The following is a 144179-nucleotide window of genomic DNA, read 5'->3' as shown; positions in this document are numbered from 1 at the left end:
TGATTCTGTTAATATGTTTACTGTCATTTTGATGCTAAATTCAGCATCTCTGCAATTTGTCTCAGTTGTACTTGTCAATGTTTATGAGTGATTTTAGGCTTGTATTGAAGATTAAAGTGTCCATATTTTACCCTTTGTAGCCACAAGCTGGAGCCTTGGCCCCCTTCGGCATGATGGGAATGGTATGACGTCTTGACTTTACAAAGAAGTTCACTCATTTGATTAATGGCAGAAATGGTGCAGCATTGTAAGTTTTTACACTAGTGCATTTTGCGATTTTTCTGTTTTTTTTTTTTTCTTAGGGTGGAGGTTTCTTGGACATGTTCAGCATGATGAGTGGAATGATGGAGAACATGGTGAGTTTCAGAGTGGCCTAACAGCCTTGTTGAAAGACTGCGGTTTATAGTTTAAGAATATTCCATTTGTTAATTGTAAGGGTGCATTATCATTTACAGCTTTTAAAGGGATAGTTCACCCAAAAATGAAAATTCTGTCATTAATTACCAAGCGGCAACCTCCCGGTCTCTGTCTGGATACCAACATGGAAGTGACTTAAACTGCAATTCATCGACTGGCCGCTAGAGACTGGCTCCAAAAGGGAGTCAGTCCCATAGACTCCCCATGTTAAAATGCCCAACTTTACAGCAGAAAAAAAATGTATTTACAGCCTGGTACAAAAAGTGGTTTTGGTCTATATAGCTAATTTTTCCCGTCATTACAACTATGTATGTAGGTGAATTTATTTTGTAATTTTTTTTTAACTCATCTGTTTAAATTATATTAAGCCTTAAAGTTCTGCATATTTAAGGGCATGGCCACTTGAGTGACAGGTGGATTTCCGCTGCTGTCACCACTGTCGTGCTAGGTGGCCATGGTTACAGCAATCAGCTCCACCCCCGTCCTGCCTTTTCGCCCATTTTCAATTATCCAGGAGTGACGTGCTACCAAGATGGCGATGGCCGTCTCCACGCACTTTGAGCTTCAAAAATGCTCTTCAGAAACCTACGGGTGACGTCACGGACACGACGTCCATTTTTTTTTTTTTTATTACAGTCTATGTTAATTACTCGCCTTCATGTTGTTCCAAACCTGTAAGACCTTCGTTCATCTTCAGAACACAAATTAAGATATTTTTGATGAATTCCAAGAGCTCTCTGCCCCTCCATAGACCGCAAGGATCCTTACACAATCAAGGTCCAGAAACGTAGTAAGGACACCGTTAAACAATCCATGTGACATCAGTGGTTCAACAGTAATTTTACGAAGCTACAAGAATACTTTTTATGCGCAAAGAAAACAAAAATAACGACTTTATTCAACAATTCGTCTCCTCTGCGTCACCCTGCCGCCATTTTGGAGAGTATCACATACGTAAACAACGTATGCTGTTCTGTATCAGCAGCACCTTACGTGGATACGTTGTTTACACATTGATCTGAACGTAAACAACGTGTCCGCGTACATACATTGTTTACGTATGTGGTACTCTCCAAAATGGCGTTATAGGATGATGCGGAGAAGACGAATTGTTGAATAAAGTAGTTATTTTTGTTTTCTTTGCGCACAAAGTATTCTCGTAGCTTTGTAAAATTACAGTTGAACCACTGATGTCACATGGATTTTTAACGATGTCCTTACTACGTTTCTGGACCTTTATCGTGTAAGGATCATTGCTGTCTATGGAGGGGCAGAGAGCTCTCGGAATTCAACAAAAATATCTTAATTTGTGTTCTGAAGATGAACGAAGGTTCTTACAGGTTTGGAACAACATTCGAATGAGTAATTAATGACAGAATTTTTAGGTGAACTATCCCCTTAAGCTCGAATAAGTGCAGACTGTGACTTTCAAGTTGCTACCTTTTTAGATTTCACATTGATTAATTTAAAGTCTGTATTAATTCTTTTTATTTTGAGAGAAAACGATTGCACAAATTATTGAGGTTTACTGATCTTAGATCACTCTCTCATAACTTCTGTTTCTTTACTCTGTAGGAACGAATGTCTGGTTCTCCAAACTGCCAGACCTTCTCCTCCTCCACAGTCATCTCGTACTCCTCCACAGACACAGGAGCACCTAAAGTCTATCAGCAAACCAGTGAATTTCTCACTGCTCCCGGGGGTGTAAGAGACACATGGACACACAGCAGAGTGTATTATGCAATAGATATGAAGGGGAATTGGACAGTGATTGATTCTTGAACCCCAGTCTTGAATATATGGTACATAAACGGGTATATACCCATACCCATGACATTCTCCGTCATTTGATCATTATTTGCTAAATTACTTTAGTCCTGCTAGCTAGAAAATGTTGAATGAAAACATAATTGTACCAGACAAACAGCACTGACATTCATGAATAAAGGCCAGTTTGCTCTGCGTTGACAGATGCTGACCAAAGGCAACAGACACTTCATTGGACATCTGTTGTCATTGGTCGGCTATTTTTTTCACTGATTGAACATGTAAAATTCTGTGTTTGTCAGGTCGTTGGTCGGCATCAAGGTGCGCTAATTTCTAAATGAATCTCATTCAGAAGTAGTTAAATTGAAAATAAATAAAAACAATAATAAAAATGCCAAAAACTCATTTTTATGCTATTCGGTTCTGAAAAAAGCTTCTATTGTTACCCATCGGAAGTCTTCAGTCTTATTAGCCAGTTCTTTTTTTTTTTTAATAATCAAAAACACACAGAGGGACTAGTGATGTCTGATTCTCAAGTGAATTACTGTTATAAGCCTACTGTATATAAACCTGATCTTTTTATTTATGCAAATACATACACTGCAACGAGAATTCTGAATCTCCTAACTCTTATAAATGAATCTCAAACAGTTTCTCAATTTATCTGACCCTCTGAACCACAAGTCATTGATTTCATCGTGTCCGACTCCGTGAACCAAGAACCGGTACGGTGTTATGTGGTACTTAAGGCTCATGAGACCTAAATCTGTGTAATCTGAGTTTTACATTTTTATTATTGCAACGATCCCAGCATTTGGCAAGAGAAATTGTTTGACCGTGATAGCCTGGTTAAACTGGATTGCTGATGCTTTGAGAATTTTTTTCCTGTAGTACCACATGTAGAAGTGTCAAAACGGTTGAATCATGCCTAATTGTTTCTTAAATTGCGTATGTTTGTTTTTGTTTAGATCAGAGAGACGCGTCAAACAATGCGGGACAGTGAGAGTGGGCTGGAGCGAATGGCTATAGGGCATCATATTGGTGATAGAGGTCATGTGATGGAACGCTCAAGGAACCGTCTCACAGGAGACCGTGAAGAGAGACAGGACTACTTCAACTTGGAAGAGAGTGAGCCAAATCCCTCTTCTCTCCTTTTTTTTTTTTTTTTTTTTTTTTTCTTCCTGTAACTGCAGGCAACTGCTTAAATGTCGTCTCGGACCTTTGTGAAGAAATGCTCTTATTCACTATTGTAAAAATCACTCTTTCAGGTGAGGCAGCTGCCTTTGATGAAGAGTGGAGGAGAGAGGTGGGCCGGTACCGCCCCCCTAATGCCCGTAGTTTAGACTATGGGCGTGAGCGGAGTGCAGGCGTTGGACAGCAGCTGGCCCTGACAGCGCCTCCGAGCTCCTCCTCCTCTCCCTCGCCTCGCCACGAGTCACCACGCCACCATCCTCCTCACTCTCGTCCACGCTACGACTGGTGAGAGGTACGAATCTCACACGGCCCAAATGAAACTTGTCTGAGTTTGTACGTTATACTCAGCCTTTTTTTTTTTAATTTTTTTTTTTTTATACATGTTGTGCATCTGTTTGCAGGTGACGTTATCTAGCTGATGCTGTGAAGAGAGAAGTGAGGGATAGAGAAGAAAATTATAATTGAGGGGTCAAATGTTTGATAGATCTGAACTGTCTCAATATGTGTAGTCAGCTCCTTACAGGGACGTGTGGTGGCATGAGGTATCATGACACGGGCTGAATTTTTTAGACTGCATCTCTGCTGTGTTGGATTTGGCCTGGCCTGTGTACTTCATACCACGTTACTACTCCCGAAGCATACACACCAGCATTCATCATAATTCAGACAGCTCTTCAACCTTGTGATATATACATACACACAGACATCTTTGTATTTAAATGAATTCTCATGCTTCCAATATTTCAATATCCAAATATTTAATGATACACTACACATATATTTGCGTGCACACACATACACATACACACTCACCGTAAAGTCCATATATGTTTGTGTTTACACTAGGTTATCTGTGGGTTTAACTGTACAATGCTGACTAATTAAACTTAACTAATAAAAAGACCTTGTTACATCATTGGTTGTGCCGTGTTACATCTATGCCTTGATAGTCAGCAAAATGCTTGGTGATCCCACTGAAATCTTTTTCTTTTTTTCTATCGTGAAAATTATGTACATATATACATTACATTACTGTTTAAAATTTGGAGTCTGTAAGATTTAAAAAGAAAAATAAATGAATTCACTTTTATTCAGCCAAGATGCCAACTGATCAAAAGTGACCGTAAAGGCATTTACAATATTACAAAATCTTTCCATTTCAAATAAATGCTGTTCTTTTGAACTTTTCCATAACATTAAGCTGCATAACTGTTTTCCATATTGGTAATAAAAAGAAATGTTGCTTGAGCACTAAACCAGAATGTTAGAATGATTTGTAAAGGATCATGTGGTGCTGGAGTAATGGCTACTGAAAATTCAGCTTTGCCATCACAGGAAAAAAATTACACTAAAATATATTAAAATAGAAAGCATTTTAAATTGTAAAAATATTTTGGAATAGTTTGAAATATTAACAAACATTGTTTTTGCAGTAATGCACTTCATTGGGGAAATGTATTTTGAATGGTTTAAAAGCTAATGTTTTTATTATAATAATTTAATTGTGCGTGTTGTGTGGTCACATTTACTGGCTTTAGTACTAAAGATGCTTGTGGGTTTAATTTATGTTAACAAATGTCTCATGCTAAAATTTATAACTTGTGTGTGTTTTAATGTTTATTATGGCTTGCCCCATAGACTTCTTTTGTGAGTACATCATGGGAAACATCATTTTTGTTCATGTTTTTGATTGTTTATATATCATACACATTTCTTTGGAATAAAATGCATTTTAGCAGAGCACTCCCAATCAGTTTTTAGTAAGAACACACTTAACCATGGAAAAATCTCTGTAATACATGGCCACATAGTTTTCTACTGTTAGTAAGTTATCTTCCTGATCTTTTTTACCTTTTTCTTACCTTCCCTCCTCTTTTCACTGTACGCATTTGTTTGTTCAGTCTCTTATCAGTGCAAGCTTTATCCATTTTTTCCCGTTACTATTTTTTTCATCGTTTTTCACATAAAGGCTCTGTGTTAGTTTATGATTTATTCTTCTATTGTTGTACAGACAGATGTGTGTTAATAGAAGTTAACCCTATTTACCTGTTCTTTTCAGCCAAACCCATCATTTGCTCAGTGCACATCATTTGACTTCACTTGCTAGTTTCTTTGGCCGCCATGGTTGGTTTTTCTTGTTCTGATTTGCTCAGCAACAAGCTCTGGTAATTTTAGCTACATGATATTTGCACTAGCTTTATAGTCAGAGAGAGAGATCTGCTATTATATATATTATATATATGGTACAAATTATGTTAAATATACTTTATTATTATAGTAAATTGATATTTTACTGAAATTTATAGTAAAAATACTGTAATTCATCTGATTTTCTTTTAGTGTGGTGTGGCTCGGTAATGGGCAACACCCTGAACACAAGGTGCAACACTTGGCAGATTGGTTCATAACTGGCGTAATGCACAAAATACATATGTGATGCACACTGCAAAAATCAAACTAAATGTATGTCAGTCCTTCAGAATGGGATGAGGTGATGTAGTTTTGCTTTCATGACAGATCTTAAGCGATATGTAGCCTACCGAGGATTTAGTCCAGTGTTTCATAAATACTTCTCTAGATCTCTAGTTATTTCTTTGCTCTTGTCTTTCCCCAATTTTCTACTTTTTTGTTCTCTATTTTTGAACACTCCTTTGTGAAAACTATATCTGTGACTTTCCCACAGTAGAAAATTCATGAGTATAGGCTACCTGCTGCTGAAGGTCAGTATGATCAGCTTTGGGACATGAGAGACGGCTATAAAAAGAATATTGAAACACTGCTGTGCAGGACAATTGAGAATGTTTTAATAGTGTGTCTGAGCTTGAAACCATAAGGCACACATACTGCATCTCTCCTATTGAGGGAACTTGAGTAAAGTTATCAAAATCGTTATAGAACACTTAGTTCTGGACTTACAGTTCTAGCGTTTTTTGTTGTTGTTGTTGTTTTGGTTGGTCAAGCAACAGTTCAGCAGGCACTGAGTCTTTTCTTTATTTGTATCACTCTGATTGGCTGTATTTGCGAGTTTCAGACAAAATATCAGTCTGTGCATTAGTGGTTGATATTTTAGTGACTCTTTCGACAGTTACCTCATTAAGCCAGTAGATGGGGACAAGTTGCTGTCTTTATAAATTAATGAGTGACTCATTCACTGAACCTATTCCTTCAAATTGATTTTGCTTTAGGTTTGTTCGAAACTATTTTTAGCGGAGGCAAATTACATAGCAATATTATGTTTCAAACATAAATTAGCTACTCATTATTTTCTTCTTGTTTATTAAATTGTTGCATTAAAGCAGTATAGTATCACACACATCTTATTTCTAAATATTGATGTCACTACCTTACCATTTTAAAGTGCAAGACAGACAAAAGAAAAAAATATTTAGTTTTAACCACTTTTAAACAGCGTTTCATTTTAGACCAACTACTAAATTCTAGCATAGACTAATTATATTAATAGGTTAAACAGATATAAAAGCATGAATTAATAGGCAATTTTAATCTGTATTAAACCACTATTACAACCACAGATATTTAGATTTAGAAGCATGCAATATGCATAATATGAATATAAACGTATGTTCCTTTCAGTCACAGGTTTACAGATTGTTTACTGAATGCTGATCGTGTGATGTTGTGCTGTAACGAATTGCAAACCGTAAGTGAACGCCGCTCCCTGTTAAACACCTGCAACAGTAAATCAATGCAAAGTAGCTCTGCAGCCAGTCTCAGCCTCTCGTGCTTCAAACGGTAGATGGAGCGCTTACAGTCAGACAGCAGACATGACAACGCACGCGCACTTCTGCAAGGTTGGTTACCATGGTTACAACACAATGGGAGCCGGGACAGAGGTCTATTCGAAAGGGAAGAAAAAACTGCAGGAGAGAGAGACTGAGGGAGATGGATTGTGTGTGTGTGTGTGTGTGTGTGTGTGTGTGTGTGTGTGAGAGAGACAGAGAGAGAGAGACCGCTTGACTGGTCACTCCACTGCAGTCTAACAAGAAAGTACAGATTTGGGGAAGCTCTTTTAGTCTAATGCCATCTTTACAATGCAAAGGCAGCAGAGAAGCAAAATCCAAAGTGGCTTATTCCATAAAAAGCAGAGTTGCAGGATAAAAGCATTAATAAAATAGGCCTACCTTAGGAAATTATTTTTTGAAAATATAATTATTATAAATATAAAATACAAATGACTGAATTATGAAATAATATGCTGTCACAATGACAAAAACATATTTTAGTACTGTTTTATGTGACGTGTCTTCACAAAGTTTAAGAACAGCAGAACAACCTCAGTGCCTAGCTTGTGTAAAGACACCTTAAAGTAGGCCTATGTGTGAATTGCTATTTGATACTCTTTTTCCTTCTGTAATGTGTTATATTACAACAGGAACTCATGGTCTCACCTTACTGCTAGACCAGCCTATATATATTTGCTTATTAATTGTGGGATTTTGGCCTAAGAAATGCAATTTAATATAGGCTACTGTTGTCAGATTTTAGGGGTGCTAGTGGGCCTTTTATATTATTAAAAAAAAAGGCTGTTATATGCCAGAATGAAGCCAGACTGATTGAAAGTTTCCTCTAACAATCCTTATAGCTATTTGGTTAATATTATCCAATAGCCAGTGCGGCCTTCATGACATCAGCGAAAAGGAAAGTCGTTTCACAGGAAGAGGAAGACTAAAGTGACAAGGTCAGACTCTTTTCTTGTTTGGAAATACATGAAGACCTTGCTCTAAGAAAGTAAACGGGATCCATTTTCCATGTTGACTTTAATTGAGAACAATCTGTAGATTTGAAATAAGCCTCATAAACATGGAAGCTTAGGTTTTGATTAACGAAATTGCCTATTTCAAATAATAACTTTGCAGAAATAATGGCACCCCTACCTCATTAAGGCAGTACAATTAGGCCCAATTAGTGCCATTACCTAATCAAGCAGTTCTAGGTTAATTTCCTTAATTAAGTGTCGTAAATCGACAATTAAATAAGCAGTAATTTACATAATGAATAAATACCCTTATCTCGACATCTTTCTTCCTTCCCTTTCCCTTGGCTTTCCTTTCCTACCTTGCCCTTTTCCCCTGAAGAATAAGGAAAATCACGCCCCTTCTCACCCTCGAGTGGTCGTGCGTCCCTCGCTCACCCCTCCGTGAAGATTTGTGCCCGTGCAGACTGCAAAAGAGTGCAAGTCGTCTTGACAGAGGAGCGGGAGAGGGGCAGAAAGAAAAGGGGGTGGGGAAGAATCAAACGTACGCATCAATTTGTACAGTCTTCAGCTAGCTGCACCCCGTTTTCTGCGCCGATTTCAGGGGGAGCGGCTGGGAAAACACTGCGTTATTTGCGAAGCCGCAACAATGTAAATCTTTCCGTGCATCGAGTTGCCTGTATGTTTGAACGCGTGTAGGTCAATGTACAGTACGAACGGCAGCAGGAGAGAGAAAGAAAGGGAGATACGCATCGCTGGATATTATAGGTAAGAAGAGGAGAAAATGGATGCTTATATTTGACTCTTTGGCCGTGCTCAGATGGTTCCCCCTTCCTCGCGCACCCTTCTTTGTGCTTTACTAATGTGCATAGATTGGGCTGAAATCATATTGCAAATCGGGGTGCGTAACCACGCAGGTCTCGAGTGCTCACATTCCACGGAGCTCGACAAGAATGCCATTCGCCATTCTGATCCCAAATGTTCCTCATATGAGAAGGAAAAGACTGAAAGGGGGGTTACTCGCGACCCTTTCTACTCGTCTTGTCAGGATTGAATGTGCAGTGCATTGTCTGAGAACTGTAATCCAGAGGTCGTCCAGTTAGTACAGTAGAGCACTGCCTCTGCATGCGTATCAATAACAAGCAGCAGAAGAATGGAAGAAAGGAACGTTGCGGTGCGTGGCCGAGCGATGATGCACGTTCGGGTGTCTAACTCACCCCACCTTTTGGCATTGTGCTTTTACGTGCTAAAGAATTCGAAATCTAAGCTAATTCCAACTATATTTGTGTATTTGTGTATGAGAGGGGGACAGAGTGTATGATTTGTGTTGTGTATGTGTGTGGCAAGCCATTTTAACATTTATTCCTTAAAACTAACGAGTACTCTTTATATTAGGCTACTAGTACTTTTTAAATTGGCGTTCCTAGTATGTAATCCAGTGGTTGCAAACAGTAGGCCTATTTTTCAGTTTTATTAGTACTATGCACTAGTAATTATCCATTAAATACTAGTATCCCAGCAGTGACAAGTAACTATTCCATTGTTACTGGTAACAAATTGCATTTTTTTTCACCATTGATTTATTTGGATATTCTGTGCATAGCTCTTCACTTGTATTGTGATGTGTGCATTGCAGTTGTTGCTGTTACCTATTTCAGTTTTACTAGTAACTATTCATTAGGTACCAGTAAGTATTTCAAATAATTCATAATATTCAAATAGTTATTAGCACTTAATTCTATTTTTCTAGTACTACCTGAATAGAAACCAGTATATTAGATGCTGGTCTATAATCCGTTTATTAATTGTAGGATTTTTAAATTAAACTGTGATGTAGCCATTGTTACTGACCAATACTGACAAATACAAAAACAGTTGTAACTAGTGTAATAAGAAATTGGACTAGATTCTATTACTAGTATCTTACTAGTATTACTCCTTGTAATACTTATACTAGTATTTACTTATATATGCTTACATATACTTATATTAATACTAGTTTCTTATAAATGGGTACTAGTAAAACTGAAACCAAGCAAATATTCGAATAGGTACTAATAGATACAACCGGTATATGTATTAGTCAGAAGTGAATAGTTGATACCCAAACTACAGTTCCTTACAGGATTAAATGACAAAAATGTGCAATTTGTTATCAGTAACAACAAAGACTAACTTGTACCAGTGACTGTACAATTTGTGTTGTGAAGAACAATAATAGTATCTAATGATTAGTTACTAAACTGAAAAAGATACTAGTCTCTAATAATTATTAATATATAACAAATAAGTACTAGTAACATAGAAATAGATACTTGTTCGGTATAAAGAATAAATGTTTAAACTGCTTGCCATATGATGTGTGCCTGTATGTATACTGTATTGTAATGAAGGTATTTCTGATTCCATAGCTGCATGTGTTTGCAGAGAGAGAGTGGAAGGATTTTTGGTATGCATGGAGCCTGGCCAAGGTTTTGGTAATGGACTCCTGATGAATGAAGGTTCACCTGTAGACAGAGTGCTGGCAGCCTTTATTGTTTGTCATTTGGATATATTACCTTGTGCACACCGTAATTCGATCACAAATATGCTGATTTTACATTTATGGGATATGTACAAGATGCAGTCTTTGTGTGTTTGGCACTAGAAATAATTCTTGTTTTACAAATGAGTATTTTGTTAATTGTGGTCATGATGGAGTAGCCAGAGTATTCATTGTGTTGGTTGTCAGCAGCCTGTAAATCTGTTTATATGTAATATTTATCAGCACTGTGGTTTTTCTCTTGTGTCCAGTGGTTTGGGTGTAGATGTACATTTTGCAGTTTTGAAGGCGGTGCTAAATACACTCACTCACTTCACTCAGTCTGTTAGTGTGCTATATATAGTCTCATTCACAATAAATGAAGTGTGTGTGTGTGTGTGTGTGTGTGTGTGTGTGTGAGACTGGAGTGACTTAGTTAACCTCCTACCCACACTATGTATCTTTTTGTCTCCATCTAATTATTTATCATCCTTCTCTCTCTCTCAAACAAGTGGGAGTTTGTCAGCTGGCTTTTCTCATGAAGATATGTAGTGTCTCTCATGGTTTAGTTTAGAATGTGGGTCATGTGTTCAAAAGGCCAAAGTGCCTCAGAATTTGAAAAATGTGATTCACTACAACTATGATGAGGTTAACGTTACTGTATGTCAGTGGATTATTGCATTGTTGCTAAGCGATTGTGTTTGAATTAGCCCAATATTGTCAGACAATAATTGAAATATTATTCAAGAAAAATATCTGTCCTTAAAATTAAAAATACATTGCTGTCAGTGAGGCAGGCTAGAAACAAGCGTAGGAAATAATAAGCAGGAGAGAAAGATGGGGAAAAAACTGTATATCTGAAAAAATTCCAGTCAAAATATCCTCCCTGACAGTGGTAAGAATTTCTGAGAAAATCAAGATAGTTTCTGTCACATTAAAAAGTGTTTGAATTAATTTTTAACACTTGAAATGTAAATGGAAACTTTTTTCTTATTTTTACAACATAAAGCATGTATTTGTGAGTATTTATGTACATACATAAGTGTGTTTGAATATTATTAAGTATGTATTTTTGTGCATGTTGTATTTAGAGATGTGTGTATGTTGATCTTTCGGTGTAAGCAGTGCCTCTCCCTATGCTGGCTGCAGTGGAGGGTTTTTTTGCAGAGCTCCATTCAACATTGATGACTAAAGCACAGCTTCAGAGTACCACAAACCCTCTGAAGTACCATACAGTCCACACAAAAATAGTTTTCTTGTACAGCATTACTGTTCCCCAACACTGTTACTGCAAACAGAAGATTGTTTTAGTGTCTAAACTGTTGACATTTTGTTGATTACACAATTGATCAATTGATCATTGATTATGATAGATATTACAAAGAACATTATATTATCATTTTTCACTTACAGTGGACCAATGTCATCACTTCTTCATATTACTTGAGAAGGAAATTAAATTTACCTTTTCCTGGTAGCATTGATAGATTTATTAAGTATCTTATAACAAACAGACAGACATGTATGGTATATAATATAATATATAATATAGCCTAAGTTTAATTTGACTCCAGTGGTATTCACTCTGTTCCCTCCAGGTTTAAAGATTTAATGCTATGATAGGCAGCCTGTAGGCCAACCGTCCTGATTGTAGTCACGCTCCCGCTTTCTATAATGGCTGACTGGAAGGAATGGACCACATAGAGAGCTAGTCATGAAGACCCGAACCAACAAAGAATCGGTGAGGGCATTACTGCATACTGAGATCAGCATAAAAGGTAGACCACGTGTAGATATAAGTCTTTAAGTCAGTCAGAACCATTTGAACCAATTGCACTTGTGTCTGTTAATAAAAAGTATTTGGATATCCATATTAGATTGTACCATTTATTAAAATTGTATTTTTTTTAATTAGTATTTCAACAAAACATACTTTAAGTTCCTACTCCTTTTCGGTCACTTTATCTGTTTTGTCTTACGCTGTAATTTTGTCATGCTGTCTTTCTTTCTCTTTCTTCTGTTCTTTCTTCTTCCTCGGTCATGTTGGGCATGGCCACAGATGCCCGCTCGCAGTGGACGCAGAAGGGGGGGCAGCGAGGAAAGGAGGGGTAGACGTCCGCACCCCAGCCCCTCCCGAGCAGAGCGCAATGAAAGGCAAACAGTAAGATTTCTTGTATTTTCCTCCATCTGTCTTTATTTCTCTTAATGTATTTTTTTTTATGATCTTCTCCATTGTCCTAGTTTCTTCATTTTTGATAACCTCATCCTTGGTCCACCTCATTTCTTTTTCTTCTTATCTCTGTCACTGAATTCTTTCATGCCTCTTTTGAGTTTAGATTATCTGATCCTGAATGTTCATGATTAAGCTTTTTCACAGTATTCCACACTAGTGTGCATTTAATGTATGTGTTGTGTGTTAAGATATTTTGTTGACTGTTTTGCATTTGCTTGTCAGCTTGTGAGCGAATTTTGTTCTTTTGTTGTTTTTTATACTAAATGTAAAAATGCAGCTGCCTCACATCATTGCTTAAAATTATATTTATTAAGCAAAGAACTGCCGGAGAGGAATTGGCTGTTGGACGTTTCAGCCGGCGATCTCAAGGCCATGATTCATCAGAAAGTGAAGGGGAGGAGCATGTGCCACCACCCAAAAGACAGAAAGTCCAGGTACTGATCAATTTTTTTTAGAAACACTGAATAAAATTCCATAAGATTGAACATTTTTGAAATATAATGATATTTGATTTTGCCACTAGGACTCCTCCAATCCCCCAGCCCCACCCCTTTCAACTAACACTCCGACTTCAGCTCCACCTCCAACGTCAGGCAACAGTCAATCAAGAGAAAGTGACAATGAGGATGGCCAATCACAAGGCAGTCGGAGCTCAGTTGGAGGCAGCTTAGCCAACAGTAGCAGCAGCATAAGCAGTGGACGGGACATTGACCAGGACAATCGATCCTCTTCTCCGAGTCTCTCTGCTTCCCCCTTGGCCAGTTTGGATTCTGAATCTGACTCTCCAGATTCCCCAAAGCAGGGTGATAAAAACAAAGATGGAGGGACATCAAAATGTGTAGCGGAAGATCGGAGAGGCTCAGGGAGAGGTGAGGATAGCAGACCAGAGGACCAGAGAGACAGTGAGGGAGGAATGGAGGGAGATTTGTCTTTGTTAAAGTCCTCATCATCCCTATATGCATCTCATCGTGGAATGGTGGACAACGCAAGTGATGCAAGCAGCAACAGGAAGTCATACTTCCCCCTAGATTCCAAACTTGCAAACAAAGTGGAGTACACAGGTCCTGGTGGTCCCGAAACGCTACACACCTGCAGTCGCATCCCTTCTAAAGCAAGCACTCAGTGTGGGAAACCTGGGGTGGGAGGAGCTGAGTATTCCCATGGGAATTCAAATGTGAGCCATGGACCAACACTCCCACCTCCACCTGCCCTGAAACCTCTAGAGGTGGGGCAGAATGCTCCAGGTGGGGAAAGTAAAGCAGACAAACCAGAGAAAGGTGATAAGTCTGTTCCACCCTCCTTGCTTCCACAAACTAGTACCGTTCCCCAGCAACCTCCTCCTCCCAACACTCACCATTACACCCCCACCAGCTGGTCAGGGGGACCTCCCTCTAGTTGTCCTGGCAACTGGGGATATGTACGTTATCCAGGTAACCACCACACACATCCAAGCCAGCAGCCTCCAGTACAGCAACAGCTGCCCTCTGTGTACAATTCTCCTTCTTCCACCCGACACTCCTCCCACCCACCTTACCTATCTCACCCTCATCCCCACCCACACAAAGAGTTCTTGCCCAGGTATAGCACTGCAGCTGAGCGGGAGAGGGGTGGGAGGGAATTTGGCAACAGAGACTTCCCTGCCAGTAATAGCAGTAGCAATGCAAACAGCAACAGCGGTAGCATCTGTGGTAGCACTTCTGGTGGTGGAGGACCCAACTCTAATGTGGGCCGGGATTTTGGGAATTCGCTACCTGGACAGAACAGAGAATATAGTGCAAACCGGGATGGACCTGCAGGACCACAGAGTGGTCGGGAATATGGACCAGGGTTTAGAGATCGGGATCGAGGAACTGGGAGGGAATTTCCTTTGCAAAACCAGCAGCTTCAAGCACAGGGCCGAGAGTTCGGAACTGAAAGCAGTGGAGGGGGTGGATGTCATCCAAGAGACAAGGACAGTAGGTGGGGGGATTTAGCAGGCCAAGTTAGGGAGGCAGGGAGTAACAGTTATGCTGGTAATGCCAACCAAGCACCTGTAGGTGGCCCACCGTCTGCTTTACCTTCGGCGACCCTGGTGAACCGTGACCCAGTCAGTTCACCACAAAACAGCTCTGGTCATCCTCCCTTTTCCTCTGCAAATTCCATCCCCACAAATAGAGAATATTCCTCTCCAATAGATGCAAATGTGCAGCAGACACTACAAGGACAGACCCCCCAAGCACCCTCCAATACTGCAGACCTTCCTCCTCCTCCACACTATTTAAGAGAGTACCCTGCTCCAGGGTCAAAGGATCCCTACCCACCCCCTGGATCAACCTCTTCTTCTGTCCCACTTTCTGGTGTGCCAAGGGAGTTCCCAAGCCCACCTGGACTGGCCCCAAATCTTACTCGGGAGTATCCTGGAGGACCTCCACTTCCACATCATCCTCACTATCCGGGGCAGACAGCCTTGCCTATGCAGCACAGAGACAGAGAGAGGGAAAAGGACAGCACTACATCTGCTCTTCATTCAAATCGCAATCACCCTCCATCCCTTTCTCCTTCATCGAGTGGTTCTGGACCTGGTCATCCCACCTCTACTTCTTATCCCCCTCCACCTCCTCCACCCTCCACTAGTTCACATTGTCAGCCCCCATCCATTACATCCCTTCCAGGCAATCATGCTCGACAGGGCCCATATTCTTCATCCAATCAGACTCCACCAACCCCGCTCTCTCCTCTTCCCAGTCCCTCAACCAATCCTATGGGAGGGTTTAGTCCTTTTCCATCAACCTCTGCTCCTTCTGTACCACTTCCTGCATCGGGTGTGTCCACCTCTTGTCCATCAGGTTGCAGGCCTACTCCTTACCATGGCACTTCAAGCAGTCATACTCCTTTCAGTAGCTCTTACCATGGCAACGGTAACCATGGAAATAGCAATGCCAGTGGCAATGCTCCCAACAACAGCAATAGCACTAGCACTCCATCATTACTGCACTCCCCTCAAAACACTAAAGTACAACCGCATCTTAGTAACCCCAGTCATAACAACACTGCTTCAACCCCCAGCACATCTGTTGGAGTAGATGGTCACTCTGATTCATCTTCTGGCCCAGTGCCACCACCTGTCATCAAGGAGGAGCCAGTAGAGGAGAGGGAGGAGTTGGAGAGCCCTCCTCCAGTTCTCCAAAGTCCTTCCCCAGAACCAAAACCTGTTGACATTCCAATTCATGCCAGCCAATCAGCTCGGTAAGACTAGGTGTTTCATAAAAATTAAATCTAATTAAACATCATAAACAGGTGAATTAAGAATACAAACAGATCAGAACTATCATGCTGTTGATTTTAAAAATAGAGATGCACGATATAATGGTGTCATATTATTGGCTGACAGTCTTCTACATAACTGTGTGTAGTTTCAGCCATATTTTGTTTGTCAGTGTATTGAATTAGTTTACTATAGTTGGTGTTTAAGAAATTTTACAACACCACTTTTATATCACATGGCTATTGGTCGGTTGTGAAACGGGTACCTTTTTTAAGATTTATTTTTTGTCATTTTGCCTTTTAATTAGGATAGAACAGTTGTATTGACAGTAATATTGACAGGAAACAAGGTGGGAGACAGGATTGGGAAAGGACCGCAAGCCAGGGCTTGAACTCGGGTCATCCAAACGCAACTGCGCATATGTCAGCACACTGCCCATGAGGCTATTGGCATTGACAACATGTACAGTTTTTGACATGTGCAGAAATTTATAATAAATTGTCAGGGAAACACATAAGATTAGAAGATAGCCTGATGTGCTACCTGATAACACATAACTTGGTTCCACATGATTAGGTAAATGTGTTGTTTTGATTGTATTGCCATGTGTGATGATTGTTCACCTCATGGAAAAGATAAAACCTTTTTGGTTTCAGGTTCCACAGGGTTCTTGACCGGGGTAGCGGGAACTCTTGTGCCCGCAGTGATGTTCTGTTTGTTCCGCTTGATGGTTCTAAGCTTTGGAAAAAGAGAAATGAGGCCATAGAACGTGCTCGTAGAGAGGTCGAACAGCGAGCAAGAGACCTGCGAGAGAAAGAGCGGGAACGAGAGAGAGAAAAGGAGAGAGAGAGAGACCTGGACAGACATCTTCAGGTAAGAGACAGCAGAGCTTGTTAGTAGCATTGCAAAAAAAGTATTTCAGTAATCTCAGTGTTTTTACTAGTTTTATATCTAGTTTTAAAATTATTAAAACTAGATTCATGCACTTGAGAAGATTATTACATGATATTGCACCTTGTTTTCAAAAAATGAAGTGTTTTTCTGAAGTTATTAGATTCTTTACACATTACTTGTCAGATTCCTTATAAACATTTTTCTCTTTTCAGCAGAAGGACAGTAGCACAAGTGCAGGATTAGGAGCTACAGCCACACGCCAGGGCTCTTCGCTCTTCTTTCCCTCTTCATCCTCCATCCTTCTAGACCCTTCGTCATCTTCCTCATCCTCTGTGAACCCCTCACACCCAGCAGCCCATCCACAGCACCACCATGCCCACTATGCCTCACACCCCCACGCCATTCACCCCTCTCATCCTCTGCATCCCTCTCTTTCTCATTCCATTCCTCATTCTCTTCTCCTTCCTTCCATGGCAGGGGGCTCTCCAGTTGTTGGAGGCCCTCAGGGTGCTCTTGGCATTGGGCTTGGGGGTCCATACTTGGGGCCTGATACCCCAGCCCTCAGAACCCTGAGTGAGTATGCCCGTCCTCACGCCATGTCTCCACTGGGCGCTGCCAGTCGCGCACAGGTACACCATCCCCACCTTCACCACCACCCTCACCCGCATGCACATGCACATGCACATGCACATGCGCATGCGCATGCACATGCACATGCACATGCTCATGCTCATGCTCATGCTAACACTCACCCCCATGTGCATCCTTCATTTTTCCTGTCTCAATTCCAAAACCCAGCTCTCGCACACCCTCACCACCTTCCAGCCGACGCTGCCACGGCTGCTGCCATTCTGGGCTTTTTGTATGGGGGTGGGCTGGAGGGAGGCCCCGCCCATCCAGGGCATGGTCCCGGACCTGGTGGGTTGGCTGGGGCGGGGCTTGGAGGAGTGGGATTCCCTCATGCTGTAGCAGCTCAAAGAGAGCGCGTGAAGCCAGGATTTGAGTTTAAGAGCGAGGAGCGTGTCTACACAGCTGGAGCCTTAGCCGACCCGGCAATAGCTTTGTCACACGCACACTCGCACGCACACTCACACTCCTTGCTGCTGGGGGGCGGAGCTGGAGGCGGAGCTCCTGGTAGTGAGGTTGCCCTTTATGGTACAACTCCACCCCCTGCACCGCCCCCTCAAGCTTTAGCCGCAGCAGCTAGGAATCCAAATCCTGTCCCTCCACCTCTGTCAGTCCCACCCACCTCTTCTATTCTCCCAGCCACACTCCCCACCCACCAGGCTCCAGCCGGAGCCCCAGTGACACCAGCAGCCCCCGCCCCTCCTCCTCAACCTCCTCCCCCACCACCTCCTCCTCCTCCAACAGCCTCATCTCTTCATCACCCCTCTCCACATTCTACCTTTCCAAATACACACTCTTCTTGTCAGCCCCCACCCCTCCCAACTCAGGCTACGCCCTCTGAACGATATCCCACACCCGTTCGCACTCCTCCCAGCACCGAACGTGCAAGGAGCGTGGAGAGGGAAAGGGAGAGAGTGATGCCTGCCACAGAGAGGGAGCGAGAGAGGGATAGGGAAAGGGCAGGGACAGGTGGAGGAGCAGCAGGAGGAGGCACAGCGGCTGCAGGAGGCACAGGAGGAGGAGATTCTCTCGGGCGGCTACAGATGCTGAACGTGACTCCTCATCATCACCAGCATTCACATATTCACTCTCACCTACATCTGCACCAGCAGGACACAGGTATTCACCATACACACACACACACACACACACTCACACTTTGCACAGCACACTGTATTGCAGAATAAAAAATTTCAGCAAATTCAGAATGTGGTTCTGTCAATATTAGGGATGGGCCAGGATGGTCGACTATTCACTGTTAATAACCAACTTAAATAACCAATTAAAATTCAAACATACTGCTGACAAAGATGACAAATAAAAAAAAACAATATATGACAAAGGAAAAACAACACAGCAAGATACTAATTGGGCAAATTTCACATTTTTGTTAAATTCAACATTTAACAAAAATGTGAAATTTGCACAGTTGTGTTAATATAATAAATATTTATGTAATTTCTCTCCATTAAAAATTATGTTTACATCTTAAATTTCATACCATTTTTCGTCACCATACAAAAAAACTACAACAAAATAATTCAACTGCTTAATGATTTGTACTTCTTTCAGATTCAGTCACCCAGTTGGAAAATGCGTTAATCTATCTTTTCTTCTTAGTTTTTTGATAACTTGAGCGTTTAGTGACAATTAAAGGGATGGCTCACCCAAAAATTGCCATCATTTATTCACGCTCATGTTCCAGATCTATATTGCTTTTTTTCTTTTGTGAAGCACAAAAGAAGATATTTTGAAAAATGTCTCAACTGCAATCTGGAAACAACATGAGTAAATAAAATTGTTTTTGAATTAACTTTCTTGTTTAAGCTGTCGACATCACAGCAGCCATAAAAGTATCACTTCTGTAACAAATTTAGCAACATCAAAATACAGTTACTGTCAGCTAAATGGCCAGTTTCACTCGGAAATACGACAGGCTATAAGTAAAATGGGTTGCGAACAGCGAGAATAATGGCAGCACTGTTACTGTGCAAAAGAATTTTTACCTACAGTGCCACTGTGAAACTGTGCTACTCTTATTAAATTTCCCACTTTTGTTTTGTTACGTATTTGGGTGGCAGCCGCGGGAGGGGTACACCCCCTGATGGATCCGCTGGCATCAGGGTCTCCCCTGGCCCGTCTGCCGTACCCAGGGGCTGCTCTTGGGCCTCCCATCCTGGCACACTCCCTCACTGACAGCGAGGTGCTTCGACAGCAGCTCTTTGGTAAGAGGTGTGATGATGTTCTGTTGCGATATATTTTATTGTTCCGTGTTAAATTATTTCTGCACTTGTTTTGCGTGTTGTGTACAGGAGGTCCTTTCCGTGAGATGCCCCAGTCCTCGTCTCTGGGTGGATCCATGTCTGCAGCACACCAGCTCCAGGCGATGCAGCAGGCTCAGAGTGCCGAGATTCAGTTCCAGAGACTTGCCCTGGAACAGCAGTGGATCCACCACCATCATCATCACTCCCTCGCCCAGGACGAGTACTACAGGTGAGTGCATACATGTACTGCATACTTAGCGATATACCATTTTTTTTCTGATGCAATTTGAATTATTATCAAACCCAATATCACTGATGTTGATACCTATATCTAGAATTGAAAATTTTTTAACAATCACAACCTTTCACGACAGACCTACCATGACTTCAGGTGATTCTGTGAAAGCCACAAATCAGTGAGATTTCAGCAAAACTGTTTAATAACCACATTCCAGAGAATAACTACTCCACCCATAATCCTAAAGAGAAATCCTATTTGCATTCACCAATTAGAGATATCTCTGTTACCACGGAAACGAGAACTGCCAAAAAGGGATCAGCAGTGAACTTCCATTCCCATGAAGCATTGCAAATGATGTAATTGAGTCTCATTACACTATAAAGCAACATACATATTTGAATATATTGCAATAAACTTACATTATTCTTAAAAATGAGTGACTGCAAGTCAACAATTTTACATTGTATCATCATTTTTTATTCAGTTAGTCATTAGCAATGACTCATGGACTGTGTAGTTCATTGCCTCATAAAAGATGTCAAATGCACCTTTATCTTCTTAAGTAATTATTTGCTATGTAAAGTATATGATTCATGTTGGAGTTGGATGGTTTGATTCATAGCTTGTAACTCTTATATTATAAAACTTTCTGAAATCCCTGTGGGTGGTAAATATACATTTTTATCTGAGGATAAAATAAGTTGACATTTAGCATTGTTTTTGAAAGGCTTGATTTTGTAACATTATTTATAAAGTATTATTGTCAGTTTTATTATTTTAATCAGTATAAAATTCATCAATGCTGTAAGCATGATTCCCCGATACCTACACAACCATATCAAATTTGACGTCTACAATGCAGTCTTTTTGTTCTTTCATCTTTAACTTTTGCCCTTCTTTGCAGCCACCTAAAGAAAGAGAGTGACAAAACGCTGTGAGGAACACAAAGGACATGAAGACAAGAAAATGAAGAAGGGATGAAGTGCAAATAAAAAAGAAACAATCATTTCGAAATTCAGCACTGAATAACAACAAATCTGTATAGAGCTTTGGATGTGACATCAGAACACATATCATTCAATTTGAACTAACTTAAATACAGGTGCAACAAACAATGTGTATATTTCAAAAAAGGTGAGATTTATAACTCTGGCACACACTGTGGCACTGAATGGTTATTCCCAAACGTCCCAGAGGATTCCTCATTGTGTTATTTCAAACACCAGGCAGAGGAGCTTAGGCCGTGGATTAGTCTATGTACACAACATTATGCCAGAGAGAATGTCTAAGAATCAAGTTCACTTTTATGTCTTTGCATGTAGCTAGATACTAAAAGCCCAATGGGCTAAAACTCTTGATCTGTTTTAATTTTTTCTTGTTTGTTTGTTTTTGGAAGACTTTACCACTCTGAAAGAGTGTTTATGAAAGGGTGCATGAGATGAACAGCTTACCTTCATAATGTTTCTTTATCGTGTTCTTATTCAAATTATTAATGTTGTTTGTTTGTTAATAATTATATGATTATATAAACATTATTTTTTATTATTTTTTTACATTTTCATGGTACCGCTGTTAATTTTTTTATTTTTTATGTTGAATTTACCTTGTGGGAAAAATGCAAGATAAAAAAATAATGAAAAAGAAAAATCTGGAAATAAAATACCATTTTTTTCTTTGTATGTGCAGTTTACTATTTTCTACTGTGTGCTTGTGTGAGTCATGTATGTATAACAGTCAAAGTGACCACAAAAATGATTTAAACTTGATTTAACCGGTTATTCATAATGAAAACGGTATTTTACCTCTTCCAGAACTGAAACTGTGACACCTGACATGGAAAGTATCACTGTAAGTATAGCTGTCTCATTTAATATTGTCACATTTTCTTAACCAGTGCTGTTGTTTGATGTATTCAAACCCAGTGTATGGTTTTCTGTTCCTGTTTTGCAGTTGTGGGGAGTTGCACACTTTGAACACAAGCCACAGAGAGTCAAGACCCTGTATTAAAAGAACAGGCCTTTTCCACACACACACACACACACACAGAGAGAGAGAGAGAGAGAGTATCCAAAGAATATTGCATCCCTTAGGACACTTTTGTCTTTCTCTCTTCTCTTTCTTTTGCTGTATACACATAAGGAATTGCATAAGTGTGGCTAATAAGAGACACATGCAGCAAGCATGAGACAGAATCATATCGCTGCAGTGAGCTGCAGTCAGTGTGGGAGGAAAAGAATGTAAGGCTGTACAGAGAAGAGGAATAGACAAAATAAAAGAGAGAGAAAAGGAATGCGTTTTATAGTTGTTCAGCTTTAAGCTTTTTTCAGCCATAATTTGAAACTGTCTAGAAATGATATATTCCCAGAAAAGCATACAATGATACAAAAATGCAGTGGTCATCTTGACAAAATATGGAGGTTCTTTTACAGAGTCCCTGCAATTCTCCTAGGATGCTCAAACTCAGGTGATTTTGTAGTACTATAATTTTAAAGATGAAGACCACAATAGTGTTGGCTAAACTGGCAAGGTTATTTACAAATTTGTTATAAATAAATGTTCTTCCAGTAACGTTAATAGAACATTCAAAGTTCTGGTCTTTAAAGGCAAACTCGGCACAGATGTTGGTTATTGGCACTTATTCACAAATTCAGTCTGCATTTGTTGGGTCTTGGAATCTGGTTGGTTGGCATCTGTTGGTGCAGTGTCAATTAAAAACGTTCTCAAAATGTTATTCATACTTGGAATGTTTTTTTTTTCTGTTTGTAGTTGGATTCAAAATAATGCATAATTGCAAAATTGGGAAGTTATATAAAGTATGTAAATTACGTAAATATCAATAAAATGGAATGTTCACATAATATTTTCACTAACGTCCACAAAAAGTGCTGTTAAAACATTTAAAAAACTGGACATTTTGAACATTCAGAAGACATTCGGAAATTACATTTTCATAACTTAAAGGGAATAGTAACCAAACATTCTTGAAACATTTTTGTTAAGCTGGTTGAGCCCTATAAAATAGGCTATTTAAAGAACAAAGAAAATCATCAGCCTAATATTCAAATGAACTCTAACCCTGTCTTTTGTGGTGTAATGCAACAAACGGTATGGTTAGCTTGCAGTAAAATCAATAGCTTTACTTTTTTTTTTTTTTTTTTAGTTGTTAGGCAGGTAATTTGAGCATACTCTGTTGAGAGTATTGGAATAGAGTTGTTCATTGGACTTAAACGCATCATATGACATTTTTGAGCCTCAGGAATTGTTCTGCCCTCTCTGTGAAATGCAAACTGAAAAGTGGGTCAATCATTTCTAAGTCACCTTGAATAAGTGTGCCAGAAAGCCCTACATACATAGATGTATCATTAGATGTTTGCACCATGAGAAACAACCTATTGTTCTAGTAAAGAATTTACAGAGACCCCACCAAATTCAAAAAGTCTCCAGTCCAGATCAAATCATGTAGAGTGAATCTATTAAACCTTTATGCAACGAAAAATTTGAATCATCGGAGGTTCAGTTGAGAGTGAAATGCAAATGTGTACATAAACAGGCAGAAAACTGTGTGACCATGGTGAAACACACACACACACGTTTGTTTTTGTGAAAAGTGGGGACATCCCATAGGCGTAATGGTTTTTATACTGTACAAACTGTATGTGCTATTGCCCTACACCTAAACCTACCCCTTACAGAAAACTTTGTGCTATTTCAGATTTTCAATACACTCCATTCTGTGTGATTTATTAGCATTTTGAAAAGTGGGGACATGGGGTAATGTCCTGAAAAGTCACCTTCTCCTTGTAATACCCTTGTCATTATACAAATTTATGTCCTCATTTGTCACAAAAACGCGCACGCACGCACACACACACACACACACACACACACACAAACAAATCTCTATAACAGTGAAGATGTTTGATGTGAGGCACTTTTGTCCTGATTCAATTCATCCCTTGATGCTACATTCTATAGTACACCATTAGATGGCAGCACCACCCCATTATGTAGAAGCAAAAGCACTTTTTTCACATTTTTTCACCAGCATTACGGCTCACCTGCAAAAAAAAAAAAAAAGATTAAAAAAATTCTATTGTATAATAGAATTGCAAGTTCTTAGAAATCTGTATTAATATTATTTTATTTTATTTTTTACAATCATACATTTTTCACTCCATTTTTTTCATTTAATGATTCTAAAATGTGGTTTACATCAAGTAAAAACCGATGAAACTTTAAAGGCTATGGCTATATGGCTTTTCTTATACCATCTGATTACACAAATATCAAATATCGAAGAAGAAAAAAAAAGATCAAATAATGAAGAGACTTCCTGTTTTAGTTTCATGTCTGTGGGCTTTTGCCACAATGAAACAGCAGATTTTTTTTTTCTACTATCAATAATATTTCACTGCAAAATTCCTTACTACACATTTATTTTAAAAAGAAAAAAAGTAATAAATAAATGAGTAATTGGAAACAGTACACAAATTTGTGTGGAATACTTGGAATGCAAAAGTTAATATGATACTTGTTTCAGGTCCAAGATGCTCATTAAGCATAAGCTGTGAAGAGTTTAGCAAACTTGAAATCTGCTCTTTGAATTCCTGGCATCTTCAATGTTTAAAAATACAATATGACAGTTTTGACACATTACCAGCTCTTACGTGAGTCATTGGGCCTTGTCATTTTCCTCTCTACAAAACTCAGCAGTTTATAGAACAATATAGAGGAGACAAGAAGTGAAGTGGGAGATAAAGAGTGGGGAGGGGTCAGAAAAGGTCCTAGAGCTGGGATTTAAACTCAGGACACCCGTAGCGCAATCGTGCTTTATGTCATATGTTGTAAATACTACAATTTACCCACAAAGTCTCCAAAAATGGAGTAGAGGGAAACTATAAGCATAACATGTAAGAAGACTTATCTGTTTTTGCTTATTGTTAAACTAGCTCTTTTGATTATTACTTCTTTGAACTGCAGTTCAATAATTCCCCTGCCCATGGTATTACAATTCAACTTTCAGTGGGCTGTGACTAGGCCTACTTTATTTCAGAATCCAGCTTATATACAAACAACTCTAATACACATTTTCCCAAAACATTACTGTATACCAAGACATGCAGCTGATTAAGCAAATTATGCCAAACAAGTTTTGCTTCTCTGGTGCAACCACCACCCAAGACGTTTCCTTCTCCACTCTGCCTAAACATCTCCATGATGACAAGACTATGTTTGAACATCTGGTAGTTGAAACATAGTCATCATCATCTTTCTTGGAAAGAATGCTTTTCTTTCGCTCAGCCGGTTATAGAGAAACACACACATCTGATGTTACCCCTTACGGAAAAAAACTTTGCATTGTATTGAATGTACATTTGTAGTATACTTAAAATCTTAAAAGTAAAAATGTTTGTAAAATAATTAAAATAGATATTTATATGTTTATAAATAATTAAAAATGTACTTGCAGATAACATATTGCTGAAACAAAAGACCACTGAATTGTAGCCTATACTTAAAGATACTTTCATGACTGTTTCCTAACACACTTATGTATTGTACACTTAAAAAAACAAAAAAACAAATATATATATATATATATATATATATATATATACTTTGTAATAATGTCAAATTAAGTGTTTTATTTTAAAGCACATTTTAAATCATTATTTTTCATTTATTTTTTTGATATCTGATTTATTTTGATGTGTTGACTAACATACTTGATTATAGTCTTGTAGCTGTATAGCTGTAGTCTTTTACTCCATATTACATTCAAATTTTACGTTTGTCCTTAATTGCATCTTCATCATTAAAAATGTGTACAAATACATTTTAATACATACAATTATTACAGATAGGAAAATTATGCTAGATTCCCTAAACCAGCACTTTATATCTTCTGGGTTGTTGTTTGAGCATACAACACAACAACAGAGGAGACAAGAGGATTACTCTTTGTCTAGGGAAAATGTACCTATCGATTTTGATTTTGTTCCTATTGCAATGCAGGAGGTATATGATGCTCTTATAAGGTTAAATACCAAGAAATCCTCTGGTCCTGATGGGTTGGATCCAAACTTTTTAAATATTGCTGCTGAACATATTGCAGAACCTTTGACACACATTTTCAATTTGACTATTGAAACTGGATTAATACCTAGTGTATTGAAGTCAGCATATGTCACTCCTTTATTAAAGAGTGGGGACTGATCAAATCCTAATAATTATAGGCCAATATCTAAGCTATCTGCTTTAGCCAAGGTCTTAGAAGGGCTTATAAGTGACCAGTTGAAAGACTAAAAAACGTTTTAAATGATTTGCAGTCAGGTTTTTGTAAAAAACATAGCACTGTCACTGCCACTATGAAAGTGTTAAATGATTTCATAAGTGCTATTGATTCTAAAGAATATTGTGCTGCGTTGTTCTTAGATCTTTCAAAGGCGTTTGACACAGTAGACCATTATGTCCTGGCTCAGAGATTGGTGGATATTGGAATGTCTCCAAAAGCTGTCAAATGGTTTGGCAACTATTTGAGTGGCCGAACACAAAGTGTTCAGGTTGATGGTGTGTCCTCAAACTCATTACTTATACAAAATGGTGTCCCCCAGGGGTCCATTTTGGGTCCCATTTTATTTAATATTTATATAAATTACTTGTGTCAGAATGTAACAAAAGCAAAGTGTCATTTTTATGCGGATGACACTGTTTTGTATAGTTCTGCCTCATCCTTAACAAGTGCCTTAGAAGATCTGCAATCTGCTTTTAACTTTATTCAGAAGAATCTTCATAAAATGAGACTTGTAGTAAACTCAGACAAAACCAAAATGATGTGCTTTTCTAAATCAAGGACAAAATTTAAATTGAACGAGTATCAGTCTATAAATATCTTGGTTTCCTTTTAGAAGAAAATTTGTCCTTTAAGCAGCATATAGAGTGTTTAACAAAAAAAAAAAACAGAGTAAAGTTGGGTTTCTATTATAGAAACAAAGGCTGTTTCTCTTTTAGTGCGAGAAAAACACTTATACAAGCAACATTTTTTTCAATGCTAGATTATGGTGATATTTTATACATGCATGCAAATCAATCTTCGTTGAAAATGCTGGATTCAGTATATCATGCAGCATTAAGATTTGTAACTAATTCTAGTTTTCATACTCATCATTGTAACTTATCATTGTATGAGAGTGTTGGTTGGCTGTCTTTGCACAATCACAGGCTGGAGCACTGGTATATTTTTCTTTTTAAGGCCATACTGTAGAAACTGCTTCCTTATCTATGTTCTCTTCTGAATCTTAAAGTCACTACCAAGAAATGTAATCTTCGATCATATAGGCAAATCATGTATGACATTCCACGAATGAGAACTGTCTTTGGTGAAAGTGCTTTTAAAGTTTTTGCATCTTTATATGGGTATAAATTGCAGAATCAGCTAAAATTTGACTATTTACCAACAATGACACAATTTAAAACTAGGATAAAGGACTATCTGAGTACTAAATGCACATGTGCTGTTACTGAACAATGCTGGTAATTATGTTGAGATGATGTTGAATTGCAAACTGTCTTTTTCTGTTAAATGTTGTTGTTGTTGTTTTTACTGTATGTTTATATATATATATATATATATATATATATATATATATATAGATAGATAGATAGATAGATAGATAGATAGATGTTAATATGGAACTATTATTCTGCTGTCTTGACCAGGACTCCCTTGAAAAAGAGATTCTGAATCTCAATGGGAGTATTTCCTGGTAAAATAAAGGTTAATAAATAAATAAATAACATACAAGATTCAATGGAAATGACTAAAATGTATTTTAGTTCACCATAAATGGTTGACAGTACATTTGGCAGTACACTTAAACCATATAAAGATGTAATCATAAAATTACATGTAAAGATGATGTAGCATTTTTAAGTCCCACTTTTGAATTAATTGCACTGTATATAAACTATTATACATTTTCATTAAATTGCAAAAACATTAAACTGTCCAAAAACATTACATTCAGTTTGTACTTCATTATTTTTGTACTTCATTATTATTTTCGTGTAAAAATGTTTTCCTTTTTACCAAGAAGGTGTGTGTTGGTTGGTGCACACTCAAATCAAAACTCAAACTGATATTTCCTAAAGATTCATAGCCTTATGTAGATAAGTTACTGGTGTAACCACATCTCTTCAAATCTGAGGGGGTTTGGATTTGGACGGCCCTGCATGTGACTAACTGTAAATGGCCTTTTTAAAGGAAACAAATACATTCTTCTGAAGAAACACCCTTACATGATTGGCATTGTGGCTTTTATCATTGTAAGAGATTTATCTTCAGAGAGAGAGTTGAAAATAACAAAAACCAGTGATATATTGATTGTCAGTTAAGTGCTTACATGTAAAAACTTGTCTTTTAAAAATGTATGAACATTTTTGAGTTAAATGGTATTGTTGCCTCCCATTAGTCTGTTACTCAATATCCTTAACTGCACCTTCATCATTAAAAATGTGTACAGATACATTTAAATTCATTAAATGCAAGATTCAGTAGAAATGACATTAAAGTTTATTTTAGTTCACCAAATGCTTGACAGTCCATTCGGCAGTACACTTAAACCATATTTAAAGATGTAATCATAAAATTGCATGTAAAGATGATATAGCCTTTGTTAAGTCCCACTTTTAAGTTCCACTAATTGCACTGCATATAAATTTAAACTAATACATTTTCATTAAATTGCAAAAACTTTAAACTGTCCAAAAACATTACATTCAGTTTGCACTTCATTATATTATTTTCATGTAAAAAGTTTTTGTTTGTTTGTTTGTTTGTTTTTTTACTAAGGTTACTATTGGTATGTGCACATATTAACCTAAAACTGATATTTCCTAAAGATTCATAGCCTTATGTAGATAAATTGCTGGTGTAACTACGTCTCGTCAAATCTGAGGGGGTTTGGACTTGGACGGCCCGGCATGTGAATAACTGTAAATGGCCTTTTTAAAGGAAATGAATACATTCTTCTGAAGAAACGCCCTTACATGATTGGCATTGTGGCTTTTATCATTGTAAGAGATTTATCTTCAGAGAGAGAGTTGAAAATAACAAAAACCAGTGATATATTGATTGTCAGTTAAGTGTTTACATGTAAAAACTTGTCTTTTAAAAATGTATGAACATTTTTGAGTTAAATGGTATTGTTGCCTCCCATTAGTCTGTTACTCAATATCCTTAACTGCACCTTCATCATTAAAAATGTGTACAGATACATTTAAATTCATTAAATGCAAGATTCAGTAGAAATGACATTAAAGTTTATTTTAGTTCACCAAATGCTTGACAGTCCATTCGGCAGTACACTTAAACCATATTTAAAGATGTAATCATAAAATTGCATGTAAAGATGACATAGCCTTTGTTAAGTCCCACTTTTAAGTTCCACTAATTGCACTGCATATAAATTTAAACTAATACATTTTCATTAAATTGCAAAAACTTTAAACTGTCCAAAACATTACATTCAGTTTGCACTTCATTATATTATTTTCATGTAAAAGTTTTTGTTTGTTTGTTTGTTTGTTTTTTACTAAGGTTACTATTGGTATGTGCACATATTAACCTAAAACTGATATTTCCTAAAGATTCATAGCCTTATGTAGATAAATTGCTGGTGTAACTACGTCTCGTCAAATCTGAGGGGGTTTGGACTTGGACGGCCCGGCATGTGAATAACTGTAAATGGCCTTTTAAAGGAAATGAATACATTCTTCTGAAGAAACGCCCTTACATGATTGGCATTGTGGCTTTTATCATTGTAAGAGATTTATCTTCAGAGAGAGAGTTGAAAATAACAAAAACCAGTGATATATTGATTGTCAGTTAAGTGTTTACATGTAAAACTTGTCTTTTAAAAATGTATGAACATTTTTGAGTTAAATGGTATTGTTGCCTCCCATTAGTCTGTTACTCAATATCCTTAACTGCACCTTCATCATTAAAAATGTGTACAGATACATTTAAATTCATTAAATGCAAGATTCAGTAGAAATGACATTAAAGTTTATTTTAGTTCACCAAATGCTTGACAGTCCATTCGGCAGTACACTTAAACCATATTTAAAGATGTAATCATAAAATTGCATGTAAAGATGACATAGCCTTTGTTAAGTCCCACTTTTAAGTTCCACTAATTGCACTGCATATAAATTTAAACTAATACATTTTCATTAAATTGCAAAAACTTTAAACTGTCCAAAAACATTACATTCAGTTTGCACTTCATTATATTATTTTCATGTAAAAAGTTTTTGTTTGTTTGTTTGTTTGTTTTTTTACTAAGGTTACTATTGGTATGTGCACATATTAACCTAAAACTGATATTTCCTAAAGATTCATAGCCTTATGTAGATAAATTGCTGGTGTAACTACGTCTCGTCAAATCTGAGGGGGTCTGGACTTGGACGGCCTGGCATGTGAATAATTGTAAATGGCCTTTTTAAAGGAAATGAATACATTCTTCTGAGGAAACGTCCCTTACAATTGGAAAGGCATTGTAGAACTTATCATTGTAAGAGATTTACAGTTTTTTACGATCACTATGACAATTTTTTCAATACTTTTAACAATTTTCCTAAACTCTTAATGCAGTTAGCACAACACCTGTTTGTGTAGACTATACAATTAACACATTTCTTGTTGCTTTGACACAAAATGCATACAGTTAACACAAATTTAAAATGCTTGAACTTCTTTTACACACAAGCTCAACCAAGACCAAAGCAAAGTAATTTTAGTCAATTTTCAAATTTTCAAAGTAAATTTTCAAATGTTTTCACACTGTATGTCAGAACAGATAACATCATGTTCTAAACCAAACTTGTAGGATAAAGTCAAAGTGAACAGTTGTATATATATTGTGAACTGAAACACAGATATGTCCCCTGTATTTTATTCCATTGCTAATGAGAAACAGCTGATTGAAGTTATGCAAATATATAAATTACAAGTAATAATAATAATAATAATAAATTAAGCTCTTGTTCTGCCCAGACTGGACTATTGCAATGATCTCTTGGCAGGTCTTCCAGCCAGTTCCATCAAACCTTTACAATGAATCCAGAACGCGGCAGCAAGATACATTTTTAATGAGCCAAAAAGAATGCACATCACATTATAGTGTACATATAGTGCCCTATTTAGCACCCAAACTCTGGAACAATCTACCTAACACTGTTCGGGAGGCAGACACACTCTGTCAGTTTAAATCTAGATTAAAGACCCATCTCTTTAGCCTGGCTTACACATAACACACTAATACGCTTCAATTATTCAAATCCGTTAAAGGATTGTTAGGCTGCATTAATTAGATCAACCGGAACCAGGAACACTCCCCATAACACACAATGTAGTTACATCGTAAGTAGAATGGCATCTACGCTAATATTTGTCTGTTTCTTTCCTATTCTGTTTCTCAGTCCATATCCGATCAGATGGTGGATCAGCACCAAGAGATGATGTCTACAGCCCTGATCGTCAGCGGAGACCAGGACACCCAGATGAGCCCCAGAGACATAGCCCCAGTGAAGACCTCGATTAAATACAATATAACTAAAAATATAATAAAATACCTAACTACATAATACTACTATTGTTAGAAATTGCAACAAAATTAAAAATAGAAATATAAACTTTTGAACTGCGGGTTTCGTCTGGTCAGAGGAGAGCTGGCCCCCCGACTGAGCCTGGTTTCTCCCAAGGTTTTTTTCTCCGTTCTGGCACAGAGGGAGTTTTGGTTCCTTGCCGCTGTCGCCTCTGGCTTGCTCAGTTGGTGACACTTAATTTCTAGCGATTATCGCCGATTTGATTGCACAGATACCATTTAAACTAAACTGAGCTAGACAATGACATCTCTGAATTCAATAATGAAATGCCTTTAACTGAAAATTGAGTGTTTAATCTCATCATTATACATTACTGACACTCTATCCTGCAATTTGATACTGTTAAGTGCTTTGACACAATCTGTATTGTTAAAAGTGCTATATAAATAAAGGTGACTTGACTTGACCACGAGTTCTGTGGTGGTGTATTATGTATACAAATTATTAATTGTATAATATTAACATTAAAATATATAGATTAATGTTTAATAGTTTTGAACAAACACACACAAACACAAAAGCTGGTCTCTATATTTATATATATTTATAATAATATATTTATAATAAAATAATACAATTTAATATTTTCAAATAATTTATAAATAACATTTAAACAGGCTCAGATAACCCCACTTCTTAAAAACCCACTCTTAACCCAACTCTTTCAGGGAACTATAGACCGGTTTCCCCTTCTACCTTTCATTGCAAAAACACTTGAATGAGTTGTGTTCAACCAAGTCTCTGTCTTTCTCACACAGAACAACCTCCTGGACAGCAACCAATCTGGCTTCAGAAGTGGACATTTGACCGAAACTGCCTTGCTCTCAGTTGTTGAAGCCCTAAGACTTGCAAGAGCGGCTTCCAAGTCTTCATTACTTATCTTGCTGGATCTGTCTGCTGCTTTTGATACGGCCAACCACCAGATCCTCCTGTCAACCCTATTGGGAAAGGGCATCTCATGAACCGCACTCCAGTGGTTTGAGTCTTACCTCTCAGATAAGTCCTTCAAGGAATCTTGGAGAGGTGAGGTATCCAAGTCGCAACATCTAGCTACTGGGGTGCCTCAGGGCTCAGTTCTTGGACCACTTCTCTTTTCTGTCTACATGGCATCACTAGGTTCTGTCATTCAGAAACATGGTTTTTCATATCACTGCTATGCTGATGACACTCAACTCTTCCTCTCATTCCATCCTGATGATCCGACGATGGCTGCTTGCATCTCAGCAGGTCTAACAGACATTTCTTGCTGGATGAAGGACCATCACCTTCAACTCAACCTGGCTAAGACAGAACTGCTTGTGGTTTCAACAAATCCATCACTTCATCACAATTTCACCTTCCAGTTAGGCTCATCAACCATAACTTCTTCAAAAACAGCCAGAAACCTTGGAGCTGTGATTGATGATAAGCTGACTTTCTCAGACCACATTGCTAAAACTGCCCGGTCTTGCAGATTTGCATTATACGATATTAAGAAGATCAGGACCTTTCACTCTGAACATTCAACACAACTCCTCGTTCAAGCTCTTGTTCTCACCAGACTTGATATTGCAATGCTCTCTTGGCGGGTCTTCCAGCCAATTCTATCAAACCTCTACAATTAACTCAAAATGGTGCTGCAAGATTAATCTTTAATGAGCCGAAAAGAAGGCATGTCACGCCTCTGTTCATCAGTTTGCACTGACTGCCAATAGCTGCTCACCATAAAATTCAAGGCATTACTGTAATGTTTGCCTACAAAACCACCACTGGCTCTGCACCCCTTTACCTAAATTCATTACTTCAGACTTATGTGCCTCTAGAAGCTTGTGTTCTGCAAGCGAACGTCTCTTTATTGTTTATCCCAAAGAGGCACAAATCACTTTCACTGACTTTTACATTAACTGTTCCCTCCTGGTGGAATGACCTGCCCAACTCAATCCGAGCTGCTGAGTCCTTAGCCATCTTCAAGAAATGGTTAAAAACACATCTCTTCCATCTTTATTTGACCCTCTAACTCTAACACTCTCTATTCTAATTATATTTTATCTATCTGTCTTCTTTGTATCTATTCTTTGTATCTATCTGACCCTCTAACACTAGCTTTCTTTTTTTAAATTCTATTCTACTTGTTTTCTTTCATTAAAAAACCCCCCAAAACAAAACAAACCATGCTATGTGTACTGCGTTAGCGAGACTTGTCATACAGCTTGCATATTGTTGCTCTTTTGTTGGTTTTGATTGCTTCTATTGTCCTCATTTGTAAGTCGCATTGGATAAAAGCGTCTGCTAAATGTAAATGTAAATTACAGCTGATTCCCATCTAGGAAACACACTCAGGTGTTGGGGTTCTTTCAATTGCATGACCATATGATATGCAGTAAAAGAGGAACTCTTTGGGTTGATCTTGTGTGGAAAAGTGCACTCCTGCATAAATGTGAGATTTAAGAAGATCTGCACCAAAGATTGGTGCCAGAGAAAGGGGACGGGTGGGAGACCACTTGCCAATATATGTGATCACATGGAACAATGTGGCATTCCACCATTCCCAGTGCAGTCAGAGCCTGGTTTGACACCCATTCGAGAATGATGTCTCTTTTTCTTGCCCCTTACTCCCCTTTCCTCAACACAGTTTTTATGAGCCTGGAGATGGAAGGTTTTTGACCATCGTCCACAGGACCAAATGTCCCTCCAGGATGCAATGTCCCTCCATGATGCATACCAAAACATTACAGCTGAACACCGCAGGGGTGGATAAGGCATAACAAAAGTATCTTCCCAAGATGCCTTGCCAGAGAAGATATCAGGTGTGATGTGGATGAGAACATGTGGCCAAACACAGAAGACCGGGCAGATTAGATTACATTTATTTATAATTCTTCTGTGGCTTTTTCTGTTTGTATATTTTGTACTTTCACATAATAAATGACAGAATATTGCATATCTTTTGTTTTCATGCATTCTTGTTTTCTTTCTTGTTTTTCTAATGTCCTGTTGCAAATAAAGCCTTTACTGCAGCAATTCTGTCTCAGTCTCTTTTTCTCCCATAAATCGTTCATTCTATAAAGCTATTCTGAGATGGGTCATTCAAATTTTGTATTGAATTTCTGCAGCAATAAGACAAAACACATGCATTTACTAAACCCAAAAAGAAAAAGAAACTGTAGCGTAAAACACAACCTATGATCAATGCAATATACCGTATTACTGTAAGGTCAGACCTGACACCTAAAATAATACAGTTTCTGTAATTCCATTTGATGTTAGTGTTTTTATGATATTGTGCTATGATTGACTAAATGTTCCTGTTGTAAGAGAACATGTGTTAGTGTTTTGGAATAATAATTTGATTTTGAGACAGGCGGAGCAGAAGACCACCAGGGCCGGACAGAAGTCCAACAGGCTGGAGCAGACGGAACTGTAGACCACAGCAGGGACTGGGTCCTAGGGAACACTGAAACACATGAGACAGACAGAGCATTTACGGGCCCAAGGGCCGAGGCAGGGAACACAAAAAGTTCATAGTTTCCCTGATGACAACTGAATGGGCAGACAGTTCATAAGCAGGCACACTAACTGAAACTGGATGGGCAGACAGTACATCAACAGGCTCACTGACTGAAACTGGACAGGCAGAATATTCATACAACGGGTTAATTAATTAACATGGGACAGACAGATGGTTCGAAATTAGACTTGGCATTGACAGAACCCAGATCAGCAGACAGTTCAAAGTCAGATTCAAAAGCTACATTCGTACAGAAAGATTGTTCATAACCAGGTGCATCGACTGAAACTGGACTGGTAGATTTTTCAGTGAGGAAAACAATGGCAGACAATTCACAGTCAGACTCATAGGTTGAAACCGGACAGACAGACACCTGAGAACTGAACTCATTCACAGAAATGGGATAACCAAACTGCTCATACTCTGACTCCTTGGTTGAAACTGGACAGACAGACAGTTCATTGACAGACACTAGGCTGACAGGAAGTTCTCAATCAGTCATATCACTTAAAATAGAACTGACAGATGGCTCGTTCTCAGGCTTATTGGTTGAAACTGGACACACAGATAGCTCAGGATTAAACTCATTGACTGGATGGGGACAGACAGACTGTTCACTTATGGTCTCTTTGGCAATGACAGGGTTAACAGGGCATACAGAAGGTTCATTTAAGGCTTCCATGGCAGTGATAGGTAGGGAGGAGAGTTCCTGAACGGCCCTTGTAGCCGCAGCAAAACAGACTGCAGAAGTTCACAGACCGCATCCTTGGGTGTGACAGACAAGGCTGAGAGTTCAGAGGTAGCCTCCTCGGCTAGGTCGGGACAGGACAATAGTTCATAATTGGCCTACATGGCCGGTTCAGAACAAGACAAAAGTTCATAAGCGGCTTCCGTAGCTGTGACAGGACAGGCAAAGAGCTCACAGACGGCCTCCATAGCCGTAACAGGACAGGACGAGGATTCGCAGACGGCCTCCATAGCCAGGACAGGATAGGACGAGAGTTCACAGACGGCCTCCTTGGCCGGGACAGGACAGGTGCCGCCACCTCTGGAGGTTCTACAGTAGTACCATCAGGATACAAGGAGAGTTCAGCAACGTTTCCTTGGACCTTGACATGACAGGCTGAAAGTGTATTGCTGGGCACCACCACCACGCAAGGAACTGAAGCAAGCACCGCCACTTCGAGAGGTTCTGCAGCATGCGCCGGCCCATCTCTGGAGAAACTGCAGTGGGCACCATCGCTTCGGGGAACACAGCAGCAGGAGCCACTACTTCAGGAGCTTCTGCAGCGTCAGCCGCCACCTCTGGAGACACCATAGTGGCCGCCGCCGACTCTGGGAGTTCTGTGGTGGTGTATGCAGCCCAAACACACCAAAAAGCGATCCCCATCATGGGAAACACTTCAGACAGGGGAATCAATTCAGGAACAGGAGGGCTTCAGTGAGTGGGTTTGGGGATACCAGCGGTGCATCCCTCACACTGGATACCAGACTGGGATACCGAAGGACTGACCTTGAATATCTGGGTGTAACAGACAGGGCATGACGTGACTCTGGAAGATCAGCTGTGACGTGACATGACTCTGGATGATCAGCTGAGATGTGACGTGACTCTGGATGATCGGCTGAGACGTCACGAGACTCTGGAAGGTCGGTGGAGACGTGACGAGACTCTGGAAGATCCACTGAGACGTGACTTGACTCATGAAGATCAACTGTGACTTGACTTAACTCATGAAGATTGAAGATAGTTAATACATCGATTATTTCATATTGATAGATTACATAATAATGGAAGCTCCACGCAAGAGATGCCGTGCATCTGTGGTGTGGGAGCATTTCCATTTGGAAACACAAAATAAAATGAGATGTATGTATTGTGATAGGCAGCTAGCCTACTGTAATAATACATCATCCATGATACGCCATTTGAGGAGCACTCATCCTGCCCTGTTGGGGGGTGCAGAGGATGGTAACATTGCCCCTGTACCTAGGCCGGCTATTGACATTGCTGGGCCATCTAAGCAAGGTATGCATTGTATGCAATCTAATTCAGATCACAAAGTGTTGAGTTGCTGTTTAGAAAATCCATATTTTTAAATAAACTTAGGCCTATGTCAACCTAAGCCCTACAACTTAACATCCCAATCACAATTAACAATCGTGTTAAAAATAGCTTCACTGATAATATTTAAAAATAACACCTCACAAACTTAGCCACTGTATTCAATATAGTTCTATATATGTATATGTATGTATATGTGTATGTGTGTGTGTGTGTGCACTTATACAGCTATCTTTGTGAGGGCCGGTTTGAGTTTTAGACCATCGGAGTGAGGACAATCTTGTAAAGTGAGGACATTTTGTCCTCACTTTCTGGGACCCATTTAAAGGCCTGTTTGAGGGTCAAGACTTGGTTTCAGGGGTCAGGTTATAACTGGGTAAAGGGTAGGTTTAGGGTAAGGGTTTGGGTGAGGCACTTAGTTCTGAAGGTTAGGGTAAGGAGCTAGAGATTGCATTGTGTCAATGTATGTGTGTGCGTGTGCGTGCGTGCACACTTCTTTGTTCAAGAAGGTTTCAAACTAATGAACCAACAGATTAGTCTTTATAGCTGTGGACTATGTCCATCTATATAATTTAAATGTATTTGACTGAAAGTAGGTTTTATTCTTCTCTTTTAAAAGGCAGACAAAAGGAATTGAGGCTCTTGTAGACATGGTGGTGAAGGATTTGCAGCCCTTCACTATTGTGGAGGATATGGGTTTCAGGGCCTTTGTGAACAAGCTTGATCCAAGCTATGTCCTCCCATCCCGGAAGGCACTTAAAACGAAGGTCACTGAAAGGTACAACAGCACCAAGGAGAAGACAATGAGAGACCTACAAAAGGCAGAATTTGTTAGCCTTACAGCTGATATGTGGTCATCCATTAATATGGACGGATACCTTGGTGTAACTTGCCACTACATTACAACAAAAGCAAAGATGGCAACTGTTGTATTGGGTGTAAGGAGGTTTTACCAAACCTACTCAGCCCAGCATCTCATGGAGGCTAAAACCTTGCTCATGTCTGAGTGGGAATTACCTCAAAAGTTCAGTGCATGGTGACTGACAATGCATCCAACATGATTTAAGTGCCCAGCTACTCAACCTTCGACATATCACATGTTTTGCACATAACCTAAATTTGATTGTGAAAAAGGCCCTAGATCAAACCCCACTCATCAATGAAATACATCAGAAAGCCAGAAAGATAGTGGGGTTGTTTAGATCCAGCTGCAAAGCAAACTTGTGGAGATGCAGGGCTTGATGGGCAGACAAACTATGAAACTGATACAGGAGGTTGAAACGAGATGGAACAGCACTTTTGACATGCTGAAGACCTGCAGTCCAGATGTAGCGGGTATGAGTCATTCAGAGCCTTGGCATTGGCTACACTGCTGGACCCAAGATTCAAAATTGTGGCTTTTGGAAATCCTGCCAAAGGCCAGGAGGCACTGGAGTGCACTTCATTGCGTTCAAACCCACCAACTCATGGTGAGCACTTTCAATCTTCATCTAATTTTATGGAGTTATATCATCTGTATAATTATGTTACTTCATATATAACATGAGTTTAGGCTTTGTAACTAATTGCTATTTTCACTTTTTCAATCAGAGCCACAATGGTCAGCATCAGGTCCATCATCATCATCATCAACAACAACAGCAGCAGCAGCAGAAACCCAGGACTGTTTATGGGAACTTTTTGATAATCGTGTACGTGAATCCCACACAACACACAGTGCTACAGCTGATGCCACAGTGGAAGTAAAAAAGTACCTCACAGATGCATTTCTGCCCAGAACGGAAGATTCCCTAAAGTACTGGAAGGACAGAGGAGTCATTTTTCCTAAAGCCTCGACACATTTGCTTCGACTGCTTCAGTGTTTCACGAAGCCTCGCTCTGCCCACCACTACAGATAACACAGGTAAATCACAGACAAGGCAAAGAATATTCCTAGGGCTAGCGTGGGTCTACGATCAGCAAACAATATCCAGAGGGCTTGACATGAGGGGTAATCCAATAACACAAGCAATATTCCAGGCGAGGTGCAAACGGAGTCTGAAACAGCAGGTAAAGGGTTAATCCAAGATACACAGGCAGAAGATCAGGAAACAGACAACAAGGCAACAGAAAATGACTAGACTTAGACTAAAACTGGAACTAGGACTGGAAACTAGGGATGGCTGACGCAAAACTGACGTTTCGACACGGTGTCGAGATTCCGAAGCGCAGATGTTTCGAAACACTGCTCCGAAGCGTGATTCGAAACACCCATGTCACGTGACTAAGGCGATTCGAAACACTCATGTCACGTGACTAAGGCGATTCGAAACACCCATGTCACGTGACTAAGGCGATTCAAAACACTCATGTCACGTGACTAAGGCGATCGAAGCATCAGGGCATGTCACAATTTCGAGACTTGGCATACCTGCCGAATCTGCGTTTGATTGACAGGGTCGGTAACAAATCACACAATCGCACATCTGTCTCAACCTAACTGGAGTTAAGGCATCTTCACTTCGTACGTTTTTGTGGGAGGATTTTTTCAAAGGCTGGAGAAATTATATGTAAAAAAAAGAAGTAGGCTAAGTCCATGGACAGCAGAACAATTAATATTTTTAAATAAAAATCTTTATATGTAAACAAAGTGGCTTGATGTACTACTTTATTATATATTTTTCATTACCAAAATAACACTTACTATTCACAAAGAGTTCATTCAGACGTCAAACTGATGTTTCAACACATTACAAGAACAGAACAATAAAAAAACACATTTTAATTGTTTTTTATAATTTTGTCAAGATGACTGCGTCGCCCAGGATTCGAACCCAATGGAACAGCATTCTAATCGAACACACTAACCGCTCCCCCAAATCACTTGCTGGATCAATTAACACAACAAAATCATAAATCGTCAATTTGCTGAACTGTTTCTTTGTCGACGCTGTCTCAGAGCAGTACTTAAAAATGACCACTAGGTGTCACCGTAGAGACGGGTGTCGAAATGTTTCGAAGCCTCGACACATTTGCTTCGACTGCTTCAGTGTTTCACGAAGCCTCGCTCTGCCCACCACTACTGGAAACTTGGAATGGCTCTGTAGTGTAGCTATCGCTAGAAGAGCGATATATGCTAAACAACACTTGGCGATCTGAAAGTGGAAGTCCCAGGCTTATAAAGTGTGTCTGATGGGATTCAGCTGTGTGTGTGGAATCAGTGCAATGGATGATGGGAAATGTAGTCCAGGGTATAGTTTAACAGTCTGTGTAGTGTGAGAGTCCATGTGGTGAGCGGGTGAGTGAACGGAAGTTCATAGACCGGATTTGTGACAGTAGCAGAATTTAACTATACAAGTTTAGTATTACCACAAGTACAATTGCAGAATATTTTTTATTAAGCACATAAATATGCAAATACATTTGTAGTATATTGTACATTTGTAGTTGTATTGTACATACTTAGCATGAAATAGATGTTTTTCAAATACATTTTCGTATATTTATTTTTTACTAGGGTATAGCTACAAGTTACAGATTGTCTATTGTGGGAACATAGATAGCTCCAAACTGTCATATGCCTCCTTTCTCCCAGGCCAACTGATTATGTGCCACTCCCTTGTTCATTTTAGCACCTGAGGGCAAAAATACTGGAAATGAGGAAACTTATTTCTGAAGGATCAAAAGATCCAAACACACCAGTAGTGAGTCACTGGCTAAAGAAAAGAAAGAAAGAAAAACATGAGGTCCAATGTCATCATTTAGTCTGCTAAACAGAAGGTCATGTAAAGTCATGATTGATACCTTCGGTCGAATAGAACAAACGTCTGATGTGATAAGATATACATGTGCGGAGCAGGGAGGGTGCGAGGACTGTAATTGGAAACAGTTGATGTAGCTAGCTAGCAGAGGTGGGACCAAGTCATTGTTTTGCAAGTCACAAGTAAGTCTCGAGTCTTTGCATTCAAGTCTCGAGTCAACTCCCGAGTCAAGACAGACAAGTCCCAAGTCAAGTCTCGAGTCAAAATAGGCAAGTCCAAGTCGAGTTGCAAGTCCTCAACTTTTAACTTCAAGTCTTAAACAAGTCATTAGTGCTCTTTGCCCAAATTAGTGTCTCAGTATTAATTCCCATATCAAATTTATAGTAATTTATATCAGGAAGTCGGGTAGAATATGTTTTTACATAAGTTTAATTTAATGTGAGATGGGTGCCCTTAGTAAAACTACTCAAGTTCAATTTAGGATTGTGCCAAAATAGGACAAGCAGTGGAAAAAACAAAACTATTTTATTAGTAACAGAATATCAAAGACAACATAATTTCATAGAAATTACATGAAATACTTCAAAAGTAATTAAAATTAAAAGAAATACTTTTTTTAGAAATACTTTGCATGTGTGCATAAGAAGAATATATGCTAGGTGTTTGTTATATCTAAGCCAATGAGCCATTATTTGGAACCTCAATGAAACAGATTTAAAAACATATGAGCAGAAACTCAGAAAGAACCACTTTGAAAGAACTAGAAGAAATAACTGCTACCATACTTTATGTGAGAGGAAACCTGCAATATGGATGCAGACAAACTCATGAAGACAGTCATTCAAAATGCTGTGCTACCATTCTTTATAACTAAGAGTAACGAAGACAAAATGTTGTATGTTAAATGTTAAGTATATAATATGCATAGTTGATCGCTAAATTTAGGGGCTATATGTGCTATAGGCTACAGACTGATTTACAACACGTGAATTCAATTAATTATCCTGAAAGAAATAAAAGTGAAATGAGTGCCTGGTGAAGGGGGAGAAAAATTTAGTATATTTTATAGTTATATATAGACTACAATTCACAAATCATTTTGTGAAAGAACACTTCTTCAAATTATATTTTAAAATGATCATTAGGCCAATTGCTCCTTTATTTTTTTTCTTCAAATTATAGCTAATTTTTTTAGCAATAATTAATTTTAAATCTAGCTTAAATCAAGGTTTATCTAATAATTATTTTGCACCAAACTTTAAACCTTTAAAAATAAGCAGGTTTACATTCTAACCCATCATTTTGATCCTGGATTTAAGTAATATTTGCACCATAACTTTAAACTCAGATTTAAATCTTGATTATGGATTAACTTTAAACTTAACTGAAGTTTAAATAAAATAAAATGCACATGCAATTAAAATATGCAACTGATTGAACAGTGGAGATCTGACAAAAAAAAAAAAAAAAGGTCTCGGAGAGGTGTTTACCAATAAAAATGAATATTAAAGCACATCGAGTTGGTAGAGCTGCGAGGGGTCGTGGCGGGATGCGGATCCGTCACTCATGGTCCACCTCGGTGTCGGACAAACAAAAGAAGTGAGGAATATGTTTAGCATTTCACAGCAGCGGTCACGGTGATGATGAGGCGAGCACCAGTGATCTCCTTTCTCCTGCCCGCTCCATACGTGTGTCTGCTGGGCGGCGATCAAACGGGCAGGGCAGCGCTTTTCACGAGCAGAGATAGCAACTACTTTTTTTCGTATCTCGGTTCTTTTGTTGTAAGTTATGCTATTATTCCATTAATTTATACTAGCATATACTGTATATAAAGCACTCCCTGAACGCAGTCTCTGGCTTACTGCCAGTCAAGCGCAAGCACGCTGCACCCGTCTAGAGTGATAACGACGCTGATCTGATCAAGTCTTTCCGAGTCACAGGGCTCAAGTCCAAGTCAAGTCTCGAGTCATTGCTGTCAAAGTCTAAGTCGAGTCTCAAGTCTTCTTTAATTATGTCGAGTCGAGTCGCAAGTCATCAAATTTGGGACTCGAGTCCGAGTCAAGTCTCGAGTCATGTGACTCGAGTCCACACCCCTGCTAGCTAGCCTATTGTATTAATTTATGTTGTCTCCGGCTGCTCTTTGAGCGTATGTGAGTTCAGGGGGCGTGGCTTTGGACGGCGATTGCAGGGAGGGTGGGACGTTCGCTTTCAGTGCTATCAGGCTAAAGTTAGCATTTTCCGAGATCTCCTACTACACCTTAAATGTAGCTATCAGTATAAGCAGTCAGTTGCTTATATAATCTCTGGACCTCAGCCAGCACCTGGCTGCTTACTCGAAAGGACCAGGTTGTTTTTTCTTTGGAGGTGTGCACTGTGTGTCCAAACGTTTGTGCAAAGTGGAAGGAATAACCATGTTTCACATACATTCTTGGAATTTTATTTATTTATTTTTTGGTGAGCAGAACACCATGTTGGTTGATGAGAAGGGGAATATTTACCATGAAGTGGTTTTGCATGCTGAACAACATAAGATTCTCACCACAGGCTGTCAAATTGATGTTGCATACCGTCTGGAATGTTTGGCTCTTATGCCGAGTTCACACTGCACGATTTTCAAACTGGTCGGATCGCTGTTGTTTTCACACTGCGTGACTATCTGGGGTAGCATTCAGTCGCTGCTGTGTTCACATTGCACGATGGATCGGCGACAGGGGCTTTCACATTGCACGATTTCACAATAGGAAGAATCGCCGACAACTCTGTCTGATCCGCAAACTACGTTTCACAACAAAACACACGCGAGAAGTGATAAGGAAATAACGGGAGAACCCGCGTGCGTCTGCCCGTTGTTCTCGAGCGAGACTGGAAGTATTAAAAAATATAGCCAGCAAATGGTCTGTGCGCTGATTTCCAGCTACAAAAATAAAAACAGATTATGCAGGAGGGAGAAGCAAGGAACAGGGATTGTGTTCTGGTAAATAATAATTTGCAGTACGTTAACTGTTATGCTGATGTTGCGGCTGGTCAAGCGTTTGTGCTTGTTTCTGTATGATATAATTGTACATATTAAAATACTGATATGGTCTATAACTCCTCACCGAACTTCCCTCTGCCCTGTATCTTTGTCTCTCATTGGCTGAAGGTCATCCTGATGTAGTTTTCAGTCAGAAATCATTGCACACAGCGTGATTGTGAATCGCGGACAGCTCCAGATATTTAGCATGCCAAATATTTCACAGGCGTCGGCGACGCATCGGCGATTCCCTCAGATCACGTCTTTGATAATTCACACTGCGCGATTGTCACTCGCGTGAACGAGCTCCGATTTGCCTCCGATGTCGGGCATTTGTCGGCGATTTATCAAAACCTGTCGGCGAGTGAAAAATCGTGCTAAAATCGTGCAGTGTGAACTCGGCATTAAGGCTGAATGTGGTATTGCTGTTAGTGCTTATTTGATGCATACCAATTCCACATAACTGATGAACTTTCATAACCTTTGATGCCTAAATGTACCAAATTGTCCATCATAGGTTTTCTCGGTGGTCAACTGTAACTAGTAGCCTACTGGTTCTTTCGGTTCCTTTTTTGGTGAACATTTGAGCTTGAAGTCTTTTAGCTATTTTAGCACTACTTTCTGAGTACTTTCTAAATTAATGTTGTTTTTATGTACTTGCATTTGTGTGCAAGAACCTTTTTATTTTATTTATAATAAAATAAAATACGTCTCCCACAGCACCTGTTGCAATGGTCGCAGAAAATGCATTCATTTTATTGAACACTGTCACACACTCACTCACGCACATTCATAGACTCAGCTATGGTGAAGTTCCCAGGTACAGGCAGAACTCATGTTGTGACGTATGCTGTCATTGGCATTGCTGTGCTACTTGGCTTTGTTACCATGACAATCATTTACATGTACAGACATCAAAGGCTCTGTCTGCACAGCGTGTGTGAACGCGCTGATGACGTATCCTGTCTGCGCGAACAGGGTGAACAGGTTATTTATTTTATTTTTATTTTTATTTTTTAGAGATTTTTGATTTTTCGAACGAATGGAGAATATTTTCTCAGGTGTGTATGACATTCTGGTAAAGCATGTGCTTAAAATGCACGTACCAAAATATAAGATGAGCCACACAAGCAGGAAATAGAAGTCGGTTTCTATAGAAGTAGGTTTTGAGCTTTGTAAAGTGTGACCGTTTATACAGTCATTATCGAGGCTTATGGTTTCCGCTAGACTAGAGCATGAACTCATCATCCTCGATGACTCACTCGTTGGTCATAGCAGTCGCATATTTGGTGTAAAGAGTAAGAGGAAACCATACTTGAGTAAACGTACAGATACCTTACAGTGAAAATTACTCAACTACAAGTTGCAAGTCACCAATTCCAAAACAACTGGAGTACAAGTCTTAGAGTATCTGATTTTAACAGTACTCAAGTATTTTACTTAGGCTATACTAAATATAAGCTGCTGCAGAAAAGCTATAGGTGCCATGTAAAATGTAATGTGTACCTGCAAATGTAGTTGAGTAAAGAGTACAGATACTCATTCAAAAAATTAGTGAAGTAGAGAGTAAAACTTGCTAATATCTTTGATACTCAGTAAAACTACAAAGGATCCGAAAAGATACTCAAATACAGTAATTAGTTACATTTACTCCAATACTTTACACCTCTGCATATTTCCTGCTTGTGTGGCTGTGAGAACGTTTTCCTGCTGATTAAGCTACTTTCATTTAAGAACAATGCGTGTTTATATTGTTTCTCAATTCTTGTTTGTATTATCTTATTTAATAATTTTAATCTTATTTTGAGTTTGTTTCTATAGACTATAGCAGAAACATGGAATTAAATTGAAATTCTGAAGTTCAATTAAAATATTGACAACATTAATGTGGGAGTGCAGTTTATGAATTCCTGCACTCTTGCTCTTAAAAAGGCATTTATCTACTTTTATATTCTGGATTTTTTTTTTAGAAAGTGATAGATTATTTCAGAAAATCAACTATAGAAAACATCAGTACAAGCTAATACATACAACTGCTATATGCTACTCTCATGGGATAAAACCATCAAAGAAACAAATGCGTTATTTATTTATTTATTATTGAATTCAGGTGGATAAATAGGTTACAGCATTATTTAGGAACCATCTAAACACGAGGCAAAAAACCTTACCTTTAAGTAAAAAAGTTTCAGAAAGCATAATTTTTTATGTTAAAAGAGGTATTTAAAATGATTTTGCTCTGCCCCTTAGTAAACCCAAATAATTCAAACCATAACATGTCAAGAGGTAACTGTTTAAAATAATCTGCAGTTTTGAATACTGAAACTTGAACTATGATACTCCACTGTCTGCATGTGTTGTGTGTTGTTACTCCTAACAGAGTGGGGTGCAAAATAAGCAAACACTGATATTTAACTCTTTTTTCATCAATTTATTGGGAAATCAAATTTACTGGTTCAAAATATATATATGCCACGATCTCCCATCACAACCTGCAATCTAGTCCAGTAAGCACACTGGATTATAACTTCATTTTCCATCAGGTCATATTTTTAACATGTTTAAAAGCATTTGAAGAGTTTATTTGACAGAAAACAGATAACTTAAATTTTCAAAAATCATGTTTTTTTTATTATGTTATCATGTTTTTATTGTGTTATATAGTGGTAGTTAGCTGTATTTAGTTATTTTTTAACCAAATCAAAATAACCCAACTGCAGTTTGATTGAGATTAATTGAAATGCACAATGAAAAAACATGATGGAGTTATATGTTTTTGCAAATGAACACTTCATTTGTTGATGATACATGAAAGCAAAAATGAAAAGTGAAAATCATGACAAATGCATGTGCAAAGTGCACACACAAGTTGGTATTGGTGGTTTATGGGGACTCCATAGGCATAATGGTTTTTATACTGTACACACTGTATTTTCTATCACTCTATATCACTCTACCCCTTACAGAAAATTTTGTGCATTTTTAGATTTTCAAAAAACACCATTTAGTATGATTTTTAAGCCTTTTGAATTAGGGGGCCAAGGCAGTGTCCTTGTAAACCACCTTCACATTGTAATACCTCTGTCATACCATTATGCATGTTGTGTCTCATAAACCACCCAAACCAGTGCACACACCATGAACACACTCAGTCGTAGGTATTGAAGGTGGAAGAGAGTTCTGTTCATTCACTCACACCACCTACAACTCCTGCCAGTACTGAAGTAATTAAGAAAACCCGCTGATTCACATTATTCTAGCTATTTTATCTGTATATACATAATAATAATGATATATATATATAGATAGATAGATAATGATAATAATACTATATAATAATATCAACAATACATCTGTATATAATGTCATATATACTAATGGATATTTTATGTTAACAAGTGTGTTAATATTCTGTTATAAATCTTCAATATTTTATAGATTAATGATTAGATAATAATATAGACTGATATAAAGAGTAATATAATATAATATATTCATAACAATAATTAATAGTATTATTTTTTAAGCTTCCACAGCTGTATTACATAATAAACAGCTCTCACTCATGCTTATACTGTAAAAATTTGATGACCTGCAATTGTTACCTTAAAGAGCTGTTTCTACCTGGTTTAACCCCCCCAAAAATGTAGATGTTACAATTTTTAGGTTACCATTTTTTTCAGTATATTTTGAGCGAGCATGAATTGATTTTTATTTGTCAGTTGGGCTTTCATTCTTTGGCACTGCTTTCCAAATCCACCTGAAAACATTCAAAATAACAGAAATGAGAACATAATATATTACATGTGCTGTAATATTTTATATTTGTCAACAGTTACATTTTTACTTCTCTGAATTGATAAAAAACATTTTTTTCTTTACCTAAAGGTAACATTTGAAGATTGGCACTTTCTTCGGAGACAGATGACACTGATGATGATGATGATGATTATTATGATGGCGACACCACCAGTGATATAGATAATGCGTTGATCAACAGGTGCTTGAGGGGCTAGAGAGATATAGAAACAAAGCTTTAGACTAACCTTGCAACTCACAGCTCTAATCAAACAAAAGCAGGTAAAAAGTACAAATTCACAGACATTTATTTATTGCAAAAATCAATAACAAAAACATACCACAATGTCCTTTAATTTCACTTCTCCGCAGTGAACAGTGTAAAATTAATTTTTGCAGGTGGAGCTAGAACTTATTCCTCACTTGCTATTAAAAATATACATAAATATCAGTAGCATGCTATTGTCATTTCTATTGGAGATTTTTAAGCACTGCTTTCCCCCCGCTCCACTCAGACCTGTGCAAACACATCTACTTTTCAGATCCTGTTAGCAACTTAAACTATGTGAAGTATATAAAAGCACAGTCCTCTCTTATTCAAAAACAATGTTCTCAAGTTCAACAAACAATGTTCCTTTGTGTCAAACAAAAACGACACATATTTAATTAGTATCTGCATACAGTCTAATGAAAAGACTGAAATAACATTATAAATATGAGTATCGTGACCTAAATGCATAATCAAGATTGTCTTACTATGACTCACACCTCAAACTGAAGCAGTAAGAATGTAACTTATCACACACACATACACACACACAAACACACACACAAACAAACACACAAAATCATTCAGTCACAAAAATGACTCTCTGTGGTCATTAAAAATCCCATGACACTCATCGTAAAGAGTAGGGGTGTAACCCCGGTGTCCTGGCCATATTCCCTCCACTGGCCCTTGTCAATCATGGCCTCCTAATAATCCCCATCCACTTGATTGGCTCTATGGCTGTCTCTCCTCTCCACCTGTAGCTGGTGTGTGGTGAGCGCACTGGCGCCGTTGTCCTGTGGCTGCCGTCGCATCATCCAAGTGGATGCTGCACACTGGTGGTGGTTCAGGAGAGACCCCCCCACATGATTGTAAAGCGCTTTGGGTGTATTGCAATACACAATAAAGCGCTATATAAATGCCTCATTCATTCATTCATTTAACAAGAGGCTATTCATAACTCCATTACATTGTTAGTAAAAACTGGCTTTGAAAGAATACTGCACAGCCTCATTTATCGGATCTCACCTGGAGTAGTTCTGAGCAGGTCCAAAACGTTACAAGGATCTGGAATGCAAAACAAACATTATTTGTTATTGTCAACTCGAATATCAAACCTCACTCAGTATTAATCACACATACAATCCGTACTCATTCAACCAAACCACTGAAACCGTAAAGCGTTCATGATGACTCATAATGTCACCAAATTCATGTCCTTCTGCTGGCACCTTTTTTTTAAAGTAATGTTCCTGGATGGGGTGGAGCAGGTTTGTGCCTTGGGAGTTTCCTGAAATAAACAATGGCAAATACCACTGTGTATTCACTTTAAAATAATGATACAGGACACTTAGTGGTTCTTGTGGGCTTACAATGTAACACTTGAGTAATTAGTGAGGGCTTGACAGTCATTTCACAAGTAATTTAATACGGTTTTTTTTTCTCATGTTGTGATTAGTAATTAATTGTTTATTCTTTATTAATTGGTTATAGTTAGCAAGTAGTTCTCAATGATGATATTTTTATTTAGTAATTACTGAATACCTAATAAGGAACTACCTTTGTCCTATATTTGCTATTACTTACTGCTTAGTTAATATTACTTCCATATTAGTTAATAGTATTAAGTGTTAATGTAGTACTCCATATTACTTCCTGCTTGTTAACAGAGCTAAAATAAAGTGTGGCCTGCTCTATCATTCTGACACAATTTTGACCAAATAGCATATACTTAAGAAAATCAATAACGGGTTAAAGAAAGAAAAGTGCAAACGAATTCACCCTCAGTCCATCCACTATCTAGAGTTCAAACAGCTGATAAAAGCATCAAAATAATCCACAAGTCATCCACATGACTCCAGTCTATCAGTTAATGTGTTTTGAAACAAAAAGCTACGTGTTTGTCATAAACAAATCTATGATTAAGCCTTTTTTTTTAAACTTCAAACTATTGCTTCCAGCTAAAATACAAGTCCCCTATCCATAATATTGCTTTTTTTCTAGTGAAAATGTTGTCTTATGCAATGATCAAGCACTGTTTACAAGCTAAAAAACATATATTTTAGTGGATTTTGATGTGAGGGGACAACAGGGGTTGGACTTGTTCACTGGAGGAAGTGTTTTAATGGAGTATTTTAACCGGAAGCAACAGTCAAAACAAATGCTAAGTTTTTGAAGGTGCAGTTTCTTTCCATTCACTGACAGAAAAACGTCCGAGTTTGTTAGTCTTTATCCAACAGCAGTATCGCGTTTGTGATTAATAGACAGAGATGTGCTGTTCAGAACCTCCTTGATTATACACGGTGATGAAGCATGTAAAGGGAAGTGTCGAGGAGAATTGGGATGTCACTATTCTCTCAATTGCAAATCCGGCAGTTTCAGAAAGACAGGTAAGAAAAATGTATATTCATCTAAACTGGGCAGTTTGTTTTGAGTTCTTGCAGTATCTTGCAGTTTTTATTGAGTAACCTCATATATGTGTAAATATCAAGAACATTTTGATTCTCCATTTTATGACCTCTTAAAACATTGCTTTGATGTTCAGTTGTTGAATGTGATATTAACTCAAAATAAAAACATTATAACCATTATATTAAATGAAACCAACATACCATGACAACTGGCAGTGTAAGCATGCTGTTGAATCAAAAGAAAGAGGAACACAGAGAGAAGAAAAGAAACATTACCAATCTCTCAAAACGAAACAACATAATTATCATATTTAGTCCATGGCCATAATGATGTTTACCAGTTGACAGTCCTTTCGATATGTGATGACTTTCTCATCTGGGGTTTGTTTGAGGATTAACTTCTGGGGTTCAAGATACACTACCTTCGTCTCATCCACATTTCCATGTTCGTCAACCACAACGTATTCCTGCAAACACAGACACACAGTGCTTTCTTGTATTCTTTGCACATGCACAATCCTGCCTATTTTATGCTGCTTGCAATATAACCCACTTCAGAATGTCAAATTTGTTTGTATCTGTTCTCTGTATAGTTGTTTCGTCAATAAATCTACAGCACAGTTTCAAATGAATTTATTATATCTTTTATTATTATGTAATTAAATTAAACAAACTGTGCCAAGAAAAAAATACTTGATCGTGTGCTTGCACAGAAATTGTAATTTCTGTGGGGTTTTCTGACTTTTGGCACAGGTCATTTCTTTGCACTTCCTCCACCGACATTGTCATTGGCCACTTCACAATGCGGCTTCAAACTGTATTTGTGAAAGCTGATATTCAGATTTACAAAATAAAATATTCCAAAATGTGCTAATTTAATGCCACAATGCCTGGAAGGCAAATGGTTTATTGTGACAATATTTGAAAAAAATAAAATAATAAAATAATAATAATAATAATAAAAAGACATTGAGAGAGCGATCAGTACTCACCATTGCTGACCATGTTGGTGTACAGAAGGCTCCAGGTGGCTCATTGAGATGATAGGAAACCGAGAGGTTTGTCAAAACTTCAAAACAACACTTCAAGTTTGAACCATATCCCTTCACTGAGTGATTTGAGAGAACGGAAATAAAGCCTGTTCAAGGAGAAAAGACAAACTGATGACACCCTATCAATGTTACTAAAACAGTATAAAAATGAGAACAGAATTATCAGAACATATGATTGTTTTTATCTATAATAATCACTTCTATCATCACATTTTTTTTTTTGTTTAATACCTATTTTGGATTTAAAAAAACACTTGACTGATATGATTATTTTTATGTGTGACTAATATATGATTAATTTATTTAAAAGATTAATTAGATCTGTTATTACTACTTTGATATAAACAAACAAACTTGATTAGAACTCTATTTTTCCAGCGTTTTATGTAGGCCTATGTTAAGTTATTGGCCACGAGGCAAGCCAATATTCAAGAGATTCAAGAGGGGAACAAAGAATCAGATAGAATCATGTTATGCACTCTGCAAGTCACACTTCCTTATAGCTGCCTTCTTAAAATTGTGGTGTACATGCGGTTTGAAACTGGTGAGATTGATTGAGTGGGAGGAACTAATTTGCAAGTTCAAGTCCTCGTATACTCCGTGAGTAGGTGCCTATGAAATCCTTCTATTTTTTCCCAAATTCGTTTTATTTATGTATGTATCTATGTATGTATGTATGCATTTATTTATACATTTCACTTTTTCCATTTGAATTTTTCTGGATTCTGTTTTTTTCCCCCATTTGAGTTTTTCTGGTCTCCTTTTTAAATGATTAAATGACATATTATTAAACAAAAAGAATGTCTAATTAAATCAAATCATGAAACTTATACAATTTAAAAAATATATATTTTTTTTAATTAACAAAAATCACATATTTAGGGCCCTATAAAATGTTTTATTTTTCTCACATTCTGTTTTGTTACCAAATTCTGTGTTTAAGTAGGCTATGTCTAATTATTTGAATGCAAACATTTATTTTTACACCAAAGCAGGCGTCTGTTGTTTTGTTGTTGTACATTACCAATAGTAATGTATTTTCTAAAACAGGCCACAAAGTCATCTATATTGAGTATGTAAAATATATAATGATACCCTTAAAAGTGCAACGTATCCCCTGAGAAACAAACATTTAGAGACAGATTTTGTAAAATGTAAAATTAAACACAACATAATAAGCTAATGCTTAACAACAACTTTTTAAACATGCAATTCCCCTCAAAATATTGGAAATATGTGAAATACATCAACTTTTATATGAGGGTGAGTATATTCCCACAGGTGGCCGTGATGTTTTAAACGCTGCTAAGAGCTAAACAATCACCAGATCTAAATATTCACTGTTCACACACACACAAACTTTTACACATGAAACGAAGACATCGACATGCACTGTCACTGCCCCTCCCTATTGCCTCTCAAATTAAAAAATTAGGGTTAAGACAAAAGACATTTAAGCCATTTTGATTATCAAAGATGAGTTTTAAGAGATAGCCTAAAATTAGTGACTGCAGGGAAACAGTTACTAGGCTACATTAGTAGTGGTTACTAAAATCACTTGGGAAAAACAGTTTTATACTGTCTATTTTATTATTATTATTATTATCATTTTAATTAATGTTGTATTATTATTAAGTTTCCGAAAGTCTAAAGAAGGAAGTAACGTTAACTCGAGTCGAGAGCAAAGAAGCCATCGGCGCTAAACCGAGCTATCACCTGTTCTCAGACACCTGGCCATTAATCATAGCGATTAGTGCTCTTTACTCAAAGTCGCTTTGAAAAGATAATCGTATAACTATAATTTAATATCTAATTGTAAAATGAAGTCTGAATAAATGCATTTTAGCAATAGGCTATTTTCACTTTTGGCTAGCCAAACGAAACAAAAGATAGTCTGCTGCACGCAAATTAACAATAGGCTACTAAGGTTATTCTAACAAAATGAAGAACTGTAAGGTTAGGTATACTTACAGAGTATTTTTACTCCGAATTCCTTTACATCCATCCTGTGGGATTTGTGTAGACTAGACGGATTTTTAATAAATGATTTACAGAGCTCCGAACACGTTCAAGCTTAACTGTAGTTTGACAGATAACAGAGATCTTGTTCTTATCATCAGTCTTTTTAATGTCTGCGATCCCGCAGGTCGCGGGCGGGGGAGCTTCCAGTTTCCTGTATGTTTCGTGTTAAAGCTGCAGCATGCTCAGATCACGGAAACGGTTCGCAGCAAGGTAATTACGAAGTTAAGAAGTTAAGTTTAGAATATCCTATGCACATTTTATAGATCGTGTCGTGCAAACATTGCCTGGCCAAAAAAGTCGCTGTCTGGATTTGAATCATTTAAGATGAAAAGATTTTAAGATTAATTCATTACTGAAGTAATTTATATGTTTCTTGCATGTTGTATGTTAGGAAACAATTCTTTTAACACTGAATGATGCAGTGTGTATCCTTTTATTTCTCAAACAACCATGTTGGAAGACCCACGTTCATGTTCCAGGGTGACAATACTAAGATTCACCAGGCTGAGGGACAGACCACAGCAGAGTCCTCACCTTAACCCCACTGACAGACTTGGAGATGCGTTGGAGTAGACTTTACACTGCCCGTCTATATAAAAGTTGCACACTCTATTTGTTGGATATATATATTGTGCATTCATTGTGGTTTTCTTTCAACATCACAACCTTTATTTCCATCAAGAGTTGCATTCATTTGGGGATCTTGTGTTAACTCACTCTACACGTGAACATGACGTGTGATTGACTGGAACTCACTGAGGTTGGAGGTAGGAGGACATTTCAGCTCAGATATCCCACTTCTGACCACGCCTCCAATGTGGCATTGGTAGACAGTTTTAGTTTCACATCCTTTGTTTGGACTATTTTGAAGGATGCATCAGGTGTATCCTTCATGTCCTTCAATCACCCACAATCCTTTGCACAAATTCAACTTCATGAAATAATTAATTAGCTGAAAATGACATGGCACTGTAATGCAAGACAAAAAAAGATGATTTTGGAGATGAAGGCATTGTTTTTTGTTTTGTTGTAAATGAATCACATAATGCTAAACTGTGCATAATGTAAACCACTGGGAGACCACAGATGATTGTCATTACATGTATTGCATTAATATAAAGTCAGTATATATATATATATATATATATATATATATATATACAAGGATTTTTAACCCATAAGAACCCACGGTGACGCGAGTGTCACAAACACTGGTGATTATCTGAAAAGGTCTTTTTAAAGCATTATCCCTCACTTTCAACTCAGGAAGTCCCTAAGTGACATATAATGAACATCCAGGTTCAGTCATGTGACGATGTGTGCATTTTTGTTGCCATGGCAACATTTCCAAAATGGCGTCCTGTCTGGTTAGCATATGTTGCAGTATCAGCAATTGTTAAAATGCTTGTTTTTGTTACTAAAGGTATGTTTCAACCCCTAGATTACTCTTAACCTGATTTTAATACATTTCTTGAACAAACTGATATAAAACAAGTTACAAAGATATTGTGGTGACACACATGTCACATCGGGCTCTTAACCTTATAAAAGTAGGTGGAATCTTGATGTGACGTATTTGTCACATTAAGAAAAATGGTAAAAATGGTAATGAGCTGCTCAATTAATTTAGCGGATTCAATTATTTTAGTGGTTATATATTTCCTGCTGCTCATTTCAAAGCATATTTTAACTTGCATGTTTAACATGTTTACCTCCAGTGTGAAGTAGCTATTTATTTTTATTCAGTTTGCACATTTTCGAGATGTGAAAAAAAAACAATCAAAAAATTAATTTTTTTAAAGTCTATTTGAGCATAAAAAACAACATGGGGCAATTAATTTAAGATTTTTGTTGCTGATTTGACATATGTAATAATTTAATTGTGAGTTCAGCGAGCAGTTTTTGAGATTTCAGGATTCCCCCATTCATTAAGATAGGTCTTGTACGAGCTGCCCGGAGGTGTTGCAAATATGGCCACAGAGTGAAGAGAATTTCCTCGAAAGGGAGTTTGTTTTAAAATGATTTATTTTCATTTAAATTTTTTATGATTTAATTAATTGTCAGCTTTTCATTAAACTCACAAACCCCCTGCAATTCCTTTACGAACCCTGGTTTGGGAAATCTTGATAATGTTTAATGCACTTCATGTTGTAAATTACAATGAATGGAACAAGTTTTCTTACTCTTTGCATTTTTCACATCATTATGGTACAAGATAATGCTATTTAAATCAATTTGATAAACAAGTTAAATCAAAAGTAATCTAAAAGTAATCTGATTATATTACCTAAAATGTGTAATGTAATGGATTACATTACTGACTACAATTTTTGTCATGTAATCCGGAATCAGTAACGGATTACAATTTGTAAGTAATCTACCCAGCTCTGTTTAGCAGACAATGACTTTGCAGGCAGCGTTTGTGCATGATGGTGTCTCATGAATCGGTTCGGACACATTTTTAAGGCATCATAACAGGTTTATGATCTACAACCAAAATAGAGAGAATAGCAAATATTTAATTACTACAACACTAATTTCTTGCTAGAAATGACATCAAAAGTGAAAAAATTGGTCACAAACTGACCACCAATCGCAACTTTCAGACACCATTTTTATTTTTTTTAGTTCAACTGTCATGGAATAGGATTGTGGGATATTAAAGGAAGTCAAGGATACATCTGCCTTCAAAAAATGGTCAAACTGAGGCATCTCAGGAGACAGGAAGTGAAGCTAACATTGGATTCAGAAGTGGCTTGATGTTTTCCTGACTTGGAGTGCATCTTCCAAAGGCAGCATTTTTCAATCTCAATCTCATGTTTCATTTAAAACAATCTCTTGCTGTACTTGTTGGGCATTTGGTACTGCTGTAAAGCAATCCGGGCTTTTCACAGAATTTTGAACCTAAAACTTACATTATTAGCATCGGTGTACATTATTAGCAAATTGGTATTTCAAGGTAAAAAAGGTTAAAAAAAAAAAGAAGCTAACTTAACTAGTTTGTTTGGAAACTCCCTGTGATCGAGGGAGCATGTACACTAACTTTACAGTTAAGTTACAGTTATGTTTACATATTAATATAATCACAGTCATGGAATGGGAGTGAACAGGTTTTGCCAGCTCTAGCTTTTCAGAGTCATTACATTGCCTTAATGCTTTAAGCAAAATAAAGAGAAGATGTGTGGAAAAGTCCCTATGATTGATAGGTGTAAGCATAACATATTTCATACTGGAAATGTCATTTCAAACATTACCATCTTCACCTTCTGAGAAAAAGTGTTATTTGTTGTTAGGTTTCAAAATTAACAACGACTAATATTCTACAGTGACCAGACAGAAATCTTACATAATTAAACTACTTTAATGTACAATTCAGCCACAGAATAGCTTACACTTTAGTGAGTTGAAAAAGAACAAAAACAAAAACATGATACAGCAATGACATCATAGGGTCCTGTAATAGCTGTGAGATAAAATAATCAAGCTGTCTCGTAGAAAGAGAGAGAGAGAAAAAAGAGAAGGGAATTATTAAATGAATAATAAACTCTAAATAGAACACTACGAGAAATGCAGGGAAATCTAAAGCATAACAAGTTAATGCAGAAGAAATGAAGAAAGCGAACATAAGACAGGAAGGAAGTGTAAGAAAAAAGAAGAGCAGAGAGGTGAAAAGAAAGCATACAGAAAATGAAAAGCACCCAAGGGGCAAAATTAGTAGGAAATTAGCTATGAGAATAAATAATCAGCCTTGTGCGCAGTGAGAGTCAAAGTGAAAGAAGAGTCAAAGTATGAGATTACAAGATCAAAAAGATTTGCACGAGTAAAAGCATAGCAATCAGCCAACAGAAGGAATAAACAGAGATAAAACAAGAAGAGAAACAGAGAAATAAAACAAGAGGAAATTTGTTAGTAGAAGAAAACAATCAAGCAAAGAAAGAAAGAGAAAAAAGAAAGACAGAAAGAAAGAAAGGCACAGAACATTTCTGTAGAGATGATAGAAAACATCTAAATAGTCTTCGAAATAAATGTTTTAATTAATGTTTTAATGTGTAATTCTTTATTCAGTAATTTGCCATTTAAAAATTATCTTAAGTAGACATAAATGCACATAGCCTTTAGTTAAGAAAGAATAAAGTATTTGAAAGCAAACAGGAAAGGGAAGTAAAGCACACAACAGGTTTAAATATGAAAGGAGTGGCAAAAGAGAAGAATAAAGACAGAAAAAGTATACAGAAGTTTGTTGAAGTAAAAATAGCATTTGAATGTCTAGTGGACCACAAATGACTGATCAGCGTGACTTAACAGGAATTGACTAGAGAAAATCAAAGAGGAAAGCACCAGATTTTTTTGTAAGAAAAAAAAAACAAAGATTTTGAAGTAGCGCCATAAGAAAGCAGGTGAATAGTTTGCATTAGTTTAGAATAAAGATGTGTTTAGCTCAGAGGTAGATTACATTGAGAGAGAACATGTATCACCAACCCCAGTGCCATTGCTGTATCTCACAGTACTGCTTGTGACAGCAGAAAAATTACACACACTCGAACACTCCAAAGACACTCCAACACGTACACAGTCCTTTACATACTAGACAGGTTCAGAGTTTTGCATTTCTCAGTCTGGGGAAAGTTCCACTAGAGGTATCTGTCTTTATCTATTGTATATCATCCTTCAGCAGTGCAACAGGTCCAGAGGTTGTAATAAAATTAGTCTTTTGGGACTCTTTGTTCCTGTGAGGCTCAATAACTTATGATAACGTCTATATGATAACTTCCATATCACGCCACTATTATGAAAGTATCTGTATGTACTGTGCATAACATGATCAGCTAGACACTGTCTGATAAGTAAGCACTATTCTTTTTTTGGGTAGGGTATTTTCTTAAATTAAGAATTAAATAAAAGTCCTTAAACATAATTGATTATATTTTCAGCCTGGATTCACCTTTTTTCCCTAATAAATATTAGCAGTATTTACAATCTCAAGACCAAACAGTTCCTCAGCAGATAGCAGTTCACACAGCAAGCGAAAGTCTCTTCGTTTGTCAGACGTGAGTCACAGAGCTGATTGTATTCAGTACGGAGTAAAGCGGTTGTAGCCTCCACGGTACAAACTTGCCTGATTGTAATAGAAGAAATAGAAGAAATCAGACATTCCGTTATATCAAGAAAGTGTGTTTAATAACAACTGACTGTATTCGCCATGTGTGGTAATTGCACACTGTAACTTACCATTGTTCCAACTCCATAAGTGGTGGTGGGTCCTACTGAGTGATGGTAGGGGTCTGTTGCTGTGGTATAGACTCTTCCATATCTTAAAATAAATAAATTAATTAATGGATAGATAGATAGATAGACAGACAGACAGACAGACAGACAGACAGACAGACAGATAGAGATAGATAGATAGATAGATTAAGGTTCTTACCCATCACTGTATGTGGCTGCTGCAGCTGCTGAGGCGGTCTGGGCCACTCGATATGTGGCTGGATATCCTCCCTAAAAACAGGATGGTTTAAGTATTGCATTACATTGTTAGTCATTCAGAAAATAATTTGCACCACAAGATCCCGGCAGTGTACGAAACGTCACATTATCTACTTCTCGTAAACCAAAGCATTACCAACCCATACCTTTAACCACTAAAACCATTGTTATTCATAACACATCTTGTGTTTTTTTTGTTTTTAAATGCTCTTAGAGGCACTGGTAAATTCAGAGAAGATGACTGGTAACTTACATAGACCTCAGCACCATACAATCCATCTTGATACACCACTCTGCAGGAGACATAAAGTAGGCAGTAAATTACATAATGGCATAAATTCTATTTTAAAAAGTACAATTAAATGTAAGCTTAATGTAATTGAATGTAAATTACATAAATAGGATATGTGCAAAGAAAGGTTTACTTTGCTTTTTCAACCTATAAATACTAACTAAATGTTTTATGGTATCAATGGTCATAACAAGAGCTACTGACCCTGGATAGGCTGGTACTGCGGCTGGTGTGGCGGCGGCTGCAGCTGAGCGGATTGTATTGTAAACTGCCCGACCACGTCCACGGAGGGCAGAGCCTCTGTAGGCCAAGGTCGGTGTGGGAACAGGGTAAGGAAAGCTGGCGACTAATAAAACAAAAAAGTGAAAATTAACACCAAATTACATACAGTCAATCTAGAAAAGGAAGTTTCTAGTAGCTATTATATTTATATATATATATATATAAATTTATATTTTAACTCAAAAATGGAATAAAAGTCAAGATTAAACATACCTGTGTAAAGTTCAGGGGCGTACATGGCTCCCATTACTGGATTGATTTTCCACCCAGCAGCTACAGGAATTGACATATAGGTGAGAAGTTTAATTTGAAGTTGAATGTGAGGAGTAACAAGTATATCGCGTAAAATTTTGGGCAAAATGTTATGAAGGAATCTCACCGTTCACTAATGGTGTCTGAGGCTTTTTTGTTACCACCCTCGCTGTGGCGTTGTTCACCTGAGAAGCAGAATTGTTTAGTTGTTCAGTTGTCCATTCCCCCAATGCAGAAACTTATCACCCTCATACCTCAATCTTCCTTCCTTCGACGATCGTTCCGTTGAGCTTCTCTCTCGCTCGATCTGCTTCCACTGCACTTTCAAATGTCACAAATCCAAAACCCTTAAGAAAGGATTGAAATCAAATTGAATCCCAACTGAAACTCAAATAAAAAAGTCGACACAACTGGGAACTTACTGACCTTTGATCCTCTCTCATTAAAGATGATCTCCACGTCTAGAATCTTGCCAAATTGCTGAGAGATGAAAGACAGATATTGACTAAACAGAATGGGTTTAGCTGAAGGGATAATTCACACAAAAACGAACATTTGGTTATCTTTAAGTCATCCTCATGTTGTTTCAAACCTGTATGATTGACTTCATTCTGTGAAACACAAAAGAGGATACTTTGAAAAATGTTTTTTTTTTTGTCCATACAATGAAAGTCAGATGGTTCCAGTGTTGTTTTGGACCCCACTGACTTTAATTGTATGACAAAAAAGTTGAAACTTTTTGATAAGTAATGCATTGCATTCGGGAGAAAAACTAATTCTATTACCCCAAACATTTGCCTGAGGTCTGGGTCCCGAAACCTAAAAGGGATATTGGAAACATGGAGCCTTTTGGGTTGAGCCTTTCCAGCTCCTTCTTCCTCAGTTCCACTTCCTGTTGCACTTCCAGATGCCACAGAAACACTGAGAGACTGCGGGTCGGATGTCACAGGTGCTAATGAATCGTCCTATGATGGAAACAGAAATGAAAGATAGGGAGGGAGAAAATGTGGAGGAGGAGGCAACAGACATAGAAAGAATGTTGAAGAGAAGAAAAACAGAAGAAACATTAGTATGCATTTGATTACAGAAAACACAACTACTGCTTATCTATTGTAAGATTTCTTGTCAAACTTTATTGCAATCTAACATTTTACTGGGAGAAAACTGGTTTTATAAAGTGACCACAACAAAACGCAAAGGAGCATTCCTCATCCAGTGATTCCTCTCAAGCAAAAGTGAGGAAATGTGATCAAGTTCCCATTTTAGTGAGCTGTCTAGGTACATGCCTGTTAGATATAGACATAAAAAAACACAATTTGCTTTAAAAAATAGAGCACAATCGTATTTTAACTTCACTGAACTCACTAAATCAGCAGCTGAAAGTGATTAATTAAAGATTACTAGCATACTCAACAATGTGTCATTTTCTGAGCGCTGCAACTGAAAGATTGTCATATGTAATGCATGGTTACACAGCATTTCCTACTGCACTGATTGTACATGACTGTGAATAAAATGTCCCCATGCAGATCAATACATAGGAGTATTTGTGCTTCAAACCCAACACATCCACTATCCCACAATGCATCACGATGCCAGTTCGTATGTCTGCACAGCCTATACCTCACCAAACGGCACAAAACTGTTACTATTAAAAATTGGATTAAGAAGTCAAAAAAGGTGTATTAAAAATGTTCAAAAAGAGAAATAGCTAGAAGAAAAAGTAGCCAAGCAGAGCGTGAAATGAGGAAGGGAAAATGGTGAAAAGGTCAAAAAGAAATTTAGGTAATGGAAAAAAAAACAAAAAAACAGGAATTGTGAGGGCACAACGAATCATGTGACGTGAATTTAAAAGCAGTGGAAAAAATGTTATGCAAATGATAAGAATGGTCATTAGAACAAGAAAGAAGGACAGATAAACTGCCAATTCTTTATCTATTTCTTAAGGATGGAAAAAGTTGAAGCAATAAGGCAAAATGACCTCTGCTTTAACTCATCCATAACAGGGTAAAGGGCAACAAAACAGTTCTAATCTGGGCAGAAAAAAAGGGGTGCATTCGGTTCATCATGTTCCCTTCCTTTCATTCTACAGTATCCATTTTTACTATTTTTATCATTTTTTTTAACCATCATCCCAGACGTCCCTCCTGATCAATTTTTTTCCATCTTTCATGCTGTGCATTACTATGTTGTGATGCTTATTTAATTTCATTTTAAAATAAAAAAAAAGTAATATAGACTTTTATTATTTTCCATTTATACGTATTATTTATCTGTATCAGCCAGAATTTAAAATATTAATGTATCCCTAATTTATTTAATCTTCTCACTTTCACACCATTTCACCAGAAGCTGCATAATTACTCTGCCATTCTATTTCTCTATTAAAATTCATTTCCACTGCATTGTACAATAAATAGAATCAGCATTAGAAGATACAAGACAATAAAGTAGCAAAAAAGAGAAATGATGGGTGTTGTTGATCCTAACATGTCAAGAAGGTAAGGAAGGGTAGGGTCTAGAACCGAGTGAACCCCAAAACAGAAAGTGAAAGACAGAAGCTCTAAACACAGGGGAATTCAAGCAGCTTACGTATTTCAGCATAAACTTTAAAGGTCAGCTCTAAAACTGCAACAACATATACTGCTATTCTTGGAACCAAGACAGAACATTGTATATTAATAAGAAAGGAAGAGGCAGGAAGCACACGTAGAGATTTACGAACAGACACACACACACGCACACACACACACACACACATCCACACACGCAAACAAATTATGGTTATGGTTAACTCTGAGCTGGCCGGGCTGATTGCTAGCTGTAATGACTACCACAGCAGGTGTCACACAGAAAATACTGCTGAAACACCATCATCATCATCATCATTACATTCATCCAGAGACACAGGCCAGGGAGGGTTTTTGGGAGAAGTGACAGATTGGGGAAAGGTGTGATGGGAAGGTATGTGATGATATCACGTCACGATGCAGAGTGCTTTTCTGACTGGACCTGGGAAACATAGATGAGGGGGGAGGGGTCATCCCGTCCGACTCCCCCCCTTGACCCCTCCCTCCACGGCGGCGTCTCATAGTCCAAATATCTGGCGCTCTCTAGTGGTATAAGCAATGTGGACAGAAAATGGTGTGACAGAGAAAGAGAGAACTCATTGCATGAACCTTTTCAATGAAAAAATACTTTCATGGTGAAATATTATTTTCAATCCTTCCCACAATTCCCTTGGCACAACTTAAAATGCCTTCTGCAATTACTGTACCCGATGAGCCATTAGTAGCACAACAATAACAATCATACACTTATATGGTGATAGACATTAAAGAACATAAAGCTATAGCATGGAGCTATGGAGTCCAAGAGACAATATTTCAGTAATTACAGATTGTCAAGACAATATTTACATCCGGATTCATGACTGACATCTCATTACAGGTGCCTTAAAAAAGCATTAGTAAATGCATTACTTTGCATCGATCACATTTAAAAACTCAAGATTGAAGTTATCAAGTCAAAAAGTCATAGCAAATAATAAGTTATTCAACTAAATTAAAGTATCCCAGATTGATTCACTGCATAAGATACACAGTATATGACAATATGGGTCACACTGTAGAGTAATCATGGATTATATCAAGAATTTTCAAACTTTGATGATTCTATAACTCAGGTTAACATGTCAACTTTGATAACACTAAAAAATACATTTTGTAATATTTTTTTTCTCCCTTGCTCTCAAATTTTCTGCAGACACAAGCACCGCATTGTGGCCCTCTGGGGGTCTCCTGACCTCAGTTTGAAAACTCCTGGCATAAAGTATTAACTGGAAAACACCTGATTCAGAATCAAACTGAATGCGATTCAGTTTAAGGGTAAATGTAGAGTAGAAAGATTATTTCTAAATTATTATTTATTTTTATATAAGCATATAAGATTACTTCAAATTATTACCTCTTAGAAAAGAGAACTAGAGAGTATAAAAGGAAGTAAGCTCAGTATTTCTTACACAATAAGCCTAAATATTCTTCTTTATGGTGCCCTGAGCTAGTTGAATTGCCATACTTGGGACAGGGCAAAGGAAGGATGTGTAAAGGACATAAAGCTATTTTTAGCTATCTCAGACAGGGGATCCCAGAGGACCAAAGCATGAGATTATATATCAGCATACCTTTGGCATACCTTTTCTAATGCAAATAAATAAAAAGAATATACACTGTTTGTACTACACAATTTACAGCAGTGGGACATGCTTCCCACTGTAAAATCTTAATTTTTCATACTCACATGGGTATGCTTGGTTTGAGGTAAATTAGGTTATTTAAATAAATGTTTGTGCTTGATTTATATATTGAGTTATTTTAGTTTAGTTCATTATTTCATATGTTGTTTTAAAATATATTTAAAACTAACTATTTATTTATCCACATGTACGTTAGATGCAGCTCCCCTTTGTAAACTGATGTTTAAAACACCTTTATCTTCTGAATCCAGTCATTTATTGATTGTTCTTACCGTGGTATTGGCAGTTATAGACTCTGTCCCGTCATGCTGAGAGCCCTGATAGACTCTCAACTGATGATGATCTGAATATTCAAGGTTTGGTTGAGCAGCGCTGAAATCGAGGGGTGGCAGCCGGGCAGCAGGTGTGGGTGGGCCTTGTCCAGGTGGAGGATATGATGGAGGTGGGGCATAGACCTGGGAAAGTGAAGGGTCACCATTGCCTGGCCCCGCCTCTTGGGCAGCGGCACCCTAAAATGAGACAGAGATGCTTTAACAGAAGCTTATTTCTGTAAACTCACTGAGTCACGGTAACATATGTTTTTACATTACTTTAACCCATCAAAATCATTTTAACCAATTTTAACAACTTTTTTATTATTGTACAAGATTCAGCTTGATTTTTCAAGCCAGTTTAATAGTCAGTTTGATTACACGTCAAAATTTTAGCAACTGATCAGCAATATAGTTTCATAGTGTACATATTTGATATAAGTATTCTTACCAGCAACTAATTTTTCCACAAAAGTCATTTCTGGAAGGTGGAAGTATATTGGGTTTTCTAATAGAATAGTCAAAAAAAGCATTTCCAACAAATCCATACCACCTTCATTTTGGTAAAGTACTAAAACTTTTTTTACACCAAATAAAACTGACCTGAATTTACCAGCTATAAAGAAGCCAACACTGTTACCGTTTAGTTTGCAGATCGTAAATACTATACAAAACACAGTTAAACTAAGTCTGACATCAAATAAAGATCCTGACAAAGACACAATGTATGAATTGAGTATAAATCAGACATCTCACCCCTTCAGTGCATTCCGCAGGCGACCCAATACTCACCAACAACTGACGCATGCTTTAATGCAAAGCTTTCACCCGCCCACCCCACCATAAGTCCCTCGCACCCACCAATCACAGAGCACCAAACCAGTCTCAAGGGGGGTCTTTACACCAACTGTGTTCATTTGTTCATGTCAATCATCAACCCATTTCCCCCTCCTACTCTTAGGCACTCAACAGACACACGGCTATTTGGATAAAAGTTGATACTAACACACACAAACAACTCAACTGCTCTGTAAAACTCAGTGATCCTATTCATGTTCAGTGAAAAACAATCACATTGATTTATTTATTTAAACCAGACCAACCAGATTTCTGTGACTACTGAAGTGTGTACGTTGTGTATGCAATAGATCAGGTAAAACAGGTAAGATCACTCAAACACATTCAAGTAACAGTTTGCTTAGGGTTCTGCAAACATAGAAAATTGGAAACTTAAGATTTATAAACTTTATAAACTTTAAAACTATATCCTTTATAAACTTAAGAGTCTTTAAAATATAATAAAAGAAGTAAAGAAATGAAACCAATATGAAGCTTTTCACACACACACACACTTTTCATATGTTTACTCTTTATCAGCTGTTTCGCTGAGTTGATAAGGCAGAGTAAATTTAGACTTCACTGATAAACTGTGACACTGAGAGACACAGCTTTGATTAAATATCACCACCACACTTACTTTAAAAAGTATCTTGTTACATTAGTGTCTGTTTCTCATCATAGCTATTTCTCAGAACTGGGCTGTTATACACCACAGTTACAATGTTACTCACTGATTACAAGAACATGGCATCTAACCTCCATTCCTTTTTTAAAAAACCCCAGGAGCTACTTGACGCCCGTGTAAAAGATTTACGAGATGTAAACAGGTGTTGTCTGAAACACTACAGCGTTCTGAGTACTGCTGACTCAAAATGTCACTTAGTGTGCTGTTGCTGCTGGCCATAGACCAAGACAAAGATCAAAATTAAGACTTCAGACTTTGGAGACTTTATACAACAAGTACAAATAGTACACACTTGTTGAGATTTTTACATACACTTATAACTTACATACACAACACCCCTTCATGTTCTAGTGCAGAGGACATGGATAACAAGCATAAACGTGATATAATTGTTCAGACACACTCCATTAGTTGCTATCTAACATGCAAAGGTTATCTTCTGAGATTTTTTAAATAAACTGTTCTGTTTCCTGTCCTAATTCTTTGTCACTGTGAGAGTATTTAAATAACACCTCCAGCAGATAAAATGTCTTTTCAGTCACACTGAAAGGAGATTTCCTCCCCCTCACACACACACACACATACACAGGCCTCATCAGCTGTCAGGTTTAGGGTTATAGATCAGAGGCAGGATGCCAGGTGCGTGATCTGACAGCTGCGGGATCATTCAAACACACACAGAACTGATGACAAGAACTGCTTATGTAGTTTATACTCCTATATTACAAGGCTCTGTGGAATACTTGATTCTGATTGGCCAGTTGTGGCATTCTGCGGTCAGATATCTTTGTATAATGACGGCTGAACAATATAACTGTCTTTTTTCCCTGGCAACCAGCTTCTTAAATCTTCATCAACAGACGTTTTATCCAAAGCAATATTATTTTTGTATACTGGTATAGTATTTATTCATATTTATACATATTGCTTTTTTATATTTTTATAAGTTTTAATCATTTTGTTGTAATTTTTATTATTTTCAAAAAATATAATAAAACTAAAATTTAAATAAATATTTTTAGTTTCAGTAGTTTTTTTGGTCATTTTAATTTTTCATTGTAGAGTAGAGCTTCAAATTTAGTCAAGGCAACATTTGTTAAGGCAACATTTCTCTATTTTATTTTATCAGCTTTATTTCCATTAATGAAAAGACTTTAAGACTTTAATAATTAACAATAATAACAATGATCCAAAGTGATATAAAAAAAATCAGAATAATTCAAGTGACATTGTTTTACTCGGCAGTCTCTTTCTTAATAATTTAGGCTTAAATTAGCATTTCATGTATTTACTTGTTTATAAGCCACCTATTGTTTATAGGTTGTCCTAGTCATTATAGCAAAATAAACAACATTCGAGTCATATAATATTCCTCAGATTATCATCAGGGTACATTTTAGGGTTTATTTTATGATAATGAATGTCTGTTTATTCACTGCTCCATTAATAAACAGACATGCACACACAAACACACAAGCCAAATTATACAATTTTGCACCAGCACATAGATAGCAACCGCAATAACCACATAATTCAGCTCAAACACAAAAGGTTAAATCATATATGTATAGTATGGCAGAAGGAGCAGACGCAACCAAGAAAATTCCATTGTCTCAAGTCCTACTCTTTAGATGACATAATCTATCACTGTGTATCACTTCAGATAAAATCAAGAGGCAACCTGAGACATCTATTTCTATATCTGTGAGAGGGAATCTGCAGCGAGAGGAACAGACTAAAAATACAGCGAGTGTGACAGAGAGAAAGAGCAGGCACAACGTTTATCAGCTGTCCTGGAATTTCTCTCTCACACACAGAAACACACAATCACATAGCGGTACACAAACACACACTTAACCTGTTTTCAGTAGGCCACCTCGCAGGGACAAATATAACTAACAACGGGACACAGCGTCCTTCACTGGCAGAGAGAAACACATTTGATGTCCTCACTGCAGACCCATTGGTGGATGACTGTTTAGTACATAAACAAGCCTTTAGCTTGCTAGTGATTGGTTGATTTATACAACATATTACCAGACATGTGACAAAAACTGCACAAGAAAAAAGTTCTTAAAAATTAACTAAACAAATACAACTAAAAAAATAATAAAATTTAAACTTAAACAAACAAACAAACAAAAAAACTCCAAAGAGAATGTGAAAGAGGAAGATACAGAGAAAAAAGGGACATGTTTACCTGTACAATGCTGGGGTAGCAGGAGGCTGTCTGGGGGTAAACAGGGAGTCCGTAGGGCTGAAGGATTACAGTAGGGGAGGACAGCATGGTGCATAGCCAGAAAAAAGGACAGAAAAAAGGAACAGCTAAAAGGGATGGGAGACCAGGGGGAGAGAGAAGGGAAGGTGAGCTCTCTAAATCAAGAAAGTACCAGACTCAGAAAGTTAAGAATCCAAACAGAAGAGAAAAAAGACCCAGAGGTATGAAAAAGAAAAAGAAAAGGAGAAGAAGAGTGGGCTGCACTGCACTGATGGCTGGTGTCACAACTTCTAAGCGACGAACAAAATAAGAATTAAATAAGGTAAAAATAAGACCCTCTCCAAAAGTTGAGAGTGCCAAGTTAGTCTGTTTCACAAAAGGCAGAGGAGATCAGCACTGAAAGATCTCTGGGGGACACAGCATGTGTGTGTGTGTGTGTGTGTCAGTGGGTATATTTGATAGACAGAAACACATGTTCAGAGTTGTGTTACACTCCTTTATAAATAGTCCACCTTCTTCCTTTAGTTGTGCTAGTATCACCAATAGAAATTAAACAGCTAGTCGCGCAGTAATACAGAATTTAGTCCAAATTTAATGATACAGATGTTTGCCATCTGGCATCTACTGAAACAGACACAAGCAAATGCTACATTAAAAAGTCAAAAATGTAAAGCCACATATATATATATATATATATATATATATATAAAAACTATTAAAATATAATGAAAGAGCATTTTGTGTTGCCTTGCACACCTATTAAGCTATCTCCACCTATAAATAAATAAATAAATAAATAAATAGTTTAAGGCAATTACAATTTTACAGTGTGAGAAGAAAAACTCAAATTTGCCTTTATGCTCATTATATCCGTGAGTCTTTAAAGGTGAGTGACTTTTTTTTCTCTAGAAGCTCTTTCGTAGGCTACATAGCGCCTAGTTATAACAGAAATGGAGCACGGAATTAAAATCATTCCAATGTCATAATCAATTACCAGTGTCAAAACAGTTCAGAAACACGGCAATCAGGTTTCTCACTTGTAAATACGACTTTGTTGGCCATTCATGTGCTCGGAACTCATAAATATGATATTTCCGATTCTAACTTACGTTAATTAGCCTATCTTCTGTTCGCTCAGTTCTAGATAATAAGCTTTTTAATTTCCTTTGTGTATCTACATAAAATTCTCTCTCACTTTTTTTTATTTATTATTCATATTTTGACCAGTAGAGGGAAGCAGAGGGAAGCAAGCAATTCATAAATCGTTACGTTAACGGAAGACACTTCTTGCCGTACTCGCAAAGCTTTGTGGGTAATGTAGTTTACAAGGCACGTATAAATATCCGGGAAGTCCGCGTGCACGTTCTCTTTCCTTTGCGAGCCTGACACAGACAGGTAATGGCGGCGTAAACCTCCGTATATCTGTTGTAATTTCCCACTGTTCGCAAGTTTAATGTTTTCCCATAAAGGTTATTTAAGGTACTATGTAGTAAGGGGCAGTTTTATACGGGCAGAACCTCGTTAGTAGGGTATATTATGTGGAGAGATGAGCTGTAGCGCGCTATTTAGCGCAACGTGTTTCACAAGGCGCGTTCAGGCCTAGTCATGAAGTGATACATTGCGCTCCTTTTCGTATTAAGAAGAATCCCCACCTTGAGCTGTTGAGTTTAAGGTTTTTTTTATTGGAATTTCAGTTGCTGAATCGGAATTTGGTCCCATAAGATATTTTGACATTAAGTGTAATGTAATTAACAATACAAAAATACGTGAAGACGCTGAGCTGACTGAGTGTTAAAGTTTAAATACATTACCACTCTTTTATAACAATTATTTATTCACAGGCGTCAATAAGTCGCCATGCCGGTTGCCAGGACTTGGGTTTGTAGTAAGACGTATGTCACCCCCAGACGTCCCTTCGAGAAATCACGTCTCGACCAGGAGTTGAAACTCATTGGTAAGGAAAAAGTAAATTGCACAAAATTAATTGTGACCAAAAGGTTTCTCCTTTTTTAATCTGTATTTCTTTTTCTTCACAGGCGAGTATGGCCTCAGGAATAAGAGAGAAGTCTGGCGGGTGAAGTTCACTCTGGCCAAAATCCGCAAAGCTGCCAGAGAGCTTCTCACTCTGGATGAGAAGGATCCTAAGCGTCTCTTTGAAGGTAAATTAGCAGATTTGTTTAAAACGTAATGGCCAGTGATTTAAAATAGTGAAAGTCAGATTGTCAGTGTTGCCAAGAATTCCTCGTCAATGAGGCCATGTAACTGCTTGTAGTAATTTGATGTCTGCTTTGCGTCACTTCCCCTCCCCACTCACATATAACTTTGACTTTTAGGTAACGCTTTGCTCAGGCGTCTGGTGCGCATTGGTGTGCTGGATGAGGGCAAGATGAAGCTCGATTACATTTTGGGCTTGAAAGTGGAGGACTTCTTGGAGAGGAGGCTGCAGACTCAGGTCTTCAAGCTTGGCCTGGCCAAGAGCATCCACCATGCTCGTGTGCTTATCCGTCAGAGGCACATCCGGTAAGAAGCTGAAGTATAGTTCAGGACTTTTAACCATGTGTTCTGCATTTTACCTATGTGTGGGTGTATAATGGTTACCATCCTGATTGTCTGAACATGTGTATTGAGGTTGTGTTCCTCTTTCATTAGCTGACCATGTTTAAACTTCCCCCGGTGAGAGGGAATGAAATATTCTGCAAGGTCAATTCGGTGATTAAACCGTATACCTTTGCTTGTAAAAAAAATAAGCCCAAAAACCACAGCTTCCCATGACGTCTGGGGTGCTTTATTGCACGAAACAGAGTCTACCAGGTAATGTGGGTGCTTTGGTAAAACAAGAAACTACACTTCTCTTGGCCAGTGATTAAGCTTAAAACTGTCAGATTGTCAGTGGTGTCAAGAATTCCTCGTCAATGAGGCCTCGAGATCAGCAGCCTCAGTTGTTAAGTCTTGAATCGCCTATGCACATTTGCTAAGTTGTTTTTCGGATGTTCTGCAGGGTGCGTAAGCAGGTTGTGAACATCCCTTCCTTTGTGGTGAGGCTGGACAGCCAGAAGCACATCGACTTCTCTCTCCGCTCTCCATATGGTGGTGGCCGCCCTGGCCGCGTCAAGAGAAAGAATGCAAAGAAAGCCCAGGGCGGTGGTGGAGGCGGTGATGATGAAGAGGAGGATTAAACTCATTCCTCTCAGGGATGGAGGGATTCTGCAATGCTTGCTTTTTCCTCTTCTCCCTCAAGTTTTCAATAAAAAATGGTTTATTCCAAATGATTTGTCTTGTCATTTGAGTAACTAGATGTTATATAAACCCTTACAAGTAGGTATAATCAGTATTTAAAATGAATTACCCACAAAGGTTTAAGTACCATATTTGTAGACTTTATGGGCCAACGTGAAAAATCACTTCAGCAAATTAACTGCATGGTTTTAGAAAACCCAAAGCTGTATAATGGACCCCAACTAGCCTAAGGATTGTGTTGTAAAACATTTGCCAAGTCTTGAGTTACATTGTGTTAAGTGTATTCCTGTGGGATATAAATTAAAGTTCCACCTAATATTTCCTGAGAATGTTTGAGATTTGATTGATTACCTGCTACTTTCAAGCCACTCTAATAGTAAAGTTTAGTAAATGCTAAAACGATTAGTGCGGCAGACCAGTGTTGATTATTCCAGTTTAATCTTAAATACCAGTTTATAATTTAAAATGACATAGACAAGGACCTTGTACATGCATTAAAAATAAGGTGGATAGAAAACTGAATAACAGAAGAGATGGCTAATCAGGTTTATTTTTTTCACTCATTGTGAGCTGAAATGTATTTAAAATACACAAATATTTAATCACAGTTTACTGGATAAATTACAGAAAAATGAGTTTGTTAAATTCCAGAAATGAAACCCACCTTCACTGGGATACATCAGCTATAAGCAGCCATCAAATCTAAACTATGCCACTTCAAAGACATTCAAATGATAAAATACAGTTTATGAAACATATATTCATATCTTTCTGATTGCACTTGTAGCTAGTAACAACTTACCTTAATACACAAATTTTTAATTAAAATATCTATTTACTTTATTGTGCTTTGCACTCTTCAATGTATCTTGAAGTCTGTGGAAGGCTTTTTTGTGCTTAGGCCTCAGAATTAGTGACATCCATCTATAAGTCGTCCTGGGGACTGGTTTGACCTCTTGTCTCAGTGTAGCCCACGTTGCTTGTCTGCTCGCTATGAGTGAGACAAAATACGAAACTGTAGACAACTTCTGTGAGCGGCTGTAAGTTGCATTGCACTTAAGATACCTGTAAGATATTTTATGCATTTGTTCTCACCTCTCACCATCCTTTTCCAGTGTTTTAGCAGTAAGAAGAAAAGAAAAGAAAAGATGGTCATCCTTAACATAACCACAAAAATATGCAAAAATATATTGTTACAAATATTAAGAGACAATTGGTGTGTTACTGGTATTTGCTGACCTTTGGTCGCTGCCCTGCTACACCACCTGCCTTCTTTGGTACTCCCAAGGTATCGAACGAATGGCTTCGCACCCTAATAGCTCTCTTAAGATGGAGAGAGATACTGATTTGAAGCTCATTTTAATGTCAAACAATAATAAGCACAATCCAGTAACATTATCAAGGCCTATTGTCTATTATTCTCACTGTGGTTTAAGATTATCTACCTTAAAGTTCTCAATGAATCCTCCTCCACCCTCCTGAACACTCCTCCCCCCTTCAGTAAGGGGGATGCTGGGCTGTGACGGCTCTCCCAACATGCATTGGGATCGGGAAGACAGTTCAGACCGCAGTGCTTCCAAAAGAGATGAACGTGTTCGTAACTGAGATCATAAAAGAAGAGAAATAGAAGTGCAAGTGTTGTAACTTGAGGCTATGACATAAGTGAATGATTAGTTAAAATGCTTTGTGTCTGGTTACCTCCAGTCGACTGAATTTCAGAGCCTTGTAGCAAGATATTTCAGCATTTATAAGTTTGGTCAAGAGGAACTCTCTTAAAACTGAGCCCTGGAAGTGGAAATTCAGAGCGAGATTTAGAGTGCAACTTGCATGTTTTGTTTCTTTTATAAACCTTCACATATGTGACCCTGAACCACATAACCAGTCATAAGCACGGGTATATTTGTAGCAATAGCCACCAATACATTGTATGAGGCAAAATGATCGATTTTCCTTTATGCAATTTTTTTTTTAGGATATTAAGTAAAAATCATGTTCCATGAAGATATTTTGTACATTTATTGTATATTAGTAATATGCATCGCTAAGAACTTCATTTGGACAACTTTAAAAGTGATTTCCTCAATATTTTGATTTTTTTTTTTTTTTTGCACCCTCATATTCCAGTTTTTCAAATAGTTGTATCTTGGCCAAATAGCTTATTTATTCAGCTTTCAGATGATGTATAAATCCCAATTTTTGAAAAATTGACCCTTATGATTGGTTTTGTGGTCACGGGTCACATATAATGATACTTGTAAAGAAAATTGAGTAGGTCTATAACCCTGTTTCTTACTTTAGACCATATTGTAATTAACTGGATTGATGTAATAAAATCTAGAGCTGCTTTCAAGTGAAAGTCTAGAGCTGCAGTGCCTTGTTAAAACTTCTAAGTCGTGATCTCACCTCTGTAAAAATGGGCGGTGTAGGAAGGGGTGGGCCAAACGGGGGTACATCCTCTCTAGCGGTGACAGATACCTGTCAATCAAACAAGAGGCTTTGGAGCTGTGGGTTGCACAGTGAGTGCTGATAAAGTGGAATGTAGCGATTGTTTTTTTTTTTACCTGAAATGATCCCCCATCTCCCCCCTCTCCCTCATTCTCTCTCTTTATCCTCCTCACTGCAATGAAACAATGCAAGAAGTGGGATCTGATCACATCCGAAATGAAGGGAGTGTTGCCCTCCTGATAGACAAGGGCAACAATATCATTCCCAATGTGTCTCTTTCTCTGCAACTGAGGGGAAAAACAGATGGATTGTAATTCAAGGAAAAAGAAGTTGGTATAAGAATATTGTTATGAAGGACATTTGAGCACTTATCATTTTACTTGTCTGATTGTTCCATTCTGTGATTTAGTAGGGATTTCAGGTTATATTAATACACCAGTAGGTGGCGACAAGTGACTGTCTTTTTGAGTGACTCAAATCTTTAACTGAGGTGATATGTTCAGACGCACTATTCAGCAAATAAAACTCAACAGATTCGTTCAACCGCATTGATTCATTCACAGCAACAAATCACCACTACTGTGTGTTGCTGCCTGGAGTGCAGATTGGACTTCGTTTGGAAATACTGCACTGGCCATGCAAAAATATACAAAGTAGGCCTAACTATCTAAAATATAAGTTACCTATTAGTTACTGTTGAATTTTTAGCTTAAAAGCAATATCACACGCATTCGTTCTGTTGGTCTGAATAGCTATATCAGCATACATTATAATAATATGCATTATGGTACAGTAATTTGGTAAAAGATGTTAACTGAATATTTATATCTAATAATAGGCTACTTTAATCAAATTTCACCTGTTGTGTATCTCCTTCTGTGAAAGGTAGTTTAGTGGCAACGTGGAACATAATCTCACGTCCATGGAAGGAGGTGAAAACTGCTTCATTTCCTGTCTGGCCATGAGACACATCCAGACCTCCCCTGAAACTAGGAGATGGAAAATGATGATGTCCTTTTGACAGGTGACAATAAATTCAAAAGTAGTGTTTTGTTATTAATGTTAATATTGATATTGATACTGACATCAATCAATATGAATAGACATGAGTCTTAACCCTCTTACCCAGTAAATCCTTGCAGTTTGACCGTCTGCCCAAGTATTGATAAAAACTCCAAAAACTCCTCACTTTCCTCATTGTTACTAAGAATATCTTCCTCTGTTAACTACGTCACATACATTGGAACAAAATACAAAACAAATGGAAAAATAAAAAAATTACAAAAATCCATTTAGACTATTACAGACTGAAGTCCTAGTCAACAAAACATAAAGTTTGAGATTAAAAATAGGTGAATTAAAGAATCGTATCTTAGTATCTGCATACCTGTCCTTCTCTCTGGTATAAGACACCAAATTTAAAATTTTGAGACACTCTGTGTTCATCAAATGCCATTATGATCTCTGGGGCCTTTAGATGCAGAAAGAGAAGACAAGTTAAATGAAAACTGTGTTATATCAGAAAAAAAAAAAAAAAGATCAATGAAAATTGTATTGATTTTGTCAGAAAAGTTTGTACATTATGAAATTTGTCAGTTTATAAAATCAGGATGGAGTCTTTATATTAGCTCTTCCACCAGATCATAGTAAACAAATTCGACAAGTGAAGATGTACCTTTAAGTAACTCACAGCCTCAAAACATGTGACGCTGACACTTGAGCACAGCATCTAAAATAAAACAAATGAAACTTCTATTCACTTTCATTTAAATGTGAATCAGGTAGAACCAGTTGTGCTGTTGTGAAATACCTTTGCCAGCTCCACTGCCGTGGGGAATTGTTGAAAGAGAGAAACAGAGAATGTGCCATGAATTGAGCACTCCTTCATCCTGATTAGATGAAAAAGAAAACTGATCAGCACGGTCTTGTACAGTCAGTAACTACTGCTCATCATTATAAAGAACGACATTTAAGGTGCTCACAAAATACACACCTCAAAATGACTCTCAGGCGATTTTCCTCTTCCTCAAGACAAACAGACAAAACTAGGGGCCCAAGAGAGGGGTCACAGGCAGTGAATGAATGATGATACTGCAGCAAACATGAAAGAAAAGCATGAGTGTGTGAGTGTTTGAAGTTTTTCAAATGAATAAAATAAAAGAAAAAATGATCACTGACTCTGTGGCGGAAGAATTCCTGATAGACTTTAGCTTCACTGTCTCTCTCCATGATGTCGTAGCTCTCCAGACCAAAGCCCCCCTGTGAGAGAGTAGGACTGGTCTCCACATGTCTATCCAGGGGAGGGTCGATCCAATAACCTCCAGATTTAGGGGGCAGGATGAGAGGTAAGCCATCTCCAATCTTTAACAGCCGTGTCTGAGTGATCAATAGTAATTGTGTAAGTGGGAACTTGAAACTATATACTCTAACATTCAAAGGTTCTGAGTCAGTAAGATTTTTTTATTTTTGAAAGATGTTCACCAAGGCTGCATTTATTGCTTATGTAAAATATTGTGAAATATTACAATGTAATATTTAAAAAAAAATTCCACAGATGTCAAAGCTAAATTTCAGCAGCCATTACTCCAGTCTTGAATAAAAGTACATCTTTCAAAAAAAAAAAAATTCTTACCGACCTCTAACTTAAAAAATATGAACAATTAAATTAGGGTTTTTCTTCAGTTCTTCAAAGAAACTCTTTTAAATGCATCTCTTTAAATGCAACTCTTACACATACATCACTAGAACTGTCATTTTTTTATAAACATAATTTCCATCACAATGAAACTTCCACCACATCTCAAATTATGTATTGTGTTTAAAAGTATTCTGTGGTGGGAATGGACTAAAACAGTAAAATACGTAAAAAATTAAAACCTTGGCCTTCATATATTAAAAATGGTACATAAAAGTGCTTAAAGTTGAAGAAACACCCCTTATGTTTTCTTATAGACTGAAACTATGCCATAAACAAAGAGTTTTGGGTTAAAATCCTTACCCTCAGAGGTGGTGGGAACTCACAACGCTGTTCGTCCAATCTGCTACCCTGCAGACAAACACAACCACAAAGAAATCAGCATCATCGCTGCAACAGAACAAGACAACTGTATTTACACTGTTGTTGTTTACACAGGTGAAGAACGTGGAGAGAGAGAAAGACGATGTTACCTGTAGCTTTTCAATGATTGCAAACAACTCCGTGACCTGCAGAGAAATGACAAGGGAATGACAGAAACAGTGAAAGTCTCAAATAATGCACCCTACAAGGTATAATCCAAATACTACTGATGCAGAATGTAAATTGTCTAGTTTCTCCTCAATGTTTGGAAACGATTCATAATTCATATATGAAAATCTGGAGAGAACATCTTCTCCATAGTGTAATTTTCAACATCTTTAGAACAGATCTCTTACCTTCTGACTGGACGGTGCAGAAGTGAGTGGCTTAGCCTCACTGGAGGGGGAATCCAAAATATCCAGTATGCTGTGACCCACAGATTCTGCACAGCTGTAACAGAGACAAGCGTTCTGGAAAAGTCTGCATGTGATAACTGAGTTCAAACACCTGAGCATAGCAAGAAACCCAAACTGTAGCTGACCTGCTCTCATTTCCAGTGATGAACTTGTCAATCCTGCGTACAGCATAAAGACGCCACATGACAAGAAATCCTTTTCAAATTACAGTAGTGGCTGAATGTTATTTTTCATATCAACTCACCCTCCGTAAGCGCCGAATGTGAAACTTCTTTTCCTGGAGAACAACTTCTCGTTTCTCCCCTCCATGGTAAGTGTTTATTACAGACAGCCACAGAAATATGCTAACCAGGCATGCAGGCCATCACTCCTGATGGTGAATTAACTGCTTCTCCCTGTCTCTCTGTGTGTGTGTGTGTGTGTGTAGCTCTCTCTCTTTTCTCTCTGCCCCCTGCCACTCTCTCATTTAATCTCTCCCTACATCCTTCCTTGTCTCCTGCTGCCTGTTGACTGACAGGAGTAACTCTTGCATGCCCATCTCCTGCCACTGACATCAGAGGTCGGTGAACTACTGCACATATACAGACCAACTAAAAGCCTTTGAACAGATACAATGGTGAATATTCCCTTGCTGAAATCGTTTAAAAGCATTTGTGTAGCGTTTATGCAGCTGCTCTAAAAAACCTGCCCAGGGAGGAGGCAAAGATACGTGAATGGGCAATGGACTATTGCTATAGACCTGTTACCCTTTCAGTAAGCAAGATTCATCAATTATTGACCGAACTCTCTTAGAGAGAGGAGGCAAGGCAGCAGGGGAGAGAGGGCGAGAGGGAGGGAGCAGGAAAAAGAGGAAGAGAGAGAGGGGTGCAAGAGACTTTACCGACAAGAGAATAGAGAAATGAAAAAGTGATATTGAGGGGGCTGACACTCAAAAATATCTATATATTTTTTCCTCTCAGACAGGAAACTTTATTTATTTTTGTCTTTAACTGGTCTTAAAACTATTTATTTACATATTGCTTAAAATGTACAGTGGATATGTCATACAAAGTGATTACATGTAAAAGTGTTACAATGCATTTTATTTGTAAAAATTACACTGCAGTATGGTTCCTCAACCCAGAGTTCGTGAAGTCCTCAGCCTTTGTCCTTAAACCTAAATTCATCTTAAATTTAATTTATCCTCTCACCTATCTACACTTGAAATGAGCGTTGTGTTAAAAGCAAATAAAGATCAGGAATTTTGCATGCAGGCAAAGGATTTCCATGTGCAACTTTCGCATTGTGTTCAAGTTGGTCATGGTGTCACATGAATTTGCCATGCTGATCAACAAAAAGTGCTTGGTTTGAAAGCGACTTTTGTGTTAGCTACATTGCTACACTTTTGGTAACCTTTTTTTTTTTTGCAAAAAGTGACTGCACTTTAACTCATTCCATTTACAACGTACTGTGAGCAATTCTGCTACTTCTGACATCAGCACAAATATTCACTTTGGCGCGTCCACTGTAGACAGTTTCTGTGTCTGCAAATCCCCGCTGTTTTCTCATTCACTGATCCCTGTGTCAAGTCCACTTGAAGGAGTGAATGAAAACGAGTGAATTCAGGCCACCATTTTTGCATATTGCTGTTTGATGATCATTTGGCAATTAGCTAACTGGCAAGTTCCAGTTGTTAACGATCTTGAAATCTGTCATGGTGGCATTTGCCACTGTGTTGCTGTGCGGTTGCTGGGGTGGTTTTTAGGTTGCTTTCTGGCCCAAGTCAAAAGAGTCCACTTCATTTAGTGTACGTATGGTGTTTTTACCCAATCATCAATTTGCTAACATAATAGCTTAAAGATTTGGAACCCTGATCCTAAATATCAACAATAATCTGTAACTTTTTTCAGAATGGTATTGTCTATTTTCTTTATATCAAAACTATGAATTCTGACTGGTATGTGAACAACTGACCTATGGAGAAATAAAACCAGAACTATGTATTTTTATAGTTCCTTATTCTAATAGTTCTTCTATTTGAGCAACATCATGTTTTCACACGCTGAATTCTGTAGATGTCAGCCTCACTAACAGATCTGAGATTTGAAAAAGAAAAAAAAAAGTGTCTACACACTGTGCTTAAGATCACATTAAAAAGAAGAAATAAATAATAATACTGATCCTGGAAGTTCTTCTTAAGTTCTAAAGCTTCACTTTATGTGTCTTTCTGGAAGATCAGATTGAGAACAGCCAGGAAACAGGCCAGAACCTCTTCTTCACAGAAAACACGCAGTTCATCAATTTTCTGCTGTATTGCTTCATTCTTTCTCAGGTAATTCCAGTAGAAATCTCTGGGTTCTCGTCCATTTTTGTGGTAGTGCCTGATCACCATGACGGCCCTGTCAGAGGTGAAGCCTTGTGTTTGTTTTGCTGCCCTGTTTAGGATGTACATGTAGGCTTGAACTTGATAATAGTACTCATGTGTTTCATTCAGGTGTGCATGACGACCACCATTTCTTGGTTTAGTGAAGACTTTGCCCACCATATCTCCAGTGGTTCCTTTACACTCAATCACCATTTTTTCACTTTTTTCCCCTTTTACTTCTGCTAAGAAGTCCAGTCTTCCAGAGAGGAATCCAAAGTCTACTTTGTTACCTTTGGTGTACGTCACTCTCATGTTTGTACCAATTTCTCGCAGCTCGTGGTAGAACTTGAGGCATTCACGTTCATCTCCTGGGTTATGGAAATATTTGCCAAAGCTTTGTGGAGAGGAGGTTGTCCAGAGAGCTGACTCGTCAACATAGTCTCTGTTCTCAATGTCACGGACATTCACTGTTACACCGGTAGAAATATTTGCAAGATTGTCTCCAACTTCTAAATGTCTCCAGCTCCTTGTCTGTGTTGTAGCATACATCGTGGGTGTGGAGATGGCTTTTGTCTGGTATTTGTCCCTGAACCTGAATCCACAACTTGTGTTTGATACATTCTTTCTCCACGGCGATCTAAGAACTTTCTCTGAATCTTCTCTTTTTTCAAAGAAAATCATCAATGTGAGTTCAAGAATTTTTCCATTGTCTTTCAGTGGCAGTGAGTTCTTTAGTTCCCGGCAGCCGAGACGTGGAATGCTGTTAAACTGAAACTTGAAGTTTTCCAGTTGTTTTACAATATCCTGGGCTTTCTGAATGATGCCTGCATTCTCTGAGAGCCTGATGACTTTCTGGTTCAGGACACCATTGGGCAAGTCAATGCGGAGTGACTTAAGAAGTACTAGGTAGTCACTTACTGATATTCCACTGGTGCTGGTGCTTGAAACAGGCTGTGCTTTTTCAGGCAAAAAAAACCTAGAACGGTGCCCAGATCCTGGCTTTGAACTGCCCCCAAAACCTTGCTTTTCTGCTCCTCTTTCATTTTTTCCACCCGTGCTTCCAGTCCAGCCATACCCCATTCTTATTTTCAGTTCTAGCTCGTAAAAGTTGTCATTACCCCGTACCTTCTGTCCATTCAACCAATTTCCCTTCTTCCTGCTCCCATCTTTCAATTCACCCACTCTGGATCTTGAAGGCTCCATGTTTTTTAACTTTAAAATTCTTTACACCTAGAAAACATTAGCATTGTAATAAAAAATAATAAATACAATACAATAAAATACAAATTATATTTACTTTAATACTCCATAACATTAGGCATGTAAAACCTGCAACAAAACATATTTTTCCACCTCAGCCCTTTTTAAGATGTTATTTAGTGTTTCAGTATAATAGTAAGATACAATAATATTTTTAACAAGATTTAATTAAATATTTCTTTAACTCATTATAATGGAAGATATCAACCTGATTATATGATGTTAGGATAAACTAACACTTTAAAAGTCAGAGTACTGAATCATTATTATACGGCAACTGGAAATTTTCATGTCACACCCTGTCATGTGATGGGGTGAGAACCAGAATGGCGTAAGTGACATTTTTGGTGAAATGGAGATATATATATATATATATATATATATATATATATACATCAAATGAAAGCTCTTAATGAGCTCTTTCTACTGGCAAAAGGACTATCATCCATGAGTGTACAAATTTGTATTATAAACAATTGAAATCAGTACACAAAGTCAGATCAAACTATGGTAAAATGTTTATTTTGGCTCTCCTGTAGAGTTGGTGAAATGTCACTTACGCCTTTCTGGTTCTCACCCTGCTTTGTTAGTCGTAGGATTTGATTTCTTCTTTTAAAATGTTAACATTTCACTTTTGTTTAGCACATCACGATAATCTATGTTAACCATTTATGTTTTTAATAATTATGTTTGTATAGCATTTTGTGTATATTTCCTACTCAACACATAATTGGTTTTGTCCTGACAGTACTAATATTTCTTATACATAATATACTGTATATAATACATGCCTTCTCTAAAATAGTAGAGAAAATATATACTTACTGAGGTTTTCATCTGATTCAAGCAGTCGAATCAAGTCTTCATGCGCATACTTGACTACCTGTGTTTATGGCGTCTGGTGAGACGTCAGCTGAATAACAAGTCAGCCCAGATTGCAAATGAGCCCTTTCGTTTTCCATTCACCTGACTGCATGTGTGTTCATATCATGTTTTCAATTTTTTTGTAAATCATTAGATGTCAGTGTAGGTCATACAAAAATGACTTGAATAAATCTCTTTAAAGATGAACATGTTTCCAATTTCTGAAATAAATGTTTTAAAATTAAATTAATTTGAATAGTTGAATATATGAATTATGAATAGAATTGTTAATATGTTTTAAAATATAAATAATATTTGAATTACATTTTGTTTAAAATACTTTTTTGAAAAATGTGTAATGCTGTTTATGCTTATTGAATGAAAGAAAGTGAAAGTGTTTAATGGTTCACTATTTGTTCACTATTTTATTTTAATTAATTTATTTATTTTAGTTATTTATGTTTGACATACATAATATTTTCACTTTTATTTGAGAAATCAAAATATTTTATTTTAAATTCAAGAGCTTGGCGTTCGTGTTTTCGTTAGATTTCTGAATCTTTTTGTTGTTGTTGTTGTTGTTATCGCTAAACTATGTATGTATTGGAGGTGTGTATTTATTTATTCATCGTACAGACAAACAGACAGATAGATAGATAGATGGATGGATGGATGGATGGATGGATAGATAGATAGATAGATAGACAGAGAGATAGATGGACGGACTTTTATTGTGTAATTATATACACCGCTGAAGACTTCTATCTGGCACGTCATTTTTTGCGCCGGAAAAAGAATAGTAAACAATGTGGGGGGCGGGGCGGGGTTTTATCGCTTTTTTTGAGCCTCATCACAATCACCGTTGTTTGAAGAATTCCAACAATACTTGCGAAAGCAAAAAATAAATACTGGAACTATATTATATCGATATCATAAGCACCGTGGACTCAGCGTTTCCTGCTGGTTGTTTCCATTACGAGAGAGGGAAGCAAAAACATTGCCGATCGCAGAGAGGTAAAATTCTGTCTGTTTGGCACTTTGGGAGTCGCCAGTTCGCCAACATTTTTGCAGCAGCGGATGAGATACTGGGGGTGGACATGGTGTCTATTTTCACCCTGTGCATTGCTTCTGCTCATACACGTATGAAAATAAATAAGTGTTCATGCTGTTATAATGTCTGGTATACATCGCAACTTGCTGATACGTGAATATTGCACAGAACTAATACACCAGAACCTCGATCATTCATCTCCTGCAGATGACAGATAACCGTAACCTTTATTAATTCATTACTAATGCTGTATACATTAAAACTACTTAACATCGTTGAGGTATTTTAAAGATATTCTATCTAAAGGTTTTAACAGGCTGAGTGCTCTAACAAGTTAACAAGTGTGCCTGTGCGAAAGTGTTCTAATACTCCATTGTTTTTATTCTAATTAGCTGTTTTAATAAATATTTTATGAAACGGATAAGCATTAAACCTCTTCTAAATCGTTTGTTGATGCATATTTTTCTCTGGTATTCTATTACAAAGTTTGATTGACTGGTCGTCCATCCAGTGAGCATGGAGGCAGGAGAAGACCAGACCAACTCCAGCTCAGCCAATAGCAGTGCACCATCAGGGGGAAACTCCCGCCCTCCTCAGATAGCTCAAATGTCTCTGTATGAAAGGCAAGCCGTGCAGGTGGGTCACAAAGCCACTGCCAACTCCACTAACAGCCAAAATGAAGTGTAATTTAAATCACTTGTTCATGTCAGTGCCACTCTGTGACTTGAATTGTGGGAAATGCAGTTGTCTGTACTCTTGAATATGTTTCCAGGCACTGCAGGCATTACAGAGGCAGCCCAATGCAGCTCAGTACTTCCAGCAACTGATGCTGCAGCAGCAGATCAACAGTGCTCAACTCCATAACCTGGCTGCTGTGCAACAGGTCAGACGCAGTCAGTAAATCATATCAAGCAAAATCCACAAAAAATGATTAGTGATGTTATCCCTGGTGGATGAGGAAAAACAACCAAATTATGCATATTTTCTGTACAAATCTTATCAGCTTTTTTAAAATCTCAGTCCTGGTGTTTTAACTAGAGGATTGATCATTTTTACCTGGTTGGGTAAATTAAGTACACTAAAAAAAATTCAAGGACACATTAAATTGATCAAAAGTGACAGTAAAGACTTATAATGTTACAAAAGATTCCTATTTCAAATGAGTGCTGTTCTTTTGAACTTTCTAATAATTAAAGAATTCTGAAAAAAATCCACAAAAATACTAAGCAGTGTAATAATTTTCAGCAAGCATCAAATAAATGCAACCTTGGCATAAAAGACTTCTTTCCAAAATACTAAAAAATATCTTACAGACTCCAAATGTTTGAGCAGTGTATGTGATTTTGTTTTACACATGTTTAAATATGAATTAACATGTCTTATATTCAATATATAAGCATTGTTTTGCACCATATTTAATTGTAATTGTTTTTGAGCAAAGCATTTGTGAATTCATAGATTTCATGGAGTTGTATTGTAGTTGCAAAATTTCCATTATTTTTTGCAAATGGTAATTTATTACTATGGATTTTTTTGTAAAATTATTATTGCTAATAATTATTTTATTTCTTTTTATGAATATAATGTATTTACCATAATTTCCGTTATTCTTATTATTGTTATTACAAAAAAATCATAAACGTTGTTATTAATTTTGCGCCAATAAATATTGTAAATGCTGTAGTGTTATTCTACAAAATTTATAGATTATGAGATATTTCCTTTTTTATATTTTCAGGCAACTCTTGCAGCCAGTCGTCAGTCCAGCTCTCCCAGTAACAGTGTCTCTCAAGCTACAAGTTCAGCACAGTGCACAGTGAGTGCTTTTACATCGATTAAATGTGTGGCTTGGCTGATGGAAATTATAACTATGCTCACTTCTGATTCTTTGTTTGTGAAACTGTGCTTACGGTTGTTGACAGTCATTTTGGAACATTTTATTAAATAGAAGCTAGAGCCAATCTATGGTGTGCTTGTTTTAGGTCAACTTAAGTACAACATCTGGTGGAGGGACCATGACAAACCCCCGTCCAGTGGGACCTGCCACCTCTGCAGCCTCAACAGCCCTTAGCCAGTCAGTTTTGCTGGGTGGAAACTCGGCTGGACAGGGTCAGATGTACCTGAGAGTAAGTGTCTTGTCAAAGTGCACTTTAATCCAGACCTAGACCTAATATATGTTTTTACGGCTTGTAATAACACTGTACAACAGTATAAAACTGTTCACCTGGGGACTGTTAACGTAATGTTTATCCAAGTTCACTCTTTTCCTAAGGGTGTAATCTTACTGGTCTTTCCACCCACAGGTAAACCGCTCTCTCAGGGCACCTCTCACTCCTCAGCTCATTTTCATGCCTGGTGGTACGGCGACAGCTGCTGTGGCAACGGTTGCCCAACAGCAGCCCCAGCAGCAGCAGCAACAGGAAACAGCTCCCACATCCTCAAGTAACCAGTCAGACAATGATCAGGTGTGACATTTGGCCTTCTAAGTGTTTTTTTTCTTGACACTTAGACTGTGTCATAATCTGGGGCAATCTAGTAAGCAATGAATCCTACTTCCTAAGCAACTTCACCATGCGATGAGACCAGGTTGTTTGGTTTTGTGTCTTTTTGTCCACAATGAAATCTTATTGGTCTAAAATCCTGCGGAATATCACTATATTAAACATCAATATATTCTTTCTTTTTTTGTCAAATAAGATTTTGAAGATGGATTTGCAATCTTACATAATTCGTCTCTATTACATGTACAAAGAATACAAAGTTATAAAAGAGAGAGAGAAAAAAACACATCACAAACCATCCCTTACAAGACCTGTTTACATTAAATTGTAAAGTATGATGAAAAAATATTAAAACATTGCATTAACATGATGCATTAGTCCGTAGGCTTTCCATCGAGGTAACAGAGAAAAGGGTGCCAGATTTTGTCAAACTGCTCAAATTTGCTCTTCAAACAGTACCTAATTCGTTCAAAATGTGACCCTGGATGACAAAACCAGTCTTAAGTGTCAATTTGTCAAAATTGAGATTCATACAACATCTGAAAGCTGAATAAATAAGCTTTCCATTGATGTATGGTTTGTTAGGATCAGACAATATTTGGCCGAGATACAACTATTTGAAAATCTGGAATCTAAGGGTGCAAAAAAACGCCTTTAAAGTTGTCCAAATGAAGTTCTTAGCAATGCATATTACTAAAAAAATGACTTGTCAGTGGAAATTTGTCTTGTCTGGTTAGTGGTTCTCAACCATATTCCTGGAGGACCCCCAACATTTCACATTTTGTATGTATCCTTAATCAAACACACCTGATTCAGGTCACCTGCTTATTAGTAGAGACTCACAGACTTCAAATGGGTGTGTCAGACAAAGGAGAGATGCAAAATGTGCAGTGTTGGGGGTCCTCCAGGAATGTGGTTGAGAACCACACAAAAGATCTTTGTTCATTGTGATGTTGGTATACCCTTCTCCTTTTCACACACTTCATTGTTTTGTCTCTCTCTTTTTAGGTGCAGAACTTGGCAATGCGTTGCGTGTCCACTCCAAGGGTAACTACTGTGAAGACAGAGTTTGCAGACAGGAAGGAGACAAGTGGTGAGGATTAAAATGAAGATATTACAGGGCTTAACAATAAGCTTTTTTCTGCTCGGTCAGTCGAGCCAGTAGTTCAGATTTCCGCTTGCCCTGCTTTTTAACTTCAATTTCTAATTTTATAAATCATAATGTAGTCTTGGTTTTAATCTATTATAATAAATGTATTATTATTTTAACATATATGTTATTTTTAAATTGTATAATTAATAAATTATCTAACTTTTTTTTTTTAAACAATATAATTAAATCAGTTATTTTTCCCATATACCCATTCATTTGGAAAAAGTTTTTTTTTTTTTTAAATGACAGTTAAGATGTTAAAAAATCTACCTATTTCAAATAAATAATGTTCTTTTGAACATTCTATTCATTAAAAAAAAACCTGAAAAAAAAAAAATTAATCATGGCTGCTGAAAATTCCGCTTTGCCTTCACAGGAGTATATTTTACATAAAGGAATCAGTTTAAATTGTAATAATATTTACAATATAACTGTTTTTACTGTATTTTTAATCAAATAAATGCATTCCTGGTGAACATAAGATACTCCTTTCTAAAACTTTGAACATTTTTATTTACAACGAAAATAGCAAAAAGTGCTGGATGTTATGCACTTATTATAAATATAGAGGAAACTCCAAGCCAACAACATTCGTAAACACTTTGGCTGAGGAAAAAAAAGAAAGAAAAAACCCAATATATCCTTATCTGACAAGTTTAAATATTCACACATTTATTACAATGTCTCAGAAAACCAAATGTATAATTTTACAAATCATCATGTACACAGTCACTCCCTATTGTTTCGCCTTGTATTGCATTTCAAATTCCCAAATGTGTATGTATGCTGCAATCATTTCCCAATTGCACTGACTATGGAATGAACTAAAGTTTGTTTATCTCTCTCTGACCTTTAAGGTTCATTCCCACTTAACCAGCAAACTCAGACTCAGCAGCAGTTTGGTCAGTCAGCCCAGCAGATCCAACCACAGACTCAACCGCTCGCCAACACCAAACTGCAAAACTGCTCCAACACCACCAATCCCAGCATGCCTGGTCTCAACATGAAGGGCTCTAACCAATCCGCTGTCACCCCACAGCAAGCTGGAGGTTCCTCCAATCCTCCATCCTCCTCGCCTTCCCCCTCGCTCCCTCTCTCCCAGCTCCTTCTTTCTCAATCTGGCTTGTGCCAAGCTCGAGGAGTACCAGCTGCTACAGCCACCGTTACCCACATCCTGGTGCCCACCTCCAATGTTCCTACATCTTCTCAAGGCTATCCGATGGGCACGGTGGCAAACAAATCTAACATGACTGCCCAGACATTAGTGGTGCAGCCACTCCAGCAGACGGGGGCGAATCTGAGCACTGAAAAACTGGGTCATGGAACGGGACATGTACCCATTCAACCTAAAACGGCTCAGGGGCATCGGCTGCCCGTGCAGATGCCCCCTCGCCACCCACCTCCCATTCTCCCAGCACCACCCAGCAATGGCCAGGCCACTGGATGCCATCACCCTCCCCATGTCCCAGTTCAGCTGGTCGGAGCGAGGCAGAGCACACTAGGAAACTCCCAGGCTTTAGCAGTGGCCCAGGCTCGGACCTGTTGTGCCCAGCAGGACGCTACGGCTGTCGTACCCGTCAATAACTCTGGTAGCAATGTTGTTACAATGGTAACTGCTGTGGAAACAGGTGGAGCCGGCATGTGCCTTAAAACAGCCCAAAGTGCCCTCCCAATGTCTCAGACGCAAACCAATCAGAGCCCAGCGTTGAGTCAGGGTAATCCTGCTTCGGTCACACACTCGATGGATGGACAGAATAACTCTGGAGATTCTGTTTTCATTCAATCTGGACCAGCTCAGGTTAGTAGATAATGGGTGAACAGTATTTGCCTGTGGTCTGTCCATGCTGTGACACTCATGCAATCTTCCTTTTGTTGTAGACGAAGCCTGGGATCGGTCCATTAAAAAGGAAATCTGAATCAGATTTATCCCATGAGATGTCAGCCGAGGCCATCAATGCAAGTCCGTCAATGCAAGACTCCGCTCCTCCTCTCTCACCAGCTCCCTCACTAGATACAGGTGGGCCATAGGCAGGAATAGTATGACTTAGTCACAGTGTTTATTGCAAAATGCTTCTCTTTTCTTTTTTTCTTTTTTTTTGAGAATTATACACTATCTTAAGTTCATTGAGTCTGAAATTTTTGCGTGCGTTTTTCAGTTTTTTCATATTCCTCATCCCTTCCTATCAAAATGCATGCTACGGATGCGAAAACGCAGAGAATCAAACTTGATTCCGAAAGTTTCGGAGGCAGTGTGTAAACGTGATTGACACAACGTGAGGTCGTATTCATTTTTTAACGTGCAAAGATTTCGGACGAAAATGTGGTTAATACTGGATATTTAATTTTTAATCCTCATTTCATTTTCTATAATCTAACACTCACTTAAAGGTCATCTTTAAAAACCATAAATAATTTATTAATGCCGTTAAATTTAATCTTTAGCAGATCTCAAAATGAATATCCGTTTTTTACAATGCACATTATAAAATTGTGATGCCTGAATTGTAAAACTGACATGTTGTTTTGCAGTAAAAATGTCTTTTTATCATGTCACATTCAGTTCATACTTGCAGGTTTGCATGTAACATAAATATTGTAATATAGCTAATGAACTAATATAATTATAAAATGTAGCAATAAACATTATATTTATTTAAAAAATATGTTTATGATTAGCAGTGCAGTAAACACTGTTGAATCACTATTTATTCTTCTCATTTGTATGAATGTTTTTGCTCTTCTGAACTGTTTTTCCCTGTCTATTTGTTGTTTAGTCCCAGAGATGGCGTTCTCCTCTCCTCCTACTCTCTCTCTTTCTCTCCCTCTCCCTCGTGGAGGAGGACAGGGTGATCGAGCACCTGTCCCACAGGCTGTGGTCAAACCTCAGGTCCTCACTCACCTCATTGAGGGCTTTGTTATCCAGGAGGGAGCCGAACCTTTCCCTGTGAGTGTATCAGCTAAATACAAATCTAGTTTTTCATGGAAAGGCATTTATTTTCAAACCACAAAAGAAAGAAAATCCAGTGTTAAGACACTCATTAATTAGTGGACCCCAGAGGTCTGAGAGGAATAGAGCACATATAAACTTTTCCTTCTGATTGACAGGTGACTGGGCCATTGAAAGAACTTCCTGTGGCTGTTCCACCCATCCTACATCCAGAGAACATCCGCTCTGATAGTGAGTTTTTGTTTTAAAGCTGTGGAAAAATATTTCCTACAATGAAGTTGTTCAGACATATTTATATTCTCTCTGTCTCTTACACATTGTGTCTATATATCGTTCTCAGAATTGAAGTGTGAATACTGTCTAAGATTTGCACCGGCCAGCCAGTTCAGACGATCAAAGCGCTTCTGTTCCAAAACCTGTGCCAAGAGGTGAGACCAAAATCAGCCCATATCATTGATAGATTCTTAAAATGTCTTATTAATAGAAAAATGTAATTATTTATGAATTAACCTGAAATAGGATGTGTTGTGTATTGTTTTATTTACATCCAAACCTTTTCATACAGGTACAATGTCAGCTGCAGTAACCATTACCGTGTTAGTAGGGGTCTTGAGGGTGTCGAACGGCCACCAGGGGGCCCTGTTGTGCAGGACGTTATTGCTAGACGCAGGGGTCCTCGCAGAAGCAGCTCTGAGATCGCCTGTGCTAAAATAACAGGCAGGCATCTTCCTGTAAAGGTGAGATAATGGACATTGCAGGAACCTGATAAAAAAAATAAAACTACAGTTCAAATATTTAGGGTCAGTAAGATTTTATTTAAATACTTTTAATTAATACTTTTATTCAGCAAGGATGTATTAAATTTATAAAAAGTGACAGTAAAGACATTTTATAATGAAAAATTATATTTCAAATAAATGCCATTCTTATGAACTTTGTATTCCTCAAAGGATCCTGAAATAAATGTATCACGGTTTCCACAAACATGTTAAGCAGCACAACTGCTTTTAATAATAAAAATGTTTTTTTGAGCACCAAATCAGCATATTAGAATGATTTTCGAAGGATCATGTGATAATGAAGACTGGAATTATGGCTTCTGAAAATTCAGCTTTGCCATAACCAGAACAAATTACAGAGTTGGTGAGCATAAGAGACTTTCAAAAACATAAAAAAAAAAAAATTTTGATCTGCAGTGTAGATATATTAAGTCACCCAAAGGGAACTGAAAATCGTACTTTTAACAAATGTTATTCTTTTTTAATGAATATACTTTAATCATTGTTTTTTTTTCTTCTCTCTTTCACAGTGTCGTTCAGAATCTAGTCGTTCTGAGGACATCTCCAGCTGTGAGGGTGAGGAAGAGGAAGACTTCTTGTCACTCTCTCCCAGCTCATCCTTCTCATGCCCAAGACCAACCCACTGTGGCCCTCAGTTGGATGACACGGCACCAAGTGGCCTCCCAGTGGATGAGAACCACTTCCTATCTGGCAACCCTGCTCACTGGAGTGTGGAGGAAGTGTGTCAGTTCATTTCTTCTCTTCAAGGTTAGTGTTCTGATGCTCCTCTGGATCTATGCTTTGTTTTCACCTGTATATTTACTATATTATATCTAGGGGTGTAACGATTCATCGATACGATGTCTGACGATACGATGCATTGATGCCACGCGTAAAATATCGATATCTGTAGTATAAATAGGCACCTTTATTTTGGTACTGTCCACATTTTCACATAATGTCCGTCTATGCATTACCGCCAACTCGTGCATTCTCGTTCATACTCACGTATCAGGACTCGATATAAGGACTGCCCGAAGGCACAAGGTGAGCATAAAAGAGGCTCGGGATTGTTGGCGGAAGTTTTCTGTGCACACATCTGAAGCGCACGCACACAGACAGCCGCATTTATTTATATATATAATTATATGTATATTTATTTTCTGCTATTGCTTGTAATTTGGTTATCTGTAGAAAAGATTTTTAGCACTGAGCCTATAGTAGCAGCCAGAATTGTTTTTCCAATTGTTTATTTTCTTTATTATTAAAAAAAAAGAAAAAAAGTGTAGGCCTAATTTTTTGTTGTGAATGTCCCAATTGAGGTACAGGATGTGAAAATTTCAGATAAATGTTCATGTTATATATTTTGGTTGCATTTGTGAGTTAATAAAAATGTAGATGGTTGTTTAAAATAAGTATATAATGTCATAATATACAGGTGCATCTCAATAAATTAGAATGTCGTGGAAAAGTTCATTTCAGTAATTCAACTCAAATTGTGAAACTTGTGTATTAAATAAATTCAGTGCACACAGACTGAAGTAGTTTACAATTCTTTTAATTGTGATGATTTTGGCTCACATTTAACAAAAACCCACCAATTCACTATCTCAACAAATTAGAATATGGTGACATGCCAATCAGCTAATCAACTCAAAACACCTGCAAAGGTTTCCTGAGCCTTTAAAATGGTCTCTCAGTTTGGTTCACTAGGCTACACACTCATGGGGAAGACTGCTGATCTGACAGTTGTCCAGAAGACAATCATTGACACCCTTCACAAGGAGGGTAAGCCACAAACATTCATTATCAAAGAAGCTGGCTGTTCACAGAGTGCTGTATTTAAGCCTTATGAGGATTGTCAAGCAAAATCGATTCAAGAATTTGGGTGAACTTCACAAGTAATGGACTGAGGCTGGGGTCAATGCATCAAGAGCCACCACACACAGACGTGTCGAGGAATTTGGCTACAGTTGTCGTATTCCTCTAGTTAAGCCACTCCTGAACCAAAGACAACGTCAGAGGTGTCTTACCTGGGCTAAAGAGAAGAAGAACTGGACTGTTGCCCAGTGGTCCAAAGTCCTCTTCTCAGATGAGAGCAAGTTTTGTATTTCATTTGGAAACCAAGGTCCTAGAGTCTGGAAGAAGGGTGGAGAAGCTCATAGCCCAAGTTGCTTGAAGTCCAGTGTTAAGTTTCCACAGTCTGTGATGATTTGGGGTGCAATATCATCTGCTGGTGTTGGTCCATTGTGTTTTTTGAAAACCAAAGTCACTGCACCCGTTTACCAAGAAATTTTGGAGCACTTCATGCTTCCTTCTGCTGACCAGCTTTTTAAAGATGCTGATTTCATTTTCCAGCAGGATTTGGCACCTGCCCACACTGCCAAAAGCACCAAAAGTTGGTTAAATGACCATGGTGTTGGTGTGCTTGACTGGCCAGCAAACTCACCAGACCTGAACCCCATAGAGAATCTATGAGGTATTGTCAAGAGGAAAATGAGAAAACAAGAGACCAAAAAATGCAGATGAGCTGAAGGCCACTGTCAAAGAAACCTGGGCTTCCATACCACCTCAGCAGTGCCACAAACTGATCGACTCCATGCCACGCCGAATTGAGGCAGTAATTAAAGCAAAAGGAGCCCCTACCAAGTATTGAGTACATATACAGTAAATGAACATACTTTCCAGAAGGCCAACAATTCACTAAAAATGTTTTTTTTTTTATTGGTCTTATGAAGTATTCTAATTTGTTGAGATAGTGAATTGCTGGGTTTTTGTTAAATGTGAGCCTAAATCATCACAATTAAAAGAACCAAAGACTTAAACTACTTCAGTCTGTGTGCATTGAATTTATTTAATACAAGAGTTTCACAATTTGAGTTGAATTACTGAAATAAATGAACTTTTCCACGACATTCTAATTTATTGAGATGCACCATTTTATATTTATATATATATATAAATTTAAATATATATCGATCGATATACTCCTGAATAGAATCGTAATCGTATCATAGAATTTTTTGAGGTATTGGCAAATATCGTATCGCTGGGTCTGAGAATCGATATTGTATCGTATCGTGACGAACCATCCGATTTACACCCCTAATTATATCATATACTCCTCCATCTCTTGCAGGTTGTGAGGACCTGGCATCCCAGTTCCTGTCACAGGAGATTGATGGCCAAGCGCTCATGCTACTAAAGGAAGAGCATCTTATGTCCACCATGAACATCAAACTCGGTCCTGCCCTCAAAATCTGTGCTTCTATCAACAGCCTGAAGGATTGAACGAGGGATGGAGGGAGAGAAGTAGCAGGATTAGAGCTTTATACTTCTGTCACCAGCCTGGGAAACTGAAACTGATGGGCATGAAAAGACATTGGATTTTATGACTGACCTAGAGATTAATCCAAAAAAAAAAATAAAAACAGGGAAGAACAGGAATGAATGACATGTGAAGGGGAAAACAAGTGATGCCTTATTAAAGCAAATTATTTACAGTAGTATTTTTGTTTAGATGTGAAAGTCTGGATTATTAATGATATTGTTTTCAATGATGGCTAGATTGGAACTGACTAGTTCTCTCTTTAATTTGTCCTGTTTTCAAACAGTTCTACAAAGAAACTGAAAAAGAAAAATAGCACAAAGATAATAATGTATAATCTTTAAATGACAGAATCGATTAGTTAGGAGGTGATAAACATAATATGTCTCAATTCTGGATTTTGAATGTGCTACATATATAATATCTGGGCTGTGTTTGAATGAGCATGTAAGCTTCACATCTCTGATTTGAAGCCCTCACTGTAAATGTGTAGTCCTTTTGTGTTTGTCAGTTATGTTAAATAATTAGTAATCAAAGTATGACTGATAATGCCATTAGAGACAGTAATCAATGTTATACCTGTAGTGCTTTTGACTATCAGAGTCAAAGATGTGAATAAGTTGCCTTTCTAAAAAAAACAACAACAACAGTATGTTGCCTCTGACATCTGCATCTTCCTTCAGGGCTTCCCTTATTTTTCCCAAAAAAGTCAACTTGAGTGTCATTTTACTACTTTTTTTTGGAAAGCCTGTTGTTTTTGGTTAATCGGCACTCGATTAAGGGATTGTTGATTGTCTTCAGTGTGCCATTTAGGAGGTTAATACAATTAGATTTCCATACACTATATAACTCTGTCTGCTATGAAACTGTAGAAATGGTCATTGCAGCCATTGGTGATTTCATACTGCAGGTTTCTGTGTGTGCATACCTGATTCACTGCGTGTAATGGTTCAGAAACTGTGAGAGATGGAAAATCTGTAGTTATGTTCTCACTACACAGTATTACTGAATGGAAGTAGGTTTTGTTTCATTTTATAAATCACAGACTGAAGGAATGATTGGATAACTGATCCTAGAACAATAAATTTTCTTTTTTTTCTACAGTAGATGGTTAGGAAACTTTTCATTTGTATTAAAAAGTAGAATCATTATTTTTGGGTACAGTTTACCAGCTTCATAGACAAGTATTAGTAGCTTTACCTGAGAGTCTTGCAGCACCGGTATGATGAGGTAGTGTGTAAATGTTTATGAGAGAGAGAGTGAGAGAGAGAGAGCGCCTAAGAAAGCTGTTTGCTGGCGCTCTAAACCTATGGCTGAGTTTCTTTATATGCTTAAATATGAATAAAGAAGGTGCTGTGACATTCACATCCAGTTTCTCTAAAGTCTTTACTTCCTGGTTGGCAAATTAGTATTAGTTTATGGTCCTCGTTTTAAAATGCATTGATTGCTTTGTCAATCGATAATGCACGTTTCTTTTCTTTCCTGAAAATGCAGTCGCGGGGGGAAAAAATACAGAGCCCTTGGTTGCGGGCTTTTTGTAATGTATCACGGGCACCAAAAAAGGCTAAGAAAATTGAGAATCGATCCGTTTACTAATTTGTATTGTTCCTTGGAATGAAAGAGTAAAGGAGAAACTAGAGATTGCGCGAGTTTCGCCAAAGAGAGGATATGGTGATTGAAGAGGAATGAAATAGGCCTACAGATTAAATAAATGGCCACATACTACATATAAACAAGTCTAGCTAAAATAATCCAAATACGATCTAAAACAGAATATATAAAATCAAAATGTTTGTTTTAAGGTGCATTATGGGAATAATGCAGCTGTAAATTGTGATTGGATGGGGGGAAATTGGGCTAGATTTCATTGCTTTCGGGTGGGTTTTGAGTCAGCTGGGGCCTGTCAACCCTGTATGGAAGAATTTTCGTTGGCTGAGCAACAAATGACTGCCCATACTGTGTCTAAAAAGTAAGTTACTCATTTAATTGTTGTTTATTAAGCTGTTCTATAAGAATAATATCACGCTCCCGGTATTGGGTACTTTGAATATCAGCATGACTGTGATTCGGAACAATTTGCTCCTGTAATAGTGTTTAAAATATTCAAGGGTTGAACAGATATTTCATTGTGTTAGAGTAAATGTGGAAATGTACCTGCCACGGGTGGTTGCATCATTAACCTGGCTATTGTACTGCTAAATATGTCTGTCCTGAAAAATTGATATCAGTTTTGCTTGATCAGATCAGTCAAGTTTGAAACAAGTGTTTATTGCTTTAAACTCCACCTTTTCACAGCATCAGGATCAAATATCTAACTGTACAATAAATTTAGGATTTAATTTATGGTAACATCAATAAAATCCTAGAATTTGGCAATGTTTGTTCAATGCATTTTGAAGAATGGATAATATCTGTAAACATTCTCTAAAATTAACATTTCATACATTCAAATTTTTTAACCCCTTCAGACCTGGCGTCCATTGTAATGGACATTACATATTTCTGGGTCTAAACCAATAAAAAATCTCTGATTTCATTGTTTGGATAATGCTTATTACTGATTGGTTCCTGATTATCCAATCACAATGGAGAAATTACTTTTGACTTGATCTGAGAGAGCTTCAGACATCAGACAAGACAAGCATGGCTCTGAAGCTCAAGAGAGGGAGGAGTAAGTGCCTATTTTTCATAAAAAATGTTAATTTATGTTCATGCTAGCCTAATACATTTTCTCTCAGCATAATTTTAACAATTTCAAGTGTTAATATTTCAAGTTATTTTGAAAATATTTCATTTCATTAAGTTATAGGATTTTTTCAAAGTTTAATGTCCATCCCAATGGACATCAGGAGTCAAGAGATATTAGCCAGCACTCAGTTAGTTCATGCAAAGAAACAAAATACCTATAAGCATTTCATAGCTAAGCTATGACTTCACAATTGATTTATTTTATAGTCAAGAAAGTGGACCCTGAGAATGATTACACATCCTTTTGATCTAGCTGTGGTCAACAGTTGGTTAGAGTACGGGCTGGGTGCCAAGAGGGCCAATCTCCAGACAAAAGACACCCTGGATCTCCTCCATTTCAAGATGAATGTGGCCCAGTGTCTGGTGAGTGTTCATAAACCAGTGGCAGCAAAACCAGCTACCTAGTTTTCCCAGGAGGTCTCCCATCCAGATACTGACCAGGCTCAGCCCTGCTTAGCTTCGTGGGCAACCGGTCTTGGGCTGCAGGGTGATATGGCTGTGGCCATTTGTTAGTAATTGGGTGATCTCTTATTAGCTTACAATGTTAAAAGTTAGCAATTCGTTTGGAAGTTCCGTGATAACTGAATGCAAAACTGATTTCTTGGGGTTACATTGCCCACAATCATCCAACCCATTCAATCCACCAACACCCTATGTTAAAAACATGGCCTTTTTTAATCTAAGATTTCATGGCATTTTATGTTCATTTAGTCGTGGCGTCCATTGTAATGGACATGAAAAAATACCAATAAAAACATGAGTTATCAAAAATGTTTTTTCCCCCCTTTATTTCTATGCTGGAAGGGAGTAAAAATCAACTGGGAAAATGTTTTTTTGCTCAGCAGAAAAAAATCAGGTCTGAAGGGGTTAATGTTAGTATGGCCGGTCAACACTCAATTCACTCAGCAGGAAACACTGGAGATGTACAGTTTACACCACAAACACAAAATAATATATTTATATGGGTGTGATGTATTATGAAGAGTCATGTGAAGTTTAGAAAACGGTGTAGTTGTTGGATTCTCCATATCCTGCTTCCTTCAGATACTGTTCAATATTGATTGGCTCAGGCACATGGATTGCACTGCTGTCATTGGCACTCTTCTCTCCTAATTGGAGTTTACGCCTGACCTCAGCCAATGAGGGGCGGTCATGCTCCTTCCACTGACAGCAAGATTTGATAAGTGAGTAACTAGAGAAAAGCAGTTGTAACAATTGATTATTTTGAACATACACAATGTATAAACAGTAAATTAAAATATAATAAGAAAACAAATACAATAATTTTACAAAGCAACAATTCTAAAGGTGCATTTACAGTGAGTTGGAGCAGTTGTTCGGTTTCTTCAGGGTTTTCCCTCGCTGATGATACTGTAGAAGTTCCTTTGCAGGGATTTCAGAAAAGGGGACCTCACCTGAAAGTATGTGAGAGAAGTTAACAAAAATGTGAGAGAAGTTAAAGGTGAGAGGTATTAATCATTGTAAGCAAGATACAGTCAACTTGAATCATCCCAAAGAACCGCACAGCAAACTCACCAAGAGTCACCATTTCATACAGTAGCAGCCCAAATGACCAACTGCAAAAAAGATCAAGTAATACAGGTATTTGAGTTGAAAACGTGAACGTTGTTTTTCGATGAAAACATGTATTGGGCTTTTTACTTACACATCGCTTTTTGGAGTGACTGGTCTCTTGGCCAGTAGCTCAGGAGCCTGCCACTTTTTTCTTCCAGGATCTTCACTGTGATTAGCACTTGCTGATGTCCTTGCATACAAATCACCCAAACCCCAAAGTTTTGCAGTACAAATCCTGCTGACTAACACACTGCGAGCTTTGATGTTGCAGTGGAGAAGATCTTTACTATGGAGAAAGTCCTACAGAGAAAGAAGCAAGAAAGGTCAGAAGATCTCCATCCTTGAAAGTGAACCAAAATATCACGCAACACCATCATTGGTGTCATATTTGTTCCAACTACTGCTTATATTGCCAGTTCAAATGCTTGGATTTTAGAGCATGAGAAAGTGGTGATAACAACATTGTGCTCACCAGTGCAGAGGACACATGTGAAGCCATGGTGAAGATCTTTTTCTCTGTCATCTGGTACATGCCGTCTGGTCCAATATTATCCTTTTTAATACCAAATGACAAATGAATTTGCACCAAAATAAGTTTATTTAGATGCAAGATTAACAAGATACCTTTGAGATCAACAACATAAGACATAGGCAGCATTTCAAAAATTTACTTATGGCCTATGTAAGGCTGTTTCCCACCAGTTGAGAACCGCTGCTATAAAACTTCTTGGTCAAACCTCTCACCTGTCTACATCTCCACAGGAATCCGAGCAGATCTCTGTTCTCCAACTCTTCAACAACAGTAATGAGAGGAGCTCTCAGGGATACAACTCCCAGAAGCTCCGGTAAGAAGGGATGTGGCCCTAACTGGGAAAGGAAGGACGCAAATCCCAAGAATGACTGATTTTCCTGGTTACTGGCTGAATCTGAGTATAAGAACAAAAAAAGGAAAGTGAAACTGGAATTCAAGATCTCAGTCAGACGTTATGACTATATCATAAATCGCTTGGGCACCTTGAAGTACACGCAGAACCACATTTCTGTTTTCCATACGAGCCCTGTAGAGTGACACGGAGCTGTCTGACTTCAGAGAGTATGATGCTGGGAGAGGAGACACCCCTTTGAAGTTCTCCGGGAGTCGCTGTCGTGGAAGTTCCCTGGGCTTTGTGAAGGCTGAAGCTGCGGCGCCAAAAGAGCCTCCGCCATCAGTAAAGGCCACATTGTTGACATTGAAGGAGGCATGTTCATGTCTATAGGAGTCTCGAACTGGGCTGAATGTCATGTAAGATGTAGTGTCCAACGCTATGGGCTCACCTTCAAGAGCATTCAGACCCTGGGGAGCTACGTATAGGGAGATAGAAAGAGAGACTGTTTAGATGGGTATGAAAAACAGAACAGGATCCTTAATAAAATATATTATTGACCAAATGTCATGCTTGTTTACTTGAAGTCGGTATCAAAACCATTTTGTGCAAACAGTCTCAATGTGTAGATTAGAGGCCTGATTCTTAAGCCCTTGCCACGACACATAAGTACAGTGGTTTGCATCTGAGATGCAACATTTATGCTTAACACTAAAGCAAATATTTAATCCTTGTAATATGTACAGACATTGTGTTATTAATTAGGAAATACATTTTTGTGATTAACTTTTTATTCAATTGTAAAATGCCCACATCAATTTTGCTATGCATCATACATGTAACATATATGCAAATTTTTGCATTTAATACAAAACATTGAAATATATATTACAATTATATATATATATATATATATGTATATGTGTGTGTGTGTGTGTGTGTATACACACTCTTGGCATGTTGTTTTTTAAATATATATGTAGACACTCACCATCAATGCCTTGCAAGTTTCTTCTAGTCCTGGTTGTTCGACTGGACCTGGGTTGCAGGCGATCCACCTTCTCAGGACAGAACTTCAGCAGCAGCAGAAACACCAGCGTGAGCAAGAAACTCATCAAAAACAACACTGGTACGATTATCACTTCCTGTTCATACACACGGATCTCTGAGGGAGCAAGTCACATGTTGACAAGGAATATGAGTGACTTTTTTAAACTTTAGCTTACAACTTTGGAGACATACTCGTCTAATGGTGATGATGCCTTTTTGTTTTATCTGACAGACATTATCTACTCACCACACAATGTGTCTCCAGGTTTGCATTCAGAATACGCAGAACTGGAAGTGGTAGCCATCCTGCGCAGAGACAGAATGTGGATTTAAAAGGTTGGAGATTTTTAATATTAACTACTTACTTGTTTACCAAAGTATAGCGCTGTGTTTCAGGCTGATTTCCAAATATGGAGAACATTGAAACAATGTAGATTTGAAATGTTCTAAGTCTTCTATAGTGGCAGTATGAAACATCATGCTGAATTCTGGGTCAGCGTAACATGATCAGTGTTTCTAATCAGCATAAAAGGCTTAGGGTAGTTGAGACGCATCTTTGTAAACATCTTCAGTGTTCATCAGTATTTTTTCTTTTTTTCAGGAAATAACCCCAGAAAGAAAAAAGGGGATTTCACATGTAAATATTTACTGTGTTCATAAGTAAATTATGTGTGTGTACATGATGAGAGTATCTTGTAAGTATAATCTCAAAGACGCTATACTACACACTTGTGCTCCATGTGCAATATGAGATGACCTCATTTGTGAACAAACAGTGAACACCCAGTCTCATGGTTTCTAAATGTCAGTACTAATATTTGCTATACTTTGTGTGTGTTCATGGCTGCAATTGTCAGTTGTGTTGTGCTACTAGATGAATGTGCTCTTTGCCTATAAGTGTGGCTAAATGTGTTTTCAGACTGTGAAGTAAAAGGCTAAAGTATTAGCTCCATTTCTGACACATACAGGAATATATACGCCTTTTTATTTGGATTATGATCCTCAACCTGTTTGTCTACATTTTTCGTTCTCAAAGACGACACAACAACACGTCATATACACAGAGGTACTTGGGGAAACCCACATAAGAAAGTGAGATGTATTATACATAAATATCTTGACTTAGTAAATTGTCCAGTACTTTTATTCAGCAAATATTCAGTTGATCAAAAGTGACAGTAAAGACATTTATAATGTTAAAAAAAGATTTATATTCCAAATAAATGCCATTCCTTTCTAACTTTCTATTCATCAAAGAATCTGGAAAAAAGTGTTTCACAGTTTCCACCAAAACTTTTTTAGTATCAAGACTCTTTTCAACAATGATTATAAGAAATGTTACTTGATTTCTGAAGGATCATGTGACACTGAAGACTGGAGTAATGCCAACACAGGAATAAATTACATGAAAAAATGTTAAAATAGAAAACAGTCATTTTAAATGTTAATAATATTCAAATAAATACAGTCTTTTGGGGACTCAAAAACATTAAAGAATCATACTGACCCTCATTTGAATGGTAATATAATGCTCTCTCTATAGTGTATTTATCCTTCTTTGACGTAACTGAGTGTTCTGTGCACTTTATAATACAAACTAATTCACAATAAATAAATTATCAAATCATCTGACAGCTAATTCCTCAAGTAGGCCTGCATTGTAAACAAAAAAACTAAGTCATGTATTACACTTTGTTGGCTTTGTCTGCAGGGCTGTATTGACCTACCTGCCGAACTCTGTTTTTGTAGGTGGTCTTACTCCTTGATGTGCAGTCTTTCCTTGTGTCTCAGATCGTCTCTATTCATATAGTTTTCCATGATGGAAATGATATCCAATTGTTGAATACACCACTCTGTCCCATGTTTTACAGTGTCATCACTACCTCTTATTAGTCTTACTTGTTTCTAGAGAATCTCCTTATGGTGTACTAAGCCTGCTTTTGTTTGTCTAGGTTGCACCTTTGTTGGTGACTTAGCTCCACCCTTTTCACATGTGCGCCATCTCTTCACTTGCTGTTGTTGTTAACACCCTCCTTTTCTGCAGTGCTAAAAAATAATTTTTACGGCCAAAGGGTTTATTACAGTGCCATATCTACATTTCACAGAGTATCATTTACAGCTGTCAAACCCTGTGAAATTACACTATATCCAGTTAAATGTTCAGACTTTGCCTTTCTACTTGTGTTAAACTAATCACATCTATCATACTCCATTTGTGACATTTTCTTCTTCCTGAATCTAGCCTAACCAAAACCTGATTATCCAGCTCCTCAAGTTTCTCTAGGCTGTTCAGACATCCAGGCACAACTCCTAACTCAATCAATGTCCATTAAAAACAGTAGAAGAGGGCGTGCAGGTTTACCTTGCATCCAGTGTTTATGGTTTAGAATGGTTTCGTCAGCACTTGCATTCAGTGTCTGACAGCTGATGGTTTTAAGTAGGACTTCAAATAGTCCATAGTAGGATTGCACCATTTAGCATTCGGTTGCATCAAAAACCAGCTAAAATTGGTTAATCAGCAGGCCATAAATAAAAAGTAAATATATAGACATGACAAAGGCCAATTTTTTTTAAAATAAGTCTTTACTGGCTAAAACTACAGAGACCATGCTAATTGTTTATATTTAACACAGAATAATATTTTAAGTTCTACACATATTATCAGACATGGACTAAGTATTTTACACCATTGTTAAATAAAGTAAATTATTTATTTTTTTTATTGTAAAAATGTAAAACATTTTCTGGTAGTGTTAGGGTGTGGGTTAGTTTATAGTATTTATACTTGACTGTATATAAGAGCAGATATAGAAAATTATTAATAGGGTGGCGTGAGGGTGGCATGATGACTCTGAGGTGTGGCAGCAGCACTATAGCAAGTGTCCATGTGTGGTTCATGTGGATTTCTGGTCTTTTTTTTTTGGACATTTGTGTTAATGAATGTGCTGAACAGTTGCATTACCATAGAGTAATCTGTACTGTTTAAAAACCATATAAAATAAATATTAAAATATAAATATCCGGGGCACCAAGACAAGATTTTTTTTTGGATATTATGGAAGGTCAGAACACCCTAGCAACTGCCTCCTCTCTCGCTCTCTCCCTCTTACTTTCTCTAAGTCTCTCTTTAACTAGTCAAGGCCTTTATCAAACCAACATAATCAAGTTAAGATTAGATTCTTAACTATTTCTTCTTATTGATTTTCTGAGACTCGAGTCATTTGATTCAGACCAAAAAGATTCTTTCAGATTCTGATTTGTTTCTTGATGTTACATTTATGCCAGTAGGTGGCGACAAATGAGCCGTTGAAACAGACATTTTTATCCTTTTAAAAATTAGCTTGTCTACAAATGTCCACTAATGGTTTTCACAACAAATGACAACAAAATAGGTCTATTTTTCCGTGTTCCTATAATCATGAATGTAATAAACACGGACTATTTCGGGATAATTCTGGGGTGACAGTGAATTTTCTTAGGGTGGCAGTTGCCACCGGTAGATCCTCCTCTGACTATTTAGAAACATTAGTCAGTGTCAGTATCCCCTTTTAGATGTAAACGTGCGTGTATGTGTTTGCTGTTGAATTGAATCTATGTCAGTTTACACCACTTTAACATTTTATTTAGAAGTTGTTGAAATAGACAACCTGGTCTCATAAAAATACGTACCTCTGCGCACTTTTTGTACAACACAGTTTTACGTACCTTGCTGCACGTTTCGCCACAGTTTCAAATAGAAATGCTAAAACACAGGTTCAATATGTGAACCCTGACACGTTTTTATTACGTAGATATTGGTACATATTGCTGTTTTTTTATTATGTTGCTTCAGATACGTATTGCAGCTGTTCAGAATTCAAATATCCGGGGACTGTCGCTAAAGGTTAATGCTCTATCATGTTGGAAATATGCCCTACACCAAACCCAACCCTAAACCTACCCAATAGTGTTAACAAATGCAAAACTGATATAAAAACCTATTAGCTGATGCAACTGTGCCATTTGAACTTACTTTTATGCAGATTTTAACTGCTTTGTTGAACCACACGGGATTCAAACAGGTGCTTCTCGTCTCCTAAGTCCGTCTCCGTACTCCGTGAGCTCCCGAACAAACTTATCATTTATGAAAACCCATAGCTATGAAGCTGGATGTATGTGATGCTAACGTTCAAAAGCATCATATTAATGTTGTTTTGAAGTCATAGCATGATATTCTTCCAAGTAATTGTGCGAAAATTACGCTTTATTAATCGCAACTCTGTAAATTTGTGTGAAAGTGTTCATTTATTTTGGAAACTGCAGTGATATGTACTTATTGGTACGTATTTCATGTCATGCTAAAAAGTGCACCCAGGTACGTAAATGCCATGAGACCAGGTAGGAAATAGAATATGGAGGAGTAGTGATCACATTGTGGCTTTGGACTTGTTAGGGTGAGGCACCATCCACTTCTCCCCTGGAACACAAAAGAAAGAGAATAATTGGACAATAGCCTTTCTAAAAATAAAAAGTAAAATGTAAATATGTCAATAAACTACGTAAATTAACTGATGGTATTGGTCGAACAAATTGTTGGTTAATTGGTTAATCAGTTAATAGTCCACATCCCTAGTCTATAAAATTACTGAAGAAATAAGCCATGAGCTCAAATCTGTCAGAACCAAAGAAGACCTCAGCCTTCCCTTTCACATGACACACGATAAATGGGGAAAAACTGTATAAGGAGGTTTTATGATATTTTTACCACAAAGACATTTTGATGGGAAAGACTGAGGGTGCAGAGATGCAAGTAAAATGCACTGACTTTATACTCCAGTGCTTCCTGTGTGACACTCTTCAGCTTGTTTTTGATTGGTTGAGATTTGGAGAGAGTCAGAATTTCCTCCACTTCATTGGCTGAGAGACCTGCCTTTAATCCTGCCTGTGCAGAAAGACATTGGAGAATACTGTTAATTGTAGTTATATACGTTTTTCTTGGTTTAGCAGATGTCAGTCTCCAACTTGATGCTAAAATAAATAATGACATATTTTTATTGATCTCATTTAATTTCTTATTCTCAGGTATAGAATACCTCAGTGAGTGAGGCAGGCTGGGTAATGTCCTGATGAGTGCGCCACATTCTTTTCCAGAGCTCTCTAGACACCCTTTCTAGTGTGTCTCCCTTTTTTTCCTTCTCTGATACAACTGTCACAAAACACATTGCATTCAAAGAGTCTGAGATTGCAAAAGACAACAGAAGAACAAAAAAGAGAACAAAAGGGAAATAATTCACTTAGAAGCACATGAATATCCTTTTTTAGGTCGTGACAGGAATCTGATTAGATGAGTAAAGTGCCAAAGTTCAGCACGCACTTACACACCCTTGCAGGGGCAAAACCTTTTTCCATAAATTAATTTAAAAAATACTATGGAAATTGTTCACTTTTTTTTCTTTATAAGAGAAAGAAAACGCATTGCGTGTAATCACATCCATACAGTCTATGATCACAACAACGTTTGTCAGGCACCTACATTGTCATCTGAGGAGATTACAAAGATTAAACGAGTGTTTTATTAAACTGTAAAACATTAAATGTGGAGTAATCTGCTTTTGCGAAAAAAACGACTGTTGGAGTTATCTGCTTTTGCTATAAAACAAACTTTTAATATGTAAAAAAACTTCCATGTCCAAATCTGTGACCATGTACCAAAAAACTTTCAATGAACTTAATTAGCCAATCAAAGACATATCTGTTGATTTCTTCAACGCAATGGCCAATCAGAAACGTTCGAGTTTCCAGAATTCACTCACCGCTGAAAAAGCTGAAGTTTTTTGGATGCATACAGGCTGTAAAGTTTCGGGAATGATGCTGGATTAATTCTCGAAATATCAGTGATAAGCAATAAACGGGACAAAAATGCCTCTTTTATTTATTCTGGAAGCGGTCCTGGTCAAACTTCCACAGACAGAGCGCGTCCTGAGCGAGATCCAGTTAACGGACTAAAAGCGTAAACTTTATTGAGATTGGGACATATCAACCAGTAATTTCATTTCCAGTAACGGATGGTAGAAAGCTCAGAAATGAATGGTAGGCTATGCGATTTATGACAGAACAGTCCCACAACTGATCGTTTATTTTATTCCTCACGTGTCTCACCACAACGATTCAAAACGGACACATTTCAAGTGACACAGGAAAAAGACACGGAAAATTTAAATGAACATCAGAAAAGCAGCGCACACATTGCTGGTTAAAAATTAAAGGCCATCAACTGACACTTAAAACGGAAAGCATGGCCATTCAAATCAGCAGCAAGAGTCAAAGTTTCTCAGTTTAGTAAACGCAGCCAACCTCTTTAAGTTATTCTTTACTGCACTGTATTGACACAATGCGTTGCAATATAGTAGCGCATTGTTTTGATGCATAGGCTACATCCGAAAAAGATTTGTTTTTTGCCCCCATGTCACCCATGTGTGTGTGTGTGTGTGTGTGTGTGTGTGTGTGTGTATGTATATATATATATATATATATATATATATATATGTATGTATGTATGTATGTAGACCTCAACTTTACCATTTATGTCTCCCTGGTTTATGTCAGCATCAGGTTGCAGTAAAGGATCTAAATGCAGCACTCATCTTTAAACAATGGATCAAAATAAATTCTCAGGAGATCAAGAACGCACAGGAGAAACAACCACTATACCCTGACAAGAATACAACCCGAATTCCGGAAATGTTGGGACGTTTTTTTAAATTTGAATAAAATGAAAACTAAAAGTCTTTCAAGTCACATGAGCCAATATTTTATTCACAATAGAACATAGATAACATAAAAAAAATCTTTAAACCGATAAATTTTACAATTTTATGCACAAAATGAGCTCATTTCAAGTTTGAGTCCTGCTACAGGTCTCAAAATAGTTGGGACGGCGGCATGTTTACCATGGTGTAGCATTTCTTCAAAGATATCTTCTTTTCAAAACAGTTTGAAAACGTCTGGGCATCGAGGTTATGCGTATCTGGAGTTTTGGTGTTGAAATTTGGTCCCATTCTTGCCTGATAGGTTTCCAGCAGCTGATGAGTTCGTTGTCGTCTTTGACATATTTTTAGTTTAATGATGTGCCAAATGTTCTCTATAGGTGAAAGATCCGGACTGCAGGCAGGCCTATTCAGCACCCGCACTCTTCTACTACGAAGCCATGCTCTTGTAATAGCTGCAGTATGTGGTTTTGCATTGTCCTGCTGAAATACACAAGGCCTTCCCTGAAATAGACAAAGTCTGGAGGGGAGCATATGTTGCTCTAAAACCTTTATATACCTTTCAGCATTCATAGTGCCTTCCAAAACATGCAAGCTGCCCATACTGTATGCACTTATGCACCCCCATACCATCAGAGATGCTGGCTTTTGAACTGAACAATGATAACACGCTGGAAGGTCTCCTTCCTCTTTAGCCCGGAGGACACGGCGTCCGTGATTTCCAATAAGAATGTCAAATTTGGACTCGTCTGACCATTGAACACTTTTCCACTTTGAAACAGTTCATTTTAAATGAGCTTTGGTCCACAGGACACGACGGCGCTTCTGGACCATGTTCACATATAGCTTCCTTTTTGCATGATAGAGCTTAAGTTGGCATCTGCAGATGGCACGGCGGATTGTATTTGCCGACAGTGGTTTCTGGAAGTATTCCTGGGCCCGTTTAGTAATGTCAATGACAGAATCATGCCGATGAGTGATGCAGTGTTGTCTGAAGGCCCGAAGACCACGGGCATCCGACAAAGGTCTTCGGCCTTGTCCCTTACACACAGAGATTTCTCCAGTTTGTCTGAATCTTTTGATGATGTTATGCACTGTAGATGATGAGATTTGCAAAGCCTTTGCAATTTGACGTTGAGGAACATTGGTTTTAAAGTATTCCACAATCTTTTTACACACTCTTTCACAGATTGGAGAGCCTCTGCTCATCTTTACCTCTGAGAGACTCTGCCTCTCTAAGACATCCCTTTTATGTTACAGACCTGATGTCAATTAACTTAATTAGTTTCTAGATGTTCTCCCAGCTGAATCTTTTCAAAATGTCTTGCTTTTTCAGCCCTTTGTTGCCCCCGTGCTAACTTTTTTGAGACCTGTAGCAGGCATCAAATTTGAAATGAGCTCATTTAGTGGATAAAAGTGTAAAATTTCTCAGTTTAAACATTTGTTATGTTCTATTGTGAATAAAATATTGGCTCATGTGATTTGAAAGTCTTTTAGTTTTCATTTTATTCAAATTTTAAAAAAACGTCCCAACATTTCTGGAATTCGGGTTGTAGAAAAAGTGAGACAAACTGAGGGCTATAAATACACTGGTTAATGAAGAGAGGAAACAATAGACAGGTCCTTGGTTCGAGCCTCTCTGTGTTCTCTGTGTTTCTGTTGGTTTCCTCCACAATCAAAAGACTTGCATGTCAGGTCAGTTGGAAACACTACACACTGTAAAAAAAAAAAAGAAAAAAAAGTTGAGCCAACTTAGAATTTTAAGGCAACCAGCTTCAGCAGATTTTTGAGTTTTCTCTACTTGTCGTTTTAAGTTTATACAACAAAAATTTGAGAATCTCCCACAAAAATAAGTTGAGCAAACTCAAAAATCTGCTGAAGCTGGTTGCCTTACAATTTTAAGTTGGCTCAACTTTTTTTTTTTTTTTACAGTGCAGTAACCATAGTGTGTGTGTGTGTGTGTATTAGCCCTGTGATTTACTGCCCACTTGTCCAGGGTGTTTCTCTGCCTTTTGGCCCAAGATGCTGAGTGAGACTGGCTCAAGCATCCCTGCAACCCTACAAGAATCAATATGTTCCTTAATGTTCCTGTGAAAAGACAAAATGTGTAAAAGATTATCATGTAAATGCATTCTATTTAGTTAGTGACTGTTTTTCTTATTTAGTTTGATTCAATTTCTTAATCTTAGATGCAGGATACCTCAGTGAGTGAGGCAGGGTGGGTAATGTCCTGATGAGTGCTCCAGATATTCTTCCAGAGCTCTCTAGACACTCTTTCCACCAGCACGTCTCTCTCTTTTTCTTTCTCAGCTACTGCTGTCAGAAAACGCATTCAAAGTGCCTTAGTTAGAAAGAAAGAAAAAGAGATTGACTGTGATTAACCTAAATAACCAGTGTATGTTTACACACAAATGCAAAAGAAGACCTGAATTTTAATATTTTTTTAATTAAACAGAGAGACAGATTATGCTTTATTAGATTTTAAAAACAATATAACATGACAAGTTTAATGCCAAAGTTTAGCACTACTTACATGCCCTTGTAATGGACTTCACTGGTAGGGAAAAAAATGTTTTCCCGCAAGTTTACAGTAAAAAAAAAGTCCAGAATTCTTCTTCTATTTGAGTATGTGAAATTAGCTTAAACCATGGCTTAGATTCATAAGCCATCATAAAGAGAAACGGTGGTTTGAATACCTTTTTTACAAGCAAGGTAAAGGTGGATTCACAGAATTCAAAGAACTCAGACAGCTGCTTCAAATCTGTGACCATGTACCAAAACTTATTTTGGACCAATCCAGGTTCCTGGTTACCTAGAAATAAAGCAAAAAGGTTTTGTGACATTGTGAAGAATATCTCAACAAAAGCAATATGTTGACATTTACCTGAACCATGAAAAACTCCTCCTAAAAATGCCGGTTTGAATTTGAGGTCGATGTTCCAAACATTTCTATAGCGGCACAGCACCTTGAAACACAAAATCAACACAGGCTCAGTACTGACACTGAATTTACACTGAAGGCATGGCAATGAATATACCAAGGTTGAAAAAATATTACCCACCTCAAATGCCAGCCAGGAATAAGGAGAGATGACATGACAAAGGCAAACCCTACCCCTAACCTTAACTGTATGTCTTGTACTCAGGGCTCGAAAATTAACTTTTTTACTTGGTAGCACTAGTGCTCACAACTTTAAGAAGTTAGGACCACCAGCAAAAATTTAGGAACACCCACCAAAAATTAATGAGCTCCATAACTATAAATTATATATTAACAGATTTCCTCTTTACATTCTTAACTTTAATGTAGATTGGTTAATATATTAGCTGTCAATCACCCAGTCACTGCTTTCCGCTGTCAGGTGACAGGGAGCTATAACTACCGTGGGAAATGCAAAGGGTTGAAGAAGAGAGAAAATGAAAAGAAACATTGACCGATTTCTTTCGTAAACCACCGAAGTTAATCTGAGTTTGGTTAAACAGAGAGAGAGAGCTCCTCTTTGGCGAGGGTTAGGATGGTGTATGTCGTGTTAAATTTTACATTCAGCTCTGCCAATTGCGCAGAAAGGCTGGCAGCTAGGGGTGTGCAATACTGACAAAAAATTATATCTCGATATTTTCTAGGATTTTATAGATAACAAGAATTAGACAATATTTTGCTTGTGTTATTGTGCTGGTAGTCTTAAGGACTACCGTGGACAGCTGATTTTGATATTCTTCATATTCTGTGTGGTGGTCAGTTCACAGCAATGATAGAAATTAATCTTTTGCAATAAGTTTAAATTGATTTTTACCTTTTATGGTCATTTTCACAATAAAGCCATTTTTTTCTAAAAGTGTGCATCATCATTTCAGTCAAATTCTTACATTTAATCAGTCAGTTAGAATAATAAGACATTTGGGCTGTTATCAAGCAAATGAAATCAGTATCAGCAAAATTCATCTTTGAATTTTGAATTTCTGAAGTGGCATTTAGATGCACTTACACCCTGCTTAATGCAGGACATGAATGCATTTAACCTGCAGTTACACATGCATATATAATGTTTTATTACTGTAAACATAAAACGTTGAATACTGATATTTGAAATTATTATTATTTTTTAATTAAAAGATACTTTAAATGTGAAATTACAATCGCCAGTAGGTGGCATCAAGTCACTGTTAATAAGTGAGTCACTGCGATTGAACCGAATCATTTAAACGGTTGATTCATTCAGGAACGAAAAAACACCGTCATTTTGCTCAGAGACGCGAAACAGTGCTGTGGCTTTGTTTGGAATTATTTTTGTTGTCGAAATGGAGAAAAAACAGGAAATATGGTGTCTAAAACGTAAGTCTCTTAATATTAACTTCTTGTTTATTGAACTGTTTTATAAAATCAATATCACATTTGTAATCATGCAGATTTTTGGAGGAAAACACGGCATTGTTCGTGTGCTATTAACTGTCAGGTGTGAGTGATAGAGGACTCAGATGCAGAGTAGAGAACGGAGAAACTTTATTTCTCGCAAACTCCGTCCCACAGGCTTTAAAGTGAATGCACGTTCTGGGAACGTTAGTTTATGGTTCCCAGAATGTTATTTTTTATGATTTGTTTTTGGTTAGCCAGGAAAGTTTTCTTAACGGAAATAGAACGTTCCCATAACGTTATCCTAACGTTCCCAGAACGTTAGTTTTTGGTTTTTAGAACGTTATTATAACGTTTCCCTAACCCTAACCTTACTCCAGTATGATCACTCCGCTGTAGGTCAGTAATTCAGCACACACGACCCAGTGTAACCAATTGCATGGAAATTATCCGTATGGACGCCTAATCAGCATTATAAAACCATATCTTGTTTTTATCTATTGTTTAATTAATAAAAAATAATCTGAGCACATCAACTATCGTATGTAAGATTAAATAAGATTAAATCTGTCCATTACGGGGTAAATTACCAATATTTTATTTCTTCAGCACCAAATAAAAATTACTTCACACAATGTATGGTTTATAAAATATGACGTTTATTCACAGATATTAAAAAAAAAAAAAAATTGACTTAAAGTAGGATATCAGTACATTCATTTCTTACCGCTATTATACAGTTTGTACAGCGGGACACTCCTCTTTTGATCCATAAACAAAAAATTTCTCGCTTAACATCATGTTCTCTTCAGTTAGGCATGTCAAATCCCTCCGAAATCATATTTACTGTCATAACTATATTCATTTTAAGTAATCATTCAATAAATAGATCGATAATCGAGCGAGTACGAGTAAACAAGTCAAATGAAATGACCGTTAATTTTTAAAGTTATTTTAAAAATAACCACCCTGCAACGTTCTGGGAACGTTATTTTATGGTTGCAAAAAAAAAAAAAAAAAAAAACTAAAACTAACCATTAGGGAACGTTCTCCCTAAGTTATTTTCAGGTTATTTTAAAAAATAACCACCCTGCAACGTTCTGGGAACATTATTTTATGGTTACAAAAAAAAGAATCAAACGGGAACCAAAAACTAACGTTAGGGAAAGTTCCGTGTTTGCTGGGTGTGAACGTTTTTAGAGAAATGAAAACAGGTCGCACTACAACAATTATATGCACTCGCACAAATGCTTCCAAATATATGTTGAGGTCGCACAGATTAAATTATGGGAGCATAAAAAAAATTGAATAACATAATATATATAATAAAATACCGTATTGACCCGAATATAAGACGATGTTTTTTTTCTTGGAAATACATCTGAAAAAACGCGGTCGTCTTATATTCAGGGTCTAGACTTTGACATGTCAATAATACACCCACAACAATAGGTGGCGCCAAAAACGCATGAAACGAGTGTGCCATGAAATATGTAATGTAATGTGTGTTGTAAAGATCGCGAATGAAAACAAAAGAAAAAGAAAAGCTTACAGCGGCACGAGTCGTGACTGTCATGTTAGCCTGATGGGAACAAACTTCCTCTGTAAGTGATTTTAAAACATAAGACTGTACCCAGATTTGAAGACTACGATAAGATTTCACTTCTACTGATAATAAAATTTTGTTGGCTACTATGAGATTGATAGCCTAAATGTTATATAATTCAGATGGGCTACCTGTTATTTCAATGGTATATCAAAAAGTGTATATTTTTCAATGTCATTGTTGGTACATTTTACCAGTATTTACCATACTTTCAAAACAAATATTAAAATAGGAAAACTATGCAATATGAAAATAATTTAAGAAAAAATGTGGAAAAAAAGAAAAGAAAAGGTACATCTGAAAAAAGGGGGGTCGTCTTATAATCAGGGTTGTCTTATATTCGGGTCAATACGGTAATTAAATTTTATATATATATATAACCTTTTGTGAGTTGGAATGGTTTCTATGGATGTTAAAGATTCTTCATGACAATAAAGAACCTTTATTTTTTTGGAGTGTAGATGTTTTATGTTTGTACATAATGTATTATTTAGACCTCAACTTTACTATTTTTGTATTCCTGGCTTATTTTTAAGCTCTTTTTTATTTTGTGTGTGTGTTTGCTGTTGAATTAAAAACAATGTGAATTTACAGTACTTTAAACATTTTATTTAGAAGTTGTTCAGATAGACATAGCATGGAGGAGTAGTGATCACATTTGGGCTGTAGGCTTGTCAGGGTGAGGCCCCACCCACTTCTCTCCTAGAGCACACAGACAGAAAAGAAAATGAATGCACAATGAACAGTGTGTCACCTAAAATTTTAACATTCTAAGGTTAGATAGGAATTTATGGTTTAAAACATGACACAGCACAATAAATGATAAATATAATATGGTATAATATATATGGTAAGTATAAAAATAAAATTATATATACATACATATATATATATATATATATATATATATATATATATATATATATATATATATATATATATATAGACAGAGAGAAAAGAGAGAGAGAGTATAAAAGATGTGAAATATCCATAGTATGGGTGCACATTTTGGAAAATTCTTTGATTATCATCATTGTTAGCACTGGCAAACAATAAGCACATTTTAACTGGTTAAAATGCTGACAAGCCATAAAAAACACATGATAAAACTTATCAAACAGACATGACCAAATCATTTTTTAACAAATCTTTGCTGAGAAGAAACACTGAGGAATAATAAGAATGCTTTCCATCATTTTGACAATAAATAAGTAAATACATAAATAAACAAATAAGACCATATGATCACATAAAATGTGTAAATTAACCAATGAAGTTAGTCAAACAAATTGTTGGTTAATCAATGAATGAGTCTAAATTCCTAGTCAGTAGTTACCGATGAAATAAGCCATGAGCTCAAATCTGTCAGAACCAAAGAAGACTTTAGCCTTCCCGTTCACATGACACACGATAAACGGAAAACCAAAGCACTGCAAAAATGGGGAAAAACTGTGTAAGGAAGTTGATATTTTGATGTTTTTACCACAAAGACATTTTGGTGGAAAGACGAAGGGTACAAAGATGCACTGACTTTATACTCCAGCGCTTCCTGAGTGACAGTCTTCAGCTTGTCTTTGATTGGCTGAGATTTGGAGAGAGTCAGAATTTCCTCCACCTCATTGGCTGAGAGACCTGCCTTTAATCCTGCCTGTGCAGAAAGACATTGGATAATATTAATTATCAGATGACAGTTTATTTTATTGTCTTCACTACAGGTTTAGCATTGATAGATGTGTCATTCTCCATCTTTGTGCTAAAATACGACATTTCCTCAAATGTATGGAGTAAAACGTTAAGGATTAAAATAAGTGCTAGAGAATTTTTTTTAATTTATCTTGATTTAATTTCTTAATCTCAGTTATATGATACATCAGTGAGTGAAGCAGGCTGGGTAATGTCCTGATGAGTGCGCCACTTTCTCGTCCAGAGCTCTCTAGACACCATTTCCAGTGTGTCTCCATCTTTTCCCCTCTCTGCTACTGCTGTCACAAAACGCATTGCATTTAAGTGTCTAAGAAGCCAACAGATAACAGGAGAGAAAAGAGAATAAAAGAGATGTGATTCACTTAGAAGCACAAGAATATTGTTTTTTCAGATTGTAACAATAATATAATTGGACGAATTAGGTGCCAAGGTTTAGAACTTGCTTACATGCACTTCAGGGGAAAACCTCATAAAAAATTTATTTCTGGTCATGAGTACCATCACAGAGAAACAGGCTTGAATACCTTTCTCAGAAAGGCTTGCAGGTTGAAACATAGGGACTCCAAAATACTGAGACAGCAGCTTCAGATCTGAGACCATGTAAGTAAGCTTACTAGAGTTCGCTCCAGCAGGCAGGTTACCTAGAAAAAATAATCTTGGTAAGGTTTTCTGTCTTCACTTATAAAAAGTACAAAGTGTATTTTACAAATTATATTTCAGCTATAACAAGAGTATTGCTCCCAGTAGATTTTCACATATATTTAATTATATAAGACATACATTTACTGTCTGGAATATTTAAAAAGCTATGATAATTAATGCAACATTTATTTTTATTTAGTAGTTGTGATCATGTCATTACCTGAGCTGTATATGACTCCTGTTAAATATGCCGGTTTGAATTTGAGGTCGATGTTCCAAACATTTCTATAGCGGCACAGCACCTTGAAACACAAAATCAACACAGGCTCAGTACTGACACTGCATTTACAGCGAAGGCATGGCAATGAATATACCAAGGTTGAAAAAATAATACCCACCTCAAATGCCAGCCAGGAATAAGGAGAGATGACATCATAGAACAACTTGACCACTTTTCTAGAATTGGACATCTGTAAAAAATGATTACAATATAATATTCACAAATCCAAACACATAAGTATGGACTACAATATACAGTATATTACAATATATTATAATGACATTTACAGGCACAATGGCACAATACCTTTTCTTTGTTCTTGTTCTTGTTCTGATTTCTTTTAATGGGAGAAAGGTGTAGCTGCAGGTTGGAGATCTCTAAGGGATGGATCTACAAAGAAAGAAAAGACATAGGCAAACCCTACCCCTAACCATAACTGACTTGTCTTGTACTGTCCCTTTTAAACTTTCTCCAAACCTGTTTGGAATTCTTTTCCTTTTTCCCACCATCCCTGTAAAAATCCCTGGCTGAATTAACAAGGTCATGTGGTAATATAATTGCTGTCCGAATCCACATCTCTGAGAAGAAGAAATCAATTCAACATTGACTGTTTAAATCATTTTTGACCACCGTTTAACATGATATACTAACTGTTGTACTTTGCATGCATATTAATTACTGAGAAAAAAAATACTGAAATGCTAGAAAGTACAAGAACAATATTTCATAACTGCTCCACCACAACGATTGGGTGCTTGTTAAGATCAAAAAGACCAGAAAGCACGTAAACATTTGAAATGGGTCATTATTATGGCAGTAACAGGTATACAATACAATTTTAAAATATGTATAGGCTTTCAATTACATACATAAAAATGTAAACCAAGCAACTTTGTTTACCTCATGTAAATAAGAGGTTGCATTAACTTATTTCTGCTAATTTCCACATTTTTAATTAACACCCATCATTTTGAGAGATACAATTTAAGAAAACCATTTTAACTATTGTGGGTCTATTTTCCTATTTTTAAACCAGAGATTTAAATAAATGATGAATATTATATTATTACATTTAAATTTATTTATTATTCCAAGCATATGACATTTTATTTATAGCAGACAACCATGCGACTGGCCATGTCAGCAGTGCATTCCTAGGTTCATATGATCACACATCTTGCTTCTCCACTGTGAATAAAGCATCAAATCCATGAGTTATCATGAGGTGCCATGTAAATACATTTTTACATATTTTCACTTGTGAAACATTACCGTCTGATAGGACTTCTCTCACAGAGTTGACTTGGTGATACATAAATGTGATTGCAAAAGATCCCGAAGTCAATCTACAGTATGTGCAACCACTTAATGTTCGCAGTCTATTGCAGAGAAATTAAGACTTGTAATTTAAAAAATAGCCAAAATGTTTTGTTTTTTCTTCCGTGCTGTTAATGTTGTTTCATTCAATGTCTGTTGTACAGATTGTTTGTGTAAGAACAAAATGAAAGAAATGTTGATTGAAAATAATCAGTTTATTTTCATGGCCGCTTAGAACTTCCATAGTAGCCTAACTGTGCGTTTACACCAGACGCGACTTGCGCTAAATCGCACTATTTGCCAGTATTGGATACTTGAATATTTTGAGTTTACTCGCTTCATTCGCGCGTGACATTCACTTCACAACAGAATTCGCGTCATGGGAGGGGCTTCTGCCAGGGGCACGGCTCTAGTCTCCTTGTGAAATGGTTGACATGGATAAAATACGGCGAATAAATTCAATTTACCGGCTTTAGCTAGCTTGTAGTCTCGATATGTATATATCAAATTGTATAAAGAGCGTTTTTTACAATTTACCAGATTGCCCGACCTCCTCACTCACTTGCTTCCAAGCAAAATCCTTTTTATTCCTGTTTCTGTAAAAGTGAGAGATCTTCTTGCGCGACGGGACGCGTGCTCCACACCGGATTAAAACTGTTAAAATATGAATTAATATATATATATATATACATATGAGGTGGAAAATATGTAAATAAATATAGATTGGCACGGTTTTAAACCGTTTACTCATTTGCGTCAATCGGAGTGAGAGAAAAAGTGAGAGATGTTGAGACATGTGAAAAGAGTTTCGTTAATAGTGAATATTGACCTATTGTGCGTACCGTTGTTGCTCCCGCTGTTAGCAGGGTATAATCGCTGCATTTGGGGTAAAAAATACAGAATTGTGTATTGTGCCAAGAAGGTCTGTTTGTTCACACAGGCACGAACTGATTGACAGCTGCTTTTAGCGGAACCTTTACAGATTACCTCCATTAAAGTTCAATGAGAGACAAATCAAGGTTCACTATTTATGTCAGAATGCCACTGTTACGTCCCAGGACGTATTTGTATTTTTTGTTTTGTTTTTTTGTTCTCTCTCTCCCTCTCTCGAGTGTGAGTTGGATGTCGGGAGTGTGGGGTGCGTGAGCGTTTCACGCGTGAGAAGAGCAACTGATTTTCCTCTTTTCTTGGGAAGTTGTTTAAGTTTTTCTTTTCTTTTTTCTTTTCTTTATTAGTTTATTTAATTTAGTTTTTTCGTTGGCTTAGTGCGGGGGTGTGAGAATGGAGGCTCACCAGAGCGGGTGGGATTCCTCTCTTTCACTCCGTCATGGAATAAGGTGCGTGCCTCTTGCTGATGCATCAGTGGAAGATACTTGTTGCAGCTGGTGAACAAATTGGATTTGAAAGCATAGTTTCTGCCTCGCGCATAAACAAGGCCATTGTGATCTTCTTGAAGGAGCAGAGTTTGGTTGGTCGGTTGATTGATTGAGAGCGGAGTGTGGGTAAGTGGTGTTTTCTGTGTTATTTCACTGCTGGCATCGCTTTCAACAAAAGTTACAATTTCTAATGTGCCACCGTTCATACCTAACTGTGAAATTGAGCGAGAACTATTCAGGTTTGGGAAACTTGCTAGTGGAATAAAAATGATTCCGCTAGGTTGTAAGAATCAAGCATTAAAACACGTGCTGTCATGTAGATGTCATGTAGTTTTTTAGTCTGGATACCACTGGACAAGGCTGCTGTGCTCTTTTTGCCAGTCAGTGAAGGTGGACATGGATTAATGGATACACAAAGTCGAATTATGACATTCAGAATCCAAGTGGTGCAAAGACTGTTGTATTCTGGGCAATCTATGTGGACTGACACAACTTGTGCTTTGTTGCAAAAGGTGGACATTTTTAAATATGACAAACAGTTATTCTTAATTGAAAAAATTTTGTGTTGTTGATGAAGAGGAAAATGTCATAATTCTTGTGTAATTTATTTTATTTAAATTCGTTTTTTTGTTTGTCTGTTTGTTTGTTTGTTTGGTTGGTTTTTGGAGGAAAATGTGTACAATTATATTTTTGCACAAAAAAAAAGGAAAAAGAAAATGAATTGAAATGTAAAAAAAAAAAAAAACTGTTAATAAAGGAGTGTAAAAATCAAAATCTCTCTCTTTCTCTCTCTCTCTCTCTCTCTGTGCGTCCCAATGTTTACTATCCATCCTAAATAGTATGTGAGATTACAATAAGTGTGTCCCAAAGCATAGTATGTTGTAAAGAGTATGCCAAAGTTCCCGGTTGGTCTACTATTTCAGGTCGATTTTTGATGTGTGGATCTGTGCACACTCTAATGGCTAAAATTGCTCACAATCCATTGTGCTTTAGCGAAGGATTCTGTCCAGAACTACAAACATGGATAAAATGTTTTTTGTTTTTTTTAAACTGCAAACGGGGCGGATGCGAATTAACTTTATTTATTTGTTTTTTTTCACACCCAGAAAATGGCATGAGAACTTTCACATTACATGAGGACTCGGGGTCAGTGGGGTTGTTTGGGGTTTACAATCTGATTTTTATAAGAGCTTATTTTAATAATTACACTTTTAAAAATAAAGGTTCAAAAGGGCGGTTTTGTAGTGATGATATAAAATAACCTTTTCTGTGATCAGTTCTTTAAAAAAAGTTAATGTGAAAATTTTAATAACATATAATAATAATAATTTAATATATTCATAATATAAAGTAACTTTTTCCACTATAAAGAACCTTTTGTGAGATGGAATGGTTTCCATGGATGTTAAAGGTTTTTCGTGTCAATAAAGAACCTTTATTTTTGTGTATAGGTTTTATGTTTGTACATAATGTATTATTTAGACCTCAACTTTACCATTTTTGTATTCCTGGCTTATTTTTCAGCGCTTTTTTATTTTGTGTGTGTGTTTGCTGTTGAATTAAAAACAATGTGAATTTACAGTACTTTAAACATTTTATTTAGAAGTTGTTCCAATAGACATAGTTTGGAGGAGTAGTGATCACATTTGGGCTGTAGGCTTGTCAGGGTGAGGTCCCACCCACTTCTCTCCTAGAACACACAGACAGAAAGAAAATGAATGCACAATGAACAGTGTGTCACCTAAAATTTGAATATTCTAAGGTTAGATTAGAAAATTGTAAATACAATATACAGTCATGCCCAAAAATATCAGCACCCTTGGTAAATATGATCAAAGAAGGCTGTGAAAATTAATCTGCATTGTTAATCCTTTTGATCTTTTATTTAAAAAATTCACAAAAATCTAACCTTTCATTGGATAATAAGAATTTAAAATGGGGGAAATATCATTATGAAATAAATGTTTTTCTCAAATACACGTTGGACACAATTACTGGCACCCCTAGAAATTCTTATGAGTAAAATATCTCTGAAGTATATTCCCATTCATATTCACAATTTTGAGCACTCGAGGGTGATTATGAACATGAAATTATCCAGCCATGGCTTCCTGTTTCACAGAAATATAAATAGGAGGGAAAACAAAGCCCAAATTCCCTTAATCACCCATCACAATGAGAAAAACCAAAGAATATATTTCTGATGTGCAGCAAAAGATAATTGAGCTTCACAAATTAGTGAAGTGGCTTTAAGAAAAGAGCTAGATCAGTGAAAATTCCCATTTCCACCATCTGGGCAATAATTAAGAATTTCCAATCAACATAAAATGTTACAAAACTGCCTGGAAGAGGATGTGTGTCTATATCGTCCTAATGCACGGTGAGGAGGAGAGTTTGAGTGGCTAAAGACTCTCCAAGGACCACAGCTGGAGAATTGCAGAATATAGTTGAGTCTCGGGGGCAGAAAACCTTAAAAAAAAATTGTCAAACAGCACCTACATCACCACATGATGTTTGGGAGGGTTTCAAGAAAAATTCTTCTTGCTCATCCAAAAACAAACTCCAGCATATTCAGTTATCAAACACGACTGGAACTTCAAATGGGACTGGCTTCTATGGTCAGATGAAACTAAAAAATGAGCTTTTTAACAGCAAACACTCAAGATGGGTTTGGTGAACACGGGAATAAAAAGTGCCCCATGTGTACAATGAAATATACTGCTGTATTTTTGTTGTGGGCCTATATTTCTGCTGGAGGTCCTGGACATCTTGTTTAGACACATGGCATCATGGATTCTATCAAATATAAACAGATTAAAAAAAAGTGACTGACTCTGTTAGAAATCTTATAATGGGCCATGTTTGTATCCTCCAACCGTACAATAATCCAAACACAAACCTCGAAAACAACACAAAAATGGGTCACTGAGCACAAAACCAAGCTTCTGCTGGCCATTCCAGTCCTCTGACCTGAACCCTATAGACAATGAGTCGGGTGAACTGAAGAGAAGAAGCACCAACATGGAGCTGGGAATCTAAAGGGTCTGGAGTGATTCTGGATGAAGGAATGGTCTCTGATCTCTTGTCAGGTGTTCTCTAACCTCATCAGGCATTATAGGAGAAAATTTAGAGCTGCTAAACTGGCAAATGGAGGTTTCAAAAAGTATTGAATAAAAGGGTGCCGTTAATTGTGGCCAATGTGTATTAGAGAAAAACATTTATTTCATAATGATATTTCCCCCCATTTAAATTTTTTATTATCCAATGAAAGGTTAGATTTTTGCGAATTTTTTTAATAAAAGATCAAAAGGATTAACAATGCAGATTAATTTTCACATCCTTTTTGATCATATTTACCAAGGGTGCCGATATTTTTGGCCATGACTGTATATGGTAAGTATAAAAATATTTAAAATCCATAGTACGGATGCACATTTTGGCAAATTCTTTGATTATCCTCATTATCCTCATTGTTAGCACTGGCAACCAATATGGATATATAACTGGTTAATATGCTGAAAAGCCATAAAAAACATGATGAAATGTTATCAATCAAACATGACCATATAATTTTTTAAAGAATCTTTGCTGTGGAAAAACACTGAGGGATAATTAGAATGCTTTCCATCATTTTGACAATTATGAAAACAAAAACGAAAACATAAAATGTGTAATTCCATCTCACAGGACCTTAAGTAGGAGTTCCAAATTGACTCAATTGTGAATAAGGCCCAGCAGAGGCAGTATTTCCTCAGCTACCAAATCGGATCTCAGAAAAGTGGATGCAGCGGATAGTCTGGACTGCTGAGAGAATTTTCAGTACACCCCTTCCCACTCACCAAGAACTGTACATATCCGGAGTGAGTAAAAGGGCTTGTAAAATCACTCTGGACCCCTCACATCCAGGCCACTTCCTCTTGGCATCAGAGCACTGAGCACCAGAACAATCAGGCACAAGAAAAGTTCAAATGTGCAATACACAGCACTGTTTATGCTTTTAATTTTTTGGCATGCATATACCTCTTACTCATATTCCCTTGCATTTTATACATATACAGTCTATTTTGTATAATGTGTATTTTATTCACTTATCTGCATCTTGTCGCTGTCCTTCTGTCTGGGCACTTCTGTTACCAAGACTAATACCTTGTATAAGTATAGTTGGCAATAAGTCTCATTTTCATTCATTCTCATGAATATCACTTCGGCCACTTCTGTCCGTGTGCCCCCTTACCTTGTTGATTCCTACTCAGGGGAACCCCCACCCCTTTTCAGCACTGCGCTTGTTGTGTTCTGTCTTGCGGGTTGTATTTCCACAGTAGTTTTTTAATAAATTTGTAAGATCTTAAATTTAAGAAAAAAAATCGCTCGTTTTAAAATCTACTGACATTTGTTATATCTACTTCAAACAGTACAATGCTCATGATAACTTTCGTAACTTTTTTTATTCAACAGTGATGCAATTGCCACAAAAGCGAAGTTCAAACTCAAAATTCTAAAGATGGCTGCAAAGTTGTTTCTCTGATGCATAAGGTGGAGCAGCGATCACATTTTGGAGCTGACAGGATGAGGTCCCATCCATTTCTCCCCTGGAAGAAAAAGATCGGGAGAATGATTGGTCAATGAACAGTCTGTCAAGATTAAATATACTACAATTTGTTAGGAGTTCAAGTTTTAAAATATGTTACAGCACAATAAATCGTCAAGAAAACCATTCCTATATGGTAAATAATATAACCATTAAGACTATAAAAGAGTTTCGTTATAATGTAAGTAATATGATCCTCAAAGACGATCCTTGGTTCGAGTCGCTCTGTGTTTCTGTCGGTTTCCTTCACAATCAAAATACTTGCATGTCAGGTCAGTTGGAAAGACTACAGTAACCATAAGTGTGAGTGTGTGTGTGTGTGTGTGTGTATTAGCCCTGTGATTTACTGCCCACTTGTCCAGGGTGTTTCTCTGCCTTTTGGCCCGAGATGCTGAGTGAGACTGGCTCAAGCATCCCTGCAACCCTACAAGAATCAATATGTTCCTTAACTCTAAATATTAATAAACACAACACCTGTTTCTCTGAACTGGCCCATGTCAGTCATAGGCCGTTTCTCAAACGGAAGGCTGCATCCTCCGGAGGTCGCATTTGTAGGCTGCATACGCCATCAAGCCTGGTTTATTTCAGGCTGCCTTAAATTTTTAAGTATAAACAAATTACAAATACCAGTCATTTCAACTCACTTTGTAAAATCCTGACTGGCACTGAACTGCTCTCTGTAAGCTGATTGGACTTTTCAGTATTAGTTGTTTCAACTAATCATGTCAAGGAAAAAAAAAAAAGTAATCACTTGTGATTCACAATGGTGACCATATAAAAAAAACAAAAAAAACAATCATGCTGCAATGCATGCTGGGATCCATGGATGAGTTTTGTACTATGCTAGTACCCAGCATGCATTGCAGCATGACTTTTCTTTTTTTTCTTGTTTTATAATGGTCACCATTGTTGAGGTTCATAAGCGGATTCTTGATGTCTATGTGAGTCTAACTGCTTCCATAGATTAAAATGTTTTGTGGACAAACTGTTTAGAAAGTCCTTTATATTAACTGACTGTCACAGAACCACTGGCTCTTAGAATCACTCTTACTATAATCAATACAACATCCATTTAATCAGAGATTAGACACACAATGAGATCAGTTCGCTAACAGATGATTGTCATTATAAACATATAACAACCAACTACTGATCATTTTCTCTGGGCTTTTGAGTTGTAACAAATATGTTTGAGGAACATGATTACAACAACCAGAGAAAAGGAGGAGGGGAAAAAAAAAACTAAAACAGAAGTCAAGGGTCAAGAGCCCAACTAAAGCAGACACTGATCTCTAACATGGTTACTTCAATTGAAACAATAAATCAACATCTAAACCTTAGTTAATTCTCAATAAGATCTTCTGTAGATGTCTGACAGAAATAAAGTCAGTCTGGTTATTAATAAGTGGAGCTGGTGATGCTGTTTGTGGGGTTGTTTACTCAGATCTTGAGAGATTTAATGTATTTTATTTCAGTTGATTTCATCTAAGGCTGTGACTAAAGTTAGTTGTTCTTGTGTTTCTTTTTCTTCAGTGATTATGTTTGTTAACAGCAAGTGTTCATCACTAATGCTCAATTATTACTCAATTAATCACTTAATTGAAATGTATATCTTATTTTAGTGAACTCAACTGAAATAAGTTCAGAGCACTCATAATCGTTAGTTTTAAAAACGTAAATGGTTTAAGGCAATAAGTTTACTCAAACAGTTTGAGTTAACCTAACTTGTCGGGTTTTACAGTGCACAAAAATAAGTCGAGCAAACTTTTAAGTTGGCTCAACTTTTTTTTTTTACAGTGTGCCAGTAAGTTAGAACTTAAAATGTTAAATTGGTCTCCTTGAATTTCAATAACATTAAACTGACTTAAAAAATCAAGTTGAATATAGCATAACTTACAAAAAAAAGTTGAAATTGCTTAAATTATTTTTATGAGTTAAAGTAACTTTAAAACATAAGTTGTCGTGACTTTTTCATCATATCATTTTTTACAGTGTAGTATAAATGTATGTGTGACTACTTCATGTAATATCTATGTGTCTTTCACGTATTTATGAGTGATTGAAGTTTGATTTAAACCCTACATGATACCTCATATTCATCTGCTTCAGTGAACCGCTTTGTAGTTGTATTGTTAAGTATTATTAATATGTCAGTAATTGGAGAAGCTTTTCTAAAAATATAAAGCATAATGTAAATTTGTAAAATAATCAAACCAATTGTTAATAGGGGTTAGGTTTACATCCATTGTTACCGATTCGATGGGCCATGAGCTCAAATCTGTCAGAACCAAAGAAGACCTCAATCGTCCCGTTCACATGACACACAATGAATGGAAGACCAAAGGACTTAAAAAGATTGAAAACAACTGTCAAAATATGTTTTATCATTTATGAAAAGACAAAATGTGTAAAAACACAATTGAAAGGCACTGACTTGATAGTCCAGTGCTTCTTGTGTCACATTTTTCAGCTTATCTTTGATTTGCTGAGATTTGGAAAGGATTAGAAGTTCCTCCACCTCATTGGCTGAGAGACCTGCCTTTAATCCTGCCTGTGCAAAACAGAAAGGCGAACCTATTGTTAACACACTATTTTATCAAACAATAGTTTGTTTTTTTGTCTTTCCTACTGGTTTATTAATAGATATGCCAGTCTCCATCTTGACACTAAAATGAAATTTCTTCATGCACAATGGAGTAATAATTTAAAGATTATCATGTAAATGTATTCAATTTAGTTAGTGACTGTTTCTCTTTAGTTTGATTCAATTTCTTAATCTTAGATGCAGGATACCTCAGTGAGTGAGGCAGGGTGGGTAATGTCCTGATGAGTGCTCCAGATATTCTTCCAGAGCTCTCTAGACACTCTTTCCACCAGCACGTCTCTCTCTTTTTCTTTCTCAGCTACTGCTGTCAGAAATCGCATCGCATTCAAAGTGCCTTAGTTAGAAAGAAAGAAAAAGAGATTGACTGTGATTAACCTAAATAACCAGTGTATGTTTACACACAAATGCAAAAGAAGACCTGAATTTTAAAGTTTTTTTAATTAAACAGAGAGACAGATTATGCTTTATTAGATTTTAAAAACAATCTAACATGACAAATTTAATGCCAAAGTTTAGCACTACTTACATGCCCTTGTAATGGACTTCACTGGCAGGGAAAAAAATGTTTTCCCGCAAGTTTACAGTAATAAAAAGTCCAGAATTATTCTTCTATTTGAGTATGTGAAATCAGCTTAAAGCATGGCTTAGATTCATCATGAAGAGAAACAGTGGTTTGAATACCTTTTTTACAAAGTAAAGGTGGATTCACAGGGACCCCAAAGAACTCAGACAGCTGCTTCAAATCTGTGACCATGTAAAGAAACTTATTTTGGACCAATCCAGGTTCCTGGTTACCTAGAAATAAAGCAAAAAAGGTTTTGTGACATTGTGAAGAATATCTCAACAAAAGCAATATGTTGACATTTACCTGAACCATGAAAAACACACCTAAAAATGCCGGTTTGAATTTGAGGTCGATGTTCCAAACATTTCTATAGCGGCACAGCACCTTGAAACACAAAATCAACACAGGCTCAGTACTGACACTGCATTTACACCGAAGGCATGGCAATGAATATACTAAAGATGAAAAAAATAATGCCCACCTCAAATGCTAGCCAGGAATAAGGAGAGATGACATCATAGAACAACTTGACCACTTTTCTGGAATTGGACATCTGTAAAAAATTATCACAATATAATATTCACAAATCCAAACACATAAGTATGGACTACATTATACAGTATATTACAATATATTATAATGACATTTACAATACATCCATGATGGCACAATACCTTTGCTTTGTTCTTGTTCTGATTTCTTTTAATGGGAGAAAGGTGTAGCTGCAGGTTGGAGATCTCTAAGGGATGGATCTACAAAAAAAGAAAAGACATAGGCAAACCCTACCCCTAACCTTAACTGTCTATCTTGTACTGTCCCTTTTAAACTGTCTCCAAACCTGTTTGGAATTCTTTTCCTTTTTTGGAAATCACTTGTCTTCACCATGTCTATGTGTTTGTTTAATGATGGTTATTTTTAGTGTAATATACGTTGCTCTCAGGGCAGGAGTACTCAATAGGTCTGTATTACTGTTATTTTTATGTGCGCTATCCTCTATGACCTAACCATTGTTCATTCTTTTAAACAACACATTATGTCAATCATGAAAAACATTCAGTAAACATGGCTGTCAGCTCCCTGAACATTCTCGACTGTTGTAAAACTGAAGCAAGTTGTCCCACCATCTTCCACCATGTCTATGTATGTATTTGGCAAACCAACTTAGATGGGATCACTAGGTTTCATGCTTTACAACTTATTAGCACATGCTTTACAGTCTCTGGGAGTTCATACCTTTCTGACTAATTTTCCCAATTCCAAAGAAGTGACTGGTTTTACCCTCGGTGACATGGTCTCGTTGTACTTGTTGTACTTGTACCCTCAGCGAAGAGAAACCTTGTTAAAGTTAAATGAGAGACAAATCAAGGTCCACTATTTATGACAGAATGCTACTCATTATTTATAGTAGCTTAACAACCATTATTAATATAACATATTATAAACAAACTTCACAATCAACACAAATAAAACTCTTCTTGGACTCCAAAGTAAACTTAATCTAATACAACAGATCTTAATCTGGGTTGAATGTTTTTATATTTAATTGAATTTTACATGAATGAAAATAAGGCTGTGAAAGTACGAGTCTATCTTTCACAGCCTTATTTTCAGTCATGTAAAATTCAATTAAAGGAGCAGTAGGAAATCACGGAAAATGCTAATTTTAGCCTGATAGCACTGAAAGCGAACGTCCCACCCTCCCTGCAATCCGTCCAAAGCCACGCCCCCTGAACACACATACGCTCAAAGAGCAGCCGGAGACAACATAAATTACTACAATAGGCTACATCAACGGTTTTCAATTACAGTCCTCGTGCCCTCCCCTCTCTGCACATTTCATATGTATATCTTATCACGTCCGACAGTTGTTCTATTCGACCGTAAGTCATGACCGTAAGTGCCCTGCGAAGTGGACATCGCCAGATATTCCGCCATGATTCCAGTTCGAAGCGAGCGTTTATGTTCCATACAAAGGGCATTAAAGTGTGCCAGACCTGAATTTAAATTGTATTTATGTACAGAGGTATATTATGTCACACTTCACACTTCTCTTTCTTCTGTGTGTGAGGAGCAGCGCAAATCCGTGAGTGAATGTTCTGAAGTGAAATAAACGGATTTTCCCTGCTCAGGGAGTAGAGAGCAATGAACACTGTGTAGGTAGCATGTCAATCGGGACACAGTTCATGCACGGAGCTCTCTTCTAAGAGCTGGTTATCTGAACCGAGTGTGTTAACTAAGCGAGACATGCAAAATATGCAGAGCAGGGGATGCGAGGACTGGAACTGGGAACAGCGCTGGGCTACATCATGTGTCATTCTCTCGTGAGAAAACTTTATAGTACAGTTAGTAAAAGTACTACAATACTAGGAAGGAAGATCGGGTTGTTGATGTTTGCCTGCCATTCTGGCTTTGTCTGCACAGCGTGCGTGAACACGCTGATGACGTATCCTGTCTGCGCGAACAGGGTGCGCAGAGGTATGCTAATACGTTGACAGGCAGGTAGGAAAGACAATTAAAACGCTCAGACTGAGCGTTTTAATTGGACAAACATTTCTTGGTCCTACACCTTCCACAGAATATATAAATACAGATAAATACATTTAGACCACTTGACTTAATGATTGCTATCAGGATGTGAAGAGACTTTCAACCAGAATAACAGAAAATGTTTCTGAAGACAATCACCTATGGCACCTTTAAATATTAAAAACATTAAATGAGTCGTCAGTCTTTTCAATAACACGCTATAGAATGGTCTTAGGCCCGATGCAATTTTCATATCTTTCAACTTTCAAAACTGTTTTATGGAGGTTTTTGTCTACCGAGTTATTTTTGAAAAGAGGTTTCTTCACCTGAACAGTTTTGAGACTGTAACTCTGTAAAGCCTACATATTATATTTGATACACATATTTCTAAAGCCTCTAAATTAATAACAAGACACAACTTTGCTGAAAAACCTGTTGTACAACATCTTCTACATGCCTTCAGTCTCATAGCTTATACTTAGTATAGTATACCATGGTAAGTAAAAGGCCTTTTAGTATAATTATAAAAATGTCCACATTCAGGTTCTGGTATGTGTCAAATATTAAACTTAACTTAATTAAAAACATTTTTTTTTTTCACACCTAGATAATGTAAAAGCATGAAACTTTCACATTACATGAGGACTCGGGGTCAGTGGGGTTGTTTGGGTTTACAGTCTGATTTTTGTAAGACCTTATTTTAAAGAATTATTACACACTTAAAAATAAAGGTTCAAAAGGTGGGTTTTGTAGTGATGATATAAAACAGGGGTGTCAAACTCCTGAAGGACTTGATTAGTTGGATCAGGTGTGTTTAATTAGGTTTGCATCTAAACTCTGCAGGGCTCCGGCCCTCCAGGAATTAAGTTTGATACCCCTGATATAAAAGCACCATTTTGGATTCCACAAAGAGCTTTTTCTGTGATCAGTTCTTAAAAACAGAGAGTCAAACATGTAAGGAGGAAAAAGGTTAGAACATTGTGCGGATCGGGGGCATGCTCAATTTCTTTTAAATATACTTGCTTTACATTGTCATTTGTAGTTACTTTAAGGTATTTTTTTAAATATTTTTTATTACCTTATATGTCCAAAACTTTAAATTTTTCACACACACACAAATTTGTTAACATCTTGTTGCAACATTTTACAGAAATCATGATTGAATATATTTGGTCAAAATCCCATGTTATAAAAGATGTGCTATGCAGACTATTTAAGACAATATTGGCTTGATTAGATGGCAATGCTAACCTAAAATGCAAAATGTTTGCCCTCTCTCTTCAACGTTCCTACATCTCAGACCTCAAATGCATAACATATTATCCTTTTTAGACATAGTTTTTGAAGTAAAGAAAATCCCATACAAAACTTATTGAAACAACAGTTCTATATTTACCCTTGTAAGATCACAAGTTGTAAGATCCCCCTTGCAAGACCCCCTCTTAAAACACTTTCTCGTTGGATCTAAGCAAATCTCATAGGTATGAGGAAACCCGTTTCCGCCACTGAATAAAAAATAAAACAAGGTAATTGCGACTTTTAATCTCACAATTCTGACTTTTTTTCTTGCAATTGCGAGTTTATATCTCACAACTCCGACTTTCTCGCACCATAGGAAACCACACTCCGTGTAAGGCTTTGCAGTGCTTTGTTCAATATGCACTATCAAAATTAACTAGATGAATGTTGCGTCCGAATATGATTTTTGAACGAACATAAAAATTACTCATTATTCTCTATTTCTGTGTTTTGCGCTCGCGGTTGGACAGTACCATTACCACCGGGCAGGTGCGGGAGTGAGGACGGCGCGCACAGCTTTCAGACACAACATTCTTGTGAACATTCTCAGAACTTGTACCTGAGAAAAATGCTCATTTTAGAAGAAAGTTTCAGATAGCACTTAGAGGCTTTTGCATCTGAACTCTTCATATATATATATATATATATATTAGTGCTGTCAATCGATAAAAAAATTGAATCGCGTTAATCACAGTGGTGGGCTGTGATTAATCATGATTAATCACAAATTTAAAATGGTAGGATTTACCTGTAAATGTGTTGAAAAAGAAATGCATGACAAACTAGTTTAAGGAAACAGAATCTTTTTCACACCTCCGCCAGGTATGAGACGTAATCCTTATTATTCTTGTATCATTATTCTTTTGTTTTTATTCAGCCTTTATACTGGCAATAAAACGTTTACCAAGCCACATCGCTTCAATATTCAGTATTTAAAATATTTTCTTGCGACCTTACATGAAGTATTATGAGAAAATGCATTATGAAGAAGAATTGGACCTGTTCTGCAGGTGCATTAGACCTAACATTAGCATCATGCTAAATAAGACAATTTATGAGATTAATAGTGCACTTTTACTCAGAACTCACTTCAAACCACCATCGAGTATTTGTAATAACTTCCTTTTACGATCACATGTGGAATTTGGTCGTTTACTGTTGTTAAAATATGCTATTTATAGCCTTTTATATCCCTGCACAAATTAGCATTTCAGATATACACATTCACCTCAAGAAAATCACATACAGACCATATCTATCATAATCGTGTGTTTATTATCTTATATAATCTATAGTGGCTGTTGTCATGTTTATTTCTGCTGTATAAAAGCCTTAACATGTATGCTCTGCTGAAACTCACGTTGTTTGTGATGTTACAACCACCTTGCCTCTCTGTTCCTAAGTTGCCAGGGATACATTCCAATTATAATAGACCTTAGTAAAAGGATCAATTTTAATTTTTATTTGTCTATATACACTTTGGGCGGCCACAATACATTAAAAAAGTAGCCCAAAAAACCGCAACCCATGGCTCTGTAATTTTTTCCCGCCACTGTATTTTCAAAATAGCCCACTTGTGCCGTTACCCTGGCAACTCTGGTTCACTGTACTCTCCTCACACAATGATAGATGACCTTCCGCGCTGCGATGACGGGAAGAAGTTGCAAAAAAAATCTGAATTGCGAGAAAAAAAGTCAGAATTGTGAGATAAAAAGTCACAATTATCTTGTTTTATTTTTTATTCAGTGGCGGAAACGGGCTTCCATAGGTGACCTATTTTGATCTCCAAAAAGTGAGTTGTCACTGAAAGGTGAGGGGTTTGGCATCTATGTTAAAAAAAACAAAAAACTTTCAGGCAAGGAAATCTCACACTCATCCAGGCCATCGCATACACCCACAACAAATTCTGAAACCACTAATAACCCTTTTTTTTTTGTATGGCCATCACATTTAAAAAAAGCTTTTAAAACCTTAGGCTGGGGCCATGCAAAATAATTAAAGGTGCTCCATTGAACTGCAACTTCACTTCCATTTTCCTTTTCAGTCTCATTTTCCGTGATATCTCTCTACATCTTACTTTGTGTGTGTTTACTTTTTTTCCACTAATTGTCTTGTACCTGTCAATTTTCTAGTGCTGCCACTAACAACTATTTTTATTTCGATTAATTAAACGATTAATTTCCCACAAAAAAATCAACAATTTTACTTAAGAATATTTTCTTAAACCAAATGAAATCCAAATTTCTATTAAATCCAAAAGTAAAGTGCAACAGAGTGCAAGAAGCAAGTGTCTATCTCAGTCCAAATCACTGAAATCAAAGTTCAGTATTTCTGAAAAAAATTAAATAAAATACTTTTTTAAATATAATATCAATTAATTGGAGATGCTTTTGATTATTAAAAGAAAGAGTATAGAAAAATGAAAATGGAAAAAAACACCTGGTTTGAAAATGTAATACCGTATTGACCCGAATATAAGACGATGTTTTTTTCTTGGAAATACATCTGAAAAAACGCGGTCGTCTTATATTCAGGGTCTAGACTTTGACATGTCAGTAATACACCCACAACAATAGGTGGCGCCAAAAACGCATAAAACGAGTGTGCCATGAAATATGTAATGTAATGTGTGTTGTAAAGATCGCGAGCGAAAACAAAAGAAAAAGAAAAGCTTACAGCGGCATGAGTCGTGACTGTCATGTTAGCCTGATGGGAACAAACTTCCTCTGTAAGTGATTTTAAAACATAAGACAGTACCCAGATTTGAACACTACAATAAGATTTCACGTCTACTGATAATAACATTTTGGTAGGCTACTATGAGATGGATAGCCTAAATGTTATATAATTCAGATGGGCTACCTGTTATTTCAATGGTATATCAAAAATGTATATTTTTCAATGTCATTGTTGGTACATTTTACCAGTATTTACCATACTTTCAAAACAAAAATTAAAATAGGAAAAATATGCAATATGAAAATAATTTAAGAAAAAATGTGTTTTACAGAGAGAAAAAACAAAACAAAACAAGATTTGGTTTTCAAAAAGCCTTTTTCCAAAAGGTACATCTGGAAAAAGGGGGGGTCGTCTTATAATCAGGGTCGTCTTATATTCGGGACAATACGGTAAGTAGAAAGTACAGATATTTGTGTAAAAATGTAAGGAGTAGAGATCACGTGACCCTTCGACAGTGATGCACGTCTAGTCCTTTGCTCTGCTCACTTTGTCAAATATTATATAATCCTGTCAGTAAATTTCTAACCACTCTCTATTTAATTCTATTTAAATAATATAAGAATGATCATGAGTAAATGGATAAAAGCGTCCTTGGGGAATCCTGGAGTGTGATGTATGAGGGGAACCCCAGTATTACAGCACAGCCTCACACAAGCCATGATACAAACTAAACAACCAAAAGCAATATATGTCTTCCTCAGATATAATGTTAGTTCTGTACTTCAGCATTGGGTAAAAGAGCATTGTAATCTCCTTTGTGGTAGAGAAAGCTGCTTGCATGTAGGCTAGGGGAAACAGCGAAGATGTTGAATTAAACACACACACAATCAGCGTTTCCACATGTTTATACTGGCCCCGATAATCAAATCACTTAGGCTTGCTCCATTTCTGCAAATCAGTTTTTGTAAATGAATGACTTGATCCACGTATGCCCTTCATCAACAGCCGCATGCGCCGCCTGCTGGTGAGCGGCTGACAGCAGCTGATGATCATGCATCGGTGCTCTACTATTCCTGCGGTTCCGGATGTCCAACACTGAATTTTCTGCTGAATTTTAACCACTGAATTTGTGGCAGCAAATTTGGAAAGTTAAATAAAGTGACCGAAATTTGCATGTCGAATATTATACATCGTATTTTTAAACAGATTGAATATTTTGGAAGTGAATTCTGGAAGGTGAATATGAATTGTTGAATTTTTAATTATGAAAATGTGTGTGAAATATTTTGAATTTAAATATTCACAGCTTAAATAAACAACTGTGTTAAATTTCAGGACCTAAAAATGCAAGCCCTGGAAATACAAGGCATTAAAATGCAAGCACTGTTAATTGTAATGCATCTTTTTTTCGATTTGTGGAATTCAGCATGCTTTATGTTTCAAAAACTATTGTCATTATTCTGCTCTCCATACATCACCTACATTGATGTCATGCTGTAAAACATTTGTAAGTGTAGGAACGTCACCCAGTATAACAGAAAACTTGTTAAAAAGTTTAACAACATCTTCCCTCTGATCAGTGTTAAGATGTACTAAGAAACTTGACAAATTGGCTAAGGTTTCAGAATTAGTCAATCTGGCAGACAATAATGGAGTATCAGATGTGGAGCCTCCCAAATCATCTTGCCGTTCAGCACCTGAACTTTTGTCACACATGACCCCTACTGGACAGATGGAATCACCTTTTTTGTGAAGTGACCACATCATCTCTGGTATGGTAAGCTTTTAACATGTTGATATGACATACCCGTTTTTGACGTTTTCTGTCTGGTGTACTCAATACGTAGTCTGTCTCACCCCTCTTTTCCAAGATCTTATAAGGACCCGAAAAACGTGCTGTTAACGCAGATCCAGGAATAAAACCAGAACTTCGTCGCCCACTGCAAAAGATCTATTTACAGCAGATTTATCATACCACCTTTTCATCTTACCCTGAGCTTTAGTCAGTGACTCACGAGCTAGCATACATGCTTTCTGAAGTCGGTCATGGAATTTACTCACATAGTCTAACACATTTGTTTTTCTAGAGTCCTCAAGGCCTAACATCCTCTCCTCCAGGACTTTCAGTGGTCCTTTTACGGCATGGCCAAACACCAGCTCCGATGGACTGAACTTGAGAGACTCCTGCACTGTATCACGGATTGCAAATAAAAGCAAAGGAACACCTTCGTCCCACTCAGACCCTGTCTCGATACAGTACTTCCTAAGCATTGCTTTTAAGGTTTGATGGAACCTTTCCAATGACTCCTGACTCTCCGGATGATAAGCACTAGATATGCGATGTGTAAAATTAAGTGACTTAAAAACTTGAGCACACAATTTAGATGATAAATTAGTACCCTGGTCAGTCTGGACGATCCTCGGTAAACCAAAAGTGGTAAAGAACTTTGTTAAAGCTTTGACAACTGCTCGAGCTGTGATCTTATGAAGTGGAATTGCTTCTGGGTATCTGGTAGCTGTACACATAACCGTCAATAAAAACTGGTTACCGGACTTGGTCTTTGGTAAAGGACCCACACAATCCACTATCACATGCTCAAAAGGTTCACCTATGACAGGAACTGGAATTAAAGGTGCTGGAGGAATCACCTGATTCGGCTTCCCAGCATACTGGCAAACATGACAAGTCTTACAAAACTGAACCATGGCATGCTTCAAACCATACCAAAAAAAATGTTGTAAAACACGGTTGTACGTTTTTGTCAATCCTAGGTGCCCCGACAGCAAGTGATTGTACGCCAATGATAGAACCTGCTGGCGAAAAATTGAAGGAACCACCACCTGATAAACAACATTCCACTCATCATCCGTAGTGTTATCTTTGTGCCACTTTCGCATTAGTAGACCATCCTTCACAACAAATGAGACATTATTAAGTTCTAGTTTCACAGCCAATTTAAAGCATTTCACAAGTGAAACATCATCCTTCTGAGCTTCAATTAACTTCTCGTGAGTTACTGTCAAAGTCAATGGGTCGCTCACTATGACCTCACTCACATGAGGCTTGTTTTCAGACCTTTCCTCAGCCTCCCGATCTACACATAAGAAAGAGTCAGATAAAAACACCTCATTATCTTTCTTTGATTGAGCATGTGTGATCACGCAAGCAGTAAATGCATTTGGATACTTCTGAGACAATTCATACTCCTACTTCTGCAAAACCCGACACCAAGTCTGTTTGTAGGTGAATGCGGTGAACTGGGACCCTCATGATCTCCATACAGAAACTCTGGACCAGTCTACTAGATCCGACTGACGTCTGATCTGAAAAAGGCAAAACGTCTGCGCACACAAATGACTGGGCCGCCCCAGTGTCTCTTAAGACCTGTACTTCTACCTGATCTACCTTGTATATATGATTTATTAATATATTTTTACCCTCTATCTGCCTGGTCTTATATTATCTTGTAGCCTCTATTAGGGTTTTTACATAATAAACAACAACAATAGCATGTCAATTAGGTACTTTTATTTATTTATTTTTAATGACATGCGAAATTGTAACAAAAATGACAGTGCTCTAACAACAGTTATTAGCAGAATACATTAATATTGAACATGAATAAATAAAGTAAAACAAAATAGAAACAGAAAATAGTGTGATGAAAACCAAGTTCCAGTGAAATACTGTATTTTCATAATCCTCTATGATGCCTGAAAGTCCATCATTATGGATATTTTGATGTGATTGAGTGGCAGTTTCTCTCTGCAGATGATGAGGTTGTAGGATGTGACAGCATCTGAAATGCACAATTGAGTTTACAGTTACAATGTGTCTCCTTCCATTTGTTTAAAACAATTATGAAGGTCAAAAGTAGTATGTTAAAAGGAAAAAAGTGATATAAAGTCATGGGATAGCTGTGACTGGGTATGTTTATGCATAAACCCAAGTAATAATAATAATCATTATCTCACATAAATTATATCTTTGTTACTTACTTGGTGGTGAAGAGGAGATAAGTATCTTTAACTGAACAATGTTGTATGGATTGGGTACTTTTTTATTGACATGCAATATTGTAGCAAAAATGTCAGTGCTCTTAACAACAGTTCTTAGCCGAATACATTAAAAAATGACAATTGACAATGAACATGAATAAATACACAAAGAAGTAAAACAAAATAAAAGCAAAAAATAGATGTGATGAAGACCAAGTTCCAGTGAAATATCTTCATATGCCTTTAAATCCATCATTATGGTGTGACTGAGTGACAGATTATCTGCGGATGATGAGGTTGTGGGATGTGATGCATCTGAATTACAGTGTGTCCATTTGTTTATGTAAAAACAATTATGTTCACGAAGGCCAAAAGTAGCAAAAAATGGACAGTATCTGAGCCCTTCACAATCTTAAAAGAAAAAAGGTTATATAAAGTCATAGGATAGCGTTATAAAACCAAGTAATAATGCTCACACTTACATGTGACCAAAAAAACTAAAAAGAGAAAAGAACATGTTTGTTTGGAATCCAGTTAAAATTTTAAACTTAAATTTGTATTTAAATTTAAGAATGAAATCATTTACTGGAATTTAAGGGGAAGACTTTCAAGGTTGTAATTGGTACAAAATAACATCACTGTCTCCTGGGAAGGTACAGAGAGTCTATTGCATTGACCTTCAAGATAAGGTTGGATACTGTTATCACCTGGAAAGTACTAGGTGCAGAATTCTGACACCACATTGATTGCGAAACCTCTGAGATATTGTTAAATAATAACTCATCTTTTTCTGTAATTAAAATGAAGTGCACCCAATTGGGAGGGGGAGTGAGCGCCTCAGAGAACTAATACAGTGATATAAGACCTCAGATCTCAGAATACACTTTATTGATGATTATGCGAACTATATCAACAGTTAAGCAGATGTAGAATATGAACGAACGCGCAAGGTTTCACGCTGTTTCCCTCAGAAATCGTTTAAAGAAAATACATTACACGGCTCTAACAGTGCACTAACTCACTAACTCTAGTAGTGCACTAACACAATAACAGCTATTAGACTTGTTTAAGATGCGCCTCGCCTGAAATGTAGGCGGCTGCAGTGAGGGGAGGAGTGAAATAAGCGCAGTCAAGACGGACAGTTCTGCCCTCTCGAAGTAGAACAGATACCAACGAGATCAAAGGCGGATATCGCGCTATTCTCACTCATGTGCTGTGCTGCTAATAAATGTGATATAATTTCAGTTCTGTTGCTTTTATATAAATATGATGAACAAGACACCCAAAGTGCTTGCTATTTAATACGAAAGGCATATTTATCATACATTTCTACTTTAATATAAACTTGTATTTTAGATTTTTATAGAAATATGACAACAATCACATATCTCACACAGAGATCGCACAGTCATAGTGTTTGGGAATACTCAAGCATAATTTAAATACACAATCACATGAAATCTGATTGGCATCAGGAAATCAGGAATGCATCTCACGGTGATCGGTTCCGAACAGATTTTGCTCATCTCCAACAAGCCTATAGACCAATTTCCTGTTAGTAAACATTGTGACGTTTTTCTGTGGGCGGAGCTTAGGTGGTGGCAGAAAGACTCCCCTGACCGCTTCACTTAACGTTAGCTATGAAGTCTGTTAGCTTGTTTTTTTAACAATAACTGAAGAAATTCCGATTTAACCTGCATATGTAAGGTCACTCACTGTCCGGGACCGCGTTATTTGAAAAGGTCAACTTTAACGGATGAAACCAGATTGGCCGACCTGTACTCACTCAAAGGATGGATGATCTGACAGGATTACCTCCAGTTGAGTGACTCACATCTAATGTGTATAGTAAAGACAAACTCACCGTGTATCTAGTCATGAAGATGTAATATTTCAATTTCAGCAGGCAACTATTTTACAGCTACATTATTATTCCAGCCACAATTACTAATAACAATGTATATAACTTACAATTACACATGATTAAGCATATAAATCGTCAGTTTGTTGTTTTACACACATTTGTTGTTTTGCACACAGACATTATTTCATACACGACAAAGTACTGAGATCCATAAGAAATCTTTAGACGCGCCCATAACAACAAAAGACGATACTTTATTGAACCTTTTCTGATAAGAAGTGTGCGCTGCAAATGCCAGCATTTTTGACGATCGTTTCTGTCCAGTCCGCTCGCATTATCTCGTTTAACCAGCAGCAGGTATGCGTTAAAATTTCATTTTCAATATTTCAAAATTCTGACTTTATTCTCACAATTCCAAGTATTATATCTCACAATTCTGATAAGAAAGATCAACTGGTCATTCTCTCTTTTGAGTTTATCCCACATGGCTTTATGCTTTAAAAGTAGAGTAATCATAGCAGGTTTCATTCATTAGTCTGTCCGTTTAAACGTCTGCGTTTAGCTTCAAATGGCGTTTTTGACGACAGTATTATATAAAAATGATTTGCATTCCGATTCTGACATCCAAAGGCACAACAATACATACAATCTCTTATTCTGTGGATTATTCCCGTTTCACTCCGCTTGTTACCGTGTGTTTCTGCCACCACTATGCGCGCGCAGCTGCGAGTGACGTAACTGTGACGTCTACACGAAATTGGTCTATTAAAAGAACTCAGATCTTACTGATGATGCAAACAGATGAGGATATGAACGCAAGTTAAGGAACGTGCACGTTAAACATTTCCCATAAAGAAAACACTTAACATGCCTCAGTGATAACAAATGATTAAATTAAGCATCTAATTAAAATATATTACTGTATATTATGAACATTTAAGCAGACGAGCCCAGAATATGAGCCCACAACCAACAAGTTTCACCAAACCATTTTGATATTCGCCTTGGCTGCATTAGGGACCGTCTGCAAATTTACCTCACAGTACAAAACAAAGTAATAATTTATTAAATTCTTTAAATTTAAATATCAAATTCCAATAATTTATTCAAATTAATGTTTACAGTAAATTAATAATTTACTCAAACTGACTAAATATATGTGGCAATGCTAAGGGGAGGAGAAATGTATAAACAGATCAGAGCACACCTAAACAAAAACCGACTACGCCACCCCGTCAAGAAACGGGGAAAAGACCACAGGTTAGTAGGCCAAGTAACACCCCAAGAGACGTGGGAACAATGTACAAAACGCTTTATTGGATTGTTACAGTAAATCATTAAAAACACCCAATGGCATCAATGCCACGTGTCGGGTCACAATATAAAGCACAAATGGTAGCCACGGGTACGACGCCAAATAAAGAAACAACTTAAAAATACTCACAAAAAAACAACAGAAACCAACAAAAGACAAGCATAGGCTGGCCAACAGCAGGAGCAGGCTAGCTGAAGTGAAGATCCGATCTGTACACTAGTGCATCCCATGTGCACACACACACACACACACACACACAAAGTGAAGCGTGATTCCAAACAGCACTGCACTCCACCCGATTATACCACCACCAGTACTCGAAGCCAGCTAGCCTCCCTGCCTCGGGGCCCGACAGTGCCTAGAATAAACACAACACAAAACCTATTACATTCAAATAGAAAGACTTCAACTTAAACCAAAAGGGAAACACAACATATAAAGAAACAGTCTCACAATAATATAACCACATCAAACAAATAAAAAAAGGAAAATATACAACAGCAAAATAACACAATATTGTATTTAAATTAAGCAAAAGAAATAAACCAAAACACGCTAAATAGAATAGTAACTCTGAAGGCTCACTGAAGCAGTAGCACCTCAAGGTCAGTACTCCCAGGGCCGCATGAAAACACTCTTCGCAACATAGGCAGAGTCACGGATGCAAACAGCAAAAAGCCTGACGAATCAGGCCTGTCTCAATAGTGGGACAACTCAAAACCGCTCAGAATAGGCTTTCGTTAAACATCAGCCAAACCGGTATACGGCCGATATTTAGCCGTACAACAGAGGGACTTATCAAAAAAAGAAGAATAAGAAAAAAACTAAAGAAAAGAATACAAAACAACAGAAAAGAATACAACAGCGCCGTCCTCCTTCAACACGGAGTGTAAACACTTCCGCGTTCTCCAGCGACTAGCTAACATCGGAAAAACCTCAGTGCACTGAAAGAAAGGGGCGATTACTAAAAAAAGGATCACTTTTCTTGTGAACAAGAGAAAATAGATTGCACCTACCAAAACGAATCATGGTGCCACATGAATCGTACCGTTGCTCTCAGCTCACAAGCATAGAATCTCATGCAGGAAGACACAGTCACCGAAGAATTTCACCACTAAAAAGAGTGAATAAACACCGGTTAACACCACCCGACGCCAACGAACAGTGCGTAACGCAAGCGAACGCATACCTGACCTGTAGTGGACAACCTGCAACCCAACGCACAGCATCAAGTGGCCATTCAGCGCGCACCTGTACACCTGCACTCCATAAGGGCAGTCCCAGCCGTGACGTACACCAAGTGGTATAACTCCAGCCTTAATACCCGGATTCTAATGTGGGTGATAATCACACACCAATGAGCCAATGTGACAAGATTACGTCACCCACCTTGCCACATATATATTGCCAATAACTCGCCTTAGACAATAATTTCCCTAAGTATGTACACTACACAAATATTTTTAAGAAAACAAATTACAGTAATTCACCAAAATTACTAGTGACCAGACTGACTTACTACAGTTGAAATTTTGCAAACATCTTCCTCACTGTACATACAGTATATAATTATTCTTAAGAAATCACTGTAATTCACAAAGTTTTTTTTTTTTTTTTTTAAATAAATGAAGACAAAAACTTTCATTTTCTGGTTGTCATACACTCATTAAGTTACAATTTTCATATGCTCAAGCAGAACGTTAATGTTATCTTGTGCTTCAGCAAGGTATCTCTGGCTAAAACTAGCTAACGTTAAAGTTAGTGAGTCCATGCTAATGTACAAACCTAAATAGCGGACTGTTCTCATGTCTTGTACAGTGTAGGTCAAAAACACATAAACGAAGGTCTACTTTTCAGTGCCTCTCCATATTAAACTGGTTAAATGTACATTAATTTAATCGTATCCTGCTGCGATACATGAACCGTGTTGATCCTGCATGTTGTCATCCGCGATCGTGATGACCGACCGTAATATGAGACTTCTCCCGCTCGCATTGTGATCTGTAAACCCTCCTTCAAGTTACCCGCCGTATTTATTTTTAAATATTTTCTAAATCCCTCCACTGAATATTTAATTCCCATTTGGTGGCCTTTTGTGTCCAAAATTGTGCAAAAACATCGTGGGACATGGTTTTCACACTGTAGCTGTCATTGTAAGACAGTGAGCAACTCCGTTTGTTTGTCTGAGGGAGCAACAGTAACTAGGGGGGCGATAGGTCAATTGTGAATTGCACATACAGTAAGGGAGATAGTGGCAAAATTTCACAACTTACTACAACCTGTGGAACATTAAAAACCCGTTTGGTGAATTACTACTGTAGTTTTTAAAAAAAAGATATTTGTGTACTGTACATACCGTAAGGGAGATATTGGCAAAATCTAACCTGTAGTAAGTCAGGTATCTAGCAACGTACTACAGCCGTTGGAAAATGAAAAAAACCCTTTCCAGGGATCTTTTATAAGTAAATAATTGTGTACTGTACATATATTGTGACGCGTGTCCCGGGACCTCATCACCTGGAAACCGAGGAGAATCACCTGCACGCCATTAGCACGGGCTGGCCGGCCGCACCTGGAGCCAATTAAGAAGGGGATAAAAGCACGCCAGAAGGAGAGAAGGGTGAGACATGACTCCAGCGCACGGACCACTAACTTCTCTCTCTCTCTGCCGCAGAAAGCAGCGACTAACCGGCCAGCCCTCAACGCACGGACGACACGAACGCTGAACCCTCACCCACGCAGAGCACAGAGACACAAGTGGACCCTGGAGCACGACTTTCTCACTCACAAGCACTACGGCACGCATACACGCACCCAATAAACGCACCCTTCGGGGCATTTATTGAACCTCCGTGTCGTGTGATTCTTTCTCCCGTTACACTGGTGGAGAATGCGGGCATAACCGGGAAGAATCACCGACCGACACCGTTGGGGAGCGAGCGTCACCGATCCCCCGGAGGGTGCACCAGGAGCGACGCTCGCCGGAGGGTACCTTTCGACCTGTAGGCAGGCAGGCGGCTCCCGAGCCCCAGGACGAGCCAATGCCCACGGAGCCGCCCACCGCACCACGTCGGGCATGGCTGGCAGGTTGCATCGTCCACCCCGAGGCCCCACCGCCGGCCCCGAAGATCGACGTTAAGGTCAACGGTCGCCCCTATCGGGCCCTGCTGGACTCGGGCAGTGCGGTCAGCCTGCTACAATCGACGGTGGTATCCCCGCGGCCAGGGACCAGGGCCGTGCTCCCCATCACATGCGTGCATGGCGATACGCGCCAGGTCCCCGCACGACGAGTCAACATCGCCGCCGCCTCTGGCTCCTGGCCCGTCGAAGTGGGTTTGGTAAAGGATCTTCCCGTCCCGGTCCTCCTAGGACGGAACTGGCCAGGATTCGACCGCCTGCTCGCCGAGGCCACCCAACCTGCCAGCCCGGACGGGAGCCGCCGGACTCGGAGATCCAGCCGCCGTCCCCGGCGACGCGCCGCCCTACTGGCCTCGGACAACGCTCAAGATGGTGAGTCCCCCATTCCATACTACTAATCTCTTCTATGACCTCTTTCAACAGGTTAAGGGAGGTGGGGCTTTTGCCAAAGAGCAGCTAGGGGACGAGCGGCTGAAGCACTGCTGGGCTCAAGTGAGGGTGACCCAAGGGAAGGAAGTCCAACCGCCGCCCCACCCGGTCCCCCACTTCATTGTGGAAAATGGCCTGCTCGCACCGCGGAGGGGGGAGGAGAAACAGCTGCTGGTAGTGCCGTGGTCCAAGACGGAGACAGTGATCGAGCTCGCCCACTCCCACCCCATGGCCGGGCACCTAGCAGCCCACAACACAATACAGAGGATTCGGGATCGATTTCACTGGCCTGGACTCGACGCGGAAGTGAAGCGCTTCTGTCGCGCCTGTGCCACATGCCAACGTACCTCGCCCAGCACTCCTTCCCCCAGTCCGCTGATTCCGCTGCTCATCATCGAGGTACCCTTCGAGCGAATAGGCATGGATCTCGTGGGGCCGCTGCCGAAGTCCGCCCGGGGCCATGAACACATCTTGGTCATCGTGGATTATGCCACTCGCTACCCCGAAGCCATCCCTCTCCGGAAAGCAACATCGAAGGCGATCGCTCAGGAACTCTTCCTGCTGTGTAGTCGAGTCGGCATCCCCGCGGAGATATTGACCGACCAAGGCACCCCCTTTATGTCCCGAACCATGGCTGAACTCTGTCGGCTCCTGCAGGTGAAACAGCTCCGCACCTCAGTCTACCACCCGCAGACCGATGGGCTAGTCGAGAGATTCAATCAGACCTTGAAGCGGATGCTCCGTCGGGTAGCCGCGGAGGACAAGCGAGACTGGGACCGAATGCTTCCATACGTCCTCTTTGGGATTCGAGAGGTGCCCCAAGCATCGGCCGGCTTCACCCCATTCGAGCTTCTGTTCGGACATCAGCCGGACAGGACTACTCGACGTCGCCAAGGAAGCCTGGGAGCAACAGCCGGCAGCCCATCGGTCCACGATTGAGCACATCCGTGAGATGAGGGAACGGATCGACAGGGTCATGCCAGTGGTTCGGGAGCATCTCTCCATGGCGCAGCAAGCCCAACAGCGGCACTACGACCGGGCAGCCCAGTCACGGGAGTTCCAGCCTGGAGACCTCGTCCTGGTCCTGGTCCCGAACCGCAGCCTGCAAGTTTTTAGCAAAATGGCAGGGGCCATTCACGGTGATGGAAAAGGTGGGGCCCGTCACCTATCGCATACACCAGCCCGGGAAACGGAAGAAAGAACAGCTATATCATATAAACCTCCTGAAGCGGTGGGCCGGGACGAGGACCCAACTGGCCGCCCTAGCCACCTG

General features: G+C 37.7%; 9 protein-coding genes, 2 long non-coding RNA genes and 2 pseudogenes across 20 annotated transcripts in view; 6 read left to right on the top strand and 7 right to left on the bottom strand.

Moving 5' to 3' along the window:
- The window catches only part of mlf2 (myeloid leukemia factor 2), a 7267-nt gene extending 2973 nt beyond the window's left edge, over positions 1–4294 (top strand). Inside the window, exons 3-8 of the mRNA XM_058746292.1 lie at positions 141–182; positions 303–356; positions 1993–2121; positions 3153–3312; positions 3453–3670; positions 3780–4294. Of these exons, the coding sequence (XP_058602275.1) occupies positions 141–182; positions 303–356; positions 1993–2121; positions 3153–3312; positions 3453–3667 (600 nt within the window). The 3' untranslated portion in view covers positions 3668–3670; positions 3780–4294. The remainder of the gene's footprint in view (positions 1–140; positions 183–302; positions 357–1992; positions 2122–3152; positions 3313–3452; positions 3671–3779) is intronic.
- A 4298-nt stretch (positions 4295–8592) lies between these two features.
- On the top strand, positions 8593–24198 carry atn1 (atrophin 1). 6 transcript variants are annotated; one of them, XM_058747471.1, is made up of 11 exons: positions 8594–8860; positions 12212–12354; positions 12673–12774; positions 13161–13280; positions 13370–16071; positions 16747–16963; positions 17200–18730; positions 19693–19836; positions 19924–20104; positions 21021–21964; positions 22067–24197. In XM_058747471.1, exons 2-10 carry the CDS (start codon positions 12328–12330, stop codon positions 21052–21054), a joined length of 5058 nt encoding a protein of 1685 aa, XP_058603454.1. In that variant the 5' UTR covers positions 8594–8860; positions 12212–12327; the 3' UTR covers positions 21055–21964; positions 22067–24197. The 6 variants fall into 6 exon arrangements, with proteins under 6 accessions (XP_058603458.1, XP_058603454.1, XP_058603452.1 ...); XM_058747469.1 differs by having other exon boundaries at positions 8595–8860; positions 17197–18730; XM_058747470.1 differs by having other exon boundaries at positions 8595–9266; positions 17197–18730.
- Positions 24199–46504: 22306 nt separating this feature from the next.
- LOC131521825 (uncharacterized) lies at positions 46505–56835 on the bottom strand. Of its 2 annotated transcripts, XM_058746912.1 has the most exons (8): positions 53589–56835; positions 51558–51703; positions 50904–51032; positions 50767–50791; positions 49184–49222; positions 48913–48990; positions 47971–48100; positions 46505–47848 (listed from the first exon to the last, which is right to left on the bottom strand). In XM_058746912.1, exons 1-8 carry the CDS (start codon positions 53620–53622, stop codon positions 47800–47802), a joined length of 630 nt encoding a protein of 209 aa, XP_058602895.1. In that variant the 5' UTR covers positions 53623–56835; the 3' UTR covers positions 46505–47799. The 2 variants fall into 2 exon arrangements, with proteins under 2 accessions (XP_058602895.1, XP_058602896.1); XM_058746913.1 differs by lacking the exon at positions 48913–48990.
- Positions 56836–56981: 146 nt separating this feature from the next.
- On the bottom strand, positions 56982–68673 carry rbfox1l (RNA binding fox-1 homolog 1, like). Of its 2 annotated transcripts, none has more exons than XM_058746910.1 (12): positions 68241–68673; positions 64477–64713; positions 60735–60914; positions 60376–60429; positions 60204–60296; positions 60077–60134; positions 59911–59970; positions 59620–59761; positions 59377–59416; positions 59065–59135; positions 58869–58950; positions 56982–58755 (listed from the first exon to the last, which is right to left on the bottom strand). In XM_058746910.1, exons 1-12 carry the CDS (start codon positions 68325–68327, stop codon positions 58711–58713), a joined length of 1149 nt encoding a protein of 382 aa, XP_058602893.1. In that variant the 5' UTR covers positions 68328–68673; the 3' UTR covers positions 56982–58710. The 2 variants fall into 2 exon arrangements, with proteins under 2 accessions (XP_058602893.1, XP_058602894.1); XM_058746911.1 differs by lacking the exon at positions 68241–68673 and adding an exon at positions 65272–65388.
- Positions 68674–69609: 936 nt separating this feature from the next.
- Positions 69610–71524, top strand: rps9 (ribosomal protein S9). Of its 2 annotated transcripts, none has more exons than XM_058746834.1 (5): positions 69610–69653; positions 70100–70212; positions 70295–70417; positions 70592–70778; positions 70908–71208. In XM_058746834.1, the coding sequence occupies exons 2-5, from the start codon at positions 70116–70118 to the stop codon at positions 70909–70911; spliced, it is 411 nt and encodes a 136-aa protein (XP_058602817.1). In that variant the 5' UTR covers positions 69610–69653; positions 70100–70115; the 3' UTR covers positions 70912–71208. The 2 variants fall into 2 exon arrangements, with proteins under 2 accessions (XP_058602817.1, XP_058602816.1); XM_058746833.1 differs by lacking the exon at positions 70908–71208 and adding an exon at positions 71257–71524 and having other exon boundaries at positions 69611–69653.
- A 444-nt stretch (positions 71525–71968) lies between these two features.
- Positions 71969–78030, bottom strand: rap1gapl (RAP1 GTPase activating protein-like). Its single transcript, XM_058745696.1, has 19 exons — positions 77659–78030; positions 77540–77572; positions 77355–77448; positions 77109–77144; positions 76939–76986; positions 76119–76316; positions 75934–76031; positions 75751–75829; positions 75616–75669; positions 75328–75411; positions 75066–75166; positions 74800–74929; positions 74057–74227; positions 73899–73970; positions 73194–73280; positions 72941–73096; positions 72735–72818; positions 72591–72601; positions 71969–72486 (listed from the first exon to the last, which is right to left on the bottom strand). Exons 1-19 carry the CDS (start codon positions 77721–77723, stop codon positions 72420–72422), a joined length of 1668 nt encoding a protein of 555 aa, XP_058601679.1. The 5' UTR covers positions 77724–78030; the 3' UTR covers positions 71969–72419.
- On the top strand, positions 74833–77435 carry LOC131521190 (uncharacterized). Its single transcript, XR_009266226.1, has 4 exons — positions 74833–74964; positions 76180–76285; positions 77074–77207; positions 77341–77435. It is a non-coding gene; the product is annotated as an uncharacterized LOC131521190 (long non-coding RNA).
- A 4653-nt stretch (positions 78031–82683) lies between the features above and the next one.
- On the top strand, positions 82684–95006 carry phc1 (polyhomeotic homolog 1). Of its 2 annotated transcripts, none has more exons than XM_058747658.1 (15): positions 82684–82896; positions 83420–83569; positions 83706–83816; positions 84672–84749; positions 84916–85059; positions 85237–85398; positions 86443–86527; positions 87445–88385; positions 88466–88604; positions 89362–89531; positions 89693–89765; positions 89875–89962; positions 90100–90271; positions 90844–91081; positions 93453–95006. In XM_058747658.1, the coding sequence occupies exons 2-15, from the start codon at positions 83450–83452 to the stop codon at positions 93602–93604; spliced, it is 2673 nt and encodes an 890-aa protein (XP_058603641.1). In that variant the 5' UTR covers positions 82684–82896; positions 83420–83449; the 3' UTR covers positions 93605–95006. The 2 variants fall into 2 exon arrangements, with proteins under 2 accessions (XP_058603641.1, XP_058603642.1); XM_058747659.1 differs by lacking the exon at positions 82684–82896 and adding an exon at positions 82899–83022.
- Positions 95007–95518: 512 nt separating this feature from the next.
- On the top strand, positions 95519–101150 carry LOC131522272 (uncharacterized). Its single transcript, XR_009266489.1, has 3 exons — positions 95519–95610; positions 99836–99956; positions 100110–101150. It is a non-coding gene; the product is annotated as an uncharacterized LOC131522272 (long non-coding RNA).
- Positions 95795–101839, bottom strand: styk1b (serine/threonine/tyrosine kinase 1b). The gene is made up of 10 exons (XM_058747660.1): positions 101605–101839; positions 100125–100183; positions 99819–99992; positions 98979–99305; positions 98709–98890; positions 98437–98517; positions 98056–98264; positions 97926–97966; positions 97708–97804; positions 95795–97581 (listed from the first exon to the last, which is right to left on the bottom strand). Exons 2-10 carry the CDS (start codon positions 100180–100182, stop codon positions 97386–97388), a joined length of 1365 nt encoding a protein of 454 aa, XP_058603643.1. The 5' UTR covers position 100183; positions 101605–101839; the 3' UTR covers positions 95795–97385.
- A 2337-nt stretch (positions 101840–104176) lies between these two features.
- On the bottom strand, positions 104177–111747 carry LOC131521667 (glutathione S-transferase kappa 1-like; annotated as a pseudogene).
- Positions 111748–113232: 1485 nt separating this feature from the next.
- On the bottom strand, positions 113233–115578 carry LOC131522392 (glutathione S-transferase kappa 1-like). Its single transcript, XM_058747856.1, has 8 exons — positions 115513–115578; positions 115325–115396; positions 115147–115228; positions 114807–114925; positions 114450–114587; positions 114112–114228; positions 113917–114010; positions 113233–113282 (listed from the first exon to the last, which is right to left on the bottom strand). The coding sequence occupies exons 2-8, from the start codon at positions 115394–115396 to the stop codon at positions 113233–113235; spliced, it is 672 nt and encodes a 223-aa protein (XP_058603839.1). The 5' UTR covers positions 115513–115578.
- Positions 115579–122356: 6778 nt separating this feature from the next.
- Positions 122357–129438, bottom strand: LOC131522391 (glutathione S-transferase kappa 1-like; annotated as a pseudogene).
- Between the last annotated feature and the right edge of the window lie 14741 nt (positions 129439–144179).

The sequence above is a fragment of the Onychostoma macrolepis genome, chromosome 16 (genome assembly GCF_012432095.1).
Source record: "Onychostoma macrolepis isolate SWU-2019 chromosome 16, ASM1243209v1, whole genome shotgun sequence".
In the NCBI taxonomy this organism is placed as follows: domain Eukaryota; kingdom Metazoa; phylum Chordata; class Actinopteri; order Cypriniformes; family Cyprinidae; genus Onychostoma; species Onychostoma macrolepis.
This window is presented reverse-complemented; position numbering and strand designations above follow the sequence as displayed.

Coding starts and splice junctions, on each gene's coding strand:
- atn1 (XM_058747469.1), top strand. CDS start 12,328: ATGAAGACCCGAACCAACAAAGAATCG. Junction 12,775..13,160: donor AGCGCAATGAAAGGCAAACA/GTAAGATTTCTT, acceptor ATATTTATTAAG/CAAAGAACTGCCGGAGAGGA. Junction 13,281..13,369: donor CCAAAAGACAGAAAGTCCAG/GTACTGATCAAT, acceptor TTTTGCCACTAG/GACTCCTCCAATCCCCCAGC.
- rbfox1l (XM_058746910.1), bottom strand. CDS start 68,327: ATGCTGTCCTCCCCTACTGTAATCCTTCAGCCCTACGGACTCCCTGTT. Junction 59,136..59,376: donor TGTATGGTGCTGAGGTCTAT/GTAAGTTACCAG, acceptor TCCTGTTTTTAG/GGAGGATATCCAGCCACATA. Junction 58,951..59,064: donor GCAGCCACATACAGTGATGG/GTAAGAACCTTA, acceptor ATTTATTTTAAG/ATATGGAAGAGTCTATACCA.
- phc1 (XM_058747658.1), top strand. CDS start 83,450: ATGGAGGCAGGAGAAGACCAGACCAACTCCAGCTCAGCCAATAGCAGT. Junction 83,570..83,705: donor ATGAAAGGCAAGCCGTGCAG/GTGGGTCACAAA, acceptor ATATGTTTCCAG/GCACTGCAGGCATTACAGAG. Junction 83,817..84,671: donor ACCTGGCTGCTGTGCAACAG/GTCAGACGCAGT, acceptor TTATATTTTCAG/GCAACTCTTGCAGCCAGTCG.
- LOC131521825 (XM_058746912.1), bottom strand. CDS start 53,622: ATGGATGTAAAGGAATTCGGAGTAAAAATACTCT. Junction 48,101..48,912: donor TCACCACACACCAGCTACAG/GTGGAGAGGAGA, acceptor ATATCTCTCTAG/CCCCTCAAGCACCTGTTGAT. Junction 47,849..47,970: donor TCTTCAAATGTTACCTTTAG/GTAAAGAAAAAA, acceptor GAATGTTTTCAG/GTGGATTTGGAAAGCAGTGC.
- LOC131522392 (XM_058747856.1), bottom strand. CDS start 115,396: ATGTCCAATTCTAGAAAAGTGGTCAAGTTGTTCTATGATGTCATCTCT. Junction 115,229..115,324: donor ATTCCTGGCTGGCATTTGAG/GTGGGTATTATT, acceptor TTGTGTTTCAAG/GTGCTGTGCCGCTATAGAAA. Junction 113,283..113,916: donor GCTCATGGCTTATTTCATCG/GTAACTACTGAC, acceptor TGTGTGCTCTAG/GAGAGAAGTGGGTGGGGCCT.
- rps9 (XM_058746833.1), top strand. CDS start 70,116: ATGCCGGTTGCCAGGACTTGGGTTTGTAGTAAGACGTATGTCACCCCC. Junction 70,213..70,294: donor CCAGGAGTTGAAACTCATTG/GTAAGGAAAAAG, acceptor TTTTCTTCACAG/GCGAGTATGGCCTCAGGAAT. Junction 70,779..71,256: donor ATCCGTCAGAGGCACATCCG/GTAAGAAGCTGA, acceptor GATGTTCTGCAG/GGTGCGTAAGCAGGTTGTGA.
- styk1b (XM_058747660.1), bottom strand. CDS start 100,182: ATGGCTACCACTTCCAGTTCTGCGTATTCTGAATGCAAACCTGGAGAC. Junction 98,265..98,436: donor CACATGTGTCCTCTGCACTG/GTGAGCACAATG, acceptor CTTTCTCTGTAG/GACTTTCTCCATAGTAAAGA. Junction 97,967..98,055: donor GTCACTCCAAAAAGCGATGT/GTAAGTAAAAAG, acceptor TCTTTTTTGCAG/TTGGTCATTTGGGCTGCTAC.
- rap1gapl (XM_058745696.1), bottom strand. CDS start 77,723: ATGGAGGGGAGAAACGAGAAGTTGTTCTCCAGGAAAAGAAGTTTCACA. Junction 75,167..75,327: donor TATACCAGAGAGAAGGACAG/GTATGCAGATAC, acceptor TATGTGACGTAG/TTAACAGAGGAAGATATTCT. Junction 74,930..75,065: donor AAACTGCAAGGATTTACTGG/GTAAGAGGGTTA, acceptor TCCATCTCCTAG/TTTCAGGGGAGGTCTGGATG.